The following is a 142,733-nucleotide window of genomic DNA, read 5'->3' as shown; positions in this document are numbered from 1 at the left end:
TTTACCAGTAGAAAAGTTAATGTTCTCGGACACAGGAAACCTAGAAATGTATCATACAAATACACATGCAAATATTTAAGTGCAGTTACAAGGATATTTAATACAGCACCATTTATAATAGCAATGCTGGAAACAATCTGAACGTCCAAAGGGAGTCAATTAGTTAAGAAAAGATCAGGAGTACATCCATGTTACACTGTCATTCAAATTAAATCTAAATGCGGAATACAGAATGATCTGTATTAGCTAAATACCTATACACGCTGTATAGACTATTTTTTGAAAAAAACTACTTAACACTGTCTCTAGTAAGGGGAACGGCTACAGACTTCTACCACGTGTACATGTACTACTGAGAATGAAAGTATTCTTTTCTGCTTCTGCCACTGACCTTTGGAGTGGTAGTGGGGGCTAAGGTAATTTTACTTCAGACTAAGTAAGAAGGATTATTTGGACACATTCAGCCTTATTTAGTTGTATAACCCAAAATTCCATGCTAGAAAATGATCCATAATTATACCTTAAGTATGAATTTGTACTTTTATGATTAAAATAAATACCGTGTTGCTACCTGGTTGAGAGGACAGTAATGAAGTGACTTGGTGTTTCTTAGTGTTCTTCACAACCAGGTTACAAGTAAAAAAAAAATTCTTTTTCTAAAAATACACATCATCTTTGGGGAAACAGACAAGTGATTTACGAAGAAAAGGGAGGGGAGATCTTTCCACATTCAGGAAAACAATACTGTCAATGTGTTTGGACTAGAGATTTTATTTTAGAAAGATAAAGGATGGAGGCGCAATAATATTTGGCATTTTTAATTTAGGTTTGTTTTATTTAAGTTTAATGTTAATTCCATGCTGTGTTTCAGTAAGAACAATACAGATTCTGTATCTGTGGCTCCAGTCAGATATCCAGTAGTACAAATTAGCTTCAAGTTACACATACTGAACAAAAGAGGTTGAGCGAGCGAAGTAGGGAAGGGGGGGCCCGGGGGGGAGAGGGAAGGAGAAGAAACAAAGAATTGAACACGCATGCAGGCTTTTCCATACCACCTTCAATGCTAACCTGCTTTAGAGGGAGAGTAAAAGTAGGCAAGAATGAGCAGCCACGGATTGTTGAACTGTTACCAGCACCATGCTTTTCAGCAACATTTCAGCAGAGTTTGAAACACTTTTTACAGCAAAACCATTACAACTCTCCGAACAACTTTTAACCACCTCAAGCTAACACCCAATTAATTTTAAACATTGGTATAAAATTCAATTTAAACAATTAGAAAAAGGAAAAATAATACCACAATGCCTCATAGTGTGATTAACCTCTCTCTTAGATGCTCGCGTCACCTAGAAGTCTAATAGCTTTCAAATATCATTTCCATTTCTAATGGTGATCTTGCCCCACCTGGCAGGAGACAATACAGTAATGCTGAAAAAGCTTCTATGCAGTCCTGTTAGTGTCTTAAAGAACCTAAAAGCTGGGACCAGTAAAATCCACAGAAATTCACTCTTGCCTTTAAGAACTTTTGAAAACGGTTTAAAAAAAAAAAAAAAAAAAAAAAAACCAACAGGGCAGGAACCTAAATTCTGAGACCAAATGTAAAAGTCAGATTTGGTGGTTCTCAGTGACAATGGGGGAATTTCCAATGGGGGTGGGATGGGAAGGAATGGGGTGGTCAGAGATGGTTTCTCTTGTTGGCTTTTATGTCTCACTGATTTTCATCTTCCACATCCTGCAGCGCTTCTTTATTCTGCTCTTCACCTACAAAGAAGAATGAGTTAATTATTGCATACTGACTAGTCAGGCTGTTGTGGTCACAAACAAAGGCATCATTCCAAGCATAAAGACTCCTTATATTTGCTACAATTGGTATTAACCACAGACAGGCAAAGGACTTCTACCACCCTTAACACCTGAGACGCCTAAGCCAAGAGGTGCTGCTGGACCATGGTCCTGAATGGTAAACAGGATGAAAAAACTGATGCGCACAGTAGAACTAGTTTTATGCTAAAATAAGCTCTTGAAAGTAGACAGCCAAGGTAACCATAACTATTAAATGATTTTCAAGCTTTCATGTATATCTTGGGTCAAAATACTCTTTCTCAATAACCTCACCTCTTCAAGAGACTCAACAGTACTTTATAGTTGTTGGTTTTTTTGTTTTTTGTTTTGTAAAATCTACCCACAAGCTCCATGAGAAATGCTTCAATAAAGAGAACTGAGCAGTAAAATGCTCCAGAGGAGGTCTATAGTTTTAGAGGGAGAGTTTTGCTTTTTAAGGTATCTTACATTTTGTATCTTAGCCAGTCACACCAAACCATAAACCAAATTCCTTACTCCAAAGTGAAACAGCATGCTCAAAGTAAACCAGACCACTGAGGTTATTAAAGAAGGGCATTTGGACCAGTTCTCTCATGCCATTTTTCTTTTCCCTTAAAACATGATGATCGGCCTCGGGAGTTTCAACTGCACTATGACATGCAATAAAAAGCCAGCCTATTCACTGGAGAATCATCTACCTATTAATAAGCATTAAATAAGTCACAGCCATACTAAAGAGAACATGCAAGTTTTTGCTAAAATAAAATAATAATAATAAAACAGGTAAAAGTTATTCTTTTGTGCTTTAACAAACCACTACAATTCCTATGTAGTTACTAGTTTGAATCAAATTTCAACAGGAAAAAATAAATACCAATTAACTAATCCAATAATCATTCCAGTTCAGACAATCCATCCATTCCCATTGCTTGCTAAATTAGTCAGGATGGATAAACGACACTAAGACCGGCTGACTACCAACATGAAGCATTTACCCTAAAGAGTGTTTTTAAACAGCCCTTGATATGATAAACAATAAATGCTGTCATGGCAACAAGGATTAGGTGAATGTAGTTTTAGAACATTTATAATTTTCTTCTCTAACAGAAATGTTTGATACTGATATGTGACTCTTAAAAAGTACTTAAGGTACATAAAGATTTTTGACTCCTATATAGAAAATGGACATGCAAAGACAAAAAAACATTTACCGAGGAAAGAAATGATGGACCACCCAATCAATCGTTCCCAAAACAATGTATTCAAACTTAGAAATGATAGGAACATTCACGCTCATTTTTAACAGCAATACGCTGCCAAAATATGGTTAACATACAACAACAGAACACACTCTAATTCACTTATAAGCAACCATTAGATTTGCCAAGAGTTCCAAGTAACTTTGGCATAGAATATTGTCAGACGAGTCACACCCAACCAGAGGTAGACAAGGGTAGCAGATCATAAATGTCTTAGAAGATTTCACATCCTAGAATGTAGAACAGGCAGTTTTGTAAGCAAAAGGATGATAATATATGCAGGCATGATTAGTGAAGAACCAAAACTAAAAAGCAGAATTTGCTGTGCCATGATAATGACTTACAAAGTAGAGTTTTTAGGAAAGGAAGAGTTGGATTTTCCTTTAGGAATCTATATTGTAAGGAGAAAGGGAGGGAGAACAATCATATGAAAGCAACATTACAAGAAAAATAAACCAAGACAGCAGGACAAAAGAAAACATCAATGATTTAGGGGAATCAGATTTTGGTCTTTTTACTTTGTATAAACTTCATTCTACAAAGTTATCTGTTCCTTTTACCTTTAAAAGGATGAAATAATATCCTCTTAAAAGGTATACAGAAGAGGAAAAAATGTTTCTTTGGGTATGTATTTCTTTGCCCATTGTTTCTTGATTTTGAGGGAAGACAGGAATAAGGCAAAGAACACACATTTTTTCTATAGACTTGTGTATGAAACGTCCTCTGAACACAGATTAAAAGGACTGAAATCACTTAATGAGAAAAAGTGGTGATCTGTTTACAAAGATGTTCCAACACAGAAGTTAACATATTCTGCAGTTAAAAAAGTATAAAAGCGTCTCAATAAAAGCTTGTGAAACACATACATTTCTTCCTTCATAAAAAAATTAAAAAGGAGAAAACTGATGGTCCGCTAAATCCAACATCCTGGAAAACTGCCAATTCCATGACTGCAATTCTGCATGGATTAAGTCACAAAACCAATTTAATAAAACATGTAATACTATACCTTTTAGGAAAATGGCAAATAAATTACTAGTACCCACAACAATTTGTAAATTCAGGTAATTTGTTAATTTTACTAAAAATGTCACGAGACTACTAGAATTTTTTGCTGTTAAACTAGCAAGTTTCATCATTTCAAATACTGTCTTTAATGAAAATTAAATAAATCTCTTAAATGAAAATTAGTCTGTCACAACCAAATTTAATCAATTATTCAGTTTACAAAGTGGTAAGAATTGAAGCAACTGGATTTAACTAAGATTTACATAAACCTGTTTTAGGATTAAAGAGAAATCTATGCTGAAATGTAATAAAACATCTCTGTACAAAGAACCTTTGCAACTATGAAAAGTAAGTAGTTTCAAGAAAATATCCTATTGTAAAGAGTGATCTATTTCATAAAATGCTTGATAACCAAGGAAGAGAGTATCTTTGGTTTTATATAAAAACAGAATGGAAAAACATAGTTTACTTTGATTTATCAATTACTGGTTATCAATGATAAAGAACAGTAGTACTAGAAAATATAAAGTTCAGGGGAGCTTGGATGGCTCAGTTGGTTAAGTATTCGACTCTTGGTTTTGGCTCAGGTCATGATCTCATGGTTTGTGGGTTCAAGTGTAGAGCCTGCTTGGGATTCTCTCTCTCCCCCTCTCCCCTGCTTGTGCTCTCTCTCCCTCTCTCAAAGTAATTAAACTTAAAAAAAATTTTTTTAGAGAAAATATAAAACTTTATTTCTGTTTAATTTTGTAATCTAACAATCTTAGTTATAAAAGTTGGCATAAAATGTCTTTTAAAAAGCAATGTTTCAACCCAGGTCACCTTGTTTGTTATTTTCACCCTCAGAAAAATGTCCCCAGAGGTATATACCTTACTTGGGTCAACACCGCTTACCAAACTCTCCACATGTTTCCTTTTATCCCCTCAAACAGATACTAGTCTTCTCTGAGCTGAGGGTGACTATGAAGAGTCCACAGCTGTTTGGTCATTCTTCTGAGTAGTTATTGTTTAGAATACAACAGAATTTTAAAGCTGGAAGGAACCTCAAGTCATTAGTTCAGAGATGGTAAATTGGTTTTGAGTCCCAAAGACTGGTAGCAGTTGCCTGAAGTGCTGTGTTAAAAAGTAATCTGTGGCACTGTCTGGCTTTGCTGGAAAAGTGTGCAAGCAGGTCACACGTGACACACATCTCAAGCCAACCCTAGTCAAATATCTAAATATTTCATAGACCTAGTGAGCTTTAAAGCTGAGTCACCTAATTCCCACTTTAGTACCTAAGGTAAGTCTAAAATCTCACTCTATCCTTCCATAGTAAGGACATTTAAAACGAAAACCCATTTTCAGAGGCACTTTTAAAGAAATATAATGCTTCCAAAGACAGTACAGCATGCTGGTGTGACCAACAGACTACAGTTAGCCTCAAACAATGCAACCTAGATGTTTCATTTTGGTAATATACTCTTATAGGATCTGCAGTTGATATTGACAAACTTTCTTTTCCCCATACCACCACCAACTGTAAAGCTATCTCATAAAATGGTCATGTCACACTTGTTTTTGCACCCTGTGCCCTCCTCCCCGACTCTTCAGTGATCTGTCATGGATAAAACGGATTCTCTGGAATAAGCACAACAAAATCTCCTTTAAAAATCAACAATTATGACAAATTTTGGCATTTATAATTTTAACCCCCTGGCCCAATCACAAAAGTAAGTTTTGTAAAATACTATTTATAACTGAAAACTAAAACCAGACATCTTAAATAAGGACTAATGGCAAGACAGGACATTTCATTTGCTCTAGAAAATCTCCTTTAGATAAAAGATTTCCACACAGAGAAGACGCTTCATAAATATTTACTGACACCATCCAGTTTTAACCTGAGGATACCAGTCGGCCAAAGTAGTGATCAGGACATTCAAATACAATTATCTTCGATCTCTAAAATTGAATCTGAGGAAGATAAAATGAATTGCTTCCTCCCTCAATCTTCCACAACAGTGAGAGAAGTTAGCGAACATTAGAGGCAAAATTTTTAAATCTTCGAATACAAAAAAAGATCCCCTTTCCAAACAAGTCTTTTACATAATCATACAGCCCAAAACGGAAAACTGTACTTTTGAGATCGTTTGCTGTAAAGGCAATAATTAAAATTTGATACTCTGTGGACGATAGGCTGAGTCTAAATTGCAGCTTAATGTGATAAAATGCCAAGGAATGTCTAAGAGTAAAAAGACCCAACAACTCAAAAAGATGCATTCATTAACTTCCAAGTTTCCTTACCATCACCCTGCATGTCTGAAGTCCATAGTGTCAGATTATCACGTAACAACTGCATGATAAGTGTAGAGTCCTTATAGCTTTCTTCACTCAGCGTATCCAGTTCTGCAATTGCATCATCAAAAGCTGCTTTTGCCAACCTAAAAGCATTTACATAAATGTATTACAAAAATAAGCCCAAAAACAGAATTAGAAATAACATGTTAGAAATCAATCTTTTTCTTTAGTTATCCCACAGTATGTAATAGTGACACTGAGTAACTTGGGTTTAAATACCAAAATAAAAGAAAAGCAAGTGTAACTGATAAAAATTAACTTTCTATTTAATTTTGTAATGTAGCAAATTTGGAGGTAGTAAAATTTTTGGAGCACTACTTATTCTTTTTTTTTTTTTTTTTTAAACATACTTTCTCCTCAATGTGGAGCTCAAACTCATGACCCTGAGATCAAGAGTCATCTTCTCTACCAGCCGAGCCAACCACATGCCCCTGGAGCACTGCTTCTTACTATGCTTAACAAGCCTATCAGTAAACAGAATACACAAACCAAATTCTATCCTAAACCACCGCCAAAATACATGCAATATAAAGGTATTACCAAGTTCTAGTCAACAACTCACTTAGACAGTATCTCAGTTTAATTTCAATAGAATTTAATGTTAATAGAAGCGGGGGGGGGGGGGAGGGGGCAGTATAGAATCCACAGAAATGTGATCATATAAGCCATTTGCTGCAATTTAAAAGAAATAAAATCAACATTTACTGAGTATGGTATATAATGAGCACCAAGTAAAGCAGAACACTGGTGGAGAAACTGAAGAAAAAGACGATCTCAGTCCACAATGAACTTAAAACATCTAGGAATAGAGGACGGACACATAAAACTATTACAAAAGAAGTATGCTACTCTGGAGAAAGTGCTTCGGAAACCCTAGAGGATGAGGAAATGGGGATGGGAAGACAAATTTGAACTCATCTTCAAAGTAGGAAAAGAGCATGAATGGCACACGTAAGACTAAAGCAAATGTGTAATAGCAAAGACATGGATAAGACTTAAATCAAAGTGATGTGTGGGACAGCCTAAACTAGAGAGTAACAATGAAAGAGCACAATACTATTAGCTGACAGATAGCTATAACTTCTTCATTAAAACCTGTATATGTTTGGACAAATTCAACTAGGCATTTAAAATGCTTTTAGATGAATAAATAACGGTTTGCATTTAAATGAATCTACCTCCCATCAGGAAAATCTCTCATGGAATATCTGATTCCTATATACTCAAGAATACTCTAAGTTACAAACAACAAATACATTATTCCAATTATGAGGTACCTAAAATAGGCAAATTCACAAAGACAGAGAGCAGACACTGTGAAGGGGCAATAGTGGGGGGGATATGGAGAATTAGTGGTTAGAGTTTGTTTCTGGTGATGAAGTTTTAGAAACAGTAGTGACAGTTACACAATACTGTAGGTGTACATAATGCCATCCAATTATACAACAAAATGGTTAGAATGATCACCTTCATGTTGTATTTTGTAGTAATTTTTACAAGTAAAAAGCCATGTACATAAAGATATCCTTTAAATTTCTATCTGTTTCAAAAACTGCGGGGCGCCTGGGCGGCTCAGTTGGTTGAGCATCTGACTCTTGGTTTCGGCTCAGATCATGATCCTACAGTACATGAGTCTCATTGAGCCCCACATCAGGCTCTGCTCCCACACTCACAGTGTGGAGCCTGCTTAGGATTCTCTCTTTTCCCTTTGCCCCTACCCCACTCGCCCTCTGTCTCTCTCAAAATAAGTAAATAAATTTAGGGAAAAAATTGGGAAAATCTGAAATACAAATGGGCGAATTGTTAACATACAAAGCTGGAGAACTGTTCATATTAAAATAGAAATTACAAAATATGTACAACTAAGAGCATAACTATATTAAAAAGCATGTGCCTCCTACAAGGACTAACAGCTAATAAAAAAACATTAAAATAACTCTACTACAATTCCTCTCATTTCACTCTATCACTAACAAGTTAAAAAATTTTTTCAACCTATCAACAAAATATTTCCCCATCAACATCCAAAACTGCTATCCTAGCAAACTAGGTAAGGTCTGTCCTAAATCATCCAAAGCAGTTTCATTAAGAGCCAAAAGAATTCTTTAGTACATGGCCAAGGATACAAAGGCAGTCCCAGGAAACAAAACAGAAACAACTGTCCTTTGTAACTTTTTCACTTTCATAGTGAGAGCTTTTGTTTCTCTTCCATGACTTACCTGCAGGCACGGTCAGGGGAATTAAGAATTTCATAGTAGAATACGGAGAAATTGAGAGCAAGACCTAAGCGAATAGGATGCGTCGGTGGAAGTTCTGTCATTGCAATATCACTAGCAGCTTTATAAGCCACTAGGCTGTTCTCCGCAGCCTCCTTCCTGTCATTTCCTGTGGCAAATTCAGCCAGATACCTGTGGTAGTCCCCTTTCCTAAAACAAAACAAAACAAATAGAATTAAGAAAAATGTTTTTAAATGAAAGTAGACTGTTACAATTTTTCTGTATTCTATAAAATGAAGTATGTGACAAAAATATATCAATAATTAACAAGTATACTTCAGTAATTTCACAAAGTCTCTTTCAGGGAAGACTGACTAGTCTATCTAGTTTTCCCCCTCAGAGTTCGTATTACCAAACAGAAGCAAAACGCTAGAGAAATCAACTGAAAAGCCTCAAAAATGAACAAATTTGTCAATGACTAGAATTAAAAATGAGAAGTGGTTCCCAAAAAAATGGCATGACAGTTTGTTAATCATGAAATAAAACTTGTACATAAAATGTTAAAATTGAGCTATGTAATAATGTATTACTATACAGCTGGGGGCTAATTCCACACAAAAATGCAAATAGGTAAAATAAAACCTAGTACTTTCACAGTAGTCTGACCATCTTAAACGCATCAATTGTTCACTAGCAGTGAATCTGCAAACGACTACTCAAAAATTAAGTTTTGAAAATCATTCTTCCCGTGTAACTATTCTTCTAACAAACTATTATTAAAGTTGAACACCTACACAGAGAAAGTGGTAATTCTAAGGGAGCCAACATTTAATCTCACATTTTCCCTTGTAGTATAGAACCTACATTTTATAATAGAAAACCTTGGACTCGCCAGTGTTAGCTGCTGGAATGAGGTGTTTGTCCAGTACATCCAGAATGTCACAACAGATTAACTTTAGCTCAGTCTCAACCTGGAAAAAAAAAGTCAAAAATTGTTTAAGTCTAAGAGATTACATAAATTATGACACAATCTCCCTCTGGTTTTAAGGAAGAGAGCCACAGTAAACAGAATATACATCTTTCTCCAAACCTTCTTCCTCTCTCTTGATTAAAAAAAAAAAAAAAAAAGAAAAGTTATCTCCAAGTTACAGAAATTACCTTCTTTCTTTCTCCATGCTGTTAGGTGCTTTAAAAAAAAAAAAAAAAAAAGGCAGGAGTGCCTGGCTGACACAGACCATGGAGCATGGGACTCTCAATCTCCGGCTTGTGAGTTCAAGCCCCAGATTGGGTATGGATACTACATAAAAATAAAAATCTTGAGGCACCTGGGGGAGCTCAGTCTACTGAGCATACAACTTTGGCTCAGGTCATGATCTGGAGGTTCATGGGTTCCAGCCCTATGTCAGGCTCTGCACTGACAGCTCAGAGCATGTAGCCTGCTTGAGATTTTGTGTCTCCCTTTCTCTCTGCCCTTCCCCTGCCTGTGCTGTCTGTCTCTCTCTCAAAAATAAACCTTAAAACAAGAGACAGAGCTATGATGTGAACAGAGGCAGGCTAGAAAACCTAAGGTCATGGTTTATAAGGGATGGAATAAAAATTCAATCCCAGGCAACTGGCCTCCAGTGCTCACATTCCTAACCACTATTGTGCTCAACAGCCGTAAGTGGAAGAGATCCACAGCCAAATTATAGCACTAAAACTCTGTATACTCAAGTAAATATTGCCACTCATCTCAATTTATCATACCAAAGATGAATATCCCAAGTGAACATACATATTATCTTAGTCTCTATTTTCTATTAATTCATGGTGACACTGGTGAACCTTTCCAAGTTCTTCTTATGCCCTCTGGAACCTCCTTTCCATTGTAAAGAATCCTCCCACTCTCTCTTCTCCTATAATCTCATCCAGATCCTAAATTAAACTAGCTCTTTCCTGAATAAACTACCTCCCTCATGGCTTTTCAAGTAGCAATTATTCTAAGAGAAAAAATTTCTGAATTCTCTTAGCTCCCCACTAACTCAGTATGACTGGCTGCTGTTACTCCAAACAGCTCCTCTCTGGAAGCTCATCCTCTGTGACCTAATTTTTCACTATCTGTTATCAGTGGATCTCTACAGGCCTTCCAACCACATTCACAGGCTACCTCTCCAACTCCTGGTATCACACCAAGGTATTATCTATCACCCATGTTCCTTTCAATACAGTTCCCTGATCTCAACTCCATGACCTATTTGTCAACATCTCTGAGCTGCTTTATCCAAGAAGTCTTGTTTTTTTTTTTTAACGTTTTATTTATTTTTGACAGAGAGAGAGACAGAGCATGAGCAGGGGAGGGGCAGAGACAGAGGGAGACACAGAATCCGAAGCAGGCTCCAGGCTCTGAGCTGTCAGCACAGAGCCCGACGCGGGGCTCGAACTCACAGACTGCGAGATCATGACCTGAGCCGAAGTCGGACGCTCAACTGACTGAGCCACCCAGGCGCCCCTATCCAAGAAGTCTTAAATTCTATTTCACTACTACATTGTAACTTCCTTCCTTGCTTCTTTATTCCTGTTATTCCTCATTAGAGACACATCAAGACCTCCAGCCTCTTGAATCTTTCATCTTCCCCCAATTTATCAGTCCCTCTCTTTGCTTCCTGCTTCCTTTCCTACTTAGCCCAAATCCCACAATTTAGCACAGAATTCTGCCACTTAGGCATTTTTAACTTTCTCATTTCATCGTTCCTCTGAGACACCAAACTTTTCTACTGACAACCCATACTCTTGTTCCAATATATTTGACATTAATGGGCACACTATCAGCTTACCACCTTTTTTTAAAAAATTATTTTAAGTTTATTTATTTTTGACAAAGTGAGAGCATGAGCTGGGGAGGGGCAGAGAGAGGGAGACACAGAACCCGAAGCAGGCCCCAAGCTCCAAGCTGTCAGCACAGAGCCCGACACTGGGTTCGAACTCACGAACTGTGAGATCATGACCTGGGCCGAAGTCAGATGCTTAACTGACCGAGCCACCCAGGCGTGCCCCTATATCAGCTTACCACCTCTTAAGTCACTCAAAACCTCAGTTTTCCCATCTATAAATAAAGTAGACTGATACCTATTCTTTACAGGGTAATTTAAATAAATACCCTATGTTGCACAATTATGTGTATTAATATCTCCCCACTCAAGAACAGCGTCCAACAAAGGTGGAGATAATAAATGTAGTTGCCCTTTTCCCTCTCCCTACCAAATTCATTCCCCATGCTACTTTTTGAGTGTTCCTGTAATTTCCCTCACTGGACTCAAAATGTGTTTATATGCCTTTCTCTTCCACAAGAATCACTTTCTCAATAGTAGCCTGACATTTTGGACTAGATCATTCTTTGCTATACAGGGCTGTTCTATGCACAGGGTATTCAGCAAACAGCATCCTTGTCTCTACCCACTGGATGCCAATAGCACCCTCCAAGTTGTGACAACCAAAAATGTCTTCAGAAATTGCCAAATGCCCTCTGAGCAGTAGAATCACCTCTGGTTGAAAACCACTGACCTAGATCAACGGCTATGGTACTTTTTTGACCAAAACTCACAGTACGAAAAATTCCATTTATATATAAAATACCGGAAACAATAACTTCAAAAAATAATGTCCAATGCCTTTAACATTTTCTACTCAATTAAGAAAACAATGACTAGACTGAACCTCCATATGCAAAGTAACCTGTTATTTGTCTCATCTTTACATCCATAGCACCTAGCAAATTGTGCGGCACATAAGAGGCACAAAAATACTTGTTACATTGTCCTGGATGGTTCTTTCAAGTCACTCAATGAAGTATTTTGCAGTTAACTACAATAAAAACAAGATTAAATTAGTTTCTACTTCTTGGTGCTCAAAAGTGAGCACCTTCTATAGCTTCCAGAGAAAACTTCTTCACCTCTGTCCTGAAATACTGTATGACCTATAATCTGGGTTAAGTAAAATATGCAAATCCATTCAAGTATAAAATTTATATTACACATGTGTACTACAGTGTGATTTAAAATGTTCAGGGACACCTGGGTGGCTCAGTCAGTTAAGTGTCCAACTCTTGATTTTGGCTCAGGAGATGATCTCACCGTTCACGAGTTCACGACCCATTATCAGGCTCTGCACTGTAAATGCAGAGCCTGCTTGGGATTCTCTCTCTCTCTGTTCCTCCCCTGCCTTTATGCTCACTCGCTCTCTCTCAAGATAAATGAACTTTTTAAAAATTCTTAAAAAAAATAGTAAAATAAAATGTTCAAAACCTGGGACGCCTGACTGGCTCAGTCGGAAGAGCATGTAACAATCTCAGAATCATGAGTTCAAGCCCCACACCAGGTTTAGAGACTACTTAAATAAAATTTTACTAAATTTTTTAATGTTTATTTCTGAGACAGAGCACAAGCAGGGGAGGGGCAAGAAAAACAGAATGCAAAGCAGGCTCCAGGTTCTGAGCTGTCAGCACACAGAGTCTGAAGTGGGGTTCAAACTCACAAGCCATGAGATCATGACCTGAGCATGACATTGGACGCTTAACTGACTGAGTCACCCAGATGCCCCGAGCTTTAAAATAAAATATCCAAAACGTGAGGCATCTTTCTTTAAAGAAGCCTAGGATATGATAATCTCACCATTTGCCGATATTCCCGAATCATTTTTAGTTTGTCTTCTCCTCCCTTGTTTTCTTCTTTCTGTTCAATGCTGCTGATTATTCTCCAGGAAGCTCTTCTGGCTCCAATCACATTTTTATATGCAACAGATAGGAGGTTTCTTTCTTCAACTGTCAACTCCACATCCATCCCTGCTACTTTCTTCATCGATTCCACCATTTCTATAAGGGAAAAGTGAAATCAGACCTTACAAAGTAAGTTTTGTTGATACAAAATCCCTTCACAATAGGTCTTTTTTTCTGTCAAGCTAGTATAAAAAGGTAAGAATTTTAACAAAAATAACTACAATCATTAAACCTGAAAGGAGTAAAAAACCAAAATTCATGTAAAAGAAAGTAAACTAAGAGCCTAGAACAAGAGAATCTGTAATAAAAGTTCTATGGAATCAAAACCTCATACACCACCTAATTCAATACAGCTTAGAAGCATCTGTCTCATTAAATAAGGGAACTAGGAAAGCACATCTGCCCATTTCCCAGTAAAAATAATTGAGCTGGCAGTTTAACACAAAGATTAAAAATCTGTAGGCTCTAGGGGCGCCTGGGTGGCGCAGTCGGTTAAGTGTCCGACTTCAGCCAGGTCACGATCTCGCGGTCCATGAGTTCGAGCCCCGCGTCGGGCTCTGGGCTGATGGCTCAGAGCCTGGAGCCTGTTTCCGATTCTGTGTCTCCCTCTCTCTCTGCCCCTCCCCCGTTCATGCTCTCTCTCTGTCCCAAAAATAAATAAAACGTTGAAAAAAAATTTAAAAAAAAATCTGTAGGCTCTAGGGGTACCTGGGTGGCTCAGTCGGTCAAACCCCCAACTTTGGCTTAGACGATGAACTCACAGCTTGTGGGTTCAAGCCCCACATCGGGCTCTGTGCTGACAACTCAGAACCTGAAGCTTGCTTCAGATTATGTCTCCCTCTCTCTGCCCCTCCCCCACTCATGCGCGTGCTCTCTCGAAAATAAAATAAGCATTAAGAAAATCTGTTTTAATTTACAGGCTCTAAAATATTTTTTCTTACAAATAAATTCTATTTCAAAAAATGTCATGGGAGAAAAGAATATTCATTCATATAGCAAACATACGCATTTGAGCATTTGGTTAAATCACAAACACAAACCAAACGTAATTTTGGATGTTTCCATCCTTCCACCTTTAGAAAGAAATTGTCCACCTCCTACACATTCATTAGCAAAACTTTTGATGGTTCCTATTTGTTACCACTAGGTGGCGGGCTAAGAAAGGGGCCCAGATAAACCTTAGGAGATCCCCAAGTTTAAAGAAAAACACAGGGAACAACAATGCAGAGAAATGCAAAGGAAGAACCAAAAACAGCTCAATGAATACTAACCCAATAAATATATTTACTAAAACTATGCTTTTAGAAAAGACTAAATGCTATATCACCATGTGGCTCTTTACTGATTCAGAATCTTTGGTCTTAAGACCCCAAGAATCTACATTTTAACAAATACCCTTAGCATACATTAACACTCTAAGCATAAGCATATTCTAAAATATGATACAGATAGTAACTTTATGAAACACTCCTTAACAGTTAAATTATGTGCTGTCCCAGGAAAATAAGTTTTAAAAAATTACACTTTAGGGAGTACCAGAAAATTAATAGAAACATTAAGATAGTAAGGTCTTTGAAAAGTTTGGTAGTTCTTATAGTTAGAAAACCCTATTAAGACTCAGTAATTCCACTAGAGATTTCCCAAAAGAAATTAAAATGTATCTTAACAAGGACCTTCACACAAATAAATGGCCACGGCAACTTTATTCAAAACGCTAAGGTGAAAACAACCCAAAAGTCTAAGTATACAATGGAGTACTACTCAAGAATAAAAAAATAAACTACGGATACAAATAACAAGATGTAGGGGGCGCCTGGGGGTGGCTCAGCCTTTTAAGTCTGTTAATTTCGGCTTGGGTCATGACCTCACAGTTCTTGGGACGACAAGAAGCCTGCATGGGGTTCTCTCTCTCCCTCTACCCATTCCTTGCTCGCACACGTATGTGGACACATGCACTTCCTTCTCCCCGACCCGCACAAAAATTTTAAAACAAAAAGTCACAAGATAGATGAATTACAAAATCATTCTAACTGAAAAAAGCCAGACCAAAGAAGACTATATAATTCACTCAAGCCAAGTCACAGAAATTGCAAAACTATAAAGACAACAAATAAGTGGTTATACCAAGGTATAGGGGTGAAGTGACGGGCTTGTGTGTAAAGGAAATTTGGGGAGTAAGAAAATTGCTCCACTGTGGTGGTTACACTTATCTAAACACTAAATTGTACAATATAAACCCTTGCATCACACAAGAGTAGGGCACCAAGCACAGTCAGAAATCCAAGTATACCTTGTAGTTCCCCAAAACCTTTACTAATAGCCGAATGCTGACCAAAAGCCTTGCTGATAATTAACACATATTTCTGTATGCTATATCTATTATATACTGCATTCCACAATAAAGTAAGCTAGAGAAAAAGTTATAAAGAAAATTCCATAAGAGAAAATACATTCACAGTACTGTACTGGTTCATTGAAAAAAAAAATCCACATGTAAGTAGACCTGCTCAGTTCAAGCCCATGTTGTTCAAGAGTCAACTGTATATGTAAAAGGGGTATATTTTATCATATATAAATTATACTTTAAATAACTTTTTAATGTAATTCTGAAGCATTAAAGAAATAGTAGGGAGTACAGTAATAAAACCATTAATTCATTTGTGGAAGCCTGAAAGCATTCATTTTTTTTTAATTCAGTAGGCTCCATGCCCAACACAGGGCTTGAACTCACCACCTTGAGATCAAGAGTCACATGCTGTAAGGACTGAGCCAGCCAAGTGCCCCAGAACTTTTTTTTTTTTTAACTACAGTCATTAGGGGCGCCTGGGTGGCACAGTCGGTTAAGCGTCCGACTTCAGCCAGGTCACGATCTCACGGTCCGTGAGTTCGAGCCCCGCGTCGGGCTCTGTGCTGACGGCTCAGAGCCTAGAGCCTGTTTCCGATTCTGTGTCTCCCTCTCTCTCTGCCCCTCCCCCGTTCATGCTCTGTCTCTCTCTGTCCCAAAATAAATAAACATTGAAAAAAAAAATTTAACTACAGTCATTAAAAAAAGGGGGGTGGGGCGCCTGGGTGGCTCAGTCAGTTGAGCGTCTGACTTCGGCTCAGGTCATGATCTTCCGGTCTGTGAGTTACAGCGTTGGGCTCTGTGCTGACAGCTCAGAGCCTGGAGCCTGTTTTCCATTTCTGTGTCTCCCTCTTTCTCTGCCCCTCCCCTGCTCATGCGCGCGCGCGCGTTCTCTCTCTCTCTCTCTCTCCCTCTCTCTCTCTCTGAAAAATAAACATACATTTAGAAAAAAAAAAAAAAAGGCTAAATTTAGGGCCAGTGGGGTCAGAGGGTAATTTCAAGATCACTTCCATACAAGTTTATTTTCAAAAAACTAACAAATTAAACATTCCTCAGAAGTGAATCAGTAATTAGTTTTCTATATTGGCCCCAACAAAGCAATTTAAAAATTAATCTAGCCACACCAAAAGACAATTCTTTTAAATTGTATGACTTTGCAACTATATGGAAAAACTATACACAAAATACCACCAAAAATTTAACAATGATAGGTCTGAGTACTATTCCAGATAATTTGCATTTCCTTCACTTTCTATGCTTTAAAATTTTCAACATTTTAACAATATTTTTACAGTAAGAAGAGGGAAATATATTTTTAAAAATTTTTAAAAATTTTTTGAGAGAAAGGGAGAACGTGAACAGTGGAGAGAGGCAGAGGGGGAGAGAGAGAATCCCAAGCAGGATCAAGGCTCAGCATGGAGCCCGTTGCAGAGCTTGATCACAACCTGAGCCAAAATCAAAAGTCCAACATTCAACCAACTGAGCCACCCAAGGGCCCTAGGGAAATGGAATTAAAGGACTCAATGACAGTCTACAATCCGATTCAATTAAGTATATCACTCCTTTCATTTTAGAAAGCCACAAACTATGCACAAAAGACTATGGTACAACTACAGAAGCAGCAGTTACCCAGTTTTATTAAACAACAGCTTCACTGATCTTCACCTATATGATTCACTCATTTAAAATGTACAATGTATGGGAATGCAAGCTGGTGCAGCCACTCTGGAAAACGGTATGAAGGTGCCTCAAAAAACTAAAAATATAACTACCCTACGACCCAGCAATTGCGCTACTAGGTATTTATCCAAGGAATACAGGTGTGCTGTTTCGAAGGGACACAGGCACCCCAATGTTTATAGCAGCACCATCAACAACAGCCAAAGTATGGAAAGAGCCCAAATGTCCACCAGTGGATGAATGGATAAAGAAGATGTGGTATATATATATACATACACATACATACATACATATACACACACACAATGGAGTATTACTCGGCAATCAAAAAGAATGCAATCTTACCATCTGCAACTACGTGGATGGAACTGGAAGTATTAGGCTAAGTGAAATTAGTCAGAGAAAGACAAATATTATGACTTCACCCATATGAGGACTTTTAATCTTCAAAACAGATGAACATAAGGGAAGGAAAACAAAAATATAAGAACAGGGAGGAGACCAAAACATAAGAGACTCATAAATATGGAGAACAAACAGAGGGTTACTAGAGGGGGTGTGGGAGGAGGGATGGGCTAAAATGGGGAAGGGGCACTAAGGAATCTACTCCTGGAATCATTGCTGCACTATATGCTAACTAATTTGGATGTAAATTTTTAAAAAATAAAATTTTTAAAAATAAATAAAACGTACAATGTAGTGGTTTTTAGTATATTCACAAAGTGGTGCAACGATGCCCACAATCAGTTTTAGAACAGTTTCATCTCACCTGAAAAAGAAACACTCCATACCCATTAGCCATCACTCCCCACATATACCCCAATTCTCTCAACCCTAAGTAACCACCAATCTCCTTTCCATCTCTACGGATTTACCATTCCGGACATTCCATATAAATGCAACCATGTTATGTAGGCATACCTTGTTTTACAACTGCATTGTTTACAAATTGAAGATTTGTAGCAACTTTGTACTAAGCAAGTCCTCAGCACCATATTTCCAACAGCATCAGTTCATCTCATGTTTCTGTGTCACACTTCAATAATTCTCGTAATATTTCAAGCTGATTTTTCATTATTATTACATTTGTTATGGCGATCTATAATCAGTGATCTTTGATGTTACAACTGTTTGGGGGCACCACAAACCGCACCCGTGTAAAATGGCAAACAATAAATGATGTGTTCTGTCCCACCAACCTGCTATTCATCTTCAGTACCATGTCCTGTCACCCCACACTCCACTATCTCTCCCTCTCTCCTCAAGCCTCTCTATTCTCTGAGACACTACAATATTGAAATTAGGCCAGTTAATAACCCTAAAATGGTCCCTAAGTGTTCAAGTGAAAGGAAGTCACACAACTCTCACTGTAAATCAAAAGCTAGCAATGATTAAGTTTAGTAAGGAAGGTATGGTGAAAGTTGAGGCAGGCCAAAAGCTAGGCCTCTTATGCCAAACAATTTGCCAAACTGTGAATGCAAAGGAAAAGTTCTTGAAGTTGAAATGAAAAGCACTACTCCAGTTAACACATGAATAATAAGAAAGCAAAACAGAGAAGTTTTAGTGGTCTGGATAGAAGATCAAACTAGCCACAACATTCCCTTAAGCCAAAACCTAATCCAGATCAAGGCCCTAACTTTCTTCTATTATATGAAGGCTGAGAGAGGGGAGGAAACTACAGAAGAAAAGTCAGGCCAGCAAAGGTTGGTTCATGAGGCTTAAGGGAAGAAAGTCCTCTCCACAACAAGGTGAAGCAGCAAGTGCTGTGGTACAAGCTACAACAAGTTATCCAGAAGATCTAGCTAACATAATTAATGAAGGTGGCTACACACTCAACAGATTTTCAGTGTTGATAAAACAGCTTTATATTATTAGAGGCCATCTAAGATTTTCCCAGCTAAAGAGAAGTCAATGCCTGGTTTCAAAATTTCAAAGGATAGGGTGACTCTCATGTTAGGTAGGGCTAAAGCAGCTGGTGATTTTAAGTTGAAGCCAATGTTCACTGACGAGTCTGAAAATCCTCAGCCCTTAAGAATTATGCTAAATTTGGGTGCCTGGCGAGCATAGTCGGTACAGCATGCAACTCTTGATCTCAGGGTTGTGAGTTCAAGCCCCTCACTGGTTGTAGAGATTACTAAAAATATAATCTTCAAAAAAAATTACGCTGAATCTACTCTGCCTGTACAGTATAAGGGAACAAAAGCCTGATGACAGCACATCTGTTTACAACACAGTTCACTATTTTTAGCCTACTATTGAGACCTACTGCTCAGGAAAAAAGATTCCTTTTCAAAATATTACTGCTCAATGACAATGGACCTGGTCACCCTAGAGCTCTGATGGAGATGGACAAGATTAAGGTTTTCACATGCCTGCTAACACAATATCAATTCTGCATCCCAAGAATCAAGGATAATTTCAACTTTCACTATTATTAACAAATACATTTCAGAAAGAAAAAAAAAAAGAAATACATTTCAGGGGTGCCTGGCTGGCTCAATCAGTACAGCATGCCACTCTTGATCTTGGGATCATGAGTTCTAGACCCATGTTGGGTGGACATTACGTAAATAAACTTTAAAAAAAGTGGACTTAAAACCAAAATGAGATATCACCTGTCAGAATGGCTACTGTCAAAAAGACAAAAAATAAGTGTTGGTGAACATGTGGACAGAAGGGAACCCTAATGCACTACTGGTGGGAATGTAAATTCGTGCAGCCACTGTAGAAAACAGTATGGAGATTCCTCAAAAAATTAAAAATAGACAGGGCGCCTGGGTGGCTCTGTCGGTTGAGCGTCCAACTTCAGCTCAGGTCATGATCGCACAGTTCGTGGGTTCAAGCCCCACGTCGGGCTCTGTGCTGACAGAGCCTGGAGCCTGCTTCAGATTCTGTCTGTCTGTCTGTCTCTCTCTGCTCTTCTCCCACTCATGCTCCGTCTCTCTCTCTCTCAAAAATAAAAAAATAAACATAAAAAAATTTTTTTAATTAAAAATAGAAATACCATATGATCCAGTAATTCCACTACTGAGTATTTAACTCAATGAAAATAAAAACACTAATTTGAAAAGATATATGCATCTCCACTTATCACAGTATTATTTACAATAACGAAGATATGGAAGCAATCTAAGTGTCGATCAAGAGATGAATGGATAAAGATATAGTGTGTACACATACATTCCATGGAATACTACTCAGCCACGAAAAGGAATGACCTCTTGTCATTTGCAATAATATGGACGGACACAGAAGATATTCTGCCAAGTGAAATAAGACAGAGAAAGACAAATACCATTATTTCACCTATATATGAAATCTAAAGAACAAAATAAAAGAACAAACAAAAAAGCAGGAACAGACCCCTAAGTGCAGAGAACTGGTAGCTGCCAGAGGAAAGGGAGGTAGGGGATGGACAAAAGTGTGAAGGAGAGTGGGAGGTATGGGCTTCCAGTTATGGAACGAGTAAGTCAGAGGGATGAAAGGTACAGCACAGGGAATACAGTCAGTGGTGTTGTGATAATGCTGTATAGTGACAGAAGTAGCTACACTTGTGGTGAGCATTGTATAATCCATACAGTTGCTCAATCACTGCTGTAAACCTGCAATTAATGTAACATTGTGTGTAAACTCTAAGAGCCAATAAAAAAAATAAATAACATAACAGGGGCTCCTGGGTGGCTCAGTCAGTTAAAGGCCCAACTCTTCATTTCTCTTGATTTCTGTTCAGGTCATGATCTCACAGTTCATGAGATCAAGCCCCGCATCAGGCTCTGAACTGACAGTACAGAGCCTGTTTGGGATTCTCTCTCTCTGTCCCTCCCTCACATGCATGCTCTCTCCCTCTCTCAAAATAAATAAATAAACTAAAATAATAAAATAACAAAGTAGGCCTGAAGGTTGACTCAACTGCTGCAATCTCAACTGCTGCAATCTCATGATAAAACTAACAAATAAGGGAGTTAGGTTGCTTCTTATGAATGGAGCAAAGAAAATGGTTTATTTTTTTTAATGTTCATTTATCTTTGCGAGAGTGTGAGTGGAGGAAGGGCAGGGAGGGGGACAGAGAATCCAACGCAAGCCTGATACGGGGCTCAAACACACGAACTGCAAGACCATGACCTGAGCCAAAGTTGGACACTCTACCGGCTGAGCCACCCAGGCACCCCAGAAAATGGTTTTTTTTTTTTTTTAATTTTTTTTTCAACTTTTATTTATTTTTTTGGGACAGAGAGAGACAGAGCATGAACGGGGGAGGGGCAGAGAGAGAGGGAGACACAGAATCGGAAACAGGCTCCAGGCTCTGAGCCATCAGCCCAGAGCCTGACGCGGGGCTCGAACCCACGGACCGCGAGATCGTGACCTGGCTGAAGTCGGACGCTTAACCGACTGCGCCACCCAGGCGCCCCAGAAAATGGTTTTTTGAGATGGAATTTACTTCTGGTTAAGACTGCTGAAATGAATCCAAAATCTATAAAGAACTTATCAAAATCAACACCCAGAAACCAAATAATCCAGTGAAGAAATGGGCAAAAGACATGAATAGACACTTCTCCCAAAGAAGACATCCAGATGGCTAACAGACACATGAAAACATACTCAACATCACTTATCATCAAGGAAATACAAATCAAAACCACAATGAGAGACCACCTCACCTGTCAGAATGGCTACAAATTAACAACTCAGACAACAACAGATGTTGGCAAGGATGTGGAAAAAAAAGCACCCTTTTTCACTGTTAGTAGGATGCAAACTGGTGCAGCCACTCTGGAAAACGGTATGGAGTTTCCTCAAAATATTTAAAAACAGAACTACCTTACAACCCAGCAACTGCACTACTACGTATTTATCCAAAGGATACAGGCATGCTGTTTCAAAGGGGCACATGCACCCCCCCAATGTTTATAACAGCGTTATCCACAACAGCCAAAGTATGGAAAGAGCCCAAATGTCCATCGACAGATGAATGGATAAAGATGTGAGATATACACACACACACAATGGAGTATTATTACTCAGCAATCAAAAAGAATGAAACCTTGCCATTTCAAACAATATGTATGGAACTAGAGTGTATCGTGCTAAGCAAAATTAGAGAAAGACAAATAGGACTTCACTCATATCTGGAATTTAAGACACAAAACAGATGAACATAATGGAAAGGAAGTAAAAAACCATAAAAACAGAGAGGGGGACAAAACATAACATACTCTTAAATATAGAGAACAGGGTTGCTGAAGGGGTTGTGGGTGGGGGTATGGGCTAAATGGGCAAGGGGCATTAAGCATGACACTTGTTGGGATGAGCACTGGGTATTATATGAAGAGGATGAATCACTGGATTTGACTCCTGCAATCAGTATTGTACTATATGCTAACTAACTTGGATGTAAATTTAAGAAAAAAATTTTAATTGGAAAAAAGACTTCTGAAATGACATTAAAGCATTTAAAATAGTACTTAGACTTAGTTGATAAAGCATTAGCAGGGTTAGGGTTAGGGTTAGGGTTAGGGTTAGGGTTAGGGTTAGGGTTAGGGTTAGGGTTAGACGTTGACTCCCAATTTTGAAAGACATTCTACCATGGGCAAAATGCTATCAAACAGCATCCCATGTTCCTGAAAGGAAATCAATGAATGCAGAAAGCCTCACTGTTGTCTTTTTTAAGACACTGCCACAACCGTCCCTACCTTCAGCAACCACCACCCTGATCCGTTAGCAGCCATCAACAAGGCAAGACATTCCAGCACCAAAAAGAGGACTCACTAAAAGTTCAGACACAGCATTTTTTAGCAGTAAAGTATTTTTAACTAAGGTATGTAATTTTTTTTGACATAATGCTACTGCATACTTAAGGACTACAGCATATTGTAAAAATAACTTTTATATGCACTAGCAAACCAAAAAATTCATCTGACTTGATTAGGATATTCGCTTCATTGGGATGTTCGCTTTACTGCAGCAGTCTGGAACTAAATCAACAATATCTCCAAGTATGCTTCTAATATGTTGTCTTTGTAACTGGCTTCTTTCAATTAGCATGTCTCAGGGTTCACCCAGAATGCAGCACCTAACAATATAGTTCACAAACTATATGGATAGACCACATTTTATTTATACATTTACTAGTTAGTGGACGTGAGTTGAATTTTCACTTTTTGGCCACCATGACTAACGCTGCTATGAATATTCGCAGAAGTATGCTTTCAGGTCTCTTGCCTATATTACCTAGCAGTGGAACTGCAGGGACATCACAGTAACTTTTTGAAGGAACTGCCAAACTTTTTCACAGGGGCTGCACTATTTTTACATTCCTACTGGCAATATAGGAAGATTCTAATTTCTCCATACTCTCACTAATATTTGTTTCTTTTAAAAAGAAAAAGTTACCTCAGTGTGTGCAAAGTCGTACACATCAAGGTTTTTATTTCTTTAATGGCTAATGATGTTGAGCATCTTTTCATGTGCTTACTGGCCATCTGCGTACTTTCTCTGGAAAATATTCAGATGCTTTGCCAATCTTTTAATTGGCTTGTCTTTTTACAATGGAGTTGCAGATGTTATTTACTTTTAAGACCCCAACTCTTCCCTCTTAGCCCCTCAACTTCCAGAATCTGTCCATTCCTGAAGGTAGTAGATTAAGGGAGAGTAGTAGCCATGAGTCAGAAAAGCACTTCCTACTACCCCTGGGTGTTCTATACAACCAGCGCTTTGTACCAATTTGCAAATTATGACTATAATGAAGCTCTCATGAAAACCTTGGTGTCATCCTACCCTTTTAACACCAGCAACAGAAACATGATCCTACCTATAAAGTACTCCAAAACTTTACGTGAAAACTCATTTATCCAAAACTGGCCACACCTTCGAAACCACCATCAGCAGGATTAGCGCAATTATATTCACATAAAATGCTCAATTTAACTAGTATTTCACAAAGTCTTCTCTGCAATAACTATTTTCTCAATGTGATCTAAGCACTTCTGGGATGGGGGATGGCTGTCAAATCTGTTTGCAGCAGGTATGATCAAAACTTATGAACCAGTGAATAGAGTGTCACTGTCAAAGACTACATGTGGATGCAGAGGCAATTTGGTACAAAAACTCTGGACAAAATTTGGGAGACTTCCAAGTAGCTTGGGGACAATAGGTAGCTGACTGAAAATCATCAAAGAAACTGAAATTTAGAATACTAGCAACAGAAAGGGCACAATAATCAAACATACTAATAAATGCCTGTTTGGGGGCACCTGGGTGGCTTAGTCAGTTAAAGCATCTGACTTTGTCTCAGGTCATGATCTCACAGTTCGTGAGTTCGAGTTCCGCTTTGGGTGAACTTGAGCCCTGCTTCTGTCTGTCTGTCTCTCTCTCTGCCCCTCGATCATTTGTGCCCTTTTTCTCTCAAAAATAGTAATAATAATTTATAAAGTTAAAAAAAAAAAAGCCTGTTTGGTTCCAGGCCATTTCCCCTTACTGTGTAGTAATAGCCTAGTTAGACATCAATTACTTTAAACCAGCTTGCCTGTATTTGTTATGGGACTATCCTGCCAAAAGAAGTTCCCTATTTTTCACCCTGACTTTAATTTAGCTTTATTTCTTAGTTTTGCTCTTTGAAGTATTTGTGTAAATATATTCATTCAATAAACCATTCACAAATAAAACACCTCATGCCAGGCACTGTTCCAAATGCTTTGCAGGTATTAATGCATTTAATCTTCTCAACAAGCCTTTGAAGTAGGTAGCAGTATTATCCCCATTTTATAAGGAAATTGAAGAACAGGGAAGTTAAACTTGATCGAAATCACAAAGTCAGTAGATTATAAACCCAGGCAATCTGACTCCAGAGCTGTACTTTCATTTAATCATACTACCTCAGATTTGAATATTTATTTGAATTCATCTGGATGGGGATCCTTTGGTCTTTTCCTCCCCACCCCCCAACCCGGTCTTTTTCTTTTTTTTTTTTTTAATTGAAGTAAGAACAGATGCAATAAATAGATGCAGTGACAAGAGACACAAGCTTAATACATTAAAATTTGGCTTATTCTTGCTTAAAGCACATCCTTTTCCACCAAGTTAACCCTCCAGAACACTATCTCCAAAAAGCTTAATGCCCATGCCTAGCAGAATAACTCCCATGCCACTAAGATTTCTACATCAACGTCCCAGTAAACATGATTATCCCAAGATGTCCCCAACAGCTGGTAAAGCAAGTTTCTGCTGAGATTCAATAGCCCTGTAATCTTATAAAGACAAAGTACAAATCTACAAGGGGGCATGTTTCCACCTATTAAACTGACTAAAAATTACCACAATGCCTAATTCTACAGTTCCTAATGAGATCCAGGGTCAGAAGAGAAGCAAACTGTTCAGCATCCGTCATGGAAAAATGAGCAGGCACTGTACTAGCTGACAGAATTAATGTACCTTGTACTGAAGCATACAGGGTCATAACCATAATTATTCCCAATATGGAAAAAATACTTGCCAGTGGTTACAAAACATAATCCTGACTTTAAAACACAAAAACAGGGGCGCCTGGGTGGCTTAGTCACTTAAGCAACTGACTTGGGCTCAGGTCAATGATCTCACAGTTCATGGGTTAGAACCCCGTGTCGGGCTGTGCTGACAGCTCAGAGCCTGGAGCCTGCTTAGGATTCTGGGTCTCCTTCTCTCTCTGCCCCTCCCCCACTTGTGCTCTGTCTAAAAAAAATTTTTTTTAATAATTCAAAACCAGACAATTTAACTTAAGTGCCTAAACTCTCAAACACCACATTCAACGAACTTTCCAAGTTAAATGCTCATAGAAACAAGAAATTCTTAAGTCCAAGAACACTGAAAGTAATCATCCCAAGAAAAGAAAAAGGCCATAATAGCATCAGACACTGCCTTACAAAGTTTCTGTCACTCAAGGTTCTGGAGAGGTACTGGGTTTGCTTTACGTAAAGGTCGATCAGTTGGCCCATGACTGTTCTTCTTTGCCTAGGAAATTATTCATCACTCTGAATCAAACTCAAACATCTCATTCTATAAAGCCTTCCTGTGCTTCCCAATCCATGTACACATTTCTCTGAAGATCAGTGTTTTTTCTCCCCATCAAATATAACCTTCCAGTCAATCAATAATTTAGAAAATTCCCTTCCTGGGGTGCCTGGGTGGCTCAGCTGATTAAGCACAGAGTTCAACTTCAGCTCAGGCCATGACCTGACAGTTCATGAGTTCGAGCCCCACATCGGGCTCTCCTGTCAGTGTAGAGCCCACTTACCCCACCGCCCTCTGCACCTCTCCTGCTCACACTCTCTCAAAAATAAACACTTAAGAAGTAATTTTTTAAAAAATTACTTTCCTAAAAGGTCAAGAAATGTGTTTTTATCTATGTATTTCCAGAAGAGCATAGTATCTAATGCCACAAAAGGAACACAAACATGTGATGAAAGAATAAAGACAGTAAGACAAACTATATTATTTATTTTTGGGACAGAGAGAGACAGAGCATGAACGGGGGAGGGGCAGAGAGAGAGGGAGACACAGAATCGAAACAGGCTCCAGGCTCCGGGCCATCAGCCCAGAGCCCGACGCGGGGCTCGAACTCACAGACCGCGAGATCGTGACCTGGCTGAAGTCGGACGCTTAACCGACTGTGCCACCCAGGCGCCCCAAGACAAACTATATTAAATACAAAGACAGAAATAGGCTCTGGTGGGCTTGACTATGTCAGAGGTAAATGAAATCTTTAAGGATTCCTTCTAGATAGGACCAAAGATTCTGTAATCATCTGTCAGCAGTATTATTTGGTAGAAAACTTACTTATATCTGTCCCTAAAGAGGTCCCTGAGACCCAAGGTATCATCATCCTGAAAATCTGAGGTCTGTTCTTTAAATATATAAAGGGAAATTTAGTATAGTGTCTTATGTTATCTCACTTTGGTAACGTGCCTATACATTCAAATAATATTCCCAACTAACAAGACTATGGTATCTTCAGGGATCCTATCTTGAATCCTGTACACGAAATGACCAAAGGAGAACCAACACCATTTCACATTACAAGAGTCAAAGCATTTAGGGATATTGTGAGAACCTGGTCTAGAAGCTCCACTACTTATCATCAAGAGAAGACAAACAGAATAAGTAGGATTATAACATGTTTTAAATGGAAAAGTGACTGGTTGGTGTAAAAAACAAGGGTGGGTGGGAAATAAATCCATCAATGCAATCTATAAAAAAGGGTTAAAAAAAAAAAAATGCCACTTTTCCCAGTCAAGAGCTCCTAGGGCGCATTTAAGAGGATAGTGAAAGAAAAATCCTAGCTCTGTCCTTTATTTAAAAAATAGTCACACTGGGACGCCTGGGTAGCTCAGTCGGTTAAAGGTCTGAGGTCATGATCCCTCAGTTCTTGAGTTCAAGCCCCGCATCGGGCTCTGTGCTGAAGCCTACTTCAAATTCTATGTCTCCCTCTGTCTGCCCCTCCGCCGCTTGCACTCTGTCTCCTAGCACTGTCTCAAAAATAAATAAACATTAAAAAAATTTTTTAAAGATAATCACACTAGGTATTTACCCAAAGAATATAAAAATATTAACTCAAAGGGATACATGCACCCCTATGTTTACAGCAGCATTATCTACATTAGCCAAATTATGGAAACAGCCCAAGTAACCATAGATTGATGAACTGGGGGGAGGGGGAGGGGGAGGGGGAGGGAGAGAGGCACAAAGAAACTAAGTGTGTGTGTTTAATATTAGTCATAAAAAAAGAATGAAATCCATAAGGCACCTAGGTGGCTCAGTCAGTTGAGCATCTGAATTCAGCTCAGGTCATGATCTAGCAGTTTGGGAGTTCAAGCCCCGTGTCGGGCTCTGTGCTGACAGCTCCGAGCCTGGAGCCTGCTTCAGATTCTTTGTCTCCCCCTCTCTCTGCCACTCCCATGCTCATACTCTCTCAATAATTTAAAAAAAAAAAAAAAAGTTTAAAAAAAAGGGAATGAAATCTTGCCCATTTCCAACAACATGGATGGCACTAGAGAGTATTTATGCTAAGTGAAGTCAGTCAGATGAAGACAAATACCATATGATTTCACTCATATATGGAATTTAGGAAACAAAAGAGCAAAGGGGGAAAAAAAAAGAGGCAAACCAAGAAACAGACTCTCAGCTATAGAAAACAAACTTGGGGTGCCTGGGTGGCTCAAGTTGGTTAAGTGTCCGACTTCAGCTCAGGTCATGATCCTGTGTTTCTTGAGTTCGAGCCCCGCATAGGGCTCTGTGTTGTCAGCAGAGGCTGCTTCAGATCCTCTGTTGGCCTCTCTGCCCCTCCCCCGACTCTCTGTCTCAAAAAATAAACATTTAAAAGATTTAAAAAAAATAAACCGATGGTTATCAGAAAGGAGGTGGGGGTTGGGGGGACAGGTTACATAGGTGATGAGGATTAAGGAGTGCACTTGTGATGAGCACCAGGTGATGTATGGAACTGTCAAATCACTATATTGTACACCTGAAACTAACATTACACTGTATGGTAACTGGAATTTAAATAAAAGCTTTTAAAAAAATTAAAAAAAATAAAAGATAAGGATGGCTACCACCAAAAAAGCAGCAAAGAAGTGCTGACGAGGCTGTGGAGAATTAGACCCTGCAACTGTTGGTGGGCATGAAAAATGGTACAGTTGCTGTGTGAAACAGTAAAACATTTCCTTCCACAAAACTTGTTAAATACAATTACCATATAACCCAACAATTTTACTTCTGGGAATATACCAAAGAGAATTGAAAGCAGGTCTTGAAAACCTATTTGTACACACATGTTCACAGCAGCATTATTCACAATAGCTAAAACATGGAAACTACCCAAGTGTCCATCAGTGGATGAATGGATAAGCAAAATGTAATATATACATACAATAAAATATTATTCAGCCTTAAAAAGGGAAGGAAAGGGGCACCTGGGTGGCTCAACTGGTTAAGGGTCCGACTCTTGATTCTGGCTCAGGTCATGATCTAAGGGTTCTAAGATTGGGCCCCTAGTCCGTGCTAGGCATGGAACCTGCTTAAGATTCCCTCTATCTCTCCCCCTCTCTCTCTGTCCCTCTACTGCTCCTGCTGGCCTGCATGAAGGCAAGTTTCCCAAATCACTATGTCACATGGAAAGAATGCAAAGTTATCTTAGGGATGACTCAGAACTATAATGGGGATGGGGGAAGATCAGGAAAAAAACAAGGTACCTCTGTAAACTGTAAAAGTCTCTAAAATTCACATTGGTGTAATTATAAAAATCATCTCAGTAAAACTCTCTCTCTAGACTAATTATTAGTTCTCAGGAATGGTTGTCTGAAACAGTTTGGGACCTATCAAAATATATTTTATATGCATATATCTGGACTGATCAATAGAGAAGTTATTTCTTCCTGAGATAAAAATATTTTTTTAATGTTTGTTTATTTTTGAGAGAGAGCGAGCGAGCATGCAAGCATGCGCGTGGTCGGGGGAGGGGCAGAGAAAGAAGTGGGAAAGAGAATCTGAAACAGGCTCCCTGCTGACAGCAGAGAGCCCAACACTGGGCTCAAAACCTGTGAATCGTGAGATCAAGACCTGAGCCAAGTCAGGCGCTTAACCTGCCCTTATAGTTCTTTTTGCTAAATAATATTCTATTAAATAATAGTACATCTACCAAAAGAGGTAAATCTACTGTACAATTATAAATGACAGTGTAAGACCTGTACATTCCAAATGCCACTATCTTTCCCTTACCTTGAATATTCTTTCATCACATGATGACTATTATCTTACAGACACTTCACTTATTTTTAAAAATCTAAAAATAAGGATAAATACCACAGAAAAGACTTACCATCATGGAAAGCCACTTGCACTAGAAGAGAACAGCAAGAAGAGAACAAAACATCCTGCAGCATTTTCCCAGCTGCTGCGAAAAAGTACTTTATCCTTTGATGATAAAAAGAGGTAAACTTATTAGAAGGAGTGTGTCAACAGTTTAAATTTTAAGAATGTCCCCATCTTATGATTATCAGAGATATTAACACTGAGGGGAGAGACCCCTGTGTGAACATGAATGACTCTTGCACCATATGTAAAAAATATATATATTTGCGTCTTCTGGGCTCAAAAAGGAGGAAGTACAGCAGCAAAGAAAAACCTGATGTCCGCATGGGGGGGTGGGACACCCAAGTGAATAAAAACCAAAAACCCAGACCTGCTCCAGCAAATACATTGGAAGAATAGCTAAATAAGGACCACAGGGAGAACTAAAAGACCTAAAATAAACGCCAGAGAAACAAACCTCAGTAGTTAGGAGGCACCTGGGTGGCTCAGTCAGTTGAGCGTCCTAATCAGGTCATGATCCTGGGGGTCATGGAATGGAGCCCAAGTCTGGCTCTATGCTGAGCGTGGGGCATGCTTAAGATATATATTCTTTCTTTCTTTCTCTCTCTCTCTCTCTCTCTCTCTCCCCCTCCCTCCCTCCCTCCCTCCCTCCCTCCCTCTGCCCCCTTCCCTGCTTGTTCCAGTATGTACTGCACGCTCACACGCATGCTCTCTCTCTTAAAACAAATTTCTAATGTAAATCTCCATACTTAATTTTAAAGAGATGCAGTTTAGAAATAAAGGAATGAAAAGGAACTCCACCAGAGAATTAGTCTACACAGAAATGGTGAAGTATCACGCCCCTTTACTCATTCATATTCTGAAGCTACCAGAGAAGTAAAATGTCCTTCATTTGGCATGCACATATTTAAGATAACAGTCAAAGGATGATTTTACTCATCTTCAGTAAAGTTAGCATATAAATTTTAAACAATCCCCTAAAATTCTAGAAAGCAGAGTAGCCTGGATGAAATCTACTTAGCATCTCAATTTGAAAACACAAAAGAGGCTGTAAACAGGTTTAAACCTTTTCTAAAGAATCAATAGCCTGGGGGGGAGGATATGCTTGGGAACAAAATTACTCCCCAAATTTCAGAGACTTCACACAAGGTTTCTTAAGTGAGGAACTACGCCTTTTGATAGTTGAGGATTCCTGGTCAAAGCAGAAAAGGGAAAAACAAAATAATCAGGAAAGGGGTTTTCACTGCCTCTACAGTTACGCACGTAAGTGCTGCTCACATTTCACTGATGAACAGCTCACATGGCCCTTCTGCCTAAGTACAGAAGTTGTGAAAAGAGGGGAGGAAGCACTAGTGTATCAATATAAAAGAAAAAGAAAAGCCAATGAAACCACACTAAAATTAAAAAAAAAAAAAAGGCTGTCAAGTCAAAGCAGACATTATTTTTAAAAGATACACATAGTGGGGTGCCTGGGTGACTCAGTGAGCTAAGCGTCTGACTCTTGATTTCTACTCAGATCATGATCTCACGGTCCATGGGTTCCAACTCTGTGTCAGGCTTATAGCTGACAGCACAGAGCCTGATTGGGATTCTCAAAATTAATAAATACACCTTAAAAAAATTTTATGTCAAAGTTCAGGTATTATGCTTCTTTTAGAACTGATGGACTTACACAATATCCAAGGAATGGCTGAAATTATCAGCCAAACGAAATTTGGACAATCTCTAAACAGCCAATTCATAGATAATTCAATGACAATCAATACTCTGCCTTACAGATTTATAAAAGATCCAAATAACTTGGTAGCAAAGACTCTGCTGTTAATACTTAGGAATACACCAGGGTGCCTAGGTGGTTCAGTCAGTTGAGCACCAAACTTCAGCTAAGGTCATGATCTCGTTCGTGGTTCATGGGTTTGAGTCCTGCATCGGTGCAGAGCCTGCTTCCGAGCCCCTGTCCCCCTCTCTCTCTGCACCTCCCCTGCTTGTGTTCTCTCTCAGAAATAAACTTTTAAAAATGAAAGAAAAAAACATTTAGGAATACATAGATACACAGATTTTTCTAAATACCATTCACTTTATCACATCGACAAATACTCCATTGGAGATACCAGTTCTGTACCATAAAGCATGGAAAATAAATTTTCATTTGACAATCTTAAGGGAGAGTACAGTATCAGTTAACCATACAACAAATTCAGTATAATCCCTATGGAACATGATTTTTGACATAACTACACTCTAATAAACCCATGAGATTAAGCTGGTTACAAAACATTCTTAGCTAAACTTATAATGGTTGTTAAACATTAAATCCCTGCCAAATTTGACAATTTTAACTTTATCATAAATAATTCGACTGCTTAAGTCTACTCAAAGTTTGTGGTGCCATCATTTTAAAGTCTATTTGCACTTGAGTGGGCTTCCAAATCACTAAGGAATTCTAGGAGATGCTAAAACATAGTTTACGATTTTGCATTACTCAAAACTGTAATTCAATCTATAAAAAAAAAAAAAGTCTTGGTGTACCTGGGTGGCTCATTTGGTGAAGTGACCAACTCTTGATTTCAGCTCACGTCATGATCTCACAGTTTGTAGGTTCAAGCCTCATATCTGGCTCTTTGCTCAGTGCAGAGAGCCTGCTTGGGATTCTCTCTCTCCCCCCCTCTCTCTGCCCCTCCCCAGCTTGCATGCTCTCTCTCAAAAATAAATACTTTTAAAAAATAAATTTTTAGAAGTTATAAAGGAAGGAAATTTGAAGTAAATAATTTTGCAAGATTTGAAGCTTCTCCTGGGATTTTTAAGCAAGAGTTTAAACGGCTTCAAGTGGACAGAATTAATAAATTAATTTAGAAGTCAATAGAAGTATACTTTGTGTTGGAGGAAATAGGATTTTTGAAATAGAAAATATGTCTGGGAAGCCTCTCTAAAGAGGTCCTATTCAATTCTAGTAACACTTCCACAATTCTCACTTGTACTCTCAGTAAGTGGACCAAAAAACACACACACACTTTGAGAAACATAGCATGCTAGGAAAACACCACCTTTACAGCCAGAAAGACTCAGATGAGACTTTCTTCCTGCCTTACGTATTTATTTACAAGCTATTTAACCTACGTCAGGTAATCTCTGTAAGACTGTTTCCTGATCAGAGATACCCACCTCTCACTAGGTTCTGAGAGTTAAAAGGAAGACTGCATAGGCAAATTCTGTAGCAAGTAACAGAACTCAACAGCATCTTAAAAATCCTTTTCTTTGCTTGCCTCTCTTCCAAGATTTAAAAAAAGGGGGACAGAGGAATCCAGGAGGATGTAAGCCCTCAGAGGAATGTTAACAATGTGCTTGATGCAGTAATGAGCTAAATAAAGAACACGGTTTAGAATCTAAGCCTAATAAATAGAACCTTTTGCATCACCTAACTCCATCTCCTCTTTCTAGCCCAGATAACTCCATTCTTAGGCCTCACATGCTTAATTCCAATACTGCACTCTTGATGACATATCTGAAAGAACCTTCCTCTCTCACTACCCAAATCTTATCCACTGGATAGCTCGCCTATTACTCAAGCTTTCCCTAATAATTATTCACAATGCTATCCTCAATGCCCCTTTTCTCAAATTCCTGTATCACATAAGCTAGCAAAATCATTTTGTTTTTAGCCACAATTCTCCTTAAAGTGGACTGTAAGATCCTTTACATTGAGTATTATAGTAAATTCTTTTATCATTCACAAGGGGAAACTCATTCTCAAAACTCACTAAATACCTATTGATTAAAAAGCCCAAGAATGGATTTACAGGAGAAATCCTTAGGAATGCTTTTGAAGGTACCAAGAGAGGAATTCCTAATTATATCAAATGATCAAAATGTAATATAAAAATGTTGACACAGGGGAAAATGATAAAAATCGACAAATGAAGGGAAGAAACATTAAGAAGCCCATAAGGTATGCAGTGCCAACTCTAAAACAAGATAAATAGTATTTTTAAGTCAGATTAAATATGCTTATTAGCATTTACAGCTAAATTTAAATCTAAAGTTATGCTACATATTCTATCATCTGCAAGGCAGAAAGTAATCCTTTATTACTGCACTTGGGCAAATATATCCACATAACTAACCATTACTCATTGTTCAAAGCTGGACAAAAATTAGACAAAAAAAGCTATGCAGTACTGCTACATAGCTTCCAATATTCTCAAACTCAGGATCCCTGACAATTACTTAACTGCTGAAAAAAACCGTTGAGACAGCCTCTCTCTAGAAGGGAACGTTACAAGGTCATCTAGTCAAAAGCAGCTGTATACCCCGATATACGCATTAGGTTTGGAGTACAGACCAAATGCCTGAATTTTTAATAAGCACACTCAGTTACTCTAATTCAGTCAGGCATATGAGAAACAATGATCGATTCCAGTGGTTCTCAATGCTGGCTGCACACTGAAATTCTTTAAGGAGTTCTTCTTTTGGGGCACCTGGGTGGCTCGGTGGGTTGAGTGGCCCAACTCTTCGCTCAGGTCATGACTTCGCTCAGGTCATTATCTCAGTCTGTGAAACTAAGCCCTGCTGTGGGCTCCTTGCTGAGAGCTAGGATTCTCTCTTCTCACCCCCTCTCTCTGCCCCTCCACCACTGGCCCACGAGTGCTCGCTCGCTCTCGCTCTCTGTCACTCAAAATAAATAAACTTTAGAGATGCCTGGGTGGTTCAGTCTGTTGGATATCAGACTTCGGCTCCGGTCATGATCTCATGGTTCATTAAGTTCGTGAGTTCGAGCCCCACATCAGGCTGTGCTCTCAGTGCAGAACCTGCTTCAGATCCTGTCTCCCTCCTCTCTCTCTGCCCTCCCTTGCTCAAGCTCTCTGTCAAAAATAAAACATTTAAAAAATAAACTTTTTAAAAAAAATGTTTGAAGGGGAACCTGAGTGGCTCAGTTCGTGAAGCCTCCAACTCATGATCTCACGGTTTCTGAGACTGAGCCCTGCATGGGGCTTTGCACTGACAGTGGGGAGGCAGCTTGGGATTTTTCTCTCTCCCTCTCTGCCCCTCCCCCACTCTCTCAAAAACAAACCGTAAGAAAAATGAAAAAACATTAAAAAAATAAAAATCCTTTTTAAAAAATGTTGAACATTTCTGTAATTTAACAAAAAGAAAAAAAATTTTTTAAGTTTATTTATTTTTAGAGAGGGAGAGAGGAGTGAGCAGGGAAGGAACAGAGAGAGAAGGAAAGAGAGAATCCCAAGCAGGTTCTACACTGCCAACTCAGACAAGAGCGACCAGGAGCTGAAACCCACGAACCCTCAAATCATGACCTGAGCCAAAACCAACAGTCAGACATTTAACTGACTGAGCCACCCAGGCACTCCAGACGTTTTTGTTTTAGACATTAGACTGACCTAGATTAACACACCATTTTTTAAATTTTCATGTTAGTCTGGCTAAACCCATCATCCAATTGGTTTCTAAAGTATTTTTTAATATCTACAATGTTTTGGTGAGAAAAAGGTATGTTGCTAAATGATATGTATGTTTCCATGAAAAAATGTAATACAGATGTGTACATCCACTCTTTTAGGAAACTTTCCATATTAACATCCATACGATCCAGATTTTTCTTAGTGATGTATCAATGGTGGAATAGGCAGCATTTTTCTTTATTGGTGTTATACAAAGTAATAATGTATGTCAAATCAATAGCATGTTGGGGGTCTATAAAATGGAAGTATCTTTTTTTTTTTTCAACGTTTATTTATTTTTGGGACAGAGAGAGAAAGAGCATGAACGGGGGAGGGGCAGAGAGAGAGGGAGACACAGAATCGGAAACAGGCTCCAGGCTCTGAGCCATCAGCCCAGAGCCCGACGCGGGGCTCGAACTCACGGACCGCGAGATCGTGACCTGGCTGAAGTCGGACGCTTAACCGACTGCGCCACCCAGGCGCCCCTATCCTCCTGTATTTGTACGTGCATGGACACTGGAGCAACGACAAAATTCTCGAAGTATATTCAAACCATTAACAGTAACAATAATTACTTCTGGCGGTACAGAGAAGCTGTATCTATTTGACAGGGCTGTACTATTGGACTTTATAACATTTAATTTTAGCTTTTGTAATTAAAACAGACATGCGTTTCACATTTTAAGTAACGTTTAAAATATTTAAATACATGAGTTCTTGTAGTGAAAACATTATATGCACTGAGCATTCATGAACTCGTTGTACTGTAAAATGAAAAGCTCCTTTCAGAAAAGGATGGTACAGAAGCCAAAGACCTCAGGTTTATTTACCTTTTTTTATAATGTTTATTTTTGAGGGAGGGAGAGAGGGCATGCAAGCAAGTGGAGGAGGAGTAAAGAGAGGGAGACACAGAATCCAAGGGAAGCTCCAGGTTCTGAGCAGTCAGCATAGAGCCGGGAGGAGGGGCTCGAACTCATGAACCATGAGATCATGACCTGAGCCAAAGTCGAACACTTAACTGACTGAGCCATGGGCACCCCAGGTTTGTTTACTTAGACCAGTAAATTCCACTCCTCAAAATCTCTCCTAAGCAAATAACCCAAATTACAGAAAATGCTATGTTGTATGTAAGTATTTCATTGCAGTATTACTAGCAATATACTAGCCAAAAACGTTTGTTACTGGATGTTACACAGCCAATAAGAATATTTACAAAATAGTTCATGATATAAGAAAAAATGTCCATAATATAAAACTGTGCAAAACGAGATAAAAAAGTATATAAAAAACAGGCTCCAGGGGCGCCTGGGTGGCTCAGTCGGTTAAGCGGCCGACTTCAGCTCAGGTCATAATCTCGCGGTCCGGTCCGTGAGTTCAAGCCCCGCGTCGGGCTCTGTGCTGACCGCTCAGAGCCTGGAGCCTGTTTCAGATTCTGTGTCTCCCTCTCTCTCTGACCCTCCCCCGGTTCATGCTCTGTCTCTCTCTGTCTCAAAAAAATAAACGTTAAAAAAAAAACAAAAAAAAAAAAACAAAAAAACAGGCTCCTCGCTGGCTCAGCTGGAAGAACGTGTAACTCTTCATCTCAAGGTCTCGAGTTTGAGCTCCAGACTGGATGTACAGATTACTAAAAAAAAATTTTTTAAAGACATATATAAAAAAGATATATAAAAAACAATGAAATAGTGAAACAAAACAAAATCTGCACAGAACACATCAGTTAATACAAGTTTTCTTCCCACCTTTGGTTTTTCAAATTTTCCACAAATATACATCTACACTGAAAAAAAATACAGAAAATATACTAGATAGAGGCTTTAGCTGGAAAATATCCAAGTTACTCAAGTCAATTTTAAAGCATTTTAGCCAGCTACTATTTTTAGTAATGATTGTCCTCAATTCCTCTCTGCTTCACAAGTGTCAGTAAATTTAAAAAATCACTTTCAGATTTTTAAGCTTAAATACTTGATGTCAAATAAAAATAAGAGAAAAAAGTAATTTTAATTATTTAAATCACATCTTGATTAGTCAAATAAGTCTACTTGATAATCAAGACTTGATGTGAAGACCTCTACAATAGGCCATTCTCTTAATCTAATTATCTTCAAAGTCATACAGAACTAAAATAAAATATACTGCTTTACATATTACTACTAGTATTCCAAAACTTTCAGCTTTTAAAAGCGTAGGAAAGAGGGGCGCCTGGGTGGCTCAGTCGGTTAAGCGTCCGACTTCGGCTCAGGTCATGATCTCACGGTCCATGAGTTCGAGCCCTGCATCAGGCTCTGTGCTGACAGCTCAGAGCCTGGAGCCTGTTTCAGATTCTGTGTCTCCCTCTCTCTCTGACCCTCCCCCATTCATATTGTCTCTATCTCAAAAATAAATAAACGTTAAAAAATTTTTTTAAAGCATAGGAAAGAAAACTGGGTAACAATATTAATGCAGTCTGATAGACAAGAATAAAAATTAAAGACAAAATGACTAAAGAAATATGCTGGCAAATAACATCCTGAATGGAGGAAAACTAAATCAAGAAAGTCATAAGCAAGTTGCAGCAATGACGAATAAAAGACAAAGGCATAAAGGACCATGTTAATGGTTATCTGTTAACTGTCAGGAAGAGGAAAAACCAACTTAACAGCAAATAGTCTAGAGAAAAAAACCAACGTCTCCTGTGGCCGTTCCCCAGTGCCCCCAAATTACATGCCTTACAAATCACACACTGAAAAGATACATAAAGAAAAAGAAAAGGGGCACCTGGGTGACTCAGTTGTTGAGCATAGACTCTTGACTTCTGCTCAGGTTACGATCCCAGGGTCGTGGGATAGAGCCCCGAGTCAGGCTCTGCACTCAAAACGGAGCCTGTTTGGAATTCCCTCTGCCCCTCTCCCCATCTCGCTCTCTAAAACTGAGAAATAAAGAATAAAAAGAAAAAGAAAGAAAAAGGAAAACAGAGGGCCGTATTACTGTCTCATTAAGTTCCTACAGCTTCTTTCCTTTCCAGCCCTTTATAAAGTGTTAGTCTAGCAAGAGGTTACAAACAGTAGTTATTTTTCTTATGCTCAGCATTGTTTTATTTGCTCTATTCCTTGATTAAATAACAGTTGAGGGCACCTGGGTGGTTCAGTCTGTTAAGCACCTGACTTCCTCTCAGGTCATGATCTCTCAGTGAGTGAGTTCAAGCCCCATATGCAGCTCCCGTGCTGACAACTTGGAGGCTGGAGCCTGCTTCAGATTCTGTCTCCCTCTCTCTCTGCTCCTCCCCTGCTTGCCCTCAGTCTGTCACTCTCAAAAACAAACAAAAAAAAATTTTTTTTTTTTTAAGTAACATTTGAACATATTCAATGGCCATATTAAAAAGTGGAAGGTTGGTGGTGGTGCCTGGGTGGCTCAATCAGTGAAGCGTTCAACTTCGGCTCAGGTCATGATCTCATGGTTTGTGGGTTCAAGCCCTGCATCCGGCTCTGTGCTGACAGCTCAGAGCCTGGAGCCTGCTTGGGATTCTGTCTCTGTCTCTGTCTCTCTCTCTCTCTCTGCCCCTCCCCTACTCACACTCTCTCTCAAAAATAACTAAAAAAAAAATTTTTTTTTAAAAGGTAGAAGGCTGAACAATAAATCAAGGGTTTGTTAGATTCCAAAGCTAGAAAGAAACACAAGAATCTCACAATGAGGGAGGGGAAAGAGGAAGGATATCAGTTCTTTAAAATAAATATAGAATTACAAGAAAAATTCCACATTTATAAATGGGATTCTACTGGCTACAGGTGAGGAACCTATTACTACCGTATAATCTAATAAATCCGAACATTTTCTTATAACTGTATCAAGACCAATTCTCTTCTGGAAAGAAAAGTGAGCATAGTGGCCTTTTCCATTCTCTTCATGCAAACAACTAGCAAAAAAAAAAAAAAAAAAAAAAAAAAAAAAATGGGGGTGGGGGATAAATCCCAAGGCACCTAGCTGGCTCAATCACAGTTACGCATCCAATTCCTGGTTTCAGCTCAGGTTATGATCTCATGATACTTGAGTGTGAACCCCTCTTCTGGCTCCATGCTTACAGCACAGGGCCTGCTTGGGATTCTCTCTCTCTCTCTCTCTCTCTCTCTCTCTCTCCCTCCCTCCCTCCCTCCCTCCCTCCCTCTCTCTCCCCTTCCCCGGCTCGTGCTCTCTCTCAAGATAGTAAGAAAACTTTAAGAAAAAAATGTTTTAATAAAAAAAGGGTAAATTCCACTCATTTTGTTTGAGGGAGGGGGAAAATGTTTGCCACCCTTCCTCCAAAATTTTCTAAATTTATCTGCAGTACCTATGTTGCACAGTTCCAGAAGTTACACTATCCAGTGACCCTTAAAATGCTGCATTAAAAGAACCGCAAACAGGGATGCCTGGGTGGCTCAGTCAGTTAAGTGTCCGACTTCAGCTGAAGTCATGATCTCATGGTTCCTGGGTTCGAGCCCCTGCATCAGGTTCTGTGCTCAGAGCCTGGAGCGTGCTTCAGATTCTGTCTCCCTCTCTCTCTGCCCCTCCCCCGCTTGTGCTCTGTCTCTAAAATAAACATTAAAAACAAACAAACAAAAAGCTGCAAACAGCAAATTTGAATCAATTATTGAGAGAAAAAAAGACCTAGAAAATTAAAATAGGTAAAATCTATTTAAGTACATACAAAAAGCAAAAACAACCTCAGAAAATATTCATGTACAATACCTCAGTAACCCTGGTACTTCCTTAAAACTTGATGCCTCTTTGGGTATATTAAGAGCTCACCTTCCAGACCTTCCAACCACCACTTAACTTAGGTTGTACCATATGAAATGATCATTTTTACAGGTGAAAAATGATTGAAATTGAGGTACAAACTGCCAATTATAAAATAAATAAGTCATGGGGCACCTGTGTGGCTCAGTTGATTTCTGCTCAGGTCATGAGCTCGGGATCATGAAATCAAGCCCAGCGTCGGGCTCCTGTCCCTCCCTCTCCCTCTGTCCTTACTTTGCTTATATGCATGAGTATGCTCACTCTCTCAAATAAAAACAAAAAGGGGCGGGGGGGGGGGGGGAGCCAGGGTGGCTCAGTCAGTTAAGCGTTTGACTTAGACTCAGGTCATGATCTCGCAGTTTGTGGGTTCAAGACCCATGTTGGGCTCTGTGCTGACAGCTCAGAGCCTGGAGCCTGCTTCGGATTCTGTGTCTCCCTCGCTCTCTGCCCGCCCCCCCTTGCTCTGTGTCTCAAATAAACATTTAAAAAAACTGTAAAATAAATAAGTCACAATGCTATAAAGTACATACAGCATAAGAAATACTGTCAATAATATAACTTGGTATGGTGACAAACTACACTTATTGTGGTGAGCACTGCACAATGTATAGAATTACTGAATCACAACGTTGTACACCCAAACTAGTATCCCATGCATGTTCACTATACTTCAACTAAAAATTGACTGAAATTGGCAATTTCATATAGTTCAACCTCATAATTCATTCAACACAAGCAGAAATATAAATGCAAATTTGTCCTCCCTGGGCTTGGACCTAGTTTGCGGTGACAAGGCTACACGCACCAACAAAGACGGAATTGTCAATAAACATGGGACATGTTATGGTGCCTCCCTCAGGAAAATGGTGAAGACTGAAATGAGCCAGCACATGGGGCGCCTGGGTGGCTCAGTTGGTTGAGCGTCCAACTCCGGCTTGGGCCATAATCTCACATTCGTGGGTTCAAGCCCCATATCAGGCTCTGTGCTGACAGCTTGAAGCCTGGAGCCTGCTTTGGATTCCTTGTCTCCCTCTCTTTCTCTGCCTTTCCCCTGCGTGCACTCTGTCTCTCTCTCTCTCAAAATATAAAAATAAAAAACATTAAGGGGCGCCTGGGTGGCGCAGTCGGTTAAGCGTCCGACTTCAGCCAGGTCACGATCTCGCGGTCCGTGAGTTCGAGCCCCGCGTCGGGCTCTGGGCTGATGACTCAGAGCCTGGAGCCTGTTTCCGATTCTGTGTCTCCCTCTCTCTCTGCCCCTCCCCCGTTCATGCTCTGTCTCTCTCTGTCCCAAAAATAAATAAAAGTTGAAAAAAAAAATTTTTTTTTAAATAAATAAAAAACATTAAAAAAAAGTTTTGGGGAGGGGTGCCTGGGTGGCTCAGTCAGTTGAGCGCCTGTCAGTTGTGCTTCAGATTCTGTGTCTCCCTCGTTCTCTGCCCCTCTCCCGCTCACGCTGTCTCTCCCGCTCTCTCTGCTCCTACCCCGCTTGCACTCTGGTCTCTCAAAAATAAAATATATTTTTTAAAAAGAAACAAGCCAGCACACAAGTACACTTCCTCCTTGTGTGGCAAAACCAAGATGAAAAATGAGCTGTGGGGATCTGGCATTGTGGTTCCTGCATGCAAACCATAGCGAGCAGGTGGTGCCTGGAACTACAACACCACGTCTGCTGTCACAGCAAAGTCAGTCATGAGAAGACTGAAGGAGTTGAAAGAAGCTCCACCATTTGAAATATTGCTAGCCTATAATAAATGGGGCAATTTATACAACAAAATTTAAATAAATAATTTATGTAGAAATGCAAATTTTGAGAATGGAAGTTTCCTATTCAATGAAATCAGTAGCTAAGTTGGCTGGATCAAAAAACCAAAGTTGTAGATGTAATCTAGATCTGAATTTAGATTCATTTCCTAGCTCTCCATCCACTTGTCACAAGGCAAAGATTTTAAAAGTTGCAGGGGCGCCTGGGTGGCTGAGAAGCGTGCAACTTCGGCTCAGGTAAGGATCTCAGTTTGTGGGTTCGAGCCCTGCCTCAGGCTCTGTGTTGACAGCTCAGAGCCTGGAGCCTGCTTCCGATTCTGATTCTGTCTCATTCTCTCTCTGCCCCTCCCCCAGTCACTCTCTGTGTCTCAAAAATAAATGAAAAAAAAAATTTTTTTTTTTAATAAGCTGCAGCCTCAGAGCCCCCAGCTGAGCTTCTGACTTCAGCTCAGGTCATGATCTCACAGTCTGTGAGTTCGAGCCCTGCCATCAGGGTCTCTGCTGTCAGTATGGAAGCCGGCCTCCAATCCTCTGTTCCCCTCTCTTTGCCCCTCCCCTGCTTGCACTCACTCTCCTCAAAAGTAAACATTTAAATATATACAACAAATAAATAAACAAAATAAGTAGTTTCAGCCTGCAAATTCATAAAATAACTTTCAGAAAAGAAATCTCTCAGGGTGCCTGGGTGGCTCAGTTGGTTGAGTGTCACACTCTAGATTCTGGCTCGGCTCGTGATCCCAGCCAGGGTCGTGGATCAATCCCCAAGTCGGGCTCCACACTATCTGTGGAGCCTGCTTAAGATTCTCTCTCGGGGTGTCTGGGGTGGCTCAGTCAGTTAAGCGTCCAACTTTGATTTCAGCTCAGAACAGGATCTCCTAGCTTGTGAGATCGCCCCTTGTTGGGCTCTGCAGACAGCAGGAAGCCGGCTAGGGATGCTCTCTGCCCCTCCCCCCACTCACTGTCTCTCTCACAGACACACACATGCGCTCTCTCTCCCTCAAAATAAATAATACACTAAAAAAGGTTAAAAAAAAAGAAAGAAAAGTCTCACTCTCTCCCCACTAGCTCGCACACCACATACTCTCATAAATACTAAAAAAATAAAGTAAAATCTCTCATTATACAGATGATAAAAACAGGCCTTGAAAGTAACCATGTCTCAAGAGAGTGATCCACATAAAATCTGAACGTAACAAACCTCCCCCTAAATTTAATGACTTCTTGTCCAGTGCTTGTTCTACTATCTCTTGTTGCCTCTCCACTGGAAAATATACTCGACCTCCACACCCCTGTCTCCTTCCTATGAGAGAAAATGCTAGGGGCGCCCAGGGTGGCTCAGAAAAGTTAAACATCCAACTCTTGGTTTCTGCTCAGGTCATAATCTCACAACTAGTGGGTTTGAGCCCACCATCAGGCTCTGCACTGGCAGCTCAGGGCCTGCTTGGGATTATCCCTCTTTCTCTCTGCCCCTCCCCAACTCACGCGCAGGCACTCTCAAAATTAAACAAACTTTTTTTTTTTTTTTTAATTTTTTACAAAGGGGCGCCTGGGTGGCTCAGTCAGTTGGATGTCCAACTCTTGATCTCAGCTCAGGTCATGATCTCACAGTTCGTGGGTTTGAGTCCCACTTTGGGAGAGCCTGCTTGGGATTCTGTCTCTCCCTCTCTCTGCCCCTCCCCCACTCTCCCTCTCAAAAGAAAAAAAATGTTAAACAGAGAAATTAAGTCAAAAGACTCTTCAAAGGAACTTCTAAGCTACAAAATTAAAATCTATGGAACAGAAATAAGAGCTTCAAGGAGACTGGACTAATGTTTACATACAAACACAGAAGCTATGAGCCTGGGAGCGCAACATCCATCCCAGTGATGTTACCTATTTACTGCCACCTTTCCTAATGTTCTTAATCCTTACCTGTAAAATAAGTGGTATATCTACTTTGCAGGGTTTTTTTTTTTTTTTTGAGGATTGAGAGAAATAATAAATACCTGGCATAATTAGTAGATGTTATTATAGAATTTTATTATCACAGAGTCAATGAAAACTTTTTAAAGCTTTTCAGTTTGTTAGCACTACTTGACAACAGCAATCAAAGTACATTTGTAGTTTTCTAGTCCTTGATACAAGACAGGGACCAGCAATAGGTATGGTGCCTTTATTAAACATCACTGTTCTTACTAATTCAAATTAACTCAATTACACATACTAACAGAAGAAATAATTCTAAAAACGTTTATACATTCACTGCAATATAAACTCCTTGAAGAGACCCTTTGTCTATTTTGTTTAATGATGAATCCCAAGTGTCTAGAACAGTGCCTGGTACATAGTTGGATCTCATTATGTATTTGTCAAATGCCTTTGGAACTTACTTTTAACACTCTGAATACTAAAGGCTTTCAAAACACAATAATGTTGACATTCAAGTACAATTTTTTTCTTCTTGTACCAGCCTAAAGAGAAGCACCTCTCACTCTAGAATTAACTCCTATCTTCCCTAGAAACAGGCAAAAAAAAATCTTGTGTAAGCCTTCTGAAGAACTTTAAAACATTCCCAACTAGCTTCTGTTAGGTAGAAACAGGACAACCTTGGGGTGCCTGGGTAGCACAGTGTGTTAAGCGTCAGGACTCCTGGTCTCAGCTCGGATCATGATCTCACTGAGCCCAGCACTGGGCTCTGCACCGCTGGCACGGAGCCTGCTTGGGATTCTCTCTTCTCTGCCCCTTCCCCACTTGTGCGTTTTCTCTCTCTCTCTCTCTCAAAATAAATTAACTTTAAAAAAAATTTTTGTTTTAAATAGGACAACCTTCTACCCAGATTCTACAATTTTGACTGCAAAGAAGTACCACTCTCATTAGTGTCACGATTGGGGGAAGTGGGAAATTCCCTCTGACTCCATCAAAACAGGAGTTTTCTCTTCCAAGAGTTTAAGAGGACATCCCCCTCAGGCAGCCAAAAATGTTAAGCCTTGGTAGAATCAAACAAATGAGGTGCAGAGAAAACAGAGGTAGAAAATAAGAGATTTAAAAAGAAAAGAGAGGGGTACCTGGGAAGCTCAGTCGGTTAAGCATTCAATTTCAGCTCAGGTCATGATCTCACAAGTTCGTGAGTTCGAGCCCCGCATCAGGCTCTGTGCTGACAGCTCAGAGCCTGAAGCCTGCTTCAAATTCTATGTCTCCCTCTCTCTCTGCTCCTCCCCCACTCATGCTCTGTCTCTCCTTCAAAAATAAATAAAAACATTAAAAAAAATTTTTTAATAAAAAGAAAAGAGATTGGCAAGATAAGCGACCTAAGACACTGACATATGGGGAAAAAAGGAAAAAAAAAAGGTCAAGGTCTAAATCTTTTGTCATATTTTTGCAGAATTAGAAGACACGTTTGTTTTAGACTACATCAGGGAAAAAAGCACCAAAAATAACCCTTGTACTGATACAGCTTAAAAGAAAGGTTATACCATTCAAATTTATTACTAATTTCATTTATTCTTTTAAGTCTCTGAACAGCCAAGAAACCTTCACCAAAATTTCAGCAGTTTTAAAGCTGTGAGAAAGAAACCTATTCTGCAGATTTTGTATTAATGAATTCCTTTTGGAAATTCTAAAAACAAAGTCATAACTGGGGCGCCTGGGTGGCTCAGTTGGTTAAGCGTCCAACTCTTGATTTCGGCTTAGGTCATGATCTCAGGGCTCATAAGTTTGAGCCCTCTGCGCTGACAGCATGAAACCTGCTTGGAATTCTCTCAGCCCCTCCCCCACTCACACACACATGGGCTCTCTCTCAAAATAAACAAACATTTAAAAAATAAAATCATAGGGGCGCCTGGGTGGCGCAGTCGGTTAAACATCCGACTTCAGCCAGGTCACGATCTCGCGATCCGGGAGTTCGAGCCCCGCATCGGGCTCTGGGCTGATGGCTCAGAGCCTGGAGCCTGTTTCCGATTCTGTGTCTCCCTCTCTCTCTGCCCCTCCCCCGTTCATGCTCTGTCTCTCTCTGTCCCAAAAATAAATAAACGTTGAAAAAAAAATTTTTTTTAATAAATAAATAAATAAATAAATAAAATCATAACTGTCAGTGATATTTCCTAGTCAAAGAACACACAGTGTTTTGAAATTTTCATGATATTCTTCTCATAAAGTTTTACTACTTAAAACAACACATTATAACAAATAAATACAATGACTAACCACCAAGGTACAAGTAGTATTAATTGGTAGCATTTTATTAATCAGAACCCATTCTCTGCCCAAGGCTTACATTAAGCCTTTAGAATCACATTTCACAAAACTGGTTATAGGTAGTATATACACTATATGTACCTACTATAGATAGTATCAGTATGTTCCTAGTGAGTAATCTTAAGACTGCTAGCAAAAATATTTTAATTCTAAATTATATTTTTATTCTGTGGAATCTTTCATTCCAGATCCACATACAACAGGTGTTTTATTTGTCAGAGAGACATGAACATTCTCTTGAATATTAACCTGGAATTAGTATCAAAAGAACTACAGACCAGCTCAACATGGCCAAATTATGTATTATATTGCTTCGGAATAATTTGGACAACCTTCACTTTTAGGATATGCAAATGTTCAGATCTGAGTTACAATTAAGGATTTTCAGAACTAATTTCTCTTTATGCAAATGTAACTTAGAGACTAACACCACCAGAGTACACTTGCTAGGAATAACTCAAAAGAGATAATTCATCTTATAATATGACCACAGTATATCCACAGCAAAGTTTTACTTCATCTTTCACACCAGAAAACAGGAATACTCTGCCCTTTAATGAACCCATAATTTCATAACCCTGTAAATTAGCAGGCAAGGCAAGTAATCATTAATTGCCCTTCTACAGACAAGGAATGCAAGGGTTCCAAGGCCTTTGCACTATACCACATCTGCCAAAATATGAAAATAGTCATAAATTTCAATGCAACGTGTCTCTTTGAAATTTCACAAATGAAAGTTAAACATATTTCATATCGCTTTAGCTGGATAAAATCCTGACCTGATCACAAATCAAGCCTACCAATGACAGATCTGCCCAGCTATTGTGCTAAATTGCTGGAAGAAGGGCTACAAACTGAAGATTAAATTTAAAACAAGATAAACCAGGATCATGGTCATGTTTTCTAAACTAAACAATTCAGTGTTCTAAACAGAATGGTCATAACAAGGTATGGGGTTAGACTACAGAAGCGTACTTGGGGAAAATCTTCCAAGCTTAGGACAGACACTGCTACTAACACCTAAGTCAAGCATTTTTAAAGACTTTTTAATGTTTTTTTTGGGGGGGGGGGGAGGAAGAGAGAGATGGAGAGATAGAGAACAAGCGGGGGGGGGGAGGGGGGGAGGGGGCAGAGAGAGAGAGACAGAGGATCCAAAGCAGGTTCTGAGCTGACACAAACTGACATCATGACCTGAGCTTAACCACTGCATTCATCAAAAACACAGATCTACTCAAGACAGACAGACATAAAACTAACATATTTGGCTTTGACACTATCAGTCAGGTCCACCGGTTGGTGGTTTGTATGAATCTAAATGAGATGAGTAAGAACAAATGGTCTTAAGTACAATAACTGTAAGGCAAGTTTGCATCTCCGAACAATCCTAGTTTATGCTTACGGTCTTAGCACTATTATGAATTGCTACCCCTTCGTTTCAAGGTATCCTGATTTGAATGATAAATTATGATGGCCCTTTAATTATTATGACAGTTATTATGACCCAATTATTATGTAGTCTAACATGAATATTTAATTAATGAGTTCAAACCACAGAATTATGTTGGCAAACCAATTTGCTGTTAACTGACCATTTCAGAAACAGTATACGTTAACTTTTTGCTACTGTTCCTCACTACCCCTTAATGGATTCTGTATGACAGCTCTCTAGGCTAGTATTTGGAACAACATTTGCAAATCATTTGTCAACCTCTCCCCTCCTAAAAGTGTTATGACTAAATCATTAACTTAAAGGTTGCATCCATCAAGACAAAAGGGGGGGGGGTGGACAGAGGTTTTAAATAAAAGCAATTTGCAGAAATGCCTGGCCATACCTCAGCAGACTCTACAAACCAAGGAAACCAAGGAAACCGTATGCAAACACACATTTTGAGATTACCTAAAATCCCTCATTCTAACTTCATTCACTGTGCCTTAAAATGAGATTTTTTTTAAGTTTATTAATTTTTTTTTAATAATCTCTCCACCCAATGTGGGGCTCAAACTCATGACCCCAAGATCAAGAATCGCACACTATGGGGCACCTGCGTGGCTTACTGGGTTAAGCGTTTAAGAATCCAACTTCGGCTCAGGTCACAATCTCACGGTTTGTGGGTTCAAGCCCCACGTCGGGCTCTGTGCTGACAGCTCAGAGACTGGGGCCTGCTTCAGATTCTGTGTCTCCCTCTCTCTCAAAAATAAATAAACGTTGGGGAGCCTGGATGGCTCAGTCAGTTAAGCGACCCACTTCAGCTCAGGTCATGATCTCACGATTTGTGGGTTAGAGCTCCATATTGGGCTCTGTGCTGACAGCTCAGAGCCAGAAGCCTGCTTCAGATTCTGTGTCTCCCTCTCTCTGCCCCTCCCTCTCTCTCAAAAATAAACATTAAAAAATATTTTTAATAAGTAAATGTTAAAAAAAATTAAAGAATCGCATGCTTTTCGGACTGAGCCAGGGAGGTGTCCTAAGATGGAATTGTTTTGAAAACACGAGGTTTCTTTAGAAAAGCGTGAAGGTGTTTTATCTACTATTTATGACAGATACAAGTCAAGCCCCAAGACACATTATTTGAACTACTAAAAAAGTAAGTATACAGCATTCCCAGCTTACTACCTTAATTAGTTACACATAGGTCTCTTTTGCGGCTTAGGAGTGGCTTAGAAGAAATAAGAGTACTGGTCTAAAGGTCAGCAGACAAGTTCTGGCTTTGCCATTTACTAGCCAACCAGTCATGTGGTAGAGAAAAAAAAAAAACATTAAATCTCAAATTCACTTTCCTGAACCATAAAATGGAAGCAACATTATCTAGTTCACTGATACATGATATAAGTAAAAAAGTTTGTGAAAGAGGTTTGTGAAATGTGAAATTCTAGATAAATGTGTTCTATAAAGTCTAAAAGTTTAGCCTTTACCCTACTCCTGTCATTGCTGTTTAAATACACACTCGTCTTAAATATAAAGTAAAAAAAAAAAAAATTGCTGCAAAATCAGCCTTACAGCCTTCTTTTTTAAAAATTATGCTTTGGGTTAGGGGTGCCCGGGTGGCTCAGATGAGCGTCTGACTTAGGCTCAGGTCATGATCTCACGTTTCATGGGTTTGAGCCCAGAGTCGGGCTCTGTGCTGACAGCTCGGAGCCCGGAGCCTGTTTCACATTGTGTCTCCCCCTCTCTCTGCCCCTCCCCTGTTCACGCTCTGTCTCTCTGTCTCTCAATAATAAATAAACGTTAAAAAAATTTAAAAAAAAAATGCTTTGGGTGGCTCAGTTGGCTAAGCATCTGACTTCAGCTCCGATCATGATCTCGGAGTTCGTGAGTTTGGCCCCACACAGAGCCTGGAGCTTGCTTCCGATTCTGTGTCTGCCCCATCACTGCTCATGCGCTCTCTAAAAAAAAAAAAAAAAAAAAAAAAAAAAAAAAAAAAATTTTTTTTTTTTTTTTTTTTTTAATTATGCTTTTGGGGGCACCTCCGTGGCTCAGTCAGTTAAGCTTCCGACTTCGGCTCAGGTCATGATGTGGCTTCTCATGAGTTCCAGTGCCCCATCAGGCTCTAAGCTGACAGCTTGGAGACCGCGTCTCCCTCTCTGTCTCTGCCCCTCCCCCGGTCACACTCTCTCTCCCCAAAGTAAACATTAAAAAAATTAAAATAAATAAATCATCAAAACTTTTTTAAAAATTATGCTTTTGGGGCATCTGGATGGCTCAGTGGGTTAAGCGTCTGACTTCAGTTCAGGTCATGATCTCGCAGTTTGTGAATTCGAGCCCCACACTGGGCTGTCAGCACAGAGCCTGCTTCAGATCCTCTGTTCCCCCCCCGCCCCTCCCCCACTCGTTCTCTATCAAAATAAATAAACTTTAAAAAATGAAAAAAAAAGTTTTTTTTAATTATGCTTTCAGGGGTACCTGGGTGGCTCAGTTGGGTTAAGTGTCCAACTCTTGATAACAGCTCAGGTCACGATCTTACGGTTTCCTGAGCTCAAGCTCCATGTCAGGCTCTGTGCTAAGCCTGCTTAGGATTCTGTCTCTCCCTTTCTCTGCATCCGTGCTCTCTCAAAATAAATAAATTTTAAGAAAATAAAAATAGGGGCGCCTGGGTGGCTCAGTTGGTTAAGCGTCCAACTTCGGCTCAGGTCATCATCTCACAGTCCGTGAGTTCGAGCCCCGCATCAGGCTCTGTGCTGCTATCAGTTCAGAGCCTGGAGCTTGCTTCGGATTCTGTCTCCCCCTCCCTCTGCCCCTCCCCCATTCACTCTCTGTTTCTGTGTCTCAAAAAATGAATAAACATTAAAAAAAAATTTTTTAAAGAAAATAATGTTCTCAGATCATCTTCTTAAAGTATTGGTAACTCATTTGTAAAATTAGATACATTAAGTTACCAGACTGAAATTTCACTTTCTATATTTCACTTGCTATATATACCAGGTTAAAGTACAGGAGTGTTTTAAATATTTCATATTCCTTTGAACAAGCTTATTAGACAATTATGAAAACTCTGCTTGGTTGCACAGACTCTCAACCTGTTTGTTTGTACTTACTGAATCCAAATTTTGCTCAGATTATGTGTTCTAGACCATACTAGAATTCAAATTGAGACCTTTTCAAATAAAGGTGAAAAGGATGCCTAGGAATGTCCGCAATAGTAAGAATTTACTCCCATCATCTCAAATTACAATGATTTCATTATATTCCACAGTTTGGGAAGCCAACAAAATAAACTGAAATTTGCCCACTGTGCACAATACTGTACAAAAGCCTAAAGTAGGGGTGACTGGCTGGTTCAGTTGGTGGAGCATGCGACTCTTGATCTTGGGGTCATGAATTCCTGCCCCATGTGGGGTGTACAGTTTACTTAAACAAAAAAGTATTTTAAATGTTAAAGTAAACACAAAAGAGCATCCGATTTAATTAAATATGAAGGCTAGGGCACCTGGGTGGCTCAGTGAGTTAAGCATCTGACTTCGGCTCAGGTCATCTTCCCGTCTGTGAGTTCAAGCCCCTTAGCTGGACTCTGTGAAGACAGCTGGGAACCTGGAGCCTGCTTCAGATTCTGTGTCTCCCCCCATCTCTCTGCCCCTCCCCCGCCTGGAGCCTGCTTCAGATTATGTGTCCCCCCTCCCACCCCTCCCCATTTGGGCTCTCGCTCGCTCTTGAAAATAAACATTCAAAAAAAATTGTTTTAATTTTTTTAATGTTTATTTATTTTTGAGACAGAGAGAGACAGCATGAACGGGGGAGAGGCAGAGAGAGAAGACGACGACACAGAATCTGAAGCAGGATCCAGGCTCTGAGCTGTCAGCACAGAGCCCGATGCAGGGCTCAAACTCACAGACCGTGAGATCATGACCTGAGCCTGAGCCGAAGTCGGAGGCTCAACCGACTGAGCCACCCAAGCGCCCCACAAAAAAAAAAAATTTTTTTTTTGTTTTAAAATTAAGGCTAAAGGTTACCTGTAGAAGGGATTTTTTTAATTGCGTTATCCAATTCTGCTTATATTTAGGCAGGGGAAAAAAACATTCAATAAAGTTAACTCCCATTAACTGAAATAGCAATAATAAAAATTATTATTGCCCTACATAGAATTGATAGTAACCTGCTTTAAACTCGTTACTAAAGTTACCCTTTATCCGTTTTTCTCTCCCTAACATCTATTAAGGAGTTTATTCACAACATGTTCCCACCTTCACTGACTATAGAATAAGCTAGAGATGAGGCTCTGGTATTTTAAAAAGGACAGCTCTCAAGTAAATAACTCAGAATAGATGCATTCATTCACACAGAGAATGAATCAGAAGTGACCATCTAAACTTTACCCCTACCCCACAAGGAGCCAATCATCACAGGGAAAAGGTAAGAAAGGACAAAACCAGCAACTACCCCACAAACCCAATGTACTTTATGCTGACCCCTCTACTCTGAAAAATGTGAAAAGCACTTTTTCCGCTTTTATTTTTCCTTTTCTGTACTACTGTGGTTTGTGTATATGGGAATGTTAAGACTTGGTTCAGAAATGCTTAAAGGTAACAGGCTTGCTTAAAACTGCTACAAATGTTGGAAAACCTATGTCTTAGACTAAGTGATGCCGTTAGATTTAATCTCCAAGGTGAACACTCCTACCCCAAACTTCAATATTTCCTATCTGCAACCCCCAAGTGTCCTTTTCCTGAACACAGCTTAGCTCTTCCTCCAGTACCATTAAATAATCCATATAAATTGATTCCAATTCCCCAGAATATAATTAAATGATGCTACAAAAAAGTATTAGGTTCAACAGAGTATGCAACCTAACAGATACTGCAGGAACCAGAAAAGCCAGTATTTACTTCCAACCCAAAAACAAATCATTCAAATGCACTTCTTCTACTCCCCACACCACATATTGTTCAGTGACTAAAACTATGAGGAATTTTTGTCACCACAAAACTGAATTATTGCACTCAACAAAGGAGTGGACACAGGTAGAGGCTGCTTCCGGATGACTGCTTTCCTCTTCTTCCCAATGAATTCCTATCTTGTGCCCAACAGTCACAGGAGTTCCTTCCCACCTGGTAGATCCTATTTCCTTCCCCTTTATATCCTGAAGGAGACACTTAACGTTTAAATAACTTAATGAAGTGGCTCTCTCTAGATAACACTATGTTCAATAACCAACAGGACTTTGGTTAAAACTCCTCACCACCCAGCTCCAATATTATCACTAAACCATCACTTGCTTGGAAGCTACAATCATGAGCTTCCAAAATCAGTTTTAAAACAAATTAAAAACAAAAAGCTTCTTCCACACCCTTTTTGGTTTTGGCAAAACCTAAATCCTAACTTGAGAATTTGAGCCTAAATCCTTACAGACCAGAGAGCATTCAAATATAATTTCAAGTTTCCCCCCAAGGACACTAATAGATTGAGAGGAACCTATCTGGTGCCTAAGGGGGATGAAGAAAAACTTCCACAAGGAGCACACCTGCATTGTTTCACTTTTAAACACGGAAATAAAGACAAATCTGACCTTGAGCTGTACTTCCCCATCTTATTTCCCTCTCCCTCCCAACAAAAACCTTGTTCAATACAAATAGGTATGTAAGAATTTACGAAATGCAACTGGAGTTCCTGACCTTTTCTAATTTTCAAATTCTTGAATCCTAATATATGATGATATACTGAGACTACCCCTGAGGCTATTCACATGACCAACCTGGCATTCAAGGAAAGCATGGGCCCTACATAACATTTTGAAAAATAAGTGGCTTCAGTAATTATGAAAAAATCTGAAGATCAGTGGTTGTTTCCAACCTTGTCTCACCCCTGAACAGAATTAAAACCACAGAAACCACATATAAGGTTTTTTGTTTTTATAATACTACAGTTTAACGGATGTGGGGTAATTCAAGTTACCTAGGTCCAAAATGGAGGAGGTAAGGGCAATTTTAAAGAGCAGCACCCTTTGACGACTAAACAGACACAATGGACATTTCGATCAAGTTCTAAGAAAATGACTCAAGAACCTTTAGGGGCAAAGAAGCAATGAACAAAGAACTGTTCAAATCTGTACACAAAGCCATTTCTTTAAAATAGAGAAGAGAAAATACGATCTGTTGGGATGCCCTATGTTCAAAATCCAATAACCAAACCCTCAGCTGAGGGCTTCGGGTAGGTTACGACCTCCCCATTAAATACAAACACGCATTCCAAGCCGGGGGAGTCAACCAAAATACAGTTATTAAACGTTATTTGAAATAACTTTATTTTCCAACAGGTCTTTTCGTTTGTCATAATGGTAACTGTAAACAGTAAAGTCATCATTTTTACAAACTGGTAAACTGAGGCACGGGCATTTAAAGGACTAAGAATCATGGTCTCCTTGTTTCCTGTTCAATGCTTTATCCACCAGAACCTGCCCCCCCCCCGCCGTCCCCAGCTAACGATGCCAGAAAATGATTACAGGAACTTGCGAGTTCTCCAGGATAAGTCCGAGGAAAGGGACCGTGAGCGAGGTTTTTCTAGACCTCCCCAGAAGAAAGCAAGGTTGATTGAACGTAAAGTCTAAAAATCACTCAATACAAGGTGTGCCGGCCTACGGAAAGGAAATCCGATCGCAGCATCTCAGCTGGCCTCCGCTCAAGGATGAACTGCAGTGATTCCCACTCTGTCCTTCCCCACCCCTCACCCAAGAGGGCCCTCCACCACAAACCCAAAGAAGCCCTCCGCTCGCAAGGATTCTCCTTTGTGAGACTCCACAGCCGCCGCCCCACATTGGGCCTCCGGGGAAAAGCCACCGCCCCCACCCGCCATATTTCCCTCAAAGGCGCCCGCGCTGCAGCTCCTGGTGCCACTCTCCCCCATGTGACGGGTGTTTCTTCCCCCATCACCCCACCCAATTGTTCGCCACATCCCAAGATGGCCCAGAGGTTCCCCTGGGGATTGCTCGCGCGGAGACAGCACCCGCCATCTCCTCCCCCTCCCCCGCCCCGGGACTCGCCCTCCCCCCCCCCAGCCGCCATTTTACAACCAACTCCTCCACCCTCTCGCCTCGGCCTCCAGGCCCGCGAGTGTCTGCAACTGAGGACGCCAAAGGGGTCAAATTCCTGGGCCTGGAGCCTCCCACCGCTCCCGGAGCCCACAGGCCATTTCCTGCTTCCCGAATCCACGTCCCCGGCCAGGTTCGGAGACGATGCCGCCATTTTGTCTCCTGCTCCCGGCCTCTGTGGGCGGCGGCAGAGGGTCCGAGAATTCCAGCCCCCCGTAACCCCCCCAACTCACCGTCGTATCGCTCAGCCTGCTCGGCCAGCTTCGCCTGGTACACCAGATCCTCCCGATCATCCATAGCGGCAGCGGCTCCGGCAGGGTCTGCGCGACGGATGGAAGCGGATAGTGTCTCCGACTCTCTCAGCCTCTCGCTCCGTGTCTGGGCAGCAAAAATGGCGGCGCCTCAATCCGGGACTTCCGCCTGCGCACGCGGACAACTGCTCAGCTCTATGGCAACCGCTCCCTGGCAACTGGCGCGGGGGGGGGGCGGGGCGGGTCCAGGAGCTCAAAGCCCGAAGAGGCTGGAACCAGCCAGAAGCCCCTCCTCCGTCGGCTCCGCAGGCGTTGGAACGTTGAGGCGGGAACTGCGACGGCTGGGAGGGAGAACTAACCCGAGAGATTGAGGGAAGAGAGAGACAGCGCGGGGGAGGCCGCCTGGACGGCTCCTGAAGCGAGTGAGCGAGGGAGCCTGGGCTGTGACCGAAGGCCGACGCCTGGACGTGCGGGAAGAGAGCCAGAGGCTGTAACGGTTTTTATAATGGCAGGCCTTCCTAACTGAAACCAACTTCTGTCCTACCTGCTCCTGTATTTTTCAGCCAAACCCAGTCCTGGGACATTTTCACACCCTTTTGACACCAGGGTTAAGAGTGGGGCTCTGCTATAATTGGTAGGGGAAAGGGGCCTGCAGATTTCACACCTCAACTTCATCCTTGCCTTTTGCAGTCTTTTTCTTCTTCCTTTTTAGTCTTCTTTTTCTCCTTAGGCCCACCGTGGATAGGGGAGGGAAGTTGTTAGAGAAATCTGGTCTGGAGTGCAAGGTGCAGAAGAGTGGGACCAATATTAAATCGAGATGGAGGAGGCAGGACTGGGAAGGAACCTGGCCTGTGTTTCTTCCCAATGGATTCCCAGCACCTTGTACTTAATAACATATTGGTTGCATGACTGAAGCTCAGGTCAGAATACAAACTCTGTGGTGGGATATGCAATAGATGTGGAATAAAAAGTAGAGTGGAAACAAATTATGAAGAGTCTTGTGTGGTAAACTAGGAAGTTTGCACCTTATTCCGTGGGCACAAGGGAGGTATTTTTTGATGATTTTATGTGGAGGATGATGCCATCATCGATACACTTTGGAAAGATTAATAGAGATTGCATGGCAGGCCTTGCAGTCCCCATGATCCCAGAACCACCTGCACTGCCCAGCCATGATCAACCCCACCATGTTCTTCCACATTGCTGTGGGTGGGGAGCCATTGGGCCACGACGCCTTCCAGCTGTTTGCAGACAAAAGTTCCAAAGACAGCAAGCAAAATTTGTGCTCTGAGCACAGGGGAGAAAAGATTTGGTTATAAAGATTCCTGCTTTCACAGGATTATTTGGGATTCATGGGCCAGGGTGGTGACTTCCCATGCCAAAATGGCAGTGGTGGCAAGTCCATCTGTGGGGAGAAATCTGATGATGAGAATTTCATCCTGAAACATACAAGTGTTGGCATCTGTCCATGGCAAGTGCAGGTCCCAACACAAAGTTTTTCATCTACATTGCCAAGACTGGATGGCAAGCATGTGGTCTTTTGCAAAGTGAAAGAGAGCATGAGTATTATGGGAGCCATGAAGTGCTTTGGGGCCAGGCATGGCAAGACCAGTAAGAAGATCACCATTGCTGACTGTGGACAAATCCAATAAATTTAACTTGTGTTTTATCTGTTTTGGTTTTGATTTGTGTTTTATCTTAACGACGAGACCATTCATTCTATAGCTCAGGAGAGCACCCCTTCACCCCCATCTGCTCCAAAAATCCCATAATCTTTGTGCTCTCACTACAGTTCTATGGGTTCCATATTTTCCTTACTCCTCTCCATGTCTAGCTGGATTGCAAAGTTAAGTTTATGATGATGAGGGGCTCCTGGCTGGCTCAGTAGGAAGGGCATACAACTCTTGATCTTGGATTGTGAGCTAAAGCTCCACACTGTGTGTAGAGATTACTCAAAAATAAAAAATCTTTTAAAAAGGTTTATGGGGTGCCTGGGTGGCTCAGTCAGTTAAGCTTCCGACTCTTGATTTTGGCTCAGGTCATGATCTCACAGTTCATGAGTTCAAGCCCCACATGAGGCTCTGTGCTGACATCGCCAATCCTGCTTGGGATTCTGTATCCTTCCCTCTGCCCCTCCTCCGCTCACTCTCTATCTCTCACTCTCTCTCAAAATAAATAAAAATAAATTTTAAAAATAAGTTTATGAGGGGTGTCTGGGTGACTCAGTTGGTTAAGCATCCAACTTGGGCTCAGGTCATGATCTCATGGTGTGTGAGTTTGAGCCCCACATCAGGCTCTCTGCTGTCAGCACAGAGCCCACTTCAGATCCTCTGTTCTCCTCTGTCTCTGCCCCCTCTCCCCGGCTCATTCTTCCTCTCTCTCTCTCAAAATAAAAACTTAAACAAAATTTTTAAAACATAACTTTATGATTATGAAATAAAAATTAAAACAAAAAAGGTTGCACAGCTGTGATTAAAGAAAGGCTACAATAATACAGGTAAGAGTAATAGATGGGTGCAGTAAAAATAGGAAGGAAAGGACAGATAGAAATAGTCCTGCAGAGAAAAGCCTCAAGAGTTCATAGCTGGGGGCACCTGGCTGGCTCAGTTGGTAGAGCATGCAACTCTTGACCTCAGGGTTGTGAGTTTGAGCCCCACATTGGGTGTAGAGATTACTTAAAAATAAGATTAAAAAAAAAAAGTTTGTAGCTGTTTGGATGTGATTTTGTGAAGAGGAAAAAAAATTAAAATTGACGGGTAGGGGAAGCTGCTGACGGAATGAACGGAACATAAATGAACAGAGACGTGACGGAATGAACAGAGACATGAATTCCTTTTTGTACATGTTCTAAGGTTCTCACAGATCATCAGTAAAAATTACCAGCATGGAATTGGGAGGCTGCCACAGAAGCAACTAGAGAATGTGTGCAGGTAGAAGACCAGAGAAACCTTGAAGAAGACCTGCTTTTAAGAGATATTTGAAAGCAGGAGACCCAACGAAAGAGATTGGGTAGCTCCTTATTGCCTTCGAAACGAAGCCCCTTTACACTTTAAACATACTTATCAGGGGCACACCTGGGGGACTCAGTCAGGTAAGCCTCTGACTATTGATTTCTGCTCAGGTCCTGATCCCAGGGTCGTGAAATCAAGCCCCGAGTTGATCTACACACTGAGCTTGAAGCCTCATGCTTAAGATTCTCTCTCTCTCTCCCTCTGCCCTTCCTTCCATCTCTTTCTCTCTCTAAAAAAAAAAAAATAAAAATAAAAAACAAACAAACAAAAAAAAAAACAACTTATCAATCTTAATGGTAAACATGAAAATCAAAAAGACCTACTAGGTTCCAGTCCCAATTCTGTAAATAAATAAACATGTGACCTTCAGCAAACATCATGTTCTTCTGTAAGTTAAGGAACTGGAGATCGTATGATAGGCCACAAAAGCAGTCTTTTTGTTTTTGTTTTTTGTTTGTTTGTTTGTTTTTTTAAACGTATTTATTTCTGAGACAGGGAGAGACAGAGCATGAACAGGGGAGGGTCAGAGAGGGAGACACAGAATCTGAAACAGGCTCCAGGCTCTGAGCTGTCAGCACAGAGCCCGACTTGGGGCTCAAACTCACGAACTGTGAGATCATGACCTGAACCGAAGTTGGCCGCCTAACCGACTGAGCCACCCAGGCGCCCCTTAAATATTTTTTTTAAGTTCATATATTTGAGAGACAGAGAGAAAGAGTGCATGTGCTTAGCAGAGGGGCAGAGAGAGGGGGAGAGAGAGGATCCCAAGCAGGCCCCGTGCTGTCAGCGCAGAGCCAGATTGGGGGCTCAATCCCAAGAACTACAAGCTCATGACCAGAGCCAAAATCAAGAGTCAGACACTCAACCAACTGAGCCACCCAGGCGCCCGTGAAATAACACTTTTAAATAACTAATGGCTCAGGAAGAAATCACCAGGGAAATTTAAAAATACCTTGAGATGAATAAAAACAAGCACACAGTATACCAAAACATGAGATGAGTAAAAATAGTGAGAAGAGGGAAATTTACAGCTGTAAGTGCCTACATTAAAAAAGGAAGATCTTCTGGGGTGCCTGAGTGGCTCGGTGGGTTGAGCAACCGACTTTAGCTCAGGTCATGATCTCGCAGTTCATGAGTTTGAGCCCCGCGTTGGGCTAGCTGCTATCAATGCAGAGCCCACTTCTTCCCATCTTCTGTCCCCCTTGCTCTCTGCCCCTCCCCCATTCACGTTATCTCTCTCTCTCTCTCTCTCTCTTTCAAAAATAAATAAACATTTAAAAAAAGGAAGATCTCGGGGCTCCTGGGTGGCTCAGTCGGTTAAGCGTCCGACTTCAGCTCAGGTCACGATCTCGTGGTCCGTGAGTTGGAGCCCCGCGTGGGGCTCTGTGCTGACTGCTCAGAACCTGGAGCCTGTTTCAGATTCTGTGTCTCCCTCTCTCTCTGACCCTCCCCCGTTCATGCTCTGTCTCTCTCTGTCTCAAAAATAAATAAACGTTAAAAATTTTTTTAAAAAAAATAAAAAAAGGAAGATCTCAAATTAATAACTGTACATCTTAAGGAACTACAAAAAGAAGAATCAACTAAACCGAAAATTAGCAGAATAAAAATTAAAGTGGACATAAATAAAATAGAGAATAACAAAAACTAGATTGGCTAAGAAGAAAAGAAGTCTCAAAATTAAAATCAGAAATGAAAGTAGGGACATTACTATAAACCTTGCAGAAAGAAGGATTGTATTATGAACACTGCTATGCCGATAAACTGGATAACAAATGAAATGGACAAATTCCTAGACACATAATGTGATATCATGATATAGTAAAAAGTACATGTTTGGCCTTTGTCCTTAGTTCCTTGAACAGAGCTCCTAAAACTCTTGTAACTTCCCAAATAATGCCTGTGAAGAGCTTCTGTTATTTGTTTTTTTTTTTATTTTTTAAATGTTTATTTATTTTTGAGAGAGAGAGAGAGAGAGAGAGAGAGAGAGAGAGAGAGACAGAGCACAAGAAGGGGAGGGGCAGAGAAAGAAGGAGAGACACAGAATCCGAAGCAGGCTCCAGGCTCCGAGCTGCCAGCCTGTTAGCACAGAGCCCAACGCGGGGCTCGAACTCACAAACCGTGAGATCATGACCTGAGCCGAAGTTGGCTGCTTAACCAACTGAGCGACCCAGGCACCTCCCTCTCTCAAAAATAAATAAACATTAAAAACATTTTTTTAAATAAATAATGAAGTGGGGAACTGTCCTATGGAACTGAGCCCTTAACCTCAGTCCCCAGGGTCTGTAGTAACTCTGGGTAGTGTCAGAATTGAATTAAAACTTAGGATACCCAGTTGGTGTCCACAGATAATTGCAAAATTGCTTGGTGTGGGAACCCACACATTTGGTATAAGAAATATTGTGTGTAGAACCAGATCATACTACGTGCAAACTACCAAAACTGACTCAAGAAGAAATACAAAATAATCTTCCAACAAATAAAATCCCAAGACTAGATGGCTTCACTGGTGAATTCTGCCAAGCATTTAAAAAAAAATTTTTTTTAATGTTTATTTATTTCTGTAGGAGAGAGACAGAGCATGAGCGGGGGAGGGGCAGAGAAAGAGGGAGACACAGAAGCTGAAGAAGGCTGCAGGCTCTGAGCAAGCGGTCAGCACAGAGCCTGATGTGGCGCTCGAACTCACCAGCTGTGAGATCATGACCTGAGCTGAAGTCAGACGCCCAACTGACTGAGCCACCCGGACGCCCCTTTTTTTCTTTTCTTTTCTTTTTTTTTTTTTTCTGCCAAGCATTTAAAGAATTAACACCAAACCCTTTGAAATTCTTCTGAAAAATTAGCTGAGAGAGCACGTCCTACCTCATTTTGTTAGACCAGCTTTTACCTGGCTCTCTAATACCAAATCTGGACAAAGACATTACAAGAAAACTACAGACCAAAGTCTTTTATAAATAGATGCAAACCTCTTCAACAAAATAATAGCAAACCTACCACAGCAGCATAGGGGCTCCTGGCTGGCTCAGTTGACGGAACATGGACTCTTCTGGATCTTGGGGTTGTGAGTTCGAGCCCCACATTAGGTGTACAGATTACTAAATACATCAACTTTGGGGAAAAAAGATTAGCAATGAGGAAAAGCCATTGGATATAGGAACTAGGTCATTACTGACCTTCAAGAGCAGCTTCTAAAGGATGTTGGAGGCCACACTGCGTTTGACTAAAGCATAAAGGAGGCAAGAAAGTGAGAGCAGTAAGTGTGGGGTTCTCTTGAGAAGAAAAGCAGTGAAAAGATAGAGAGTGGTCATTTCACAGAAATAGTAGCCAACAGGGGTGGCCAGATTGGCCCCCCTTTTTCACCCTACAAAGCCAGCTGTGCTCCCAGGATGCTACAGGGCTATCATGGACATGCAGAGGTTTGGGGGGACCTCATTGTCACCACTTGGTACTCTCTCCCGAGCAGTGTCTCCCAAGACTGGCTGAAGTCTATCTGAAGGTGCCTCTTCCTAAGAAACTGCTGAGAAGGTGGAAATCTTAAACCTAGATGGATTCTTTGACTGTACTGCCTGTCCTCTCAACAAACAGAACTGAGAGAGACAGAAATTATTGACAAGGTAACAAACATATAAAGAAATATTTTTAAATTTAATTTCAGCATAGTTAATATATAAGGTTATATTAGTTTCGGTTGTACAATATAATGATTCAACAATTGTTACATTGCTCAGTGCTCACCTTCATAAGTATACTCTTCTTTTTTAATTTTTTATTCACTTTTTGAGAGAGAGAGAGAGAGAGAGAGAGAGAGAGAGAGAGACAGTGTGAGGGGGGGAGGGGCAAAGAGAGAGGGAGACAGCATCAGAAGCAGGCTCCAGGCTGTTGGCAGACAGAGCCTGATGTGGAGCTTGAACCCACGAACCGTGAGATCATGACCTGAGCCAAAGTCAGACACTTAACCAACTGAGCCACCCAGGCACCCCTGGTAGGTGTACTCTTAATGCTTAATCCGTTTTACCTATTTCACCCATCTCCCTACCCACCTCCCCTCTGGTAACCTTCAGTTTGTTCTCTACAGACAATTTTGTTTCCTAAATTGCATCTATGAATGAGATCATATAGTGTTTGTCTTTCTCTGACTGGTTACTTTACTTCGCATTATGTTCTCTAGATCTATCCATGTTGTAACAAACGGCAAGATTTTATTATTTTTATGGCTGAATAATATTCCATCCTGTATATATACCACATCTTGTCATTCATCTATCGATGAACACTTGTGCTGCTTCCATAATTTGGCCATTGTAAATAACGCCGCAATAAACAAAGGGGTGCATATATCTTTTTGAATTAGTGTTTTGGTATTCTTGGGTAAATATCCAGTAGTGGAATTACTGGATCACATGGTAGTTCTATTTTTAATTTCTGTGAGGAAGCTCCATACTGTTTTTCACAGTGGCTACACGAGTTTGCATTCCCACCAACAGGGAAAGAGAGTTCCTTTTTCTCCTCATCCTCATCGACACTTGTTTCTTGTGTTTTTATTTTAGGCATTCTGACAAGTGTGAGGCAATATCTCATTGTTTCCCTGATGATGAATGATGTTGAGCATCCTTTCACGTGGCTGTTGGCCACCTGTCTTCTTTGGAGAAATGTGTGTTAATGTCTTCTGCCCATTTTTTTATTGGATTATTTGGGATGTTTGGGTGTTGAGTTGGTACAAGTTCTTTCTGTGTTTTGGATACTAACCCTTTATTGGGTATGCCATTTGCAAATATCTTATCCCATTCAATAGATTGTTATTTCACTTTGATGGTTGGTTGCTATGCAGACCAATTTTTGATGTAGTTCCAATAGTTTACTTTTGCTTTTGTTTCCCTTGCTTCAGGAGACATATCCAGAAAAATGTTGCTACGGCCAATGTCAGATAAATTACCACCTATGATCTTGTACTAAGATTTTTATGATTTTAGGGGCATAGGGGCTCCTGGGTGGCTCAGTCAGCTGAGCATCTGGCTCTTGATTTCAGCTCAGGTCATGATCCCAGGATTGTAGGATACAGCCTGCTCAGGATTCTCTTTCTCTCGCTCTCTCTCTGCCCACCCCACCCCACCCCACCCCCAAAATGAATAAGTAAACTTTTTTAAAAAAAAGGATTTTTATGGTTTTAGATCTCACTTTTTTTTTTAAGGTCTCACATTTTTTCAGGTCTTACATTTAGTTCCTTAATCCATTTTGGATTTATTTTTGTTTATGGTATAAGAAAGTGATCCAGTTTCATTCTTTTGCATGTTTCTCTAACTTTTCCAACACCATATGTTGAAGGGACTGTTTTTTTCCCACTGAATATTCTTGTCTCCATTGTCAAAGATTAATTGACCATATAATCACGGTTTGTTACTAGACTCTCTGTTCTGTTCCATTGATATATGTGCCTATTTTTGTGCCAGTACCATTCTGTTTTGATTACTACAGTCTTGTAGTGTATCTTGAAATCTGGGTTGATTACTACAGTCATGTAATGTATCTTGAAATCTGGATTGATTGGGGCGCCTGGGTGGCGCAGTCCGTTAAGCGTCCGACTTCAGCCAGGTCACGATCTGGCGGTCCAGGAGTTCGAGCCCCGCGTCAGGCTCTGGGCTGATGGCTCGGAGCTTGGAGCCTATTTCCGATTCTGTGTCTCCCTCTCTCTCTGCCCCTCCGCCATTCATGCTCTCTCTCTCTGTCCCAAAAATAAATAAACGTTGAAAAAAAAAGTTTTAAAATCTGGATTGATTACTACAGTCTTGTAATGTATCTTGAAATCTGGATTGTGATACCTCCACCTTTGTTCTTCTTTCTCAAGATTGCTTTGGCTCTCCGGGGTCTTTTGTGGTTCCATACAAATTTAGGATTACTTGTTCCAGTTCAGTGAAAAATACTGTCGCCATTTTGATAGGGATTGCATTAAATCTGTACAATGCTTTGGGTGGTATGGACATTTTAACAGTATTTGTTCTTCCAACCCATGAGCATGGAATGTCTTTCCATTTGCTTGTATCATCTTCAATTTCTTTCATCCATGTTTCATGATCTTCAGAGTACAAGTTTTTCACCTCCTTGGTTCGGTTTATTCCTAGGTATTTTATTACTTTTGACACAATTATACATGGTATTATTTTCTTAATTTCTCTTTCTACTACTTCATTATTAGTGTGGAGAATGCAATGGATTTCTGTATATTGATTTTGTGTCCTATGTGTGACCTTACTGAATTCATTTATCAGTTTTAGTAGTTGTTGGTGGAGTTTTTAGGGTTTTCTATATATACAGTATCATGTCTTCTGAAAATAATGAAAGTTTAAAGGTAGAATGTGAAGGGGCACCTGGGTGACTCGGTTGGGCATCCGACTTTGGCTCAGGTCGTGCTCCCCTGGCTTGTGAGTTTCAGGCTCACACCAGGCTCTTAGCTGTCAGCACAGAGCCCACTTTGGATCCTCTGTCCCTCTCTCTGCCCCTCCCCCACTGGTTCGTGTGTTTCCTCTCTCTCTCTCTCTCTCTCTCTCTCTCTCTCTCTCTCTCAAAATAAATAAATAAATACGGGGCACCTGGGTGGCTCAGTCAGTTGGGCATCTGACTTCAGCTCAGGTCATGATATCACGGCTCGTGAGTTCGAGCCCCACATCGGGCTCTGTGCTAACAGCTTGGAGCCAGCTTCGGATTCTGTGTCTTCTCTCTCTGCCCCTTCCCTACTCATGCTCTGTCTCTCTCTCTTTCTCAAAAAATAAATAAACATTAGAAAAAAAACCAATATTTAGTGGCAAATATTCAATAGTTCATATCTGTTTAAAAAAACAGTGAGTTTTACTTTTTCCTTACTAATTTGGATGCCTTTCATTTCTTTTTCTTTTTCTTTTATTTGTTTGTTTGTTTTTGTTTTTTTGTTTTTGTTTGATTGCTGTGGTTAGGACTTCCAGTACTATGTCAAAAAAAAAAAAAAAAGGAGAAACATTTTTGATATAGCATCTGGGACTGTAAAAAACAGATATAAAAAAATCATGGTGCATGCATGGGGGTGCCTGGCTAGCTCAGTTGGTAGGGCATATGACTTTTTTTTTTTTTAATGTTTATTTATTTATTTGAAAGAGAGAGAGAATGCAGGGGAGGGGCAGGGGCAAAAAGAGGGGAAAAGAGAATCCCATGCAGGCTTCATGCTGTCAGCACAGAGTCCTGTTGGGTCTCAGTCTCATGATTCCCTGAGATCATGACCTGAGCTGAAACCTAGAGTTGGACTCTCAACCAACTGAGCCAACCGCTCAGGCGCCCCAGTAAAGCATGTGACTCTTGATTTCAGGATGAGGAGTTCAAGCACTATCTTGGGTGGAGAGATTAATACTTACAGAAAATCATGGTGCTGTATTGAGGTGGTTCTCACAGTGTAATACTGAACTTCGCACAGCTGCTGTGTTAATGGATACTTCATACTCCATTGAAAATCCTTTAAAACAATCACCAGGTCATTAAATCACACCCTTAAGTATGAGTCTCCCAACTTTATTGAAATATTTCCTTTAATGGAAACAAGACCTCACTTGACTTGTCTTGAGTAGTGTATCCATACATGGCAGTGTGCTAAGCACTACAAGAAGGAAATAGGACATTAAAAAAATATGATTAGTCATTGCCTCCGGGAGCTTGCAGTTTAGTTGTTTTTTTTTTTTAAGTTAACATTGTGTTTTTACTTGTAAAAATAGGCTAATTATTTTATTTTAAACTTTTTAAAATTTGTTTAAAATTTTAAAATGTGTGTACTACCTTAAAATTTACAATTTAATTTTTAAAAATTAATTTTTTAAAATTTACAATATAAAATTTATGAAGATACTCATGAAAAACTCTCACGATGTATGATTAAGTATAAAAGCAATGAAATCACATATTTAGTATCGCATTGTTAAAAATACAATTATATTTAGAAAACAATAAAAATACACTAATAGAATGTTGAAATCAGTTTTTAAAAAAATTTTTATGTATAGGGGCACCTGGGTGGCTCAGTCGGTTAAGCATCCGACTTTGGCTCAGGTCATGATCTCGTGGTTTGTGAGTTCGAGCCCCGCATCGGGCTCTGTGCTGACAGCTAGGAGCCTGGAGCCTGCTTCGGATTCTGTGTCTCCCTCTCTCTCTGCCCCTCCCCTGCTCAGGCTCTGTCTCTCTCTGTCTCAAAAATAAATTTAAAAACATTAAAAAAATTTTTTTACGTTTAATTATTTTTGAGTGAGAGAGAGAGAGAGAGAGAGAGAGAGAGAGAACGCCAGCTGGGGAGGGGCAGAGGGAGACAGAGACACAGAATCTGAAGAAGTCTCCAGGCTCTGAGTTGTCAGCACAGAGTCCAACATAGGGCTGGAACTCACAAACCACAAGATCATGACCTGAGCCGAAGTCGGACGCTTAAACGACTGAGCCACCCAGGTGCCCCAAGAAGGTTAAAATCAGTTTTTTAGGGATTATAGGTGTTTTATTTTCAGCTTTTGCTTTCATTTTTTGTTGTATTTTCATAAATATCTTTAATTATGTATTGCTTTTATTTTTTTCAACTTTTTGAAATTTATTTGTTTTGAGAGAGTGAGAGAGTGCAAGCAGAGGAGGGTCAGAGAGAGAGGGAGAGAATCACAAGCAGGCTCCGGTCCTGACAGTGCACCACCCAAGTGCCCTGGATTATATACTACTTTAAAAAAAAATTTTTTTTTCAACGTTTATTTATTTTTGGGACAGAGAGAGACAGAGCATGAACAGGGGAGGGTCAGAGAGAGAGGGAGACACAGAATCGGAAACAGGCTCCAGGCTCTGAGCCATCAGCCCAGAGCCTGACCCGGGGCTCGAACTCACGGACCGCGAGATCGTGACCTGGCTGAAGTCGGACGCTTAACCGACTGCGCCACCCAGGCGCCCCATATACTACTTTTAAAGAGTAGAAAGGTGAGGGTACCTGGGTGGCTCAGTTGGTTAAGCCTCTGACTCTTGATCTCAGCTTAGGTCTTGATCTCAGAGTGGGGAGTTCAAGGCCCTTGTTGGACTCTGACTGGGCATGGAGCCTACTTAGAAACAAACAAAAAAAAAGAATAAAAAAGTGAACCAAAAGAAATAAAAATTACTTTCTGCCATAATATTGTTCTGCAGACTCAGACTGCTTTTTCCATTCAGTATATCATATATATATATGATATATATACACACATACCTTTTTTTTTTTTTTTGTAAACTGTATGCCCAACGTGGGGCTCAAACTCACCACCTTGACATCAAGAGTTGTGTGCTCCACTGACTGAGCCAGCATGGTGCCCTTCAAGAATATTTTTTCAATAGTACCTATAAAGCTACTTTTCTCTTTTTAACACCTATGATATTCTCTTGTATGGGTGTTACATTATTTAATCAATCTTCTACTGATAAATATCTAAGCTCTTTAAAATTTATTGCTGTTACAGGGGCACCTGGGTGCCTCAGTCAGTTAACCATCTGACTATGATTTCGTGGTTTGTGAGCTCGAGTCCCAAGTTGGGCTCTGTGCTCACAGCTCAGAGCCCGGAGCCTATTTCAGATTCTGTGTCTCTCTTTCTCGGCCCTGCCTCTTCCCCGCCCGTCCAAAGTAAATAAACATTAAAAAAAATTTTTTTTAATTACTGCTGTTACAAATAATACTGTAACAAACCCCTTTATTTATTTACATATATATGGGTATATTTGCATATATATAAGGGTATTTACATATTTACATATACATAAGGGTATTTCTAGGAAGGAAAATTGTTTTATTTATTTATTTATTTATTTATTTATTTTTAAGCAATCTCTACACCCAATGTGGGGCTCTAACTCATGACCCCAAGATTAAGAGTTGCATGCTCTACCGACTGAGCCAGCCAGGCTCCCCTAGAAGGAAAAGTTATTATTATTATTTTCTAAAGGTTAATTTGTAAGTAATCTCTACACCCAATATGGGACTGGAACTCACAGCTCCAAGATCAAGAGTCTCATGCTACCAACTAACCAGCCAGGTGCTCATCTGTCTATCCTTATTTCAACATGACATTATTTATTACAATAGGTTTACAGCACACTATCATATTGGTAAACATTTTTTTCAAAATTTCACTCATTTTGTATTATAAGTCTCCCAGATGAACTGGAGAATCAACCTGAAACATTCTCTCAAGATCCGTTTTGAGGGGCGCCTGGGTGGCTCAGTCAGTTAAGCGACTGACTTCGGCTCAGTTCATGATCTCACGGTCCGTGAGTTCGAGCCCCATGTCGGGCTCTGTGCTGACAGCTCAGAGCCTGGAACCTGTTTCAGATTCTGCGTCTCCCTCTCTCTCTGTGCCTCCCCTATTCACGCTCTGTCTTTCTCTGTCTCAAAATAAATAAATGTTAAAAAAAAATTAAAAAAAAAAGATCCGTTTTGAATTTTTTTCTTTATTTTAGAGAGGGAGAAAGTGTGTGCAAGTTGGGGAGAGGGGCAGAAGGAGACAGTGAAAGAGAGAAAGAGAATCCCAAACAGGCTCTACACTTGGCCTGATGCACAGCTTGATCCCAGGGGGATCATGACCAGATTGAATTCAATAGTTGGATGCTCAATCTACTGAGCTACCTAGGCGCCCCTCCAAAGATCCATTTTGATTTTGATTGGGGTTCCCCTGAATTTATAGATTAATTAGGGGAAAGTTGGGAATCTTTTTTTTAAATGTTTATTTACTTATTTTTGAGAAAGAGAGGGAGAGAGAGAGGAGATAACAAGTGGGGGAGGGGCAGAGAGAGAGAGAGACAGAGAGAGAATCCCAAGCAGGCTCTGCACTGTCAGCACAAAGCTGGATGTGGGGCTCAAACCCACGAACCATGAGATCATGATCTGAGCTGAAGTCTGAGGCTTAACCGACTGAGCCACCCTGGCTTTCCCTCTGGCTTTCCCTCTCTCTTCCCCCTGGCTTGGGTTTTCAGAGTGAACTACTAAAATTTTTGTCTCATGGTACCTGGGTGGCTCAGTCGGTTAAGCGTCTCTTGGATTCAGCTCAGGTCAGGATCTGGTGGTTCTTGAGTTCGAGCCCCACATTGGGCTCCGTGCTGACAGTGTGGAGTCTGCTTAGGATTCTCTCTCTTCCTCTCTCTCTGCCCCTTCCCTGCTCACTCTGTCAAAAATAAATAAGTAAACTTTTAAAAAAATTTTAAAAAGATAAAATGTGTCTTCCTTTACAGTAAGATAGCTCCTATTTACTTCTCATTTCTCCATATCTATGTAGCTTCAGATAAATGTTGAATATGAGATCAAATTGGGCATTTGCTAAATTCCATATTTTAATGGGAATGTCTAATATTTCACCTTAATATTTAAGGTGAATTTAATATTTCACATTAATATTTAAGGTGAATTTAATATTTCACATTAAGAGTAATGTTTACTAATGGTTTGATAAATAGGCGTTTTTTTAAATCAAGTTAAAGAGATCCCTCTACTTCTAATTTGGTAAGACTGTTTATTAAACACTAAGTTAAGGGGCACCTGGGTGGCTCAGACGGTTGAGCATCCGACTTCCGCGCAGGTCATAATCTCACAGTTTGTGAGTTCAAGCCCCACATCAGGCTCACTGCTGTCAGCCTGTCAGCACAGAGCCCGCTTCTATCTGCCCCTTTCCCACTTGTGCTCTCCCCCAAAATAAATAAATATTTTTTAAATAAATAAATAAAAACTGAGTTAAAAAGTGAATGTTGGGGCACCTGGCTGGCTCAGTCAGTAGAGCATGCTGTCTTGACCTCGGGGTTGTGAGTTTGAGCCTCACATTGGGTATAGAAATTATTTAAGGAAATAATCATAAAAAAAAAGTTTTTACTTTTTACTGGATGCTTTTTCAGGCTCAATTTTTATAAAGTATGGTTTTTTTTCTTTAATGAGTAAGTATAGTTGGTTATATTAGTAGATTTTCTAATGGACTCATATTTACATTGCTGGAATAATTTCTTAGTTATATATACATATGGCAGGCAGCCCGTGACTGGCTCTCTTCAGGACACCTGTGTAAATATGTTGGGAGTGTTCTTTTTTTTGTTGTTTTAATTATCTTTTTTTTTTTTTTTTTTTTTTTTTTTTTTTTTTTTTTTAGGAGAGAGAGAGAGTGCAAGCAAGGTAGAGGGGCAAAGGAAGAGACAGAGAGAGAATCCCAAGCAGGCTCCATGCTCAGCGCAGAGAGCTGGGCACGGGGCTGGATCCCATGGCCCTGGGATCAGTACCTGAGCCAAAATCAAGCTTTAGATGCTCAATGGACTGAGCCACTCAGGTGACCCTGTTGGGAAGGTTCCGAAGGGCTTCCCCTCTTGGTAGGTTACAGGCAAGTAGTTTCAGCCCAGAAACTTATTGTCTTGTCCATTGACTCTCAGGAAAATACCCACGTTTATATTGTGCGGAAAGATGGGAGTACAGGTGGCTTCCCTGGCACCTCCTCTCTATCCTGCCATCTCTCCTCAACCCTCTGGCCAGGTGCCCAGAGAGGCTTGGGCACATGAGCAATCCACCACATCACGTCCTTCTACATTTGTGGCTGATTTCACTCAAGATTCTGCTACCCTCTGGGGCACCTGGGTGGCTCAGTCGGTTGAGTGTCTGACTCTTGATTTCAGCTCGGGTCATGATCTCTAGATTCATGAGATGGAACCCCCCATCAGGTTCAGTCAGCATTGATAGCAGGGCCTGCTTGGAATTCTTTCTCTTTCCCCCTCTCTGCCCCTCCCCCGCCAAAATAAATACAGTTAAAAAAAAAAAAAAGATTCTACTATTCTCCAACTAACTAGTAAAACCTATCACTTCCAACCCTCACAAGATTGTATTACTTAGGAAGAAGAAAAGATTATCTTGTAAGTGGTTTGAGGACAGTAGCAAATTAGAAAGAAGTTAGGTCTACACTTCATGTCATTCACCAATTAGTTTTTAAATTTAATGAAGTAAGGTTAAGAACCAACTTCTATAAATATTAGTATAAAATATAATCAAATACCTGTCAGATCAATGGAAGAAGGTTTTTTAGCATTGAAAGTAAAAATTGACTATTTGAAGGGGATCCTGGGTGGCTCAGTTGGTTAAGCATCTGATTTTGGCTCAGGTCATGATCTCACGGTTCATGGGTTCAAGCCCTCATCGGGCTCTGTGCTGACAGCTCAGAGCCTGAAGCCTGCTTCCGATTCTGTGTCTCCCTCTCTCTCTCTGCCCCCCCCCACTCGTTCTCTCTCTCTCTCTCTCTCTCTCTCTCTCTCTCTCTCTCTCAAAAATAAACATTTAAAAAATGGACTATTTGAGGGGCGCCTGGGTGGCTCAGTCGGTTAGGCATCCGACTTCGGCTCAGGTCACGATCTCGTGGTCTGTGAGTTCGAGCCCCGCGTCAGGCTCTGTGCTGACATCTTGGAGCCTGGAGCTTGTTTCAGATTCTGTGTCTCCCTCTTTCTCTGACCCTCCCCCGTTCATGCTCTGTCTCTCTCTGTCTCAAAAATAAATAAACGTTAAAAAAAAATTTAAAAAAAGGACTATTTGAATAAAGAGTAAATCCAGTAAATAAAATATGAAAAGGGTATAACCTGGGACACCTGGGTAGCTCAATCAGCTGAGCATCCAACTCTTGATTTCTGCTCAGGTCATGATCTCAGGATCTGGGATCCAGCCCCATGTTAGGGCTCTGAGCTGAGCGTGGAGCCTGCTTAAGATTCCCTCACCTTCTCCCTCTGCCCCTCCCCCACACGGGTGTGTGGAAGCTAGCGCATGCACACTCTCTCTAAATTAAAAGTAGTAAGTAAGTAAAAACAAAAAAATAAAAATAAAAGGGTATAACCTGCTAATTCATACATGAGAAAAGTCAAAGAGTTAATAAAGAAATATATTCATTCTCACTAGTAATAAAATTTACAAATAAATTGAGTGAGTTATACTTTTTGAAAAGTTCATCAATTAATCTTTAATTCTTTTTTTTTAAATGTTTTCATTATTTATTTTGACATATATATATTTATATATTTATGTTTCATTTATTCTTGAGAAAGAGAGAGACAGAGCATGAGTGAGGGAGGGGCACAGCGAGAGAAGGGACACAGAATCAAAGCAGACTCCAGGCTCTGAGCTGTCAGCACAGAGCCCGATGTGGGGCTTGAACTCATGAGTCGTGAGATCATGACCTGAGCCGAAGTCGGACGCTCGACCGACTGAGCCACCCAGGCGCCCCCTTCATTATTTACTTTGAAGGAGAGAGAAAGAGAGGGGGAGAGAGAGAGAGATAGTGAAGGAAGGGCAGAGAGAGAGAACGAGAGAGAATCCCAAGCAGGCTCCACCCTGTCACCACAGAGCCTGACACTGGTCTCAAATCCCCGAACCATGAAATTATGCCTTGAGCCAAAATCAAGAGTCAGACACTTAGCTGATTGAGCCACCGAGGTACCTCAAGATTTTATTTTTTTTAAGTTATCTCTATACCCAACGCTGGGCTCAAACTCACAACCCAGAGATCAAGGGTTGCATACTCTACTGACTGAGCCAGCCAGGTGCTCCTCATTCATTTTTTTAATATCATTGAATATGCAGTCCATGGTCAATTTCCCATGGTTGTCTCAAATGCTTTTTTTTTTTTTTTCCCAATTGGTATACCTGAATCAGGATACAAACTAAATTCACACAATACATCAGTGAGTAGAGCTCTTAAGTCTCTCTTTATCCATAACAGATCTCCCCTCCTGTCCTTCTTCTTTTTCATGCCATTTATTTGAGAGAAACTGGGCCATTTGTCTTATAGAATATCTCACATCCTGGATACGTCCTCACTTCCTTATGGTGTTATTTAACTTGTTCCTGTATTCCTCATATTTCCTGTAAACTGATAGCTGGATTAGAGTAAGGTCCTTTTTTTTTTTTTTTTTTTTTTTTAATTTGAATGCCTCAGAGGTGGTGCTTGCTATGAGCTTCCTGTTGTATCACATCGGTGACACACAATGTCTTATTCACTTTTAGTGTGGCTATCACTGATAAGAGACAAATAATTTTATCATACTCAGAACAATGTTTTCTGTTTTTTAAATTTTTCTTCTTCATTGAAATATAATTGTTATACAACATACAATGTTATGTTAGTAAAAACACAACCACAAAAAAAAACCCACCAATATTATATTAGTTTCAGGTATGCAACGTAGTGATTTGACAATGCATTATTCATTGCTCACCGCAATGGGTGTAATCACAATCTGTCACCATACTGTGTTATTACAACATTATTTACTATACTGCCCATGCTGTACTTTTCATTATCATGACATTTCGTTTATTACTGGAAGTTTGTATCTCTTTTTTTTTTTTTTTTTTTGAAGTTTGTATTTCTTAATCCCCTTCACCTATTTTGTCCCTACCCACCTCCCCTCTGGCAACTACCCGTTTGTTTTATGTATTTAAAAATGTGTTTGGGCGGGCACCTGGGTGGCTCAGTCGGTTGAGCATCCGACTCTTGATTTCAGCTCAGGTCATGATCCCTGGGTCGTGGATTGAGTCCCACGTCGGCTCTGTGCTGTGCATGGAGCCTGCTGGAGATTCTCCTCTCTCTACACATACCAGAAAACATATAGCAAATATTAACAGTGGTTTTCCTTGTGTAATCACATAACTGGTGGACTTTTCATCCCTTCACGTATTATTATTTTTTATCATAAGCATGTATTATTTAATAAATATAAAATAATAAAATACAGTGTACACTCAAAAAAAAAAAAAAGATTATCCTCTCTCTCCCTCTGCCCCTCTCCCCTGCTCTCTGTCTCTCTAAAACAAACAAAAAAGTCTGTTTTTTTGTTTGTTGATTTGTTTTTTAGATTCCATATATAAGTGAAATCATATGTTATTTGTCTTTCTCTGCCTGACTTGTTACCCTTAGCATAATACACTCTATCCATATATGTCACAAATGGCAAGATCTCATTCTTTTTTATGGCTGAGTATTCCACTGTGTATGTATATACCACATCTTCTTTATCCATTCATCTACTGATGGACACTTGGGCTGCTTCCATATTTTGGCTATTGCAAATAATGCTGCTATAAACATAGCAGTGTGTATATCTTTTCAAATTAGTTTTTTTCATTTAAAAAAAATTTTTTTTAATGTTTATTTTTGAGACAGAGAGAGACAGAGCATGAACAGGGGAGGGTCAGAGAGAGAGGGAGACACAGAATCTGAAGCAGACTCCAGGCTCTGAGCTGTCAGCACAGAGCCGGACGTGGGGCTCGAACTCACAGACCGTGAGATCATGACCTGAGCCGAATTTCGGACGCTTAACTGACTGAGCCACCCAGGTGCCCCTAGTTTTTTCATTTTGAAGGGTATATAGTGAGTAATGGAATTACTGGATCATATGGTATTTCTATTTTAATTTTTTTAGTGTTTACTTATTTTTGAGAGAGAGAGAGACAGAGTGCAAGTAGGAGAGGGGTAGAGAGAGAAGGAGACACAGAATCTGAAACAGGCTCTAGGCTCTGGGCTGTCAGCACAGAGCCCCACACGGGGCTCAAATTCACAAACCACGCGATCATGACCTGAGCTGAAGGCAGATGGTTAACAGACTGAGCCACCCAGGCACCCCTAGTTTGAATTTTTTTTAACGATTTTATTTATGTAAAACTCAAACTCACAGCCCTGAGGTCAAGAGTTGCATGCTCCACTGACTGAGCCAGCCAGGTGTCCTTCCATTTTTAATTTTTTTGAGGAAACTCCATACTGTTTTCCACAGTGGCTGCACCAATTTGCATTCCCACCAAGAGTGCAGGAGGGATCCTTGTTTCTACATCTTCACCAACACTCATTTCTTTTCTTTTCTTTTTCTTTTTTCTATTTTTTTTTTATGGGGGCGCCTGGGTGGCTCAGTCATTGAGCATTGATTTCAGCTCAGATCATGATCTTGCAGTTCATGGGTTCAAGCCCCACATCAGGCTCCTGTACTGACAGTGTGGAGCCTGTGTGGGGTTCTCTCTTTCTCTGTCCCTCCCAACATGCGCTTTCTCTCTCTCTCAAAATAAATGAATAAACTTAAAAAAAATCTGGACAGCAATTTAAAAAAAGATTTTATTTATGTATTTTTAAAATTTGTTTTATAAAATTTTTTTTAATGTTTTATTTATTTTTGAGAGAGAGCATGAGCGCAGGCGGGGGAGGGACTGAGGGAGAGGGGAACAGAAGATTCGAAGCAGGCTCTACACTGACATCAGCAATCCCAAAGTGGGGCTTGAACTCACAAACGGTGATATCATGACCTGAGCTGATGTCGAATGCTCAACCAACTGAGCCACCCAGGTGCCCCTATTTATGTGTTTGTAAGTAATCTCTACACCTAATGTGGGGCTTGCACTCATAACCCCGAGATCAAGAATTGCATGCCACACTGACTAAGCCAGCCTAGGCACCCCAACATTTGTTATCTCTTGCTGAGACAGATATTTTTATTTATTTATTTGTTTGTTTATTTTTATTTGAGACAAATATTTTCAAATCGCTTTACTGAGATATACACACCATAAAATCCATTAGTTTTCAGCGTAAAATTCAATTAATTTCAGTGTGTTAACAGAGTTATGTAGCTGTTGCCACAGTCTAATTTTAGAATACTTCCATCATGCTGAAATGAAACTTTGAGCCCATTTACAGTCAGTCCCCATTCCTACTCCCAGCCCCGGGCAACCATTAATCTATTTTCTGTCTCATAGATTCACCCTATATAAAAACAAATCATGTTTTGTGTGCTCCACTGTTTTCGTCTCTGTTAACTCTCAGTCGGTTTCAGAATTCGGTTCAGACATTTTATTTATAAAAAAAATTTTTTTTAATGTTTTTATTTATTTTTGAGACAGAGAGAGACAGAGCATGAGCAGCGGAGGGGCAGAGAGAGAGGGAGACACAGAATCGGAAGCAGGCTCCACGCTCCCAGCTGTCAGCACAGAGCCCAGTGCGGGGCTTGAACTCACACACTGTGAGATCATGTCCTGAGCCGAAGTCGGACGCTCAACCGACTGAGCCACCCAGGCGCCCCTGGTTCAGACATTTTAACCTCACTATGCCTTTTTCCTTCCTTGCTCCTGTTTCTCTCAATCCCTCATTCATTGACGTTGATTAATTTCTAAAAAAAATTTTTAAGTTTATTTATTTATTTTGACAAACAGAGAGAAAACACGAATCAGGGAGGGGCAGAGACAGGAAAGAGCAAGTCCCAAGTGAGCTCCATGGTGTCAGCGCAGAGCCCAACATACAAACCGTGAGATCATGACGTAAGCTGAAATCAAGAGTTGGATGCTTAATTGACTGAGCCACCCAGGTGACCCTTTTTAAATATTTTTTAAAGCTTTTTTTATTTATTTTGTGTATGTGTGCACACATGCACACAAGCGGAGGAGGGCCTGAAAGAAAGAGGGAGAAAGAATCCCAAGTAGGCTCTGCACTGTCAGTGCAGAGCCTGGCACGGGGCTCGATCTCATGAGCCCTGAGATCATAACCTGAGCTGAAATCAAGAGTTGGACACTTAACCGACTGAGCCACCCAGGCGCCCCAATGTTGATCAATTTTTAAGAACAGTGTCTCTAGTTTTATGCTTAATTTCCTTGCTTTGTGCATTTTGTGTCGTCTTGTATCCCTCAGTAGCCAGCTCTGTGCTCCCCTAGACTACCAGGGCCGGGCCGAGCTCGCCCAAAAGAACTGTTGTAAGATTTGTAAAATAGGCGCCCCCTCCAACACACAGTCTTAAAGGCTTGCTGCTTAGCAGGCAAAAGGCTGCTATGTTTGAACTTAAAACTATGCCCCCTGCAGGCAGGCAAAGCCAGGAGCCAGGCCTGAATCTTGGCCATCGGAGCACAGATTGGATTTCGACTCCACTCCTCTGTGCCCCACAAGTCCTTCGTTAGGGCCTAACTTGTATATTCACATGCAGCGGCACTGCTAGTAAGACTAGACATTTGGTTCTCCTTTACAGTAGTAAATAGAAGTTTACTATTAGTCATTTGACAAACATTTGCTGAGTGTTTCCTGTGTGGTAATTATGTGAGGTGCTACAGATAAAAGCGAATAAAATGGGCACAACCCCTGACGTTAAGAAGCCTGCTGTCAGAGTCTTTTCATTCCCAGTAATCTTTTTCCATGGGCCTTTCTTCTCAAACAGTTCCCAAGGCCCAGTTCCAAATACCCACTTTGGCAGGTGCTAAAAATCATGCTTGGGGCGCCTGGCCAACTCAGTTGTTTGAACGTGTTACTCTTGATCTTGGGGTCATGAGCTCAAGCCCCATGTTGACTGTAGAGATTACTTAAAGAAATAAATATTTTTATTTATTTTATTTTTATAAAATAAAATAAAGGGAAGCTATTAAAAAATAAACACTATAGGGCACCTGGCTGGCTCAGTCTATAGCACATGCAACTCTTGATGTATTTACAGCTCATCTCATCAAGAGGGGGAGTCTATTTCCTCACTCCTTGAAACCTGGCTGGCCTTGAGACTCACTTTGATCGATAGAATGCGGTGGAGTTGACATTGTGTCAGTTCTAAGGTTAGGCCTTAAGAGCTTCCATAGGATTCTTCCTGTTCTTTTGGAATTCTGTCAGTAGCTATGAGACCCGGTCCAGGCTACCCTGCTGGAGGATGGAAGGTCACACAAAGCAGAGATAAACTGTGTCGGCTGAGGGCCATCCAAGACCGGCCAGCCCCCAGTCAGTCAGAAGCTGAGCAGACCAGAGGCGCACGGGGGACTCAGTTGATTAAATGTCTGACTTCAGGTCAGGTCATGATCTCATGGTTCCTGGGTTTGAGCCCCACATTCACGGTTCGTGGGTTTGAGCCCCGCATAGGGCTCTGTGCTGACAGTTCAGAGCCTGGAGCCTGCTTCGGATTCTGTGTCTCCTTCTCTCTCTCTGCCCCTCCCCTGCTCGCATTCTGTCTCTCTCTTTCAAAAATAAATAAATGTTAAAAAAAATTTTTTTTTATAGAACCTGAGCAGACCAGAACAGTCCAGCTGAGCCAACCTAAACTGCAGAACTATAAGATAAATAAGTGATTGTTGTTTTAAGCCACTAAGTATTGACATGGTTTACTTTGCAGCAAAAGCTAACTGATACAGTAACTTTCTTATGTCCATTGGCTTATTACTACCCGCTGCTCCCACTTGGCTTTTGATGACCTCTGGCCTATCCTGCTTTCCATTATTTTGTCCAAAATAATGGTATCTGGGTGTGTACAAGATACCATTGGGTATCTGTTGTGTGTACAAGCAGAGCTGGGTACTGAAATACACCAATGAGCCACCTTGGTTATGCAACAGACACGTACAGATAGTTTCAGTTCAGTGTGATGCTACAAATGTAAATACATATTGCCAACAAAGGACCTGGGACAGACACCTAACTAGTCAGATAAGATAACTAGTCAGATAATTACTAGTCAGATAAGACTAGTAATTGAAAGTGAGAGAGAAAGTGAGTCAGAGAGAGGTATAGACTGTACACAAAAGCCTGGAGGGGCACAGAGGAGGGTCAGGTAAAGAAAGGTCAAGAAATTCAGTGTGGCTAGAGCCCAGAGTACAGGAGGGAGAGCAAGGAGAGGCAGGGCTGGAGAGAGAAGCAGGAACTAGAACACAAAGAGCTCTACCCGCCTTTACAGAGAGTTTAGCTATCTGCTGCAGGGGAATATAATCTAATATAATATGAATGTAGAAAGCTCACTAGGACTGCAAGGTGACAGAGGGACTGGAGGGGTTGAAACTAGAGGCAGGAGACCAGTTAGGCGGCTGTTGCGGTCATCTAGATGACAGAACGTGGCAGTTTGAACTAAGGTAGCAGTAGTGGGGATGAAGTTAAGTGGACTGATATTATAGATGCTTAGGAGTTAAGATTCCATAACTGACTAGAAATGGGATGCTGAACGAGAGGAAGGAATAAAGGGTGGTCCCAGAGTTTTGGCTTGGCCGAATGGTGATAGAATTGAGGTTAAGAATGTGGATGAGGAACAGGGGAACAGAAGGGGCAACTGTGTCCAGTTCAGTCGGTGGAGCATGTAACTCTTTTTTTTGTTTTTTAAGTTTATTTATTTTGAGAGAGAGAGAGAAAGTAGGGGAGGGAGAGAGAGAGCGAGTGGGGGAGGAGCAGAGAGAGGGAGAGAGAGAATCCCAGGCAGGCTCTGTACTCTCCATGCAGAACCTGATATGAGGGTCAAACTCACGAACCATGAGATTATGACCCGAGCCGAAGTTGGATGCTTAACCAAATGAGCCACCCAGGTGCCCCTGGAGCTTGCTGCAACTCTTGATCTCAGGGTTATTAAGTTTGAGCCCCACATTGGGTATAGAGATTACTTAAAAATAAAATCTTAAAAAAAAATAGGGGAAGAGATGAAGAATTCAGTTTAGAATATGTTAAGTCTGAGGTGCCTTCAGGACATCCAAATGGAGATGTCTAGCAGGCAGTTGGATATATCTAAGACCTGACAGACAATATTTTATATATTTGCTCATTATCTAACTTGAAAAAAAAAAAGATAGGAGGTATCTGATAGTTGAGGAGTTTAGGGACTAGAGGAGGAAGGGAAGAAGAGAGCTTTGGGAAAAGTGAGAGAACCGGAAGCCTAGAAGGTAGTGGTCAGAGAGTAAAATGTCTAGGATCCCAGGATGTAAAAGTACAAGATAATGAATTTGAAGTACTCGAAAAAAAAAAAAGAGAGAGAGAGAGAGGCCAAGGTGATGGATGGGTCACCCCAGATGATAGCAGGCCAGATGTCAAAACCTTTCATAAATGAGAGGAAGGTAAACCTTTCATAAATGAGCCACCTGGGTGGCTCAGTCAGTTAAGCGTTTCACTTTGGTTCAGGTCATGATCTCGCGGTTCGTGAATTCGAGCCCCGTGTGGGGTTCTGTGCTGACAGCTCAGAGCCTGGAGCCTGCTTTGGATTCTGTGTCTCCCTCTCTCTCTGCCCCTCTCCCACTCACACTCTCTCTCAAAAATAAATAAACATTAAAAATTAAAAAAACAATGAGAGGAAGGTTGGTTGATGACAGTAAAGTGGGTAAGGGGCAGAACAGGATGGCAAGACCTTCAAAGATGGAGTGAAGTCCAAAACGGGGCACATATGTTCAGAGAAGACTCAGCACAGCTTGAGGATGCCAGGAACAAAATGAAGGGTGACTGGGGGACTTACACTTGGGGCAATTAGCAAAATGACAAGAATGTGAAGTATGGTATGAGTGGGTTGGCCCCAGATGTCCAGGTACGGATTGTTCATGCTTTGGAAGGAATGCAATACCCCTTGAGGAAAGAGCAGCAGCCCGGCACAGTGTTTCTCTTTTAAAGGGCAGCCGGGGATAGAACTGCCAGATTTAGCAAATGAAAATACGGATGCTCAGTTAAATTTTTTTTTTTTAATTTTTAAGTTTATTTATTTATTTTGAGAGAGAAAGGAGGTACAAGCAGGGGAGGGCCAGAGAAAGAGGTAGGGAGAGAGAATCCCAAACAGGCTCTGCACTGTCAGCGGGGCTCAAACTCGCAAACCGTGACATCATGACCGGAGTCGAGACCAAAAGCCGAACGCTTAACCGACTGAGCCACCGAGGCGCCCCGCTCTGTTAAATTTCAATTTCAGGTATTGCATGGGACATACTTAGACCAATTTCTACAAAGTTTTGGCATCATACAGTCGTAACAGCCTGCCAGCTGGTTAGCCTCTCAGCTATCCAATTCAACTCCTTTGTATTAGAGTAGGCTAACTGCTACAACTATTTGATCTTAAAACATAAAATGGGTTTTTAAAAAAGAATTATTTTTCATGTTTATTTATTTTTGAGAGACAGAGCGCAAGCAGAGAAGGGGTAGAGACAGATGGAGACACAGAATCTGAAGCAGGCTCCAGGCTCTGAGCTGTCAGCACAGAGCCCGACATGGAGCTCGAACCCACAAACCACAAGATCATGACCTGAGCTGAAGGTGGACACTTAACCGACTGAGCCACTCAGGCGCCCCAGGTTTCTTGATTTTCGAAATTTATTTTTAAAAATTAAAAATTAAAAATATTTTTAAGATTTTATTTTCTTTTTAAAGATTTTATTTTTTCATTTTTTAAAATTTATTTGAGAGAGAGAGAGAGAGAGCGAGCGAGCACCAATGGGGGAGAGGGGCAGAGGGAGTGAGAATCATAAGCAGGCTCCATGATCAGCCCAGAGACCGATGCCACACCCCAGGCACCCCTGAAGATTTTATTTTTTAAGTAATCTCTATTCCCAACGTGGGCCTCAAACTCACAACCCTGAGATCAAGTCCCATGCTCCACCGACTGAGCCAACCACGTGCCCCCATATAAGGGTTGAACAAAGCTTATTTCCTACCTAGCTGGTAACGAAGCTGGAGAGGCCCTTCTACATGCAGTCATTTAGGGGTCAGGGGGATGAACTTTCTGCCCTGGGTGTCATCTCCATTCCAGCCGGGTGGAAACGGTGAGCATGGAGGAGCACCTGTAGGGTTTGTATAAGCCAGGCCCGAAAGTGGCGTAGACACTCCTGCACACAGTCCGTTGGCTGATGTCAATCACATGGTCCTACGTAACGGCAAGGGAGTCCTGTTAATGTAGTCAGGCAGCGTGCATAGAAGAGAACACGGATTTGAGCGAGTAATCTCTGCCATACCCCTTAGGAGGTTTATCTGTGGATCCCCTAGGGGGGCATAAGATTCTGGTTCAATAACCGTTGCTTTTGGAACAGGCCCCTCCTCTCCCTCTCAAAAACACACCAAGTCCTGATTGCTACTGAAAATGTGATTAAAGACAGAATGAAAGATTATCACATTCTTTCCTTTTTTTCCCCAGATACAGTGGTACTTAGGATAGCCAAAAGTGGCACCTATCAAATAGATCTCACTAAAAGAAATAGGAAAAGTCTGTTTTGTTTTTCCAATTCTAGCTGCTAGCCTGTCAAGTTGGTGCTATATCTTTCCATTACGATGAAATTTACCACAAATCATTCCAAACAACAAACATTTTCCCCCAGTTCTTGCTTATGTAAATGTCGGTTGTCATGACAACAAGAAGACTGCCTTGATCATATGGCAGAGCTTGCTAAGAAACAAGAAGCAACTAGCTGGTTCAAACATAAACCTAATCCCATAGGCATGCCTAACAGGGGAAATGAAAAACTGGGGCAATTTTTTATTCAAAAGAAAAAGTGAAAGTAGAGGAAGAATTTGATTCTACTGAGAGAAAAGATGTGGTCAAAAAATTTAAATAAACCACTTCCTCTTGTTACATTCTTTCTTTGGGGATGGGATCTGGCTTTCTTCTTGTTTCTTGCTATATCACAGGGCTCATAAAAGGATTTGGGCCCCAGAGGCCAATTTTCTCTTTACTTGCAATCCACCTTGACATTGGAATGGGGTCACGCCCTTTACTATATACTTTACAGAAAGAATTCACGGGTACCTCACCCATTAGCTGCTTTCTTGACTTGCTGCCTCTACGGTCTATGTTATTGAGACCTAAATGGCAAGATAAGAACTAATTACTTTGAATAATGTTTAGGATATATTAAGCTACTTTCATTAGAACTGGTATTTTAGAACAAAATAATTTGCACATAACCTTGACATTTTTGGTCATGGGATTCAGTCTTTTTGAAAGTATTGCTAAAACTAGATATTAAAAATAAGCTACAACTAGCGAGGAGCCCCCCGCCTCCCCCCACGCCCTGCACTGCTTGGCAGGAATGCAGACTGGTGCAGCAGACTATGGAAGATCTTATGAAGGTTCCTCAAAAAGTTAAAGGTGGGGGGCACCTGAGTGGCTCAGTCAGTGAAGTGTCGACCTCTTGATTTTGGCTCAGGTCATGATCTCACAGTTTGTGAGTTTGAGCCCTGAGATGGGCTCTGGACTGGCAGCATAGAGCCTGCTTGGGATTCTCTCTCTCTCCCTCTCTGCCCCTCCCCCCACTTATGTTTTCTCTCTCCCTCTCTCTCAAATAAATAAACATTTTTTTTAAAAAATTAAAGATGGAACTATCCTACAACCCAGTAATTGCACTACTGGGTATTTACCCAAAAAGTACAAAAACACTAATTTGAAGAGATATGTGCACCTCTACGCTTATTGCAACATTATTTACAATTAGCCAAGATATGGAAGCAGGACAAAACAAGTGTCCATCAACAGATGAATACATAAAGATGTAAGACATATATAATATATACACATACATATACATATATAACCACACAGGAATATTATTCAGCCATAGAAAATAATTAAATCTTGCCATTTGCAACAACATGGATGGATCCAGAGAGTATAATGCTAAGTAAAATAAGCCAGAGAAAGACAACCACCATATGATTTCACTCATATGGAATTTAAGAAACAAAACAAACAAGGGGGGGGGGGGAGACAAACCAAAAAACAAACTCTTAAGTATAAAGTACAAACTGATGTTTACCAGAAGGGAGGTTGGGGGGGGGGGGGGACGTGGGGGAAATAGGTGAGTGGGATTAGTGGGATTAAGAATACACTTGTCTTGATGGGTTTTAGTCTAATATTAAAACGAACCTACAGTCTTTGAGCATACACAAGACCAGGGAAACCAGAGACAGCAGCTGAGAGGTAGTTGGCTGGGTCCCTATTCCCCAGCACTAAAAACTCTGAAGGAAACATTCTTCATTCAATAAACGTGTATTATCGGCTGTGAGCTAGGCTCTGTGCTGGGCTCTCAAGATGGAATGACCAAATCATGCGTAGCTCCCGCCCTGCTGGAGCTGACTTCTAGTCTAACAGAGGAGATGGAATGAAATGACCACAGAAATAAACCACCACAATCTGAGATGAGCACTGTGAATGCGAATGATGTGACTGATTACGAGATTTGTGGGTTTGGGGAAGGCATCTCTGAGGAAGTGACATTTAAGCTGGAACCAAGAGTAATAGATCAGAGTTGAGGGAAGGGAGGTCCTAGAATGGGCAAAGGCTTCTTTATCCGAGCTGACTTGCTCCCCACCCCTTTTTAAGTAACCTCTATGGCCAGCGTGAGGCTCCAACTCAAGACTCCAAGATCAACAGTCACACACTCTACCAATTGAGCCAACCAGGTGCCCCTCATCTGAGAAGCTGAAAGGAAAGCCTGCCAGGAGCACAGAGAATAAGATATGCCAAGGAAAAGGTCAGCATTCCCATGTAGGCCATTCTATGGAATACAGATTGTATTTTATGATTAAGAAGAAGCCATTAAATGATTTTAAGCAAAGGAATGCCATGCTCAAGTCTGCCAAGGACGATCATCCTGGATGCTTTCTGAAGAACAGACTAGGGAAAGTGCATGGCCAGGGGAATGTTGCAGTGGTCTACAGGAGAGATGGCTGCTTGGGTGGTGGTGGTAGAGGCATGCAGGGAATATTTTAGAGGCAGAGCAGACAGGATTTGGTGATGATGGGGATGTGAGGAAGAGAGACGTCTATAAATGGGCAGCCAACTGAAACATTAAAAAGAATAACCCAAACTATTTACTGAGTACCAAGTACAGTTCTGCATCAGAAAAGGGCAATCAGTTGAGGAGGCAAGAGGGGTTATAATCTACATCACACTCTTGTTTGGACTTGTCAAGCCACAAGCCTGGCATGGGCCATGTCCACAAAGAGGAAGGAGTGCCTTCCTACTGCCCACCAAGCTGTGTGACTGGTGACCTTGACAGAACACTTTCAGAAAGCCACCAGCAGCCTCCATGGGGGCAATGGATGTGGGTTTTGTCCTGCTTCTCCTAGAATGTAAGATTCACAAGGGCAAGGATCTGTCCTGTAGGAACTACCACACTTAGAGCTGCTATAATCTGATCAAACCTAGTCACAGCACTCAGCTAGCCCTGACAGCTCAACAGCCTGCAAAATATGAAGTCAATCTCTCCCTTTAGTGACAACAGATGAGTACTTCATATTTATTTATTAAAATACTTCACATTTAGAATAGCTCCCTTCTGTGGCAGTAGAGGTATCACCTTGGGTTCATGTGATACTCTCTCAAAACAAAGATTACAAAACGATGAGTGAGGTCAAGTAGGTAATCTTTAGACACCATAGCACACCAGCCAAGGCAGTCAAGACTTTGTGTTAGGGCTCCCAGCTGTTAAGGGCTCACGGGAGCCCTATGGTCATGCTGGAGGTCTAAGGGGAGAGAGGTAGCATTGAGTATACAAACCTGCACAAACACAGTAGCTTCAGGAAGGTTAATCCTGCATTACATAGTACATGAAGGTAGCCCAGAGGTATCCAACAAACAGTATTACTATACCCTAACATTGTACCAAGTTTTCACTCACGGTATTTTCCTGGCATAAAAGAGAAAGGAGGAGCCCATCTTACATCTTAACTCAGGTCTCTACTTTCCTAGTTTCCTTACTGGTACTCAGAACCTTGCAGAAGCCCACCAGAGCCACCAGCTTGAAATGAAGCTAGAAAACTCCACAAAATTGTCCCAAATTAAGGAGAGGAGGCTTGGAACAAGTCAACCTCCACAGGTCTGATATACAATCTCTCTCCCTCCCACTCCCAGAAAGCTAAAATGTCCAAAGTCTTCCCATTTCAAGTAGGAGGATAGAAAAAAAAAAATCTGTCCAAGTCAGTTTACCTTTGACCATTTGGTCAATACTCTAGTACCCACCTTGCAGATTCAATGCAAATCTCAAATCTAAGAAAATCAGGCCAACTACAGAAATACTGGAAGCATCCCTTTGACCAGAAGCCAGGCTGGGTGCTCATTTTTTTTGCTTGCTTTCATCCTGTATCCCTAGAGGATCCTCAACCATTGCTCCCGTTATGAACCTCACTTCCTGATGGTTAGTTCTGGCTTGCCCTCCACCCATTTCTTTCTATATTCAGGGTATGTATGGTAGTAGAGCTCCAAATACTTGGTTTCCTCCTGTCAAACTCAAGAGGCCTATTTTCGCATTTTCTTCTACAGAGGGGGCTTCTTCTCTCTTCTTATCTGTAAAAGGAATAGAATTTAATCTGAAAATCAGGGTCATAAACGTAACAGTAGGTATGGGCATTCAAAGTTATGTGAAGGAACCCAACACTCAACATATTAAAACAAGATTTTAACACTTTATTTTTTATTGATAAAAAGTCGAAACATACTTAAATCACCTTGCTGTTAAGCTTGTATATGCCAAAGTTGGCTCCCTTTGGGGGAGATTCCTTTATTTAACTCCGGGTTGACAATCTGCTTTGTCTACAGCGGTAATGAGACGTTTTATTTTGGGTCCAAGTAATTGGCAAAGCTTGTCCTTTTCATTTCATTTTTTGAAAGTAATTTCTATACCCAACTTGGGGCTCAAACTCACAACCCCAAGGTCAAGAGTTGCATGCTCTACTGACTGAGCCACCCAGGTGTCCCTGTCCTTTTCATTTTAAAACTTCACCACCCATAGGACACAAAACTAGAGGATAATGTCAACCTGTTAGGTATATATAGTGTCATACTGTGTGTGTCTCGATATATACACGTGCTTTGAGAAAGGATGGAAAAAACACAACGTTTAACCTTTTTTTTTTTTTTTTTGGTATTTACTAAATTATCTATCCTGAAAATGTGCTACTTACATAAAAAAGGAGAAATTAAACTGTGTATCTATCCACACTAACATTCTAAAAACCTATTATATAACGTCTAAATTTCTCATTTGCTTTATAAAGTCCCCTACCATATCCTTACTTTCTCTACACCCACATATAACCATTTCTGGACAAGTTTGATGTTCTCTGTCCACATTATTCCAGCTTTTTGATCATTACATAATCTCTTATGTTCCTCTCAAATCAATTTATTTCATAACTTCTGGAGACCCTTGTTCAAAATATCACCAATGATTAACCTCATCTTTAATGAGTACCCACAGATTATACATAATTGTTCCTTTATCCGATTATATGATTGTTTGTAGGTTGTTGAATGTACACACCTCTTATTCCCTAAGCATAAAAGATTTAGCTCTTTTGTGAAAAATATTCAAGGATTACTTTCTTCAAAAGATCACTGAGCCAAACATTTGGCCATATTTTTATTTACTACATATACTATAAACATATACAATACATGCTACAAAAAAACATTTTTTTTTTAAATTTAACTGTCAAGAAAGTGTATAGTGTTATAATACAATGGCACATGTTCATATCTTATTTCAAATTGGTTTGCTGACCACCCATTTCAAACCATTAATAGTGAAATGTTACTTAAGGATAATTAAAAATTATCTATTTGCATTATTAACAATAAACAATTCCAACAAATTAATAAGAATTAACCACGTCAAATATTAGTATCCAAAAACTGGGCTTTTGCAGAAATGATTATATAAAATATAGCAGCCAATTACAGTTTACTTGCTCTGTGACAATGTACATATGCACTTGAATAGGATTCTAGCATTTGCTTTTGGAAGATACTTTTTAGAAGTCCTTTGATTTAAGGTCTAACAACTGACACACCCAGCCAAATCCAACCCAACAGTTCATATAATGGCTTCAGACAACTGATCAAACTGATCATTGAGAAATTCTTATGATTTGGGTAGAGTTGAATGTTCCACTAATATTACATATGATGAAAAGAGACATATCCAAGCCAATATCAAAGTCAAAGGCAAAAGAAAATACAAACATTCAAATCAGTTTATGACAAGGTTTTTCTACAAGTATTTTAGATGTCATACTTTCAGGAAAACAAGATTTAATTTAACGCATATTTGGATTTGGATTTTACAGTATCTATGCTCTAACTGAAAATTTAAGAGTAGTCAGATGGAATTAAGTCTAGTATTGCAAATATGTTCATTTAACATTATTGAGCACCCACTACGTGCATTGCACTGTGCTAACTTTTAAAAGTTGAGTATTAATATATTTATCAAGCATTACCTTAGTGTGAGGTAAAAATAAATTAGCGTCAACTCATTAGTTTGCTTGTGGTATGTAATCCTGTGTCAGCTGGCTTCCCTGTGCCGTATGAGCTTCTGCACACCCCTCATTCACTCACACAAACATCTGCACACCGACTATGCCAGGCATTGTGCTAGTCACTGGGATACCATGATTTGGTATAGTTCAAAGAATGCATATTAATCATTAACCTATGTAGAAACAATGAGAAAGATACATTACTTTTCTAAAATGAGGCCCAAAGCAAAATATAAGGTGTTTCTATGGGTCATACCACACCATAGACCAGTAAGTGCCTTTCTAGACTGGGAACTAACTTTTAAGGTTTCATATTGTAGTCTAAATAGCCTAGGTCATTTTTGGTCTCAGAAGTCAATTCTTTGGAGCACCTGACCCCACATAAACCTTCCATACTTGAAAGGATTTGTAAACTAAACTGGAACACAAAGAAAAAGAGCCAAAAATGAAGGCAGTTGATAACGTAATGCACTTCAAGCACTATTTTGGCCATGTAAAATGAATACTACATAATTCATGATTGGTTCAAATGTTTTTAAAAGCGCTAACCCTACCCCAAACTCATGTAATTTTAATCTGACTTGTATACAAGTTGCACCTAAAGCAAAGGGCAGAATTTGGCCCTACAACCCTCTATGGAATATTCTAAGTGATTGGTCCTTCCACTCCAAGCAAGTAGAAGCTAAGAATTTCAGAGAGTTCCCTAATAGGATACTGGCACTCAGAAGAAATGGCCCTACTGGATCCCATTAGCCAGGAGTCTATTTAGTTGTGGTAGCAGTGTGAACCTATGACCCCTTGAGGGAAGGCAGAAAGCTGGGAATTTGGGTGTCCACTCAGTGAATCCAATACTGGCTTAAAGCTATGCACTGAATAAAGTGCTCTGCACATCCTGCTTGTCATCTGGAATGAAAAATACTTTTCTCAAGAATGAACCTATTTGTAGGTTTAGGGGAAAAGAATGACAAGGATTTAAAGAATCCCAAGAAAAAGTATGAAGCATTGACTAGGAAGGAAGACAAATGCCTCTAGTAGTGTCCTCAGAAATCTCAGGATCTGAACTGTCAGAATGAGTCACACAGTGGTCATGTTCTATAAATGAAAAAGCAATCCCACTGGGTACTTCCTATTCACACGGTGCAATATTACTTCATGGGGGTGGAAGGGAACAGTCTATTGCCATTTGCTAGCATGGTTTCAAAATGAAAACAAAACCATTGAGTAAATCAGGGTAAGCAGTGTCCAATAGTCCTCTCCTGTCCATCAGTTTTCCACAGGTTGATCTGCACTACCTGAGGGAAAGGAGGCAAAATACCCATCCCTTCTGATACACTCAGGCATGGCTGCTATCGCTTAAAATTGCCAATTCAGAAGTTAACACACGAGCCCTCCAGTTTCGTACCCTGAATATGGTAAATGAGACTAGAGATGGAGTAGTTCAGTCTAAAAAAGATCACAGGTAACAGAATGCTTATATAAACTAGACTGCTTTGACGTCTGTAAGAAAATCGTATAGATGACAATTGGAAAAAAAAAAAAAAAGATTGTTCCCATCTGTCAGCAAAACTGTTGAGCTATACTCAGCTGAAGTCCTCATCAGGATTCTGTTGATCCAGCAGACGGACATGTGTGAATGGGAAGTGACCTCGTTTGCCATTACACTCCCCTTCCCACTGACCACTCACATTAATCTTCGTAACCTTTACCAGCTCACCGACCTGCAGGAGGAGAATAAGGAAAGCGCTTTATTTCCAGTTATGAATGCAAACTGAAAAACTCCATTCTCTGGTTAGGCATACCCTGCCCACGTGATTGCTCTAGGGCTGACATTATAGAAATGGCTATTTGCTGCCTCCCAAGCCCCAGCCACCAGACTGATTACTTGTGGTTAGTGCAGGCAGAAGGAAGAAGTGATTTTAGCAGTGCAGAAAAACACAGAGTACAGAAAATAGAAAGGGCCCTAAAAAATGACACTTTTTGGAAATTTTAATCATCTCTGGAAGAGCAATCCCAACCAGAATGAGCCGGTATTCTTTTTTCTGGTACCCACTGCCCTTAGATTCCTGCTTGCCTCCCAGGTCATGGCCTAGGAGGAGAGATCCCCCACCCCTACTGGCATACAAGCAGCAGCACAATCCCTCAACCCACTGGTGTATACATATCACTACCTACTAGTGCTTGCAGAGAAGATAATCATGGAAATCAACTTCATCTGGTCCCAGAAAATGAAGCGTTCTATCACCTTCCTATCAAGGCAAGGCTTTTCCCACTTGGGCAGGTATAGGCCAAAACTCCAAATTCCATCAGCTCCCTGCAAAGTCCCCATCTTCTTCACAAGCTCTACTTGGCAGGCCACTGCCTGCCAGCTCTCCACCCCCACCCTACCATGTACTAACAGACCTTGTTGCTCCTTCAATGCCACTTGGTACCTATTCATTAAGGAGACATTACGTTTTCGTTTCTGTTATGAAAAACTTTCCTTTGCAACATCAACTATAAAGTTTTGACAATCTAGGATATACGTCTATTCTCCTATAAAACTTAAGACAAAATCAGTCTGATGAATGGATTCATCCTGTGGCAAAATATTGAACAAATGGTGAGATCAGGCCCCATATGACACTGGACTAAAGAACTTTACGCTTTAATTATCAACATCTGAGTTCTGAGCATACAAGAAGTTTCTAAGCATAACTGTTCATTTGGTTTATTAAGTTAATAGCTACTATTTACTGAACTTTCATTAAGTACTGTAGAGGATTTTTTTTTTTTTTTAAGTAAGCTCCAAGATCCAACATAGGGTTTGAACTCACAACCCTGAGATCAAGTATCACATGCTCTACTGACTGAGCCACCCAGGCACCCCTACTGTACAAAATATTTTATATACACTATTTTGTAGTCCTTATAATAACCTTGTAAAACAGAAATTTTTCATTTTATAGATGATAAAACTGAGGTTCAGAGCAATTACAGGATATACCTGAGGTCACATAGCCAGGAGCAGGGCTGGGATTTGAGCCCAGAAGTATTGGCTCCAAAGCCAATTAATTTATACTCTTTCTACCATAGCAGGAACTTTCAAATTATGCTCTCACGACCTTCAGGATTCCCTAAGAATGTCTGTAGGTCAACCACTTGATTAAGTGAACTCGAGTTTAGGACCAGAGCCTTCTGCAAAACCAGCTTGATCTTACAGAAGAACACATTGTCTACTGGTCTGTCTATAATTTCCTGAAGAACTATCTGAGAACTACAGAGGCCTAAGGTGGTTGTGGGGACCATAGGGTGCGGAAAAAAGGAAGACAGAAACTAGAGAATATCTGAGAAAAAGGGATAAAATATAAGGGTAAGAAAAGGCAGCAGTGTAGTCTGCTGATGTTGTAAAGATTGAGGCTGATGGTTTAAGGGGAGAAGAAAAGATGCTGCACGTCCATTCTTGCATCCACATGCACGATGCAGTCCCTACAAGACTGCTAGCACCAGGGTTCTTTATTCCAAGCAATCTTTGAATTCAAAGTTCCTGATGTCCAAGCAAGCCAACCATGACAAGTCAAGATGTTCCTATAGCCCCCAATCACACCACTAGCCTCTTGCTATGCTAAGGTCAATTATATCGAGTGTAGGACTTCTTTTCCCCATCTTAGTATTTATTTGTATTTTCTACTAAAACACTCATGTTGTGCTAAGTGCTATTCTGGTAGTTAGACATAGGATAATAGACCTAGGGGATGTGTACACTCATGTCAAAAGTCTAAATTGCCACTCGCATTAAGTTCCCCTCCAGATGGGGACAAGGGGCCAGTTTGAGAAGTTGGTTTGACAGGGTGCCCGGCTGGCTCAGTCAGTAGAGCATGTGAGTATTGATCTCAGGGTAGTGAATTCAAGCCCCATGTTGGGTGAAGCGCTTACTTGGCATTGGGGGGTGGGGGGAAGCTACAATATCTAACACCCCTAACAGCTGTCATATCTGAATCCATCATTTTACTGATATTAAAAACCCACAGGAGAGACATGAGGAAACATTCTGGAGTGTTGGAAATGTTTTATACTTTCATGTGGGTGGTTATCACATAGGTGAATACACATGTAAAACTCCAAGCTGTATACTCAGGATCAGTACCTTTTACCAAATGATTTCATATATTTTTTTCTCCTAACCCCACTCCCTCAAATGATTTCATATTTAAATGAAAAGATGAAAATTTGTTATATTTTACCCGCATTTTCTGGGTTTTTTAGAAGATGGTTCTTCAGGGTATACCCTTAAGTCCACCATTCTACTTGATAGCAAAATCTAGGTTTATTTTATTCATTTTGTTTCAAGTTTGTTTATTTTATTTTGAGAGAGAGCAAGTGGGGGAGGGGCAGAGAGAGAAAGAGAGAATCTCAAGCAGACCCCATGCTGTCAAGCACGGAGCCCAATGCAGGGCTTGAACCCACAAACCCTGAGATCATGACCCGAGCCAAAACTAAGTCAGATGCTTAACCAACTGAGCCACCCATGCACCCCCAAAATCTAGATTTAAACACTTTTCTCTCAATGTTACATTGTCTTTATTTTTAAGCATTCAACATGCTATCTCAAATCGCATCCCACAGAGCTCTGAGAAGTGAAGGACAGGTTGAAATGTGGACTAGCCCAGCCTCTTGCTTTTATCAGTACCACAGAAACACAACAGCTGCTCCACAAGCAGGACAGAACCTGCTGACCTGCCCTCAGACTTCTCTTCTTTCAGAGGTCAAACGGAGAAACATTGCAAGATGGTACTGGTAGGGGTGAGGGGTGGATTCTGTACAGATTAGACCTTGGGACACACCAGAGCCATCTCTAACGCACATGGTGTCTTGGCTCTACCCTACAGAGGCTCTGGAAAACCACACCATATTCTGAAATCCAAAACCTTTTTTTTATAGTTGATCAGGTTCTTGGCAGAGAGGCCCAAACATCAGGGAGTGAAACAAAGGCTATGGCACAACTCTAAAACAATTCTAACTTTTTTTTTTTTTAATTCTGATTTAAGTGGATAAAAGAGAAAAATTGTAAGCAGTCAATTGGGCTAATTAACCTGTCCAAAGTGGCCTTTAAGTACAAGTACTTCGAGGAAGATCTTATCAAATTAAATAACCCTTTGTACCCTATGGAGTTTTTCTACTGCAATATTCAAAGCCCACGGGGATTCCTAGGGTCAAGAAAAGGCAAACCCCAAGGGCAACACGACTCTCCTTAGATCACATGAGGCCCTAGTACTTCCGTAGTCTGGAAGAATAGGTGGCTGTCAAGCCTGGAGGATGCAGGCTGGGGGAGCTCAGAAGGTGCCAGGGCAGTCTGAAAACACAGGCTACGCTAAGTGCAGTTCTTCCTCCAAATCAGAAACAACACGAGAATTCACGCTTCTCCTCCTGTTAGGCAACAACTCACTAAAGCGGGATTTCCAAAGCCACACCAAGGAGGATGAGGGGGACGGATATGGGTTCAAGCTTGGCATGCTATTCCAAAGACAAAGAAAGCAAAACAGAGTACTTGCTCCAGAATTGCTATAATCTTAAGATACAAAGGAATGTACTAATCAGTAAGTGCAGTAATAACTGTGTTCTAACACTACTGATTTCAAAATTCAAGTTATAGATGGAAAAAAACCTAATTTGCCTATCAATGAATCAGAAAGACTTTGTAAAGGATTTGAAACACGAGACAGTTAACCTTTCTTTTTATGAGGCAGACTTCATCACCACCCTGTAAAGGAGAGACAGTGATGATTCTTTCACTGAGGTACTACTGTTCTATTGTCCAGTCAGTTCTCCTGATCCTAGGTCATGAACTTAGACACAAGCCTGCAAGTAAATCATGGCATCATCTATAAAGAGGACTGAATGTGGTTACTTCAATGTTTTCACTCCTAGGGAATTTGATGAATACTGGTTTCTTCCCTAGCTCTGTGTAGTTCCCAAGGTAAATCACAATTTTGGTACACATGAGTCAGATCTACAATTGGTCCAGGAGCAAATGACTACCCAATCGATATTCACCAGTGAGTTTCCATTATAGTGAGAAAAATACTGGAACCCAATTAGCATTAATTTTTGGTACTCGCTAAATAGAGGAGACATCAGGGAACTGTGTGATCTCCTTCCTTTGCTGGTGTAACTCCAGGTGACTACTTTTCTAGTTTCGGTCCCTACTATCTAACAGGAAAGGCATCAACAATCACCAGTGTTCCTTGCATGCTGACTTGCTGTAGGATTCCAGTGAGATCTGACAGAAAACACATACAAATTCATATAAATAGAACCAGAGAAAAGTACGTACAGAGATGGAATACAGAGGCCTTGTCTTCAAACATTTTTGAACACACCAAGAACACATTTAGTAAATACTTCCAGATTTGGCTGGAGGAGAACAGAAGTTAAGAAAACGACAGCAATCTAAGACAGGGGTCAGCAAGCTATGGTCCATGAGCCAAATCCAGCTTGCTCCCTGTTTCTGTAAACAGTTCTCTCAGAACACAGCAAACTCATCTGTTGTTTTGTCTATGGCTGCTTTCTGGCTACAATGACAGTTGAGTGGTTGTGACAGAAAGCGTATGGTCTGAAAAGCCCTTTACTGAAAAAGTTTGCAGATCTCTGATCTAAGGGAATAGGTAATATTTAGGGTACATCTACAGTCTTGCAAATCAATGGAAACAACTGCAGACAGTTCGGCCTTAAAGATTCACTTGCCTCAGAGATGGACTGAAACTGCCATGGACTATATTGGTAGAAAGTGGCAGGTCTTTGAGATTTAGCTGGTAGGCTTCTGGATGAAAAGAAAAAGCATCTCAACAAATCCTGGAAAATAGGTCTCATCCTAATTCTAGTCCAAGTCAGAACAGATCTTCTCTAGCTCCACAGCCGATACTACCTAAAACTAAGTTCCCTATCGCCCTGGTACAAGTTGGGGAGGTAACCACATATACTAGATACATTTTTAGCTAAATGTAAAGAATTTTCTTTTTTTTTTTTTTTCTTTTTAAAGTTTATTTATTTTGAGGGGGAGAGGGAAGAGGTGCAGAGAGACAGGGAAAGAAAGACAGGAAGAGAGAGAATCCCAAGCAGGCTCTGTGCTGTCAGCTTGATCCTATAAACTATAAGATCATGACCTGACCAGAAATTAAGAATCAGATGCTTAACTGACTGAGCCACCCAGACGCTCCTCTTCTTTTCTCTCCCTTAAGGATTCTATTTTTAAGTAATCTCTAGACCCAACGTGGGGCTCAAACTCACAACTCCAAGATAAAGAGCTTCATGTTCAACCAACTCAGCCAGCCAGTCCCCCCATGGATTTTCTAAAAACCAACACAATGGACTAGACCTAAGGTTCCCAAACTGTAGTGTCAGAGAGAGGCATTGCAGCAAATTCAGAGGGTGCCGCGACACAGTTAAAGTTTTGAGGGAAACAGCAATACTTGACATCTATTATGCCATGTGAACTACTAGCTTAAGGCAGCTGACAATTTCTACACTAGACTGCACAACATTCCTTTCAAAGATGTCATCTCTTTGCAAAACCAGGTGGCAGCAAGCTACAATAAAAAACAAGCACCTCATGAAATAAGTGTGGAACAAGAAACAAGAATGGCAGTGTTCTAAATGATCTCAAGGTTTGGAAACAATATGGCATCTAATAGATGTACAAGTCTTTTTTTTTTTTTTTTTCTTTTTTTAATGTTCTTACTTAGTTTTGAGAGAGAGAGTGAGAAAGAGAATGAGCAAGGGAGGGGCAGAGAGAGAGGGAGGCAGAGAGAGGATCTGAAGTAGGCTCTGCGCTAACAGACAGCCCAATGCAGGGCTTGAACCCACGAACTGTGAGATAATGACCTGAGCCAAAGCTGGATGCTTAACCAATTGAGCCAGCCAGGTACCCCTAGATGTACATGTCTTAATAGTTAAGTAATTGCAGTTATTTGAGATTAAAATTAAAATCTTGTTTTCTTGGGGAGCCTGGGAGGCTCAACTGGTTAAGTGTCCGACTCTTGGTTTCAGCTCAGGTCATGACCTCACGGTTTGTGAGTTCAAGCCCCACATTGGGCTCCAGGCTGACGGTGCAGACCCTGCTTGGGATTCTCTCTCTCCATCTCTCTCTGCCCTTCCCCCGCTCTCTCTCTCAAAAAATAAACTTAAAATTTTTTTTCTTAAATATTGTTTTCTTTCCACTATGTTTATTATTTTTCAAATGGGTACTAAGTTCTTAGGATATAAAATTTTAACCTATCTACTAAAGAAATGCAACTGTCACGTACTTCTTTTGGCCTGGGACACTGTGAAATATTACTGAGACACTATACGTGCTACGAACCAAGAAAGTTTGGAACCTCTGGACTATACTTCTGTGTTGACAGCAAGTTCCCCAAAAGTAGAGATATCCAAGCAGATGCTTAAAAAATCACCTGTGAAGATACCAGAAGATCTGCCTTTAATGTCTGAGAGGCTAGATTAGTTTACCTCCAAAAGTCTTTTCCAACTGAGATTCTATGAGCTGAAATAAAGGTAATGTCCAAGAAGAATGGAAAGAAGAGGAAAAGTAGACATCTGTCTCAATAAGCAATACAGAAATCTGTAATTACAATTCCAGGAAAAGGCAAACCAAACTGACACAGCAAGAACCTGCCACTCGTGTTCTTACACTTTCCGATCTCAATTTTTTTTTTTTTTCTAACACAGGGAAAGTTTAAAAACTTAGGTTTCGGGGCGCCTGGGTGGCTCAGTCGGTTGGGTGGCTGACTTCAGCTCAGGTCATGATCTCGTGATCCGTGAGTTCGAGCCCCGCGTCAGGCTCTGTGCTGACAGCTCAGAGCCTGGAGCCTGTTTCAGATTCTGTGTCTCCCTCTCTCTGGCCCTCCCCCATTCATGCTCTGTCTCTCTCTGTCTCAAAAATAAATAAACGTAAAAAAATTTTTTTTAAAAAATACAAAAATACAAAAATAATTAAAAAAAATAAAAAACTTAGGTTTCATAGAGTTCCACATGGGGAGATAGAGTTGGTGTAGCCACTAATGCATATAATCTGGGACCCAAAGCACATTTACTCCTTTCCTATCTGTGCCCTGAGGAACAGGTCCAAGTCTAAGAATACCTGAGAAGCTCCTTGATTACTCTCAAGTCTTATCATCTATCAAAGGCAAAATGCCAGGTTGAATCAGAGAATGAAAGTTACGTGATTAGTACATTTAAAGATAATTTGATTATTTTCGACAGTCTATAGAGGCATCAAATTAACTTTAACATCTGTAATTCACAAAATAAGATTCATCCTATTCCAGCTCCCAAGGAACCAGTACACAAAAATCTAAGAACAAAAATTAAAGGTGCCACTGCACTACCCTAATGTTATTTCCAGTATCTCTCCTTTAAAACACTCTGCATATTTGTATGTTTAAAATCTCAGGAGCTCCAGAATGGAACAGAAGGTATCTGATTTAGTTATATGCCCCCCAGATATGACCAACTGACCCACAGAACTATAGTGGGCAGAGGAATACCCTTACTTTGGTGGTTAGCTGGAATCAATCCCTACTTTCCAAAGCCTTCAACCTTACTAGAGAAATCTGGTGCATAGCAAAAGAGAAAATATCTAATAATTTTCCAGTTGAGGACTGTGGTCAGAATAAATGTACTAATGCAGAAAAATTCCATCTTTAAGGTGAGGGCAGGTGGTTTGTGAACTCTGTTTTTTAAATTTATGTTTTTAAGTACAGAAATCCTTTCTTCAAAGAAAATCTTAGAGAGATCCAAATATGTAACACAGTTAAAAACAGTTGCTTTGGTTGAAGCCAGAGCCCTGCATCCTTCGATTCCCCCTCTCACTACGTACCTCTTGGGACTCTTATGACACTGAGAAGCAGTCTGAAGACTGCTGGTCTAGGGGCGCCTGGGTGGCTCAGTCAGTTAAGTGTCCAACTTTGGCTCAGGTCATGATTTCGCAGTGTGTGAGTTCAAGGCCCACGTCCAGCTCTGTGCTGACAGCTCAGAGCCTAGAGTCTGCTTCAGATTGTGTCTCCCTCTCTCTCTGCACCTCCCCAACTCACGTTCTGTCTGTCTCTCTCAAAAATAAACATTAAAAAAAAATTTATGAAGGGGCACCTGGGTGACTCAGTTAATTGAGCATCTGACTTTGGCTCAGGTCATGATCTTGCAGTCTGTGAGTTTGAGGCCCACGTCAGGCTCTGTGCTGACAGCTCAGAGCCTGGAGCCTGCTTCAGATTCTGTGTCTCCTATTCTCTCTGCCCCTTCCCCTGCTCGCTCTCTCTTAAACATAAACAAACTTAAAAAAAAAAACTTATGAAGACTGCTGGTCTAATACAGTATCTCTAGGGCCCTACCAATTCTAAAATGCAAGGATTCTAATTTATCAATTTCAAGTTAAATGTAAAACTGCACTAAAATATACCTCGCTGGTCTACAGATCTTGATTTCTAGTGGGTCATATATAGCAATGAATGTTTTACTTTATGTTGTTTTTATTAAACCAGAATGCTAAGGTCAGAACACCACAGCCTCCTACTCTTATCTCCCAGCCTCACCTCAATAGGGACAAGGCATCAGCTTATAAAAAACTAGACATGGGAAAGGAGAACTGTAGACAACTGTCTACGATACAGCTGTACTGTACTGAGAGCACAACTATCCTTGCATACAGTACAAGTGAGGATATGCTGTCAGTGAAATCACACAAAACCTACATTGAGAAGGGCAGTGGCACTGTTAAAAAACAAAAAGAATCAGAGACTAGATTGGGCATGGTAGAAAAGGTACCACATGAGATCTGGGTTCATTATAGCTCTACCTCCAATTAGTCTGAACAATCCAATGTCTAAACATCAGTTCTTTTTATATAACAGATAAAGATATCTAAGGTCCTTTCCAGCTCTAAAATTGTATGATGCTAAACTGACACTGTGTTTTTAAGCACATCAGGTATTTTGAAGCTATTACTGTGGGGTATTGAACTTGAAAGAGGCCATCTTCGGCAATCAATATATGTGGCTTAAAACCAGTATCTGACCAAAAAACAAAACTTACTGAAATCAGACATTATTTTCTTTCCTTCTTCTTTTTTTTTTTTATAAATTATTTTCTACTTAGTTATTCACAAGATTTACGTTTCTTAGTAGGGAGAGCAACTCAACCACTTTGAGCACTAAAATCTCTTAGTCAAGGCAGGCATCATTAAAAACAATTCTCTTGGGGAGCCTGGGTGGCTCAGTTGGCTAAGCGTCCAATTCTTGATTTCAGCTCAGGTCATGATCTCATGGTTCAGGGCTCAAGCCCCACATTGGGCTCTGAGCTGACAGCACAGGGCCTGCTTGGGATTTTCTCACTCCCTTCTCTCGCTCTCTGCCCCTCCCCCACTCTGTCATTCTCACAAAATTAAAAAAAAAACAACAACAACACTTCATTAAAAAGAAATCTCTTTCAAGAAAGGAAATGCAGGGGCACCTGGGTGGCTCAGTAGGTAGAGGGTCTGACTATTGATTTTTGCTCAGGTCATGACCCCAGGGTAGTGGGATCAAGCTCTGCATCAGGCTCCATACCAAGCATGGAGCCTGCTTAAAAGTCTGTCTGTCTGTCTCTCTCTCTCTCTCTCTCTCTCTCTCTCTCTCAAATGAATGAATGAATGGAAATGCAAGAGCGCCTGGCTGGCTTAGTCAGTAGAGCATGTGACTCTTGGTCTTGGGTTGTGAGTTTGAGCCCCGTGTTGGGTACTAAGATTACTTTAAAGAAAAAAAAAAAAAAAGGAAATGCAAATGGAAACAAAAGTACTGTGATAATTATTCTTTCCAGGGTCTTGGCTGGCTTGTTTCATGAATGCTATTTTCATACTCCAGCCCAGTGCTAACAAGGTCTGCAGTGTCAAGAGTTACATCTGTCATGTATGTGCCCAGCATCATGCTGTATGTCCAGACTCAAAGTGGGAAAAAGTGGTGTGCCCTAGATAACACACATTTGTTTCTCGCCAAAGCAGAAACACAATACTTTTAACTCACAGCACAATCTCAAAAAACAAGCACTTTAAAAATACATTTTTCAGTAAAATCTGTATGACTCAGCTAACCCTCTTTGCATTCACTATTCAGAATGTAAAAGAAAAATTTCAAATCCAGTATGATCAGAGACTGATTCAAATAAAACCTAGCTTATTCTATCGGTAACACTTCTAAGCAGCTCTTACTCCTCAGTGTATGAACATAACCCAAAGAAAACAGCATTTAGAGATTTCAGTTTATAAGAACACACTTTGGCCCCTTCTCTGCTAGTCAGTACTCACATAACTTCAGTCTGTGCTTATGAAAGGTAGCTCCTTGCTTAAATTCACATTCTATCGTAAGCTCTGAAAGACAGGAGAGCATACCACTTTTGTACAAGCTTTTACACTAAACCCCTAGCTCTGCATAACTCAGAAAGGCAGGGAGACAAAGCTATGAGTGCTAAAGAGAGGAATAAAAGAATAAACACAATGCAACGGTTGGCCAGAGGAGATGGGCTACCGAGATTAACTATTCACCAGTAAAAGGCAAGAATTTATTCCTCAGGAGGAACTGGCTTCCCGCCTGTCAAAGGTACCGAACAACAAAAGCCAAGTAAACCTGCTGCTCCTTGGAGTGTATGCTTTTAGGTACATATCTCTTCTCCCCTGTACTATGCTACACTGTTCCTCCTGAATTCTTACTTTATGAACACAATCAGTCAACGTTAAGGAACCCCATGCCCTCTAAAGTAAAAACATTATGGTTTTGTGGGAAAACTCCATTTAAGTACTTTAATAGAGCCCATCTTATTATTTTCAACACCGATAAACAGAAAGAATCAGATTAGAATGCAGATGAGAAAAAAATATTTTAGGTTAATTCCTGTGAATTTAGGCGGAGTTAAAGAGGTCAAAGTATGTTTAGTAGATCAATAAGAACATTCAGTTATACAATTTTAAGCTTACTCATTTCAAAATAGGTTTTCTACAAAAAAAGAGAAAACCCAACATTAAATGCCAAAATCAGTACTTAATGATTCGACATCTACAACATCACAATGCTGATGCTTGTATTCAGCATTCCTATAAAGCTCTAAGAGGTCTGAAAGGGAGACCCTGTAGCAGATCTCTTCTTTCTACATTTTGCACATTATGTACCTCCAAAGCCAAGGCTGTCTTGTCGTAGGCATTAGGGACTCGCTTCTGGATTACCCTGGCATAAATGGGCCCATTCTGGAGGTTAGGGAGCGGAGTGTTGACGCTGGGTTGGGCATAGGGCCCAGGCTCCGGCCCACCCAGTGGCTGTGGGTGGGAACCCTCCTGGTTACCTCCAATCAGAGCCGATACTGAGGCGGAGGCAGGTCTATACTTCTCGACGTAAGGGACTGGAATCATCCCCCTCTTGCCTTCGCTGTCCTCCGCATTCCACCACTGCTCTTCAGGCTTATCCCGGATTCTCAGGATGTCTCCTTTCTTAAAGGGAAGATCTTCTTCATCATTCCCATTAAAGTCAAAGAGGGCTCGCACATACTCAGCCTCCTCCTGCCTGAGAATCACTCCACTACCCTGCCTGGATTTGGAAACTGGTTCTATCAACGTTGTAGTGTCCAAATAATGTATTTTGTAGAATTCCAGTAAAGCAGGCAATGAATCAAACTCTTGATCTCCTATTCGGAGTCTGGAGGGGCTCACCCCTGGAAAAAAAAACAGAGCAGGTTATTATTTAAAGATGTATTACACAGGATATGAAATGCAGATTTTAAGCATTTCCCAAACACATTTAGTCAGTAATCAGAAAAAAAATAAATAAAGTCTAGAAAAGATAATCCCATCTCCTTATGGTAAACTGAAATACTTTATAGCTAAAACATACCCTCAAAAGATGCCCAGCACCACCTGCAGCAGAAAAGGAAGAGAAGGTCATAAGAGACCAGACCAGTCCGGGCATACTCTCATACTAGATAAAAGACAAAGCAACATGGAGACTTTGTTCATTTTCCCAAAATGTTCTGTGCTATCCCATTTACAGAGTAGCATAAGGCTTAACGTTTTGTTAAAATCTTCTTTTCAACCTCAGGAAATGTAGCGAGTTCTCCTTTTCCACAGGTCTCAGCAGCTTTTCCAAGAAGAGGTGGGGAGAACTTGCTATTTATCTATACCAGGCTCATACATTCCTTCTCTTCACATTTAGAATGTACAATTGCTAAGAAAAGGTTGTTTTTTGTTTTTTTTTAAGTGAGCTCTGTGCCCAATGTGGGGCTCAAATTTATGACCCTGAGATCAAGAGTCACATGCTCTACTGACTGAGCCAGCCAGGCAGGCACTATCTCTTTAAAAATTGTTTTTTCTTTTTTTAAATTTTTTTTTCAACGTTTTATTTTATTTTTGGGACAGAGAGAGACAGAGCATGAACGGGGGAGGGGCAGAGAGAGAGGGAGACACAGAATCGGAAACAGGCTCCAGGCTCTGAGCCATCAGCCCAGAGCCCGACGCGGGGCTCGAACTCACGGACCGCGAGATCGTGACCTGGCTGAAGTCGGACGCTTAACCGACTGCGCCACCCAGGCACCCCCAAAAAATTGTTTTTTCATTTAATCTACTTTTTAGAAAGAGAGAGGGAGAGAGAGAGAGAGTGCACGTGCATGTGGGGGGGAAGGGCAGGGAGAGACAAACAGAAAGAGAATCCCACGCAGGCTCCACACTTGGCACAGAGCCTGATGCTGGGCTCGATCCCACAACCCTGGGTTGAGCTGGATGCTCAACCAACTGAGCCACCCAGGCACCCCAAGACTATCTTTTTTAATCTATGATTGCTGATTTCAATTTCATTTCTGACAGCCAAAAAAAAAAAGAAGAATCTTAATCAGGCAAAAGAATCAAGGAGCCTATAAAAAGAAACTAAAAAGCTGCTTAAAAATCAATTCCTAATGTCTTCATTGAAATGAAACATGCAAACAGTATTGTTCCCTTTGAGGCAAACAGGTCACGAAAAAAAGTAAATAAGGATGCTTGAAAAAATAAAGAAGCATTAAAATTCTCAACCTCTAGGGGTACCTGGCTTGCTCACTCACAGCACATGACTCCTGATCTCAGGATTGTGAGTTCCAGTCCCATGTTGGGTATAGAAATTATTTAAAATCTTTTAAAAAATAAAAATAAAATTCTCAACCTCTGAGGACATCCTGAGGGTCAAGGAGAAAATGCATTAGGAATCTTTAAAATTCATATGATGCAAAGAGGTGTATGGCCCTAGACATACAGGGCATACTTCAGAATGTATTCCCTCTCAGGGCGCCTGGGTGGCTCAGTCGGTTGGGCTGCCAACTTCGGCTCAGGTCATGATCTCGTGGCCCGTGGGTTCGGCCCCACGTCGGGCTCTGTGCTGACAGCTGGGAGCCTGGAGCCTGCTTCAGACTCTGTGTCTCCCTCTCTCTCTGGCCCTCCCCCACTTGCACTCTGTCTCTATCTCTCAAGGGTGAATAAATGTTAGAAAAAAAAAAAAAGAATGTATTCCCTTTATCCTGAGATTCTAGAATTGAATAAATTAACATAGTATCAGTTCAAATGAGAAACAAAGTTTCTAGTAAGGAGCACCTCTAACTTACACTCTGCTAAGTGCCAAAATATCAAATTGTCTTCATTGGATTTTTAACCTTTGGCTTCCTGATAAAGTAATAAATAACTCTATAGAAAACTGGATTTTGTGGAGGTTGGATTTTTTTTTTCCAATCAGCCTTAACCTACAGGCACTCAGCATTGAGTTATAACATCCCAGATTTAAAAAAAATTAATGTTCATTCATTTTTGAGGAGAGAGAGACAAGAGTGCCAGCGGGAGGAGGGGCAGAGAGAGAGAGGGAGATACAGATTCTGAAGCAGGCTCCAGGCTGAGCTGTCAGCACAGAGCCCAAAGCAGGGATCAAACTCACGAACTGTGAGATCATGACCTGATCCGAAGTTGGACACTTAACGACAGGTGCCCACAACCTCCCAGATTTTAATATAGATCTGTGTGTATGTGTGTGTCATAAATTTATACAGGTTTTCATAGCCAGGTTGCTATAAAGTTTTATATCTTGCCTTTTCTCATACTATGAAAAACATTTTATTTTATATAATAAAAACTTTCTCTCTTTTCAAGAACATGACTTTTAATAGCTACAAAGTATTCCCCAGGCGCCTGGGTGGCTCAGTCCCTTAAGCTTCTGGCTCTGATCTCAGCTCAGATCTTGATCTGCATCATCACTTCAAGCTCCACATTGGGCTCCATACTGGGCATGGAGCCTTCTTAAAAATAAATAAATTGAGGTGCTTGGGTGGTTCACTCAGTTGGCATCCGATTCTTGATTTCAGCTCAGGTCATGATCTCATGGTTCATTAGTTTGAGCCCTACATTAGGATATGCACTGACAGTGAAGAGCGTGCTTGGGATTCTCCTCTCTTTCTGTGCCTCCCCAGCTCATGCACACACGTGCATTCTCTCTCTGAAAAATAAACACCAAAATAAATCAAATAGGGGTGTCTGGGTGCCTCAGTTGGTTAAGCATCTGACTCTTGGTTTCGGTTCAGGTCATGAACTCACGGTTTGTGGATGGAGCCCTGCATCTGGTTCTGTGCTTAACAGTGCGAAGTCTGCTTAGGATTCTCTCTCTCCCTCTCAGCCCCTCACCTGCTCACACGCTCCCTCTTTGAAAATAAACTTTAAAAATAAATAAATACAGATAATGGAATAAATGCTGATAATGGATTTAAAAAATAAAAATTAAAAAAATGAAGTATTCCCAACTTTTTGCTGGTGAAAATGCTACTACAAGCAATTTTTTAAATTTATTTTCTTTTGAGAGAGACAGAGTGTAAGCAGGGGAGGGGCAGAGAGAGGGAGAGGAAGAATCCCAAGCAGGCTCCTCGTGGTCAGTACTCAGAGCCTGATTCGGGGCTCGAACCCACAAAACAATGAGATCATGACCTGAGCCAAAACCAAGAGTTGGATGCTTAACCAACTGAGCCACCCAGGTGCCCCTATTGTGAGCATTTTTTTTCTTAACTATTAATGAACTTTTTTCTCATTACTTCCTTAGGATAGATTCCTTGAAATGCAATGGCTGGAGCAAAGGGTAAGAACACTAAAGTTTAGGGGTGTCTGGATGGCTCAGTTGGTTAAGCTATCCAATTCTTGATTTCAGCTCAGGTCATGCATGATCTTGTGGTTGTGAGAGCCCCATGTCTGTGGAGCCTGCTTGGGATTCTCGGATCTCCTTCTCTCCCTTGCACACATGTGCTCTCCCTCAAAAAAAAAAAAAAAAAGAAAAAGAAAAAACCATTAAGGTTTATGTTGCCAAATTGCCCTCCAAAAAATCTGTACAATTTTACACTCCCACCAGTGGTTTATGAGTTCCCACTTCCCCCATACTCTTGCCAAAACAGCATTTAAAAAATCACTGCCAATTTAATGAGAAATGTGATCTCTTTTTAAATACCATCTTTGATTATTTGGTGTTTTTCAAGCTTACTATTTGTACTTGTTTGGGGAAGGTTACTTGTTCAAGTCCTTTGTTAAGGGAAAATGGTCAATTTCTGCTCTCCACTCCAAGAACACTGGTCCACCATCTAAAAGCCATAGTGATTAATATGGTGAAATAGCAATATTGCGGTAGCTCAGAAGTATAAATTAATTTGCGTTCTAAAAGAAATGAGACCCAATTATTCTGTTGTTAGAAATCACTTCTAGAATGACCAGAAAAAGTACATTTAAAATTCAGTAGTGAGGAGAAGTGAAGATAAACTTTGGAAGTTAACCTGAAGTCCTCAATACAGAATGAGTTCTGATGAATGAATGCCTTCCCTTTTTACATAAATGAATGAATGAAGAGCTGTAAGCTAAACAAGCTGTAAGCTAAAACAAGTTAATTAATAGCCCACATTCAGTAATGCTGTCTCTCCAACTCAAGATGCTGAAATAGATGTCCAGACCCAGGACTACATATCTATGGAGAACACTTAGCAGGCACAATCATGACAGTTCTGAGTGTTGAACTAGAAAGAGAATTTTGGTTATGAATACACCAGAGCACGGTGGTGCTATATTTTGGAGTTTCTCTTCACTAAAGGGGATCAATGAAGGGGAACTGTTCTTATTTAAGTCTGGTAGGCAGGGAGACACATGGTCATTCTGCCTATCACCACTAGGCTAATTAAGTGATCCTTTAGACCTGCATAACTGTTAAGGATTGGGTCAGTGTGAGCTCCAAGGAAACCTACTTAGCACTGCCTGCTCAAGAAAGCCTTCAGGGCTGAGTGGTAGGGAGAACTCTCACACCAGCAGAGTATCCATGGCTTAGAAAATGGTCCTAATGACACCTGGGGAGGAAAGTTTCCTTGCTTGAGTTTACACAACTACATGCCAAGGTGCAACAGCCAAATGGTTTTCACTAGTTGCCTTTTTGGGACAGTGGTTGGAAGATGGTATATACTCAATAAATGTTAGATATTATTAATGAACAAAACTCTGAAGTGAGGTAAAGAAGTAAAATGAAAGTCTGTTCCCAGCTTTGAGAAGCTCACAGCATAACTGGGGATGTAAAGGCGTACACAGTGTAACCAAAGCAGTGTATCGCAGGAAGACATTATTTCCCCCCTGCTTCCACTTTTTTTTTTAATTTGTAAATGTTTTATTTTTGAGAGAGAGAGAGAGAGAGAGCGCGCGCGCGCACACACACAAGCAGGGGGAGGGGCAGAGAGAGAGGGACACACAGAATTTGAAACAGACTCTAGGCTCTGAGCTGTCAGCACAGAGCCCAACCAGGGCTCGAACTCACAACTGCGAGATCATGACCTGAACCAAAGTCGGACGCTTAACTTACTGAGCTATCCAGGCGCCCCACTTCCTGCTCTCACTCTGAAGGGGAGATGTGTTCTTACAAAAAACAGTAGCAACATCAAACTGTGTTCTTAGATACAACAAAATCATGATGAAAGATTTGATCATGCCTGAACATTTCCAAGGCACTCTTTTCACTCTAAAAAGGAAAGTAACCACTCCCTGGTATCCATTGTTATAGTTCCTCCATTACTGTAGTAGCCCAAATAAAATGTGTTTTGTGTTTGTGTTTCTTTGGGGGAAAAGAGTTCAGAAGAACAAATAAGACCACAAAACCAATTCCCTTAGAAAGATCGCTGGGAGAATTCTGAAAGGAAAAACTGGCAGCTCCTCTGCCATAAACATAAAGGTAGGAAGCTGTTCATTTCTTCTTCAATTGCTACATGGTGTGAAGTGGGCCCACTATGACTTCTTTCTTGGCTTGGCTTGGCAACCCCAGCAGTCACAGAAATATAAGCAAAACACCAAGGGAAATCTCAGATATTCCTTACTCATAAATTTTTTTCTCTTCTAATGACACTATAATAATACCACAAGAAGAATGCCTGTTTTTGTGTACTGCTGAAGCAATCAGATTATATAGACTATCAAGTTTCATCGATCCAAACTCCAGAGGAAGGGAAGGGAAGGGAAGGGAAGAGAACAAAGGTAAGTCTCAGATAAGCCCAAACCTCATTACAGCTGTGTGTTCTGGTTCCTTTTCCCTAGTCCATCTCCTTCCAACCACAAAGAGCCAAAGGCAGGAAATAGAAGGGCGGGAAAGGAAGGAGATACAGTCAGTCTAGAGAAAAGAACCAATGACAAGGTTCTCATTGCTGGAGCTTGGAAAACCTCACTGATTTGTTCTACCTAAACCTGCGCTGGTATTCTGAACATGCAGTTATGAACACACACGTTCAGAAATCACAATCAATGCAAGCAATTAGATATTCTTTTGGTTTCTGTACATGCTCAACTCATTACTTCTAAGCATTTTAGCCCTTGGGTTGCATCAGTTTTTACAACATGACTCCCTGAAGGTTATATGGACACCCAAGAGCTCTGTGGGCTATGACAGGCAAGGTCACTTCTGACGTGGGTACCACCTCAGCAGCTCCATGATCATCCTCTCCTTGATCTCACAGCACTTCCTTTTTCCCTTTCCCTTTCCTTAATTCCCACTCCTTCTCTTCTGCTTATGGTATTTATAGAAATTGCTTACACACACCCCACCACCTGTCTAATACAAAGGGATAAAAAGGCTGCTGACTTCCATCTGAGAAGGTTTCCTAAAGAGGTATCAAATGTCTGGTCTCCTAAGCAAACAGAACTTTCTAAAAATGGTAGCGATTAGCTATCAGCCTGGTACTTTGCAGACTCAGACTGATTGGGTTTGATGAATTCTGGCTCTGTCATTTACTAGCTGTATGAGCTGTTATTTAACTTCTCATGGGGCCAAACACCTACTTTATTACAACAAAGTTCCTAAAAGTAGCTGGTACCTTACAGGTGCTTAATAAAAAGCAAATTCAGCTTAATACCCTGCCCAAACTTCTGAATTCCTTTAGAAATTTCCAATTAATCCCAAACCCAAAGTCCACTATACTGTTTCCCAGAAAAGGTTCTACAGAATCTCAAATGCTTCTCAAAAAGTCTTGTGGTCAAATATGTTTGAAAAACCCAGTATCCAATACCTACTAATTTCACATAAGCATAGTAAAGGCTTAGAGAAGTCCTCTAGTAAATAAACCTACTTCCTTTTACCATGGAATCCTTTTCTTGTAAAACGTGGAAGTAACTCACTGAAGAACTTCCCCCCAGAACCACTGGATGGATGGATGGATGGATGCTCTGTAACTGACGAATAAAACCTGAGGACCAGGTTTCAGAACCGCAAAGACCAGGTAAACAAATGAAACATAGATGGTGGATGAACAAAAAAAGGAGCAGTGGGTGATGAGCAGTCCCACAAGATCTCTAAAGTGGCTTAGTGCAACACCACGTTGAAGAGGCAGCACAAACAATAACCACCTTAGCTTCTGCCCCTCCCCCCTCAAAAGGAGGCAAGCTTTTATGCTCCCTTCATCCACTAGAGCAACAGGTAGAAGGCTCTGAGTTAAGCAGGTAACAACAGGTGTCTTCTTTATTTCCACGTCCTGGATCCAAGGTCCTTTTCACACTTCTTGATGCACCCCATTCCCCTCCACCCAGGCACCTGCCAGTGTCCACCAATCCACACTGTGCCTACCTGTGAGCCTCTCAAAGCTGAGAGTTTTCAATTTGGCTCCAAGTCCTGCTCTCCCAACCTCATAAGACTAATATATCTAATACTTACTGAGTACTTACCATATGTTGGCCCCATTCATAAGTATTTAATATACTAAACTCATTTAATCCTCACAACATAGTGAGGTATCATACTCTATGAGGTATTACTATTTCCCCCCTTCTTTACAGATGGGGAAACAGACAGAAGTTAAAGAACTTGCCCAAAGTTATATAAGTAGTAAGTGGCAGGTAAGAAAGATTCAAATCCAAGCTCCAGAGCTCAAACTTATAACTACTCTCCCAGGTCACACCTACTCAGTTTTGTTGACTGTCTACTGATCAAGGTCTAGTAATACCTCATTGTCTGAAGAAGAAACGTGTGAATCAGTGATCGCAAAGCCTTCCCACGAGGTCAACCTTGAAATCTAACCTGACCAGGTATGACCAGCAGACCTGACCAAACCTTGCCTTATGGCCCTGAGGCATAAGGCAGGTTGCTCCCAGACTACGGCAGCCTATGGAGGCTGAACAGCTAAGTTAAAAATAGGTTCACGGGAAAAGGTTGAGAATACCTGTTCCATCCTACCCCTAGGACTCTAAACACTAAGCCATTCTATACCATTTCTACCTATGTATTATGTCCAGAAATTTGCTATATAATCCTACGTAAAAAGCTCATTTTTCATGTTCAAATTACCAAATAAGGATTTTTAAAGCTTCATCATTGACTTTTAGATGGCAGACGTGTATTATCTAAATGCTAAAGCTAGTTTCTTCTTGTCATCCTTTCCTTTTGGTCTTTAAATAGAACCTGTAACCCCAGGACAGAGACAGAAGTGTTGAATCCTCTATGTGCATGGTTGAGATCTTAAAAGGAAAGAGAAAGAAGTACAGTATAATAATGTAAGCTCTCTGGTCAGAATTCGAAGGTTCAAATTCTGGCTCAGTCATTTACCAGTTATGTGACCTTGGGCAAATTACTGAATCTTTAACTCTGTTTCCTCAGCTATAAAATGGAAAAAAAAATTTTTTTTTGTTAAAATGAAAACACTTTAATAAATAGAAATCATAGTACTTTCTCCTCAGATTGTTATAGACAGAGAATGAAATAAAGCACAGAAAGTACTCAGCAAAGTACTTGGCACAGAATAACCAGTCAATAAATGTTAGCTAATACCGTGCATGCTTTTCTAAAACTCAAGAATTCCTGTGTAGTTTCAAAAGAAAATAGCTTGATGGGGGAGGGGGAGAACAAAGATTAAGTAATCTTTATGAAGACAGCAACTCAATCAATTGCTCTACGTGGAAAAAGTGGGCACGTTACCAGAAACCAGAATTACCACAATGCCCATGAATGTTCCACACCCCATCTACAAACCTTGGCAATCTTCACCTTCTCCCTTGGGACAAGCATGTGAACTCGTATCTGTTATGACAAGGTGGAGCTCAATATCAAGGTAAGTGCAGAGATACAAAGTCGTAACACCAAGGTGTGGAGAAAGCTCAAACTAACAAACCTTCCTGCTGCCATTCCCAAATTTTGCAAAAACAGATACACAAACAAAAAGGTTGAAAATTAAGCTTTGGAGACAGTTTGACATCATATTACTGCATTGTAATGCAAAAACCTAGATACCAAGAAGGTGGTAAAAGGTAGACTATATCTGGTTTAGGGCAAATTTATGTTACATCAATATTCCTGTCTCATGTTATGCTCTTAAACCAAAGAGACTGAGAAGGACTTAGGCATTGGTATGTGTTAGCAACAAAGAGACGGACTATCCTATGTCCCCATTTCTGGCCAGAGTGAGTAAATCTAAATTAGGACTACCTAATTTGCAAGTCTGCAAAGCCTGGCTCAGGAGCTTCCTAATTCACTGAGACTGGCCCAGAGCTTGCCTCAACTGGTCAGGAGGAAACTGCTTCAATTTGGGAACAATGAGAAAGACGAAGCCTCTCCGTGCTGTGACACAGATGATGGTAAGAGGACAGTAACCTCAGAATTACTCTGCACCTCACAAATCTCAAGTACTGAGTGCATAAATCTCGTTAACACTCTCCAAAGACATTGATAAGACAGTCACGTCTCAATGATCCTTGTTAAGGAAAACCTAGGTCACAGCCCCAAGTCACTGAGAAAGGAGAGGCCCTGACTTACAAGACTGACAATGTTTAAGTCCAATGAAATTGCAAGGTCCATTCACTTTGAAGGAAAAGATGGTTTCCACTGGCTTATTTCCTGGGGGGAGGGGGGGAATGTCCTCCCCCAAATACCTTGAAAACTAGAACCCGTAATTGTGGAGAACAGTCTCTGGACGCTAAGATCTCTCGGACACTATCAGCTGGGCATCAACTTGTTCTGGGCTGATCACAGAGGGCTTACTTCTATCACCAAGGCACTTAGCTCACCACCTTCGTCCTCTGTGGGGGAAGAGGGCAGTAAAAGTATTTTGGAAAAATGCCCAAGAAAGGAAAAAGCTGACCGGTTTCCTGAGGGTGTCTCCATCCCTCCCGGCTAGTATGTGGTGACTTCCTACCAAAGGCCAGCAGGGGAGAATAGCTCTCCAAACCAAACCCGGCTCTCTAACACTACAGGAAATGTTTCAAGCCTAAAAAGCCACTTGTAGGATTATCGGATTCATTCTGGGAACCGGTGCCAAGTGATGCCCCCGCAGTGCCAACATCCCCCTCAGCTCTTTGTCCCCACGTTGCCCGGCCCTGCCCTTGTGCCTGGCCCCGCCGCTAGCCCCACCCTGGGGCCGAAGCAGTTCCCCTTCCCCCGGGCTGTCCTCCCAAGTCACACCCAGAGGCCTGGGTCAGCGGCTCCTCCTCTCCCCACCCCCCAACACACGCCCGCTAGTCGGTGGGAACGAGCCCGGGCACCAGGCTGCCCCCCTGCCATGGTCGCTCCAGCCCTCTGCCCGTGTCCCTCGTGGAGGTCAGCTCGCGAGGAGCAGCCAGCCAGGCTGGGGAGTTCCGCGGCCCTCACCCCCGCCCCGGGCCTCCCGTCCCGTCTGTCCTCACCGGGCGGAGGCTGGGCGGGCGACGGTGGCACGGGCGGGCGCGGGCCGCTGCTGTTGATGATGTAGTGGGAGACGCGCGAGTTCTCGGAGACGCTGAGCACATAGTCCCCGGGGCTGGTGCTCGAGTCCCGCACCAGAAACACCCCGTGCCGCTGGCCCTGCAACAGCGCCACCGCCTCCTGCCGGCTCAGCCGCCCCCAGTACCAGCTACTCCGCTCCTCCGAGTCGAAGTTGCCCGCCATGGCCGCCTCCGCGCCTATACGCTGGGCCGCCGCCGCCGCCGCGCGCGCGCCCCTCTTGCCCCGGCGCCCGCCGCCCAGCGGACCGGCTCCGGTCTCAGCCTCACAGCAGCGCCTGAAATGGCGGCGGCGGCCGCGGGCCTTCCCCACCGGAAATGACGCGCGCTTTGCCCCCTCGAGGATGCCGGGAAGGGGACCGCCACCCGCCATTGGGAGAAGGGCAAAGTATGGCTGGAGCGCTCACTGCGCGTGCGTTCTCACGTGCGTCGCCACCTGGCGGGGATCGGGACTGCAGCGGATGGACAGGCAAAGTCTGGGACGAGGGCTAGGGGCTCAGCCAGCAGTCGGCGGAGGTTTGTGTTTGTGCTTTGGCACCCGAGGCTCTTCTCTGCACCAGGCTTCAAGTTCCTGGAAGGCCCAGAATTTCTAGGCGGCGACTCCGGGCCAGAACTGGAGTACAAAAGATGCATGTGGCCCCAGGGCCTGAGTTCCGGGAGACCCGTCTTTTTCTGGTGGTTCCTCCAGCTTTTGTCTATACTGGCTAAAGTTTTTTGTTTGCATTGATTCATTCAGCAAACAGTTATTGACACCACTGTGGGTGCAAAGGTGATCAAGGCTGGGCCTTGACCTCACCGAATTCACCACCAGTGGGAGGAACCAGGAAACAATGACAAAGGAATGCCAAGTGCTGTGATAGGGAACCGAGAAGGGACTCTAGGAGCACGGTGGGGGGTGGGGGTGGGGGTGCTCATCCAGTCTGTAAAGGGATTCAATATGAAGTGGCTTACCAGAGGAGGTGGCTTGAGCTGAATGTTGAATGGCAAGTGGGGGAAGAGCATTCAACACAAAGGAAGCAGAATGTGCCAAGCGAGGTAGAGGTATGGAGTTCTCTGTACTGAATCAATCTCTCAAGTCATTTGCCCAGATTCTTCTAAACCCTAATTGTGGCGGTGGGGATCCTGTACTTTCCCTGCTCTCATGAGCCTGTCTATCTCTGTATTCTGCATCTATATCTGTATTCCTGTGAACAGCTGCTCACTCGTGCTCTATAGTCTTGCTGCCCCAAGTGCATTGCACATATCTGCCAGCGTCAGCTTTCTAAATTACAGCTCTAAGTCTGTTGCCACCCTGTGTGCAACTTTGAACGGTCTCCAGGTGTGAAAACTCGGTGCAGCTCCCAGCATAAAATGGGGCCACAGTCTCCTCTTAACTGCTCCTGCGTGAACCTTGTGTTTCTTTTTCCTGGAATACCTTTTCAGTCCTTTCCAGATCTCAAACTCAAATGTGTCCCGTCCTTGACCACCCATCCCTCCCTCTCTGCATCGACAGCGCTGCGTCCGTATTATTTCCATTACAGTTCCTACCCATTGTACTGTAACCTTTCGTTTACAGATCTGTCCGTGTCCCACACTAGAGCTCCTCGAAGGCCAAGCATCTAGTGTAGGAGGTACTACACAAATGTTTCATGATAACGGTCACATTTATCCAGGGAATACTACCTGCTAGGCAGAGTGCTAATTGCTAACCACCTTTATACGGGTCATCTCATTTAATCCTCTTAACCTCTTTTACAGCTATCTCCATTTTACAGATGAAGCTCAGGGAGGTTAAGTAATTTGTCCAGAGACACACGGTTGGCTGCCGAGTAAGGAGCTGGCATTCAAATCCTGGAAGGAACAGAGAGCTATGGTCCTTGTGCCACATCCTCAGGCTCCTGGAATAGGAACGGAGAGGGACTCGAGGCTGGGGGAGGATGGCAGAAATAGGCATTAAAAAAAAATCAGCCAGCCCTGGGTTTTGGTCTTAACATGAACAGCACACCTCTTCCGGATCTACTTCACACACTCCTGGGCCTGCTCTGGGAAGGGAAGGAGAGCAAAGGCACCTTCGATGCTGTGGGTGACTCATCGTGACCCTGGCTTAGTCACAGCCAAGTTACCACAAGCCAGCAGCAGAAGCCATCCCAGTGTGAATTCTGGCCCTTTGGGAAAGAGGAGTGCCTGCTCTTCGCTTCTCCAGGATGGCGGAGCCTTGAGGCAAAGCCTTACCAGGAGGCTGCCTGTGGGCTCTGAAGCCATTTCTCCAAACCCTCTCTCCGGGACATATGGATATGACAGAAAACGTACTTTAAAAGAAGAAAAAGGGAAAGGAAGGAAGGAAGGCACAGAGGAAGGAAGGAAACAGATCATAAACTGGATTATAAGCAAGGAGATCGACAAGGAGGGAGACCTAGACCCAAGGGGCTACTCGCGTGTGTTCTTTCTTGAGCACAGAGAGGCCAACGAGGTAGGAACAGGAGTGGCCTTGGAACAAGGAGGAGGCGAACCCATCCTGCGCCTCCGTCCTTTCTCTTCTCCTCCTTCTCTCCCCTACATACATTAGGGATTTGTGCTGTAATGGTGGCTTTTGCACACACACCCCCCATTCTTTGCCCTACAAAGAATGTGACTTTCCTGCTTAGGAATGGCTCCTGGTGCTGGGGTGGGGTGTGGGGGAGTTACCTGAAAGAGAAGCAGAAGGAAAAAGGAAAAAGAAAGAGAAGCCTGCCCCATTCAAGAGAAAAACACACCAAAGTCCTTTACTCCCAACTCTCCTAACCAGAGAAAGGCATTCCTTATTTTAGCAGGGGAGGAGGAGCAGGGGATCAGTGACCTGCTTGTGTGCCTGCACTGAGTTACCTAAAGTAATCAGAGCTGCCTCGTACAGCTGTGCAGGCTGTGCACTGCATAAGTCCATACTATTATGTAAGGAAGCACTTGGAGTTGGGTTACTACTATTACACAGTTTGCCTTAAAAAAAAAAAGCAAACAAAGACGATTTGTATCAAAGACGACAAAAATATTGCTATCTAGAGCAAAAACTGACAGGATCACCTTGCAAGAGAGAAAGAAAAGGTGGGTGAGCGTGTGGAGACACAATTTGTATTAGTACAAAACCACCATTCTACCCTGTTCTCATCCATGTAGGGAGACTGGGGGAAAGGAAGGAGACACAAAAATCTCCAAACCTCTGCTGGAGTTTCTGAACTATGAAGAGAAATGCCGCACCTCCCAGTGGGTAGCCCTTAGTTTTGCAGAGACAAGGACTGGTCTTAAAATGTGCAAAGATAAGATCTAGAGGCAGACACAGGGCGGGGGGGGGGGGGAGCTCTGTGAGGAATTGTGAGGGGATTCCAGGAGGGCCTAGGAGAGGAGAGTGTGCTAGGAACCGAGGCAGGAGGCCAGACCTTCCCAGGAAAGTCAGTGAGATATTCCCATGTGGCGATGTGCTGTGGGACTGGTGAGAATAGGTTGTGGGGGGCGCCTGGCTGACTCGGGCTGTGGAGCATGCGACTCTTGGTCTCAGGGTTGTGAGTTTGAGCCCCGTGTTGGGTGTAGAGATTACTTAAAATCTTTTTAAAAAGAGCGAGAAAGACATGGGGCGCCTGGGTGGCTCAGTCGGTTGAGCGTCTGACTTCGGCTCAGGTCATGATCTCACAGCTTGTGAGTTCGAGCCCCGCGTCGGGCTCTGTGCTGACAGCTCAGAGCCTGGAGCCTGCTTTGGATTCTGTGTCTCCCTCTCTCTCTGCCCCTAACCCACTCACATTCTGTCTGTGTCTCTCTGAAAAATAAATAAACATTAAAAAAATTTTTTAGGGGCGCCTGGGTGGCGCAGTCGGTTAAGCGTCCGACTTCAGCCAGGTCACGATCTCGCGGTCTGTGAGTTCAAGCCCCGCGTCAGGCTCTGGGCTGATGGCTCAGAGCCTGGAGCCTGTTTCCGATTCTGTGTCTCCCTCTCTCTCTGCCCCTCCCCCGTTCATGCTCTGTCTCTCTCTGTCCCAAAAATAAATAAACATTGAAAAAAAATTTTTTTTTTAATTTTTTTAAAGACAGAGAAAGGCAGAATGCGTTGTGTGCCTTGCTGCGAGGTGAATGCCCCTCCCTGCCTCCGTCCTTTAGGAAAGCCTTTGCAGTGAGGCATCCAAGAGAAGGTGTCACCTTCGTTGTCTCCCTCCTCTCCAAGCTGAGGAAGTCAAGAACATCTGAAGGAGGCAAGATGCAACCGTGCCCGTCTTGTCGTCTCCCCCTACTCACCCGTCCCTGGCTCCTCTGAGTCTTCTTCCTCCTCCTCTGACGAGCCTCCGCACTTTGCACTTGCTGTTCCCTCCACTGGCGGCCCACGGTCAGTCCCTCACCTCCTCCAGGTCTGTGCCCCATGTTGCCCCCTCAGGGAGACCTTCCCTCACCCGCCCATTTGCAAAGGCGAATGGTGCAGCCACCTCGGCTTCTCCTCCTTCTCTGCTTTATTTATTTTCCTCCTCTAAAACGTAAGCTCTGTAAAAGCAAGGATTTGGGTGCTTTTTGTTCTTGCTATATCCCGAGCGCCTGGCAGAGAGCCTGGCACATAATAGACATTAAGTAAATACTGGTTGAATGAAGGAATGGACAGAGATTTGGGTGGAGACTCTTGTCCAGGGCCCCGTGTAGCTTCCCACAGTTGGCACGCAACTCCTGGAGGGCACTGGACTTCCTGCAGGACGTGACCTGGGGGTGCAGACCATTCTTGACTGCCTCGCCAGAGGCCAAGGCTCCTGGGCCGCATGTGGGTCACGTCTGCGACGTGGCCTTTGCACGCATCGCAGTTTGCTAGAGAAAGGCGTGTTGCTGGGTTCTAAAGCTGCTAATTGCACCCAGCACAATGCTTATCTTATCTGTCGGCTTCTTGCAGCCACTGCTACTACTGATAGAGCGGACAAATTATTGTGGTGCTTTTTTTTTTCCCTGTAGTTGGGGGAGTGTCAAATCTAGGTTGTGCACACAGGATTGCGTCAAGCCCAAGATAGTCCCACGTCGCACAGTATCTCATTCATCGGGAACTTCTGCCCCGGATGATGAATCTAAGCTCCTGGGCAGATAGCTTGACCCCAAATTAAACTTTTTCTTGCCTTTAACCCCTTCCTTTGCCATCCCTTCTGCTCACCACGCCTGTCCCACTTGGGAAAACTCTTAGCCATCTGCCAAGGAGTTCTGGGGATGCTGCCTGCAACACTCATTCCCTTTCTTCTGAAGGCACCACTCTGATGATCTCTTGGGACACCATCTGCCCCCGCTCTTGGACCGTGAGTCAGGTGTGGTTCATGCTGCTGGTGTCTGGGCTGGGGTAGGGGATAGACGCATGACCTAGACCTGGCAGGCACCTATCGGAACAGAATGTGCTCTTCTCCCTAACTGCAACAGTTGGGCCAGGGAAGACCCAGTTCAAGGTCTTCATTCAAGTTGGTCTACTCTGCACTGGCTCTGAGACTTTTTTTTTGTCATTTTTTTTTTTTTAACGTTTATTCATTTTTGAGACACAGGGAGAGAGACAGAGCATGAGCGGGGAGGAGCAGAAAGAAAGGGAGACGCAGAATCTGAAGCAGGCTCCAGGCTCTGAGCTGTCAGCACAGAGCCCGATGAGGAGCTTGAACTTGGAACGGCGAGATCATGACCTGAGCCAAAGTTGGACGCTTCACCGACTGAGCCAAAGTTGGACGCTTCACCGACTGAGCCACCCAGGCGCCCCGAGACTTTTGAATTACTGGGAAAGACGCTCTTTTTTCCTACCTCCTTATGCTCAACTCACAGAGTGAAAGCCCCGAGCTGCTGCTGACTGTTGCCGCCATGCCACAGGGCAGAACCTGCTTGACAGTGGAGCCACCGCAGAGGAAGGCTGAGCCAAGAGACGGTCCCAGACATGTTCTTAACGATGTTGTTTGAGTGCCTGCAAGCAGCCCTACCCTGGGACCATTAGGTCGCTAATGCTAATAAATGCCTTTTCTGCCCAAGCCAATTTAGATTTTATTTGCCACTTGCCACAGAATTTGGAGCCTATCCTTTGGGACCCAGCTCAGATGTCATCTTCTCTGTGAAGTGTTTACAGCCTTTCTCCCCCACTGAGTCCATCGCTAGTCAGCGTGCCCCTTGGGGCCTGCACTTCCCACACTGGGCTGTGTTTCTCTCCGCCGGGCTGAGGACCACTGGGCAGGGACTGTGTGAGATGCATCTTCCTCTGGCCCACAGCAGTGGGCCAGGCTGAGCAGCCCTTCGGTAGATAGTTAACGAAAAAGCAAGTCTGTGTTGCAGCTACTGGTTACTTCTGTTTTCCCTCCGGGAAGGCGCCCTGCCTTCCTCCTTCTGTGGACAAGGCAAAAATTCTAACACAAGACCCCGGGTTGCCTTTAGGGGTCCTGTCCCTTTTCCTAACATTCACAAGCAGACCAATGTTGGCAAACACATATTGCTTTATTTAGTGTTTCTCTGGATTGCAGAAGTATCAGCGGTGGGCTGAGACCCCCAGGAGGGCAGAGGCAGCTGGGCAGCGCTCAGGCCCTCTGGGGAGGTGGGGGGACACAGCAGAAAGAGGTGATGCCTCTGCAGCTCCTCCCAAGGCTAGCCTCTTCCCTGGGCTCCGCAGACAGGAGGGCGTAAGGGCCAGGAAAGGGCCTACATCCTTGAAGTGGGGCCAAAATATATAAACAGGATGTTTGTCATCCTAAGGCATAGACTCAGGTAGGACTGCTTCTCCCACCTGTTGGCCCCCAGGGTGATTGCTGGTTAGGGAGCCACACGCACCCTTAAAGACATGAACCTGTCCCTGGAGAGGCAGTGAGGTGTGTTGAAGACAGGACTGCAGTCCTGGTTTTGCCCCAACCTGCTGGATGAAGGGCACATCCCTTCTCTTGGGCCTCTGTCTCCTGCTCTGTCACACCAGGAAGCTTACACTAGATGATCTCTCGGCGTGTTCCAAATTCTGTGGTCTAAGACCCCTTCCCCTGCTCCAGGGTGTCCTCAGGCAGGGGTGATGATTTTGAAAGGGTATTTTTAAGGCAGGAAGAAGGGGGCAGGCAGAGGTGGTCTCAGCCCCCAAGGGGATGTCAGAGTGGGCTGCAAAGGGTACAGGTGGGCAGGCAGGCAGAAAGAAAGGTGCCAAGGGAATGAAGAGGAGAGAGTGGCCTGGGCAAGGGAGAGGGCACCGGGGCCCAGACCACCCAATCCCTCGGCTACACTCCCTGCCCTGCTGGCATCAGGGAAAACACATCCAGTGTGTCTTGGGGTGGGAAAATAGCTTTTTTAAAAAATAGTTTCTTATAAAGCATCAAAAAATCTCAGAGAAAACCTCAGCAAAAGTTCCCTTCTCTCAAATATTTGGCATCGGCAGTGGGGCTGGCATGGCCGCCTCTGTCCCCGGCTTTCCTATTGCTGTGGCCCGGCCTGGCCCACTTCTGGGGCGGCTCCCTGGCCCCCGCTGCTCCCTCAAGAGAGGGGTGAGCAAAAGGCAGGAATTTGTCAGTGGGCTTCGAGGTGTCCCTGGGTCCCTGTCTAGAAGCTCGAGTCTTTGGTAAGTGGGAAGGGGAGGTGGGGAGAAGCAAAGCATTGGGAGGTGGGAGGGGGTCCAGTGGGCGCCTTCATCACCGAGAGTTCAGCCGTGGGGCCACCTATGGGGGCAGAGAGAGAAGCCCAAGTGGTGAGTAGGAAGCAGACCCAGGCGCTTTGGGTGCTCGTCTACATGGATTGGATAAATGCAGTGGCGGTCTGAGGGGTGGGCGTCTGGTGGCCTCAGTCCTGGAGACTCCGATCCTACTCCCATAGGACTCCCCGTCCTGCCAGAGTGGGACTTGTCTACAGCTCCCCTCGAGCCTCCTAGGCCTCCCCCACCTCCCGATGCTGCCATCTTTATGACCCTCTGCACCGTGGAGGCTCATATGGCCCCACTCTCTGGCCCTCAATGGGCAATGGGAAGAACAAGGTGGTTTGATGCCCCACGGATGGAGACCCATGGATGAGCTGCCCAGGCTCTGCCAAGCTGCCGAGGAAGCTCGGCACCCGAGGCTCACCTGAGCCCCAGGGCTACCGGTAGGGAGGTGGGCTGTTGCCTGCTGGCCCCACTCACCACAGCCAGGTGCCCGTTCTTGGCCTTGGTGATGAGCAGTTCCGAGCCAGGCGTGAAGTCGATAATGCCATCCCTGCCGGGGCCCCCTGCGAACGTGATGCTGGAAGGAAGGAACGTGTGAGGGCTGTCTGCATACGCACGCCTGGTCCCCTCATCACCCCTGACCGCCTCACCTGCCCTGGTTGATGTTGATGTTGTTCACACGGTCAGCACTGAGGGCTGTCTTGGTCAGTGTCTCAATCACGTGGTCACTCTGCAGCACCACATCCCCCTGGGGGCGTCCAGAAGAGAGAGGGGTCAGGCCCTGCCCAAAGCTCGAGAACCCACCTCGGCCCTGCCGCCCAGGCCCCAACAGGGTACCTTCTGCTTATTGTCCTCCCGCTGCACATGCAGCACAAAGAGGCTGTCGCTCAGGCTGCTGACAGAGATTCCTGAGGAGAAGGGCAGAGGTTAGGGGTCAAGGGTCAGAGCGGGGGCCCTCCCTAAGCAGCCCTGGGCTCTCGCTCACCGGTCAGGTTGGTGTAGTCAATCCTCTGCTTGACTTTGGCGTCCTCCACGATGACCACGGCGCTGGGTGTCAGCAGCAGCTGCCGGGAGCGGGCTTTGTAGCCCTTGCGGTCGTATTTCACCACAGGCACCGCATACTGCGGATGGAAGGTGGGGTGAGGGCTCGGGGAGGGGCCACGGGGCCTCCAGGGCAGCCCCTCATTCTCTGCCCAGGCCCTGAGCAGCCCCCATGCAGCCCTCAGGCCGCAGAACCGTGGTCTCACCTGGATGGGCTCAGAGCCGAGGGCCTGCAGTACCTTGGGGCTGATCTCATCTGCACCTGCAACGCAGATGGGGGAGAGAGAGGTCAGGGGAGGGGAGAGGGGACTTAAGTTGGATGGTGCTGGAGGGTCGGAGCACTGAAAGGGGCTCACCAAGCCGTGTGCTGATGAAGAGCCTGGGGACACTCTGGGGGTAATTGTCCTTCTTGCCCTTGAAGATCTCACTAGCCACGGCTTTTTGCTGCAGCTGAGGAGACAAGGGCGGGAGGTGGGGGTTACAAGGGGTGGGAACCATCAGGGAGCGGGAAGGGGCAGGCCAGCCCCAGGAACTGAGACAGTCTCTCACCTTCTCGCTGGCCCCAGCACCAGGAGGCGAGGCCCTGCCACCAACCCTGCTGTTGGCCTCTCCCTCTGCTTTGCCCCCAACCCCACTAACAAGACAGAAGGCTTTCCAGAAGGGTCAAGACAGCATTTCCAGGGGCTAGGCTCGACCTGGGGGCTAACTCCCCATCGTATCAGGCCCTGGGGCCCCTGGCGTTCACCTCTAGCTTGGCACCTTGAAGCTGGCTGATTGCTGATACTCTAAACTACGAACAGGTTATCTGAGCTGGTGGGTCTTTCAGCATCATCCAATAGTGACTTGGCCAACACAAGGCACATCAGCCACCAACGTCCATCCGTGCAACCACGGCAGATGTTACCAACCGATCAGACTGATTCTGTAGCCTTTTCAACACAGGGCTCTGGGGAGCCTCTACCACTCCGGTGGAGTGGGCCCATAGGACAAATTCTATTTGCCACCCAGGGGCCACTCCAGCCTTGACCTCACACACGAGGCCAAATAGGGCCCGGGATGCGTCTGACATCACACTGTAAATCCGGGGGGGGGGGGGGTGACGTGCTCCTCCCAGCATGCTCCTCCCAGCACGCTGCCCCGACCTCGCTGGCTAGTCCCAGTCCACGCCTGCCTCCTCGCTCTCCATACCTGCTGCTTCCACTCCGGGCTGATGCTCCGACAGTAGTTCCACACCATGTTCTTCATGCACAGCTCCCGCAGAAGCTCTGAGGCCTGAGGGCACGAGGGAGGTCAGGGCACCTACACAGCCCGGCTCCCTTCCCTCTGAAGACACTAGGCATATGCCCACTACTGGGCCTTTGCCGGAGTGACACCCCCCCCCCCCCAACCTGGACATCCCTTCCATTCCTGAGCCGTTTCTCTCAAAAGAACTCATTCTCCGTGGCCCAGCTCCAGTTCTCCCTCGGGGGACCTCCAATGCTTCTCCGTCCACAAGATCAGTAGGCCCCTCCGCTGAGTGCTTTCACGGTCCCCAGATCACCAGGGAAGCCCACGGACCTCACGCAGGGCAGGTGGCGGTGTGGGCCAGGAAGTGTCCAAGACATTCCGGGGCAGATGCTTCCGCAGGTTGAGCAGAAAGGAGGTGCGCACGTGGTCCAGGAAGAAGGCATTCTCAGGGCAACGGGGTGCGTGGCGCAGGATGAATCCACGGATGAGCCTGGGGGTGTGGGCCCGCCAGGGGTGGGGGTGAGAGGCCTGGCAGCGCCCCACCGCCTGTTCTGCACCACCCCCTCGTGGCGCCCCGGTGCTCACCGCCGGATCGTCTGGGCGGCCCACTTTCTCTTGGCTGCCTTCCTCCGGCCCAGCGTTCCCCGCCACCACGACTGGATGCAGATGGCTGCGGAGACCACAAACGGCTGACCTTAATCTCCTCACGATGGCGGCCCACTCTAGCCCCAGACCCTGCCCCTTCTGAGGACCCCTGGGCCCCCGCACCTGATCGCTTCACACGGAGGAATTTCTGCCGCCAGTGAAAGCCCCTCCAGGCGGCCTGGATCTTCGTGGCTGTAGTGGGGAAAGAAAGTCACTTGGCCAGAGCCCTGGGGAACCAGCTGAGGGCCTGGCACTGTCAGAGCTCACTGAGGGGCACGAATGAGAGTGGCTGAAGGAACTACTGAATGAGAGGATACATAAGAGAAGGAGAATGCAATGCGTGAAGGAGTGAAGGAGGGAGCAAAGGAAGGTGGGAATATGCTCAGAGTTTGCATCCAGGAGCAGGACTGGAGCTGGTAAGGAGGAGGGGAGCTGAATGTGAGTGAACTGGGCTTCCTGGAGAAAAGGCCCAAATGCAGTGATTTCTTTCCTTCTCCCCAGAACAGACCCCACTGGGACAGGAAGGTGCGGCCTCTCTCTTACCCAGGCTCTGCCGCCGGACCTCCAGGGCGTCCTCTGTGGCAAACAGGGTCTTGGGGAAGCGGATGAAGATCTTGGTCCTGAGGAGGCAGCAGTGATCAGCCCCTGCTTGCTACCCCTTAGCACCCCAAACACTGGGTGTGGGTGGGTACCACTCACCTGCCCATCTTGTACTCTTCCGGCTTGTAGCCCAGGTGCCTGACCAGCACAGCCACCCCATCCTGGGGCCGTCCTGCCCATGTGGGCCATGTCTCTGGACACAGTGACTTGTACCTGGAGACAGGAGGAGCGGAAATGCACCCAGGCCCCACCCCAATCAATTCCCCCCCACCCCCCGGGACCCAAATCAGCTTTTTGGGGTACATGCTGGGTACTTCCCACCCATGACTTGCAGCTCATGAAAAGCCTCAGAGGTCACTTTGTCACTATATCCATTTTATTTTATTTATTTATTTTTCGAGAGAGTGAGCAGGAGAGGGGCAGAGAGAGAGAGGGAGAGGGAGAGAGAGGATCTTAAGCAGGCTCTACACTCAGCAAAGAGCCCAACACAGGGGCCCGAATCTCATGACTGTGAGCCGAAATCAAGAGTAGGACACTTAAACGACTGAGCCACCCAGGCGCCCCACCACTGCATCCATTTTAAAGAGGAGGAAACTGATGTATCCTCATCTGTCTAAGGCCACAGGGCTAGAAAGTGGCAGGGATGGAATTCAAATCTGATTGACTCTCCAGCCCCTTAGACCAACCACAAAGCTGCTCTATCCTTTCTGAACTGATTGGAAACTCTGTCCTCTTCATAGACTTTTACCATGCCACCTGGTGACAAGCATGTGGATGCATGCCCATGGACCCCTAACCAGGTGCTCTATGAGGGCAGGTCCCTGAGCGCGTGGGGTGGGGGATGGGGTTGGGAGCACCGGCATCCTGTCCACCTAGCTTGATATTAGGCCTTCAAGCATGGAGGGTCCCCTGGCATGCATCCCACAGCAGCTCAGAGACTCAGTGTCCTAGTCTCTGAAATGGGGCTAAGAATCCCTGTCTGCTCTCACGGGATCCAGAAATTTCCTACCCTCCTTCCTACCCCCTTTCCCTGGCGCTGAGCCAGGCCACGCCCCACCTCTGCAGGAAAGCTTCGTATTTGCGACGATAGGCAAAGCCGGCTCTGCGCACGCGCAGGTTCTCCATCAACCCCAGGTACTTCACCTGGTGCCTGATCAGCACTTCGTCAAAGCGGCCTGGGGGAGGGGTAACAGGGCGGTCAGTGGACTTTCAGGGATGGATAGCCTGTTGCCCCTGCAGGGGTGACCCAGTCCCCACAGGCCTATGGCGGGCGGAGGCACCTACCTGGCTGTTTAGCATCATTGGGCTTGATGCAGCGGACATAGGCGGGCTCTTTGGACTGCAGGATCTCCACCAGCTGCAGGAGGCTCATCTTGAACTGGGTGGCAACCTGGGCAGCCAAAGTGAATGGAAGGTTGGCCAAGGCTGTGGATCCCTGCAGCTGCCCCTCACTGGGGCAAAGCTGCTGAACCCTGCAGACGCCCCTTCCTGGAGCGGAGTGGCGCCAGTCCCCACAGCTACCCTGGGCCCTACTTGGGCCCTTCCTTTTGCCTCCCCAAGCTCACAGTAGAGGGAGGGACCAGACTGCTGGCATCTTCCAGCTGGGCTAGAGACATCAGCTTAGGAACCTCACTCCTATCTAAAAACCCTGCTCAGGAGGCACCAGGCTGAGACTCAATCCTTGGAACCTACTCTTGTGGGCTCAAGCCACACCCAATCTCTACACCCAATCTTTTACACATTGGCTGTAGAGATTACTTAAAAAACCAAAACCAAAAACGCTTGTTCAGGTATCCCCACAACCCCGATTCTACATCTCCCTTTGACGACAACTCTTTCTCCTTCTAGAATTTCAGGGCCACCTTCTTTACCAGTGTGTCCTAATGCCTAGGCATCCAACCATTGTCTCTGCACACTGCTCATCAAGACCGTCAAGGATCTCAGGCCTATGGGAGAAGCAGACTTCTCAACAGATTCGCAATTCCATCAGTGACAGAGGTATGTGCCTGGGGGTTCCAAAGGCATCAAGGAGGGGCAACTAATCTAGTCGGTGGGGTAAGGGGCATCAGGAAATGCCCCTGGGGCTGAGATTTAAAGGATAAGCAGGAGATAGCCAGAAGGAAGAGAGGAGAGGAAGGTATTCAGGCAGAAGGACAGCCCGAGCAAAAGTTTCATGTACCCAGGGAGCTATAAGCAGTGAAAGGATCCGGATGGGGAGTAAACAAGATAGGATTAGAGAGGCAAGCAGATGCAGTATCATGACAGGTTTGGAGAGTCACTTTCGGGGGACTGACTTCTCCTGAGGGAAATAGGGAGCCAATGAGGAACCTGGAATGAGGGAACAGCAGGCACAGATCTGCATTTTGGAAGACCCCTAAGCAAATATATGGAGGGTGGGTGGCAAGGGCAGCCAGGAAGCCAGGAGGAGACCAGAGATGACACTGGCTGGCTCAGAGCACTGAACTGGAGCAGTGGTCATGGGGACAGGCTGAGGGGAAGGAGCTGAGAAGTACTCAGGCAGCAGGAACCAGCAAGATCCAGTAGTTGTCTGGATGAGGGAGATGGGGGAGACTGAAGAGTCACGGATGTTGCCCAGGTTTCTGGCCTGTGAGACTGGGTGGTGGGTGATCCTCGTCCTGAGTTAGGGACACAGAAGGGGCAGGCCTGGGGCACTGTGCAATCAAGGGCCCATTTTAGACCAGTGGGTTGCCTGGAAGGCACTGGAGGAGATCAGTGGATACGTGAACCTGCAGCCTGCTGGAGAGGCCTGGACAGTGGTGCGTGTCCTTCCCGCGAAGGGAGGTATGTGTGTGTGGGGAGGGCGAGGGGTATGCATCAGGGAACAAGGGACTGGGGAGTGGGACACTGGGCAACCCATGGTTTCTGCACCCTCCCTGCCAGCGTGTCTCAGCCTGCAGTACTCCAGCTTCCACCTCAGACTGAGCCCGCTCCCGCTGGGACCCGGGGCCTCCTCCCGCCACACCCAACAGCCACACCTCTGCCCTCAGCTCACTGGAGCTCTCCCTGAATCAGGCACTACTGGCCCCACCTGCCTTTCCCAGCCTCTCTCTCCATGATGTCACTCTCCTGTCAACCTCCTGGTCTTTTTTTGGGTTCTGCGTGTCTGTGCTGGGCCTTCCTCTGCCTGCTGTGCTCTCCCATAGGTCCCTCTGACAAGCACTTACTCAGTCCCAAGTTATCTCAGATGCTTCCTCTAGGAAGCCTTCCCAGACTGCTCCCCCCACTTCTACTCCCTCAGGCAATTTGCTGTTCCTTATTCTGTTTCCAAAGCACCCTGTGCACATTTCTATGAAAGCACCTATTCATTTTGGTCTCCTAAGTGCCTAGGAATGTCTGCCGAGTGGGTGCATGCAGGCAAGTGCCGATGCAGAGACAGGTACAATCCCCACAAGGACTCGGGGGTTCATGTGTGGGTCTACAGGTAGAGACAGGTGCACACATGGAAGCCAGCACAGATGCACCCACGGGCAGCCTCCTAGACGCACACAGATGTGTACCAGTGAACACGTAGCTCACACGCACGCTGCCAACTCCTGGCTCACGCAGGCACCCATCCACACACACGTGCACACACGTGCCCCCTCAGGTCCCCACAGCCTCCACACCGTCTCTGGCCGCTTCTTGTCGCTGAGCTCACTCCGGTCGAAGCATTGGCTCATAATGGGATTTTCTGAGCTGCACATGGTCTGTGAGGGCAAAGCAGGGAGTCAGGGCACAGGGGCAGGTGGGACCCGTTCCTGGGGCAGAGGTCAGTCAGTGCCCAGATCCCGATCCCTCTCCCCAGTCTTTCTCACCTCCTTCAGGTTCCGGAAGAGAAGGTCATTGTTTTTATCCAGAAACCCTGGGAGGGGGGAGCAGACACGAGGTGAGGGAGAGCCCCTCTCCCTGCCCACTGTGGGCACCCAGCTCCAGAATCCTCACCGGTCACACTGTAGGTCACCTCTCCAGCATAGTGCAGAAGGCGGAACTCCCCACGGCCCAGAGATTTCCTGGTCCGCTGGTCAGCCAGCTTGTGCCTGGAGAACGAGAGGAAGCTACAGATTGCTGGCCTGGGCCAGGCGCCTTCCTGCTGAAGAGGCTCAAGAGACGAACCGGGCATCTAGAAAGGAGCAGGTACGCCCTGGGCCACGCCACAGCCCGCTATGCCCGGCGACAGACAGGGCAGGGCTGTCCGCTGCGGAGGCTCAGGGAGGCAGACGGCCTTTCCCAGGGTCACACAGGGCCAGGACCGGGATGCAGGCCTCTGCGCGGCTGGGGCTCACGGGGCAGAGGTCTCCTTTCATTGCCTGTGGCTGTTATGTGACTCTGCTCAGAAGGCTCAGTGCTGCCCACTGCATTTTAAGAATGGAAATCTGCCCCAAAAGATTACTTAAGTGTATTTATACCCTTTAACCCATCGTCTACTTTTTTTTTTAAGATTTTATTTTATTTTATTTTTAAAAAAAATTTTTTTAACGTTTATTTATTTATTTATTTATTTTTTTAAATTTTTTTTTTTCAACGTTTATTTATTTTTGGGACAGAGAGAAACAGAGCATGAACGGGGGAGAGGCAGAGAGAGAGGGAGACACAGAATCGGAAACAGGCTCCAGGCTCTGAGCCATCAGCTCAGAGCCTGACCTGGGGCTCGAACTCACGGACCGCGAGATCGTGACCTGGCTGAAGTCGGACGCTTAACCGACTGCGCCACCCAGGCGCCCCGAACGTTTATTTATTTTTGAGACAGAGAGAGACAGAGCATAAACGGGGGAGGGTCAGAGACAGGGAGACACAGAATCTGAAACAGGCTCCAGGCTCTGAGCTGTCAGCACAGAGCCCGACACGGGGTTCGAACTCATAAACCGCGAGATCATGACCTGAGCCGAAGTCGGCCGCTTAACCGACTGAGCCACCCAGGCGCCCCTAAGATTTTGTTTTTTAAGTAATCTCTATACCCAACATGGGACTCAAACTTACAATTCCGAGATCAAGAGTCACATGGTCCACCGACAGAGCCGGCCAGGCGCACCCCCGCCCCCACCATTTTCTACAACTATTCCAAGCAACTAACCAGAGATACAGGGAGAGATTTAAAGCACAAGGATGTTTGTGGCAGCCTTGTTACCCCAGCAGAAGCCTGGAGGCTGGCTAGGGGCCTCCAGAGGCTGGTTGAGAGCACTGGAATATCTGTGAGTTAGAGCCACTGGAGGAAGTGTTTTGAGGAAATTTTTCTGTTTGATGATACAGGAAAACACTCAGGATATAACATTATCCTGAACCTTATACACAATAAGTTTTCAACTATGAAAAAAAAACATATAGAAAAAGGCAGGAAGGAAATGCCTCACATTGTTAACAGTGATGACCTCTGGGTGTTAAGCTAGATAACAAGTGGCTTTTGCACACATTCCAATTTTTCTCTAATGAGCATCATTATTTTTACAATCAGAAAAAAAATGTTAATTTATTTACTATGAGAGAGAGAGAGAAAGCGTGAGTGGGGCAGCGGCAGAGAGAGAGAGAGAATCCCAAGCAGGTTCCACACCGTCAGCGCTGCACCCTGAGAACCCTGAAATCATGACCTGAGCCGAAGTTGGATGCTTAACTGACTGAGCCACCCAGGCGCCCCCAGGAAGAGGTTTTTAGTGTTACGATTTTTTAATTTAAAGTTTATTTATGTATAAATAAATTGAAAGAGAGAGAGAGAGTATGAGCAGGAGAGGGGCAGAGAGAGAGAGAGAGAGAATCCCAAGCAGGTTCTGCACTGTCAGCGCAGAGCCTGATGCGGGGTTTGAACTCACAAACCGTGAGATCATGACCTGAGCTGAAATCAAGAGTCAGACTTTTGGGGTGCCTGGGTGGCTCAGTCAGTTGAATGACCAATTTCGGCTCAGGTCATGATCTCACGGTTTGTGACTTCAAGCCCTGCATCGGGCTCTGTGTTGACAGCTCAGAACGTGGAGCCTGCTTCGGATTCTGGGTCTCCCTCTCTCTCTGCCCCTCACCCACTCATGCTCTGTCTCTGTCTCAGAAATAAATAAACACTAGAAAAAAAATTTAAAAAAAAAGAGTCAGACTTTTAACCGACTGAGCCACCCAGGTGCCCCTTAAGGTTACAACTAAGCAAAAAATAAAAATAAAAAAATAAAAAGGTAAAATGCTCAGGGCTTTGGCATTCAACAGCTCCAGGCCTGAGTCCTAGCTCTGCAACTTACTAAATGTGTGATAACCTTAGGCAAATGACGTCACCTCTTGGAGCCTCAGTACAGTGGAGAAAGCACCACGAATGCCTCCTTACAGGCTTGCTTCAGGTTAGAGGAGGTGATGTGCACAAAAGATGCAGGGCAGAGGTGCTTGCTTCTTTCCTTCCCCTTCCCACATTAGGGGAATCCTTAAAGAAAGAGCAACTTCCAAATAAGGAAGCTAAAAAAAAATCTTAAGTTTCATTCTCAAAAAAGAATAAGGAGGGAGCCATGCTCCTCTTAGCTTCTTACTTTGTGGATGCACCACAAGCTGCGGCTTTGTGCACCTGTCCTCAGCTTAGCAACTCCCCTGGTCATCCCTCCGTATGACTGGGGTCTTGGGATTGTAGGGGGATCCTGCGCTTCACAGGCTCTTCCCCAAGCGAGCCCTTGCCCCTAAGCTGCTCGGCCACCCCGCTTACGTCAGGAAGTGCGGATGGTGCTTGACTGTGTCCTCCAACTTCTCCAGGAAGGTCAGATCCGTGGCCTCCCCAGGGCGCAGACATTCCTCATCCTGGGGGGGGTGTGGCAGAGGATGAGGGATGTATCAGGGAAGGAGCCGGAGGGCACAGGAGACTCAGGGGCATCGTGCCAGGGAGCAGAGATGTAGCGGACAGGGGCAGATCATAGGGAGCCTCCCACAGACAGCTTCCAGACCAGACCAGCACCTCACCTCACCCTCCACACACAGCCCTGCCCTGTCCCTACTCAACACCAAACTCAGGCCCTCCATGGACAGGCCTAAGAGAACAGGGAACGGAGTAACATCCTCCCACCCAGCCCCCAATATGAGTCCTCGAAAGAGCAAAGGACTCACCAAAATGGAGATGATGCCCTTGAACTTCTCCTCTACCAGGTCACAGATGATCTTATTGTTGAAATACTGGACGGGCTCCCACTGAAGGGCAAAAGGGAAGGACGGCATCATCACGGGGTCCTAGCACCTTGTCCGGGGGACCCCAGTGCCTGGCTTCCTATGGGGTGTCCGTAGGGACACCTGCAGGCTCGCACCCACCGCGATGCCCTCCGCCTCATATTCCTCCTGCTCCGACTTGAGGGTGAGCTCGATGAAGAGCTGCTGAAGCTTCTCGTTGCAGTAATTGATGCAGAACTGCTCAAAGCTGCGAAGGAAACAGAGGAGCCCACGGTAGTTCAAGGGGGACACAGGATCAGGACAGGGGAGAGATGCGGGGAGGACTCGGAGTCGCTAAGGGAAGGTACACAGAGCAGGACCCGAGGTGGCCGGGGACTTCGTCAGGAATACGAGAGGCAGGGGCAAGAGGAGAGGGACCGGGACAGGGGAGATGGGAGGAGAGACGGGCAGGTGGACGGGGGGGCTGACCTGTTGTGCTGAAACACTTCAAAGCCGTAAATGTCCAGGAGCCCAAGGACCGTGGTGCTCCGCCAGCTGGGGCTCTCAGCATCCTAGGGCCAGCGGTTCAACAAAGAGCGTGGGTCCTGGTGTTTGCCAGCACCCAGCCCCAGGCCTCCCTGGACTGCCCTCTCTGCTGCCTCAGAAGCAGCATGGGCCAAGGGCCACGAGCTCACCTTGGAGGCCAGCGACCTGTTGATCTTCCTGACCAGCCAGGTAAAAGTGCGGCTGTACACGGCCTTGGCAAGAGCGTCTCGTGCATACGCAGCCTGTTCCAAGTTCAGCGGGCTCAGGAGCTGCCAGCCAAGGTGAGACGGGAGATGAATGCCACAGACCCCTTTCCATCTGCCTCCCGTATGGGCTCAGGCCGAGCACCAGAAAACCACGGCCACTCTGTCCTCCCGGCTCCTGGTGAGCCTGGGGGGTGGGGCACACCAGGAGAGGCCACAGTGGCCACATCAGAGGGAAGACGGTGTAAGGACAGGAGGCTGCGTTCCTGGAGGTGGGAGTCTCAGAAGAGGCCTTGGAGCACCTGCACCCCCTTCACCCCCCACGTCCTGAGACAAAGGCTTGGCCTCACCTCCTCCCCCTTGGCGATGATCTTCCTGTGTGTCAGGGCTTCCCGCAACGTCGAGCCTTCCACACCAAGCAGCTGTCAAGGGAGGGGGTGGGCATGGTGGGGGTGCACTCCTCCTCACCCCAGCCCCTCTGCCCTCGCCCTCTGCTCACCCCACTCACCCTGGTCAGATACTTGAGCTGGTTCTCGGTGGTGACCTGGGCGTTGCTCTCCTCATCAGCGGCAAAGTGGATGTTGCCCAAATGCAGGACGCTGGCCACAATACTCAGCAGGTCCTGGACAAACAGGGAGGGGTGGGTGGGGGTCACAGGAGGGGCAGAGAGCCAAGGAGGGCAACCAGTGAGCAGTCAGATGGAGCAAGGAATAGGTGGGGGAGTGTCTGAGAGAAGGGAGCTGTAAGGGTTGTAAAAGCGGACGGAGGTTTTCCAGGTGCGGCAGGAGGAAAGGGGGGGCGTCCCCAGCACCGGCCTCACCTCCACTTCATCTTCAGTGAAGTCGATGACTGTCAGAGCCTTCCTGACGACTTTCCAGTCACTCTTGTCATTGATGGACGAGACTTTGGCACACTGGCCCTGGGGGAAGGGCAGAGCTGGGTCACCAGCCCCGGCGCTGCGTTCCCTGGGTGGCACCCGCCCTGCCCACTCGCGACTCACCTTGACAAGGTACAGGTAGCTCTGGGGGTTCCGCTCCAAGCCCAGCCTGCGCAGCAACTCCTCCTCGCCCCCTTCCAGCAGCTGGTAGAAGACGTGGAAGTTCCTCTCCCCGTGGTTCTGGTGAACCACTCGGGACTTCTCCAGCAGGTAACTGAGGATGTGGCCACCCACAGGTGCACCCTGTGGGCAGGGCAGGACGTGGTGGCTGTTCAGGGGGCCTGGGGATAGGCTCCAACCCACCCTCCCCCGCCTTCCTCTGCACTCCTGGCCTCTAATTCTAGAGCTGCGACTAGCTGCATGGGCTCAGCCAGCCACCCCCTCTGGCCTCCGTGTTCTCATCTGAGAAATGAGCACATCCGGCCCTATCTACCTGGCCACTCCACTTGGCTGTCCGACGAGCCGCTTACACTCAACAGGCCTGGAACTGCACCCTGTACTCGTGGTGTCCCCTCCTCAGACCAGCTCCTCTCTTCCCATCTTGGTCAATGGCCACTCCGCCCAAGAAGTTTGCCCTCCTCTCGGAAGCCTCTTTTCCTCCCTAACCTCATGTCCCGCCACGCAGCCAATCCTGCTGCTTTAACCCTCAAAACATCCAAAACTCTACACTGCCACCACACTGGTCCCAGCCACTGTCATCTGTCATCTCGGCTTAATAACCACCAGCCTCTGGACTGGTTTCCTTGTTCAGCCTGCTTCTCTTACCATCTACTCTCGACAAAGCACTAGAGGGATCTGTTGGAGAGCAACATCACATCATGACGCACTTCTGTTCCAAACCCTCCAACAGCTCCCCTTCTACTCAGAGTTTCTTGTTTTGTTTTATTTAGTTTTGAGAGAGACAGAGACAGAGCATGTGCGGGGGGGGGGGCAGTGCAGAGAGAGAGGGAGACACAGAATCCAAAGCAAGCTCCAGGCTCCGAGCTGTCAGCGCAGAGCCCGACACGGGGCTCAAACTCATGAACCATGAGATCATGGCCTGAGCCAAAGTCAAAGGCTTAACCGACTGAGCCACCCACGCGCCCCTACTCAGAGTTGGTTTTTTTAAAACTTTTTACAAAGACCCAGAAGTGCCTGCACCATCCAGTCTCCCCTCCTATTCCTGGGCACCTTGTTCTCTGGCCTCCTTGCTGTCCTTACCAGGTACTCTCCTACCCCAGGGCCTTTGCACTGGTTAGTCCCGCTGCCTGAACTCTCTCCCCTAGGTATCTGCACAGCTTGCTCCCCTGTCTCCATCAAGCCTTTACCAAAATACTACCTTCTCAGTGAGGTCTAGCCTATCTGCCTTATTTAAAATAGCAACTGGCCCCACCCCTCACCTCATTTTATTTCTTGCTATAGCACTCGTCAGCTAAATTACATTTTTCTGTTTATTGTCTATCTCCCTGGAGGCAGGATTTTTGTCTATTTTGTTTCACTGCTGTACCACCACTGGCACCTGGAACAGCACCTGGCACAGAGTAGACGCTCAATTAATATTTGCTGATAGCAAAGACCTGGCGAGTGGGTGCCTACTACCTGGGAATCCCATTCCCCCTGCCTTGACCCATCCACAGGTACCTTGAAGTCAAACTGCACATCCATGTACTTCCCAAACCTGCTGGAGTTATCATTCCGGAGGGTCTTGGCGTTTCCGAAGGCCTAGGAGCGGAGGGGGGTATGAGGGATATCTGGTGTTCTCTCCCTGCCCCTCCCTCCCTGCAGACACTGCTGTCCCCTACCTCCAGCACCGGGTTGCTCTGCAGCAGCCGGTCACGTACAGCACCCCCCCTCTCGGGGGCTGGGCAGGTCTCAGCGTAGAACTGCAGCAGCCGCTTGGTGGCCTCTGTCTTGCCTGCCCCGCTCTCCCCAGAGATCATCACCGCCTGATCCCGGCGCTCGGTGCGCAGTGCCCGGTACACAGTGTCGGCCACTGCAAACCTGGGGCAGAGGCTTGTCAGGAGCTTAAGGGATGGGAGTGGGGCAAGGTAGGAGGGGGATGGGGCACAGGGATTCCCGTATTCCTCATATTTGCTTGGAATTCATTTGTGGGTGGGAGTTGGGCATACCCTCACAGATGGGGATTGGGGGACCCTCAGGACTGCGGGTCAGGGAAGGTCCTTCACCCTGAAATGGGGGTCACTCTGAGATGGAGGACTGAGGAGATCACTCACGGGTGGGGGTCCTGGAAGTCATTCAGGTAGAGATTGGGGTCGCAGAGTCACTGAGGTTGGGGAGTCATGCCCAGGTACAGTTGGGGGCAAGGAGCTAGGGGTGGGGTGGGGGCTGGGGAGGCCCCACCCACATGGGGTTGAGAGATTCATCTCAAGTGGGGATCAGGGTCACTCTAAGGTGAGAGATTGTAGGACCCCTCACAGATGTAAATAATGATTCATCCCAGGTTGGAGGTCAGGGATATTCTAGAGTGAGAGTCATCTCAGGTGGAGGGGGGGGGGTCACTCCTGGAGAGGCTGGGGTTCACTCACAGGTGGGGTGGCACCTCATAGAAGCTGACACCCCGGTAACGTTCCATGTGCTGCCGGCTGTAGATCTGTAGGTCCCGGTAGGGGTTGACAGAAACCAGGACGGGGCCAATATAGGTCTGGGGGTTGAGGGAGGAGAATCAGAAGTCTCTCCCAGGGGCTCCTGGTGCTTCTTTCCCCCTCAGACCTGTGTCTGCGCCCCCCAGAAACCCTTCTCTTCCCACTTGGGGCTCACGTAAATGAGGTTCTCCCGGAAGCGTCGCCGCAGGTTTTCGATGAAGGCTGCCTCACTGGTGAAGTTCTCCAGCAGCACGAAATCCTGTACCCCCACCCGGTCACGGGCCGTCAGTGCACTCTCCATGGTCACCCGCACCCCGTCACTGCCCAGGGCCTGCAGGGAATGGACCACAGGACGGTCAGGGCCAGCAGGGTAAGGTAAGGCTGCTTCTCTTCCACCTCAGCCTGTGGGACTAAGAGGGCAACCAGGGGCACATGCACCCAGGACACAGAGAACACCCAAGAGATGGACCATGCTGGGTACAGGGGCAGGGTCACAGGAAGCTGGCACATGGAACACTGAGGACGTGGGTCATACAGAACAAGGACCATGTGGGGCACATGGCACCTGGACACAGGACACTGGGGCACAGCAGACCCTGAGGAATGTGAAGCAAGGCCACTAAATCCAGGCAGGCACTGCTTTTTGTGTAGAGAAAGAGGAGTCATGAGAAGAAACTCCCTGGAATAATAAAAAGAATGCTCTGTTGACCTTGGACAAATCCCCTCCTCTCTCTGGCTTGTTTCCTCCTCAAGGAGGAGTTGAGTTAGACCAGGTGACCTCAAGTCCCTTGTTCTGGGCCACGTGTGACAGGTGCTTTGGAGGACAAAATGGCTCAGAGTGAATTCTGCAGTCAGGGTGGAGCCATCTCTGCCACCCTCACTCATCAAAATCTCCAGGAGAAGAGAGTCAGGGACCAAGCAAGAGGCCACCAACAGACCACAGGAGAGGGATTTCCCCAGAGGGCCTCCTGTCCCAGCTGGACTCAACACCCACCCCAGAAGTTGCAGGGGAGGAGGGGGGAGGGACTCCTTCCCATAGCTGGGCCACACCCTCTCCTCCAGCTGCCAGCTTCCCCAGACACCCTCCTCCTGAGAGACCCAGAAGCCTCAAGGGGGTGGGGGTTTTACCATGGAAAGCCCAGCTGCCTCCAGAGCACACAGGCTCAACAAGGCCCTCACCCCAGGTTACACTCTTCACATAGGAGGAGAGGGGGCTCTAGGAAATTGACGTCAAGAGTGCCAAGGGTCGGAGAAAAGCAAGGTGGCAGTGTGGGAGGGGGGGTGTAGATCCCACTGAGGCCATCAATTCTCCTCCAACCACAAAGCATCCAGATCTCTGGCCTGGGGCACCCCTCTGGGTCTGGCCTGACTCTCCCAGGCTTGTCCCTCGCCGCCTTAACCGCCCCCCCCCCCAATCCTGTCCCGAAGCTGTTGCCAAATCTGGCCAAAGCTCCCGCCCCCTTGCCCTCTGGGTGACGGGTCTCTGTGCTCTCAGCCCTCCCTGAGAGCCGCCAGCCGGGCTCTGGGTCCGAGTGCCCCGCGGCCCTCTTTGCCTCCGCCTCTTCCCCCTGCAACTTTCCGGGACGTTTTTCCACCCGAAATTCCTGGGCCGCGCCCGCTTCCTGGCGGGGCCGAGGCGGCGCCGCGAGGCAGAGAGGGACGCCCGGGACCCCCCGCCCTGCCCGCCACCTCCGCTCACCGACGCCCGGTAGCGCATCCTGCCCGGCCGGTCTGGCGCCCTGCTCCGCTGCCCGTGCTCTCCGCCCGGGGCTCGGCGGCAGCGGCGGCGGCGGCGTCAGCGAGGGAGGGGCCGGCCCGCCCCCCGCGCCGCCCCCTGCGCGAGCCTCAGAAGCGCGGGACTCCCCGGCCGCCCCCGCCTCGCACGGGGTTCGCACTCGGGGGTTCCTGCCCAGCTGGTGGGAGTGGGGTGGGAACTATGCGGGATTTCGGTGCGCGGGTGGAAATGGGGGGGGGGACGGAGCTCCCCGCCCGGCAGGGGCTCCGCCTGAGTCAGGTTTTCCAGGAGGGGCGTTGTTGGTTCCAGGGTGGGGCCCGGAACCCGCACGGCCGCCGCGTCTACACGGACCCGGAACTGACTTCCGGGCTGTGTCTACACTACACATCAGGCCAGGCGCACGACGAAGATTGAGGCCCTTGGGTCCCGAAGGAGGCAGGATTTCCATCTCCCCTCACCCCAACCTCAAGTCCCAGGAAAGTTAAAAATAGACCGAAATGTCCAAATACGGCCGGCGCGCCCAGGCGGGCGGAGCCTCCGTGCAGGACACTGTCCACCCCTATATACTCTCTGGGGGGTGGCCCAGTGTCCTTAAGGCCCAAGAAAATCTCTTTAGGTTCGGAGTCAGGACGGAGCGCACACCCAAGGGACAGCCACGGCCACAGGGAGCCTTTGCCGGGCGCGGTGTGTGTCTGGCCCCTATGGAGGTCTCATTCTTCCATCTGGGAAATGTACACCCGACTTCCAGCATTTGGGGCCTATACCCTTCTCCCCTATCCCAGACACCCTAACGAGGGCCTCTGTGCTTCGCTCAGGGGCTCCTCTCCTCTTCCTCTTGATCCCCCAGGACACTCTTCTCCCAAACCAGCCCCAAGCAGCCCCACCGTCGCTGGGGTCTTAAAAGGCACTCGAGGGGCAAACTCTAGCTCAGATCCCACCGCTGGCAGAGGCGGTGATGGCGAAAAGGCTTTGGTGCTTGCAAAAGGCTGGGCTATTTCTTACGAGCTGTATGGGAGCAAGTCGGTTTCCTAGAGCCAACTCTGCATCCTTAAAATGTGGCTAATACCTGCCTTAAAGATTGCTGGGAAGGCTAAGATAAAGCGCGAAGGCACCTCCCAGTCCCTCAACAAGCACTTCCCTCTCTCGGCCCGACATTCATTCCACACGTGCTTGGGACAGACCTACTAAGAGCCAGGCCCTGGGCCAGATAGGTCACACTTCCTATAGTGGGGAAAGCCCCTCAGGCGTGCCTGCCAGTTACAGACAGCTCTCGTAAACTTTACCTGTTTCCCACCTGACAGATAAGGAACCTGAGGCACAGTAACGCGGACTTGTCCTAGAGAGGAAAAGGCGGGGCCGAGACCTAAAGCCCCAGCATGCCCCTCGCACCCAGGCTCCCCCGAGAGGGGGTGAGGCTGCGGCAGGTGCGGGCTGCAGCCTCGTGGGGAGGCTCATTACCTCGAGAACAACAGCCCGGTCGGAGCCGCGGCCCGGGGGACCCCGCGGGGGGTGCACCAGCTGGGAGATGGGGCCTTGCGGAGGGGCCAGGGGACTGGGTGCGCAGCTGGGAGATAGGTGGGAGAGGAGGGGGGGGGTATTAAACGCCACCGACAGAGGCGGGCTCAGGGAGGAAGGGGGCGCCCTCTGCGGCGTCCCAGGTTTAAAATCCAGAAGGGAACGGGAGCGGGGAGGGTTCTCAGCTTCCAGCCCACTCGGGGTGGGGAGCGCCTTTGGATACTGGGGGAACGAGGTCGAGCGAGCCCCCACCAGCAGCATGGCTCCCTGCGGTAAGGGGGCGACAGGGCTGGCGCTGCGGCCGCTCGCGGACCGGGGAGGAGGAGCGGAGAGCGGGAGGAGCCTCGCGGCCGCAGAGCCCGCCCCGCCCGCTGCCGCGTCAAGCGGCTGGAATGAGGGGAATCCGCGTGCGGAGGGGTCCTGCCTGCCACCCCCCACCCCCCACCCGGAGCCGCGCCGCCGCATTCCCGGGATGCCCGCTGGCGCCCCCACAGCCGCCGCCCGGCGGCGGAAGGAGGGGGCGTCTTCGCTGCCGGGCAGGCCAGAGGGGCGGCCCCAGCCGGGGTCCCGGCCCCCGCCCGCCCCGCCTCACTGGACGGAAGCGCCAGCCCCAGGGAGGGGTAGGGAGGCGGGGAACCGAGGGTGTGAGAGACACAACGACCAAGGCTGCAGCTCCTGGAGCTTCCTGCGTTCTCAGCGCCGACTTACCGTACTCCCTTCCATGCTCCCAAGCCAAGCCTTTAGGTCTGTGTTATTACCCCATTCTATAGGCGGGGAAACTGAGTCTGGGCAGGTGAATGACTTGTTCAAGATCCCAGGACTAGTAAAAGGAGGGATGGGGTTGGAACCGGCAACGCCAGCACTCACTGCTTCTGCAGGGCTGCCCTGAAGGAGAGACGCAGGCCCGCCCGCTGGCTGGTGGATGTCCAAGCTTCCGCTTCTCTGCAAGGGTTAACTCGCTGCCCTGGCAGGCTATGACCTTCCTCAGTAACCCCGTGACTGCCGTGCCCAGTATACAACCCTGTCGGTTTTGTGTGACTATTGATATGTAGGCCTTAGGAGCAATAGCTAGGGAGTACCCACTGCCTTTGGGCCCCCAGCATGGTCCTGCACCTAGGGGCTGGCTGCAGGCTGTCGAGAAGCCATGGACACGAGTGACCCAGGACTTATTTCCCAAGACTACCTCTGGGTTTCCTCCCACCTGTGTCATTTCCTCTAAAGGCAGGGATGGGGCAGACCCAGCAGACCTAGGTCATCCAGTGCCCTTTACCTAGTGTGGGCCAGGTACCCTCAAGACTGGCCTCTGGAGGAGTGGGGAAGGCAGTGGCCTCAAAGAGCCTCAAAGGACCCATGCAGATCTGGAGAGGGTGTTTTGAGCATCCCCAGATTTCTGCTAAAAGCTGATTTCCACCGAGGCAGCCTCCTGGCCTTTTGGGGAAACAGAATCATAGCCTCTCTCACCCACAGTGTAGTGCTGGGCACAGAAGAGTTTATATTCAGTTTATATTCATTATGCTCAGTTTATATTTATTGGATGTATCTTAGATCTGGGCCCAGGCTGCCCCACCAAGGACTGTTCCAGACTTAAGGCAACTGTTGTGAGGGGCAAGGGAGATGAAAGGTGGGGACTCCAGAGCTCTACCCGATTGTTCACAGGGCCCCAGTCAAGGGCTATACACTCTAGCTCTAGAATCATGGGTCTCTGGCCTGCCAAACACCTCTGCTTGGGGGTCCAGCGGAAGTAAACAGAGCACTTTGCCCCCTGACCTATCCTCCTTGTTCAATATCCTATATGTAGAAAGGAGGAAGACACCTCCAGCTAGTCATCATCATCTGGCATCAAAAGTCCTGTTCACTTCCCTCCATTTCTCACACCAAGGAGTCACCACCTGCTAAAACCTTCCCTCTGCTCCCCCTTCACTGTTGTGCTCCTGGATCAGGCAGGAACCTTCACACTGCCCTCCCAGCCTTCCTCCCTCCAATCCATTTTCCCACAACAGCCTGTAGTATTTACAAATGCAAGTCTGATTAATTAACATCTTATGTTAACGGAGTGAAAGTTTATAGGGCACCCTTCCATGTGCCAAGCCCATACTTCACACCTAATGCTTCTTGCCAGGAACCTGCATATAGACTCCAGCAGCCCCCTCTGTCCTCAGCTCACCCCGATGTGCCCACAGGGGTGGTCCTCTCCAGTCCCTTCTTTCGCTACCACACACAGCCAGGAGGAACTGCCCCCATCCCTATCACACGTCGCTCTCTCCCTAAGCTTCTTGTTTTTGCACCTGCACCTTCCTTGGTTGGGTGCACCCTCCCTCTCCCCACCTGACTGACTCTTAGTCATCCTTGAAGACTCAGCTCAGGTATCACCTCCTTCAGAACCCCTTCCTGCCTCCCCCAACACATAGCCCCCTCCATATCTCATCGTGCTCTAATCGCCAGTTTCCTTGTCAGTCTCTCCCAGGAGACTGCTCCCTCCAGGGCGTACACCCCGGCTAGGCACACAGTTGGGGCTCAGTAACCCCTCGTGGACGCCTGTGTGAATGAACGAATCACAGAGCCCAGAGCGTGCCGGGAGTTGAATAAGGCCGTGGACCAACCATTCATTCTCTCGTTCACCTCCGAGACCCCGGCCGCCGCACTCACGGGCGCCCAGGAGCGGGGAAGCTGGCACTGCAGGGCCCCGGGGGCGGAGTACGGGAAGGGGCGGGGCTCGAGCGTCCTCTCCGGAACCCAGAGGCAGCCCCGGCTGCCGGAGGGGCCCAAAGGGGGTACAGGGTGCCTGGATCCTGTGACCCCAGCCGCCCCTCCCCGCCCTCACGTTACCTGCAAGTAATCTAAGTCTCCACGAGGCCGAGTTCTGGGACCCCTCACGGGCCGGGCCAGGCCGCCCCGGGCCGACCCTCGGCCCCAGCGATCCCCAGGCCGGCGACCCCCGCCTTCCCGCACGGCAGCTCCGGGCTGGGCTCGGCTTTCGGCCACCTGCCCTTTCCCCCTTTCCCCCCGCCGGCCGACCCCTCCCGAGACCACGCGGCTGCTGCCCGCCGTGGGCCCACGCCCCCCGTACCCACCGGCTCGGCTCTTCGGGTGCGCAGGCGGGGGCCAGGCTGGGCGGCGTGGCCGGCTCCGGAGTCCGCGGCCCCGCCACGCTCTCCCCGCCCAGGGCCCGCCCGGGGCCGGGCCGCTGCCTGTCGTCATCCCGGGCAGGGCCCAGGCCCGGGCGCGCGCGCGCGAACCCTCCCGCCCCGCCCCGCCCCGGCCAGCCCCGGCCCTGGCCCCCGCCCGAGTCCGCCGAGACTCGGTGCCGCACACTCCGCAACCAGCTCCGGGAACGGGGCGCGCGTCACAGCCACACGCGGACTCTCTCTCTCTCTCTCTCTCTCTCTCTCTCTCTCTCTCACACACACACACACACACACACACACACACACACACACACACGCACTCTCCACACCTGGCCCACTCGCTGCAGCGCTGGGGTCGAGGGGATGCATTTCCCCATCCTAGGGCCGCTTTGCATCCTCAGAGCAAACCCGACCCCCGCCCCGCTTTTGCCAGGCCAGCTCAGCTCTTCCCCACTCGTGCCTACCTGTCTCTCTTCCCCCTCCTTCCCTGCCCAAGCTACCGCTCTGAGCTGGCCAGTCCTGGTTCTTTGGGCTGAATGAAGCGGAGGCATTAATTCAACCTGTCCTATGCGTCTGGAGCTTTACATGCACCGCCCGTCCTTTGGCCCCAGAGTAGTCCTGTCACCTACGTGTTAGGGCCAGTTTATAGCCCAGCCTATTGAGGATCAGGGAGCTGGGAGAGAAGGGATTCAAACCTAGATCCCTGCTTAGAAAAACCCTGCTCCTAGAGGTGCTTAAGCTCTTACCCCTTCCTTTCATTTACCCCTTCTTGTCCAGTCTGTTCCTGTCCAGCCAAAGATCAGAACCCCTCCCCACTGCTCACCTCTTTCCCGAGGGGCTTGCTTGAGAGGGAGGTGCTGGGCCCTGGGGAGATGCTGCCACCCTTCCTCCCGGCCCAGGGCATCCCAGCTTACAAGCTTGCAGGGCCTGTGGGGATGAACCACGCGGATGATCTCCCCAGTGGGTATCAGCTCCACTTGCAGTGCCATTCTGCCGATGGAGAGCCAGTGTGCTGAGCAAAAGCCTGCCTGCCCACTGGCTCTGGCTGCTCCCGGAGTCAGGAATCTGGTCTCACACTGGGATGGCCACTTGGTTCGGCTTCAACTCCGGCCCCGGGGGATGTGTCTGGTCCAGCTCCTCAGGACACAGCTGGAGCAGCCCAGGTCTGATTGAGAGGCCTCTTGGCCCAGCGGGTTGGGGCAGGAAGAGGAGGGGCCGAGGGATGGAGGAAATGCCTGTTGTCCCAGGTAACCAGAGGAGCTGATGCAGCCACCCGTGGGGGACCCTGGCCTCCAGGTCAAAGGTTAGGAGGGTCCTTCGCCGCAGCAGCTCCATGGCCAGGCCTCTCCTGCTGCCCACTCACCGGTGTCAGCCGCAGAGCTCAGTGTTCCCCAGACCAGAAGCACATCCCGCCCTAAGCCAACAGGATCCATCGGTAGGCACTGCCCCTCCTGCATGTTCCCCCAG

The 142,733-nt window shown here is 44.3% G+C and overlaps 3 protein-coding genes and 2 long non-coding RNA genes across 12 annotated transcripts; 2 read left to right on the top strand and 3 right to left on the bottom strand.

Moving 5' to 3' along the window:
• Positions 1–807: 807 nt before the first annotated feature.
• Positions 808–55,372, bottom strand: YWHAE (tyrosine 3-monooxygenase/tryptophan 5-monooxygenase activation protein epsilon). 3 transcript variants are annotated; one of them, XM_006939989.5, is made up of 7 exons: positions 55,192–55,372; positions 13,285–13,484; positions 9,503–9,609; positions 8,642–8,848; positions 6,369–6,505; positions 3,425–3,471; positions 808–1,761 (listed from the first exon to the last, which is right to left on the bottom strand). In XM_006939989.5, the coding sequence occupies exons 1-6, from the start codon at positions 55,253–55,255 to the stop codon at positions 3,464–3,466; spliced, it is 723 nt and encodes a 240-aa protein (XP_006940051.1). In that variant the 5' UTR covers positions 55,256–55,372; the 3' UTR covers positions 808–1,761; positions 3,425–3,463. The 3 variants fall into 3 exon arrangements, with proteins under 3 accessions (XP_006940051.1, XP_019672929.1, XP_003996471.1); XM_019817370.3 differs by lacking the exon at positions 3,425–3,471 and adding an exon at positions 30,257–30,351 and having other exon boundaries at positions 55,192–55,332; XM_003996422.6 differs by lacking the exon at positions 3,425–3,471 and having other exon boundaries at positions 55,192–55,370.
• A 22,466-nt stretch (positions 55,373–77,838) lies between these two features.
• LOC109494245 lies at positions 77,839–78,354 on the top strand. Its single transcript, XR_002148952.2, has 2 exons — positions 77,839–78,010; positions 78,221–78,354. It is a non-coding gene; the product is annotated as an uncharacterized LOC109494245 (long non-coding RNA).
• A 7,967-nt stretch (positions 78,355–86,321) lies between these two features.
• Positions 86,322–112,747, bottom strand: CRK (CRK proto-oncogene, adaptor protein). 2 transcript variants are annotated; one of them, XM_023244818.2, is made up of 3 exons: positions 112,347–112,747; positions 101,358–101,893; positions 86,322–89,913 (listed from the first exon to the last, which is right to left on the bottom strand). In XM_023244818.2, exons 1-3 carry the CDS (start codon positions 112,585–112,587, stop codon positions 89,776–89,778), a joined length of 915 nt encoding a protein of 304 aa, XP_023100586.1. In that variant the 5' UTR covers positions 112,588–112,747; the 3' UTR covers positions 86,322–89,775. The 2 variants fall into 2 exon arrangements, with proteins under 2 accessions (XP_023100586.1, XP_023100587.1); XM_023244819.2 differs by having other exon boundaries at positions 101,528–101,893.
• A 573-nt stretch (positions 112,748–113,320) lies between these two features.
• On the top strand, positions 113,321–117,681 carry LOC102900562. 2 transcript variants are annotated; one of them, XR_006589323.1, is made up of 3 exons: positions 113,321–113,462; positions 114,159–114,870; positions 116,523–117,681. It is a non-coding gene; the product is annotated as an uncharacterized LOC102900562 (long non-coding RNA). The 2 variants fall into 2 exon arrangements; XR_006589322.1 differs by having other exon boundaries at positions 116,453–117,681.
• A 1,144-nt stretch (positions 117,682–118,825) lies between these two features.
• MYO1C (myosin IC) lies at positions 118,826–142,399 on the bottom strand. Of its 4 annotated transcripts, none has more exons than XM_003996421.5 (32): positions 142,181–142,399; positions 135,067–135,222; positions 134,835–134,950; positions 134,091–134,289; positions 133,930–134,010; positions 132,373–132,552; positions 132,193–132,291; positions 131,881–131,994; positions 131,723–131,794; positions 131,319–131,438; positions 131,113–131,195; positions 130,786–130,891; positions 130,588–130,668; positions 130,193–130,284; positions 127,471–127,565; positions 127,344–127,390; positions 127,155–127,235; positions 124,813–124,918; positions 124,586–124,703; positions 123,628–123,741; positions 123,472–123,548; positions 123,052–123,120; positions 122,869–122,953; positions 122,614–122,773; positions 122,245–122,328; positions 121,413–121,506; positions 121,263–121,318; positions 121,001–121,136; positions 120,853–120,923; positions 120,666–120,763; positions 120,493–120,592; positions 118,826–120,037 (listed from the first exon to the last, which is right to left on the bottom strand). In XM_003996421.5, the coding sequence occupies exons 1-32, from the start codon at positions 142,253–142,255 to the stop codon at positions 120,011–120,013; spliced, it is 3,192 nt and encodes a 1,063-aa protein (XP_003996470.1). In that variant the 5' UTR covers positions 142,256–142,399; the 3' UTR covers positions 118,826–120,010. The 4 variants fall into 4 exon arrangements, with proteins under 4 accessions (XP_003996470.1, XP_023099202.1, XP_011287322.1 ...); XM_023243434.2 differs by lacking the exon at positions 142,181–142,399 and adding an exon at positions 141,213–141,367; XM_011289020.3 differs by lacking the exon at positions 142,181–142,399 and adding an exon at positions 136,591–136,745.
• Positions 142,400–142,733: the final 334 nt, after the last annotated feature.

This window comes from Felis catus, chromosome E1 (assembly GCF_018350175.1).
Source record: "Felis catus isolate Fca126 chromosome E1, F.catus_Fca126_mat1.0, whole genome shotgun sequence".
NCBI lineage: Eukaryota > Metazoa > Chordata > Mammalia > Carnivora > Felidae > Felis > Felis catus.
This window is presented reverse-complemented; position numbering and strand designations above follow the sequence as displayed.

Coding starts and splice junctions, on each gene's coding strand:
- YWHAE (XM_003996422.6), bottom strand. CDS start 55,255: ATGGATGATCGGGAGGATCTGGTGTACCAGGCGAAGCTGGCCGAGCAG. Junction 13,485..55,191: donor GCAGGCTGAGCGATACGACG/GTGAGTTGGGGG, acceptor TTTCCCTTATAG/AAATGGTGGAATCGATGAAG. Junction 9,610..13,284: donor TTCGGGAATATCGGCAAATG/GTGAGATTATCA, acceptor TTTTTTTTCCAG/GTTGAGACTGAGCTAAAGTT.
- CRK (XM_023244818.2), bottom strand. CDS start 112,587: ATGGCGGGCAACTTCGACTCGGAGGAGCGGAGTAGCTGGTACTGGGGG. Junction 101,894..112,346: donor GCCCGCCCAGCCTCCGCCCG/GTGAGGACAGAC, acceptor TTTTTTTTCCAG/GGGTGAGCCCCTCCAGACTC. Junction 89,914..101,357: donor AGACAGCCTTGGCTTTGGAG/GTACATAATGTG, acceptor CTCCTCCTGCAG/GTCGGTGAGCTGGTAAAGGT.
- MYO1C (XM_003996421.5), bottom strand. CDS start 142,255: ATGGCACTGCAAGTGGAGCTGATACCCACTGGGGAGATCATCCGCGTG. Junction 132,553..133,929: donor ATGTGCAGTTTGACTTCAAG/GTACCTGTGGAT, acceptor CCCTGCCCACAG/GGTGCACCTGTGGGTGGCCA. Junction 122,774..122,868: donor GCCGCCCAGACGATCCGGCG/GTGAGCACCGGG, acceptor CCACACCCCCAG/GCTCATCCGTGGATTCATCC.